Raw genomic sequence first — 144179 nt, 5'->3', positions numbered from 1 at the left:
CTACTGTGTGGAAGCCCTACGACAAATCACCTCATGTGTTTGAATCTTATATGGCTAACATTTGGGAACCACTGTTTCGCTTTAGCAAGGGAATATCATAAAGAAAGAAATATATTACTCAATACTCCTTCTACTACCATCATTCCCTAACCAAGTAGCTATGGCTGAAAATGAGTCCAAAAAAGAAAACAATTAAATCAATGGCCTTTCAATAACATTGAATCCAAAAATCAATGTGAAATTCATTTTATGTAATTGACATTATGTAAATAAACAAACTGCTAGACTGACATAAATTTCCAGGCATAACTGCTATTTTGTCTTTGCAAAGAAAGTCAAGCATATCTGGCTAGTAGATATATTTCTTAGAAAGTGTATATTACAATGATGAAGCACCAAAATATTCAGACATGTTAAATTTCCAATAAATTAAGTGCCAAATATTGAACATTTCAGACATCATGACAGACTGAAAATATAAATTTCAAGAAAAATTTCTTCTAAATCATTCCCAATTAGTAGAAGACTTAAAAATATGAAGAAATCTGTACAATCTCTTCAGTTTTATCTCAGATATATGTCATCGGGTAAATGGGGCTTAAGTCTTCTTAATAAATGATGATGATAAAAATCTAAAAATTTTTGAAATGACAATAATATATTATGTGCTCAATGTAGAGAAACTGTAGATGCCCTAAGAAGAATTCTTTCTCACAGAGTGGCTTGCAAGAACTTCCCAGTTCCCTACTGTAAATCCCTCAGTGAACTTTTTGCCATTGAAACAGTTGAGAAAGGAAAACATATACATGTTATCACATGTATTGAGCTATCAAAATCTGAAAAATAAAAGGCAACTCATACCCTAACTCTTCTGGCACATACCAAGAAATACAGACCTTGGGAAAAGTTGGCTAAACCTAAAGGAAAATGCCGTCTTCTTATGGTGATAGTCAGCATTTTAACATGAGAAAAATAATCTAAAATTCATGGACCCACTATGAGTAGATATAAAATACCACAGAAGTAACTAAAGTTTACCCATTAGTGAGGGTTTCCCAGAGGAACAGAACCAAAGGCTATACGTAGACATATAGAAAGAGATTTATTATGAGGAATTGCCTCACATGATTATGAAGGATGAGAAGTCCCAAGATCTGCCCTCTGCATGCTGGAGACCCAGGAAAGCCACCGGTGTGCTTCCAGTCCCAGATGAAAAGCCTGAGAACCAAGGGAAACAATGGCATAAGACCTAGTTTACGTTTGAATGCCCAAGAGCCAGAAGTGCCAGTGTCCTAGGGCAGTAGGACATAGACATACCACTTCAAGCAGAGAAAGAAAATTAACCCTAAACTCCACCTTTTTTGTTCTATTCAGGCCCTCAGCAGATGAGAAGACTCTCACCTGCATTGGTGAGGGTAATCTTCTTTACTCAGTCTACTGATTCAAATGCTAATCTCTTCTGGAAACACTCTTATAGATATAAATAGTATTTAGCCAGCTATCTGGGTATCCCTTAGCCCAACAGTTGACACACAAAATTAATCATCACAAGTCCATCCCTTGTCAACTTGGCACCTGCCTTCATCTCCTTAAACCATACTTAATCTCCAAATAAAGAGAATAACAAGGTCATAATTCTACCTAACATGATACAACTATCCTTGTACAACCAAGAAGGCACTAATCCATTCCCCAAAAAAGGAGATAAAATCCTTGACTGATGTTTGCTCTTCTCCTGATATCACATGAGCTAAATGTTATAATGTAAATTTAACAATACTTAATTACTGATACAAAGTCAATACATCTTCTGTTATATAAGGGATTAAAAGAGGGAAAAAGTGATATTTATTTAATATATGTATACATACACACAAACCTGTTCATAACAAAATAAGAAGAAATACTCATGACAATTATAATTTGTTTCTGTAACTAGTCATGTGGTCATAGCTGGTATTTATAACTACTTTCTTCTACTAGCCATTCTGTATTCCCTTTGCCTTCAACAGACACCTCAGCTAAACATGTTTTTACCTAGGGATTATGGCTCTTTCTTCCTGAAGGGTCTGGGCCACAGAAGTCCAGTCTAGTTGAGTTGTCATCGTTTTCTACTGACCTTAGTCACAGGGTATGATAATACTAAGAGATGACCTAAGGGATCTCTTGTATTCCAGACAAACTCCTCCTTACTTCCATTGTGTAGTAGCAGTCCAATTTCCCCTTTGTAATTAGGATCAATCACCCCAACTAACACCATAACTACCTTCTTTGCCTGTTGATTCAGAGGCATGAGGAGCCCAGAGTGGACAGGGGCAGTCTCAACTTTCAGTTCAATGGAATCACTGTGTCTCTTTGTGGAAGCATTCCTCCCTCTGGAAATAAAACCCCTAAGCCAGCAGAGCATAAAGTTATGGGAACAGGAAGCAAAAATTTTGCTAGTGGGTCACTAGGGGTAATTGTGAGCAGTGCCACTCGCATTTCCACGCATTGGTTCCTGGACCCATGAATCCTGGCTATCAGAGAAACAGCACCATATATTGGATGCTGCTTCAGAGCATATAACACCACGTTAATCAAGTGATCGTGGTTTATATGAGTAATATAACAAATCAAAATTGTGTACAACCTGGTAGAGTGAAGAGAAAGGAACCCAGCATCATTGCTGTGATGTTCCTGACAAACATGTATAACCTGAATCTTATAATGAGAAAACATTAGCCAAACCCAAATGAAGAGCATTCTACCAAATAATTGGCCTATAATCTTCAAAAGTGTCAAGGATGTGAAAGTCACGGAAAGACTGAGAAACTGTTCCAGATTGAAGATTAAAGAGACATGAAAAATAAATGCAGTGCATGATTTTGGATTAAATCCTATTACTATGAGACATTAAGATAATAGGCAAAAAGTTGAATAAGGTCCATGGATTAGTCAATAGTAATGTACCAATGTTAATTTCTTGATTTTGGTGATTATGTAGGAGAATTCACTTATTGTAGGAAATACATGCCAAGTGTTTGGGAGTCATGAGGAGGCATCATGTCAGCAACTTACCCTCAATGGTTCAGGGAAACATTAAGCTCATCACATTATTTTCTTTGAAAAAGAAAAACCATACAGAAGCCATTCTGAATGGGTTTCTGCTGCCCAAAGAGGAGGCAATTGGAGCATTAGTAAGAATAATGATTGAAACACAATATGTTCAAATCTATGATTTTGAAAAGAAACTAATGCATAGAAAGCAATACAGAGAGTCAAGGAAAATGAAAATACAAAGGACTATGGTCCAAATGAAATAATGAGATAAAACCCCAAAAGAGGCTTTAGTTAAATGGAGATAAGTAACCTACCTGATAAACATTGCAAAATAAAGGTTATAAAGATGCTGAGCAAGGTCAGGAGAACAATACATGAACAAAGAGACAATTTCAACAAAGAGATAGAAAATATAAGGAAATACCAAACAGAAATCACAAAGCTGAAGAATACAATAAGTGAATTGAAAAATACACTAGAGGAGTTCAACAGCAGAGTAAGCCAAGTGGAAGAAAATATCAGTGAACTCAAAGACAGGACAGTGGAATTCATCCAAACAGAGAAGCAAAGAGAGTGAATAAAGCTGAAAGGACTTATGGGACACTATCCAACTAACCAATACATGCATTATAGAGGTTAAGGAAAAAGAAGAGAGAAGGGGGAAGAAAGCTTGCCCAAAGAAATAATGGCTGGAACTTCCCAAGCCTGGGGAAATAAATAAACGTCCAGATCCAGGAAGCCCAGAGAATGCCAAATTAGATGAATCCAAAGAAACTCACACAAGACACATATAATTAAATTGTCAAAAGTTAAAGACAAGGAGACGAACTTAAAATAATCAAGAGAAAAACAACTTGTTACATATAAGGGAACCCTCATAAGACTTCCAGCAGATTTTTCAGCAGAAACTTTGCAGACAGAAGAGAGTGGCATAATATAATCAAAGTGCTGAAAGAAAAAAACTACCACAAGAATACTCTACCCAGAAAAATTGTCCCTGAACTGAAAGCAAGATAGAGTTTTCCAGACATGCAAAAGCTGAAGGAGTTCAACACCATGAAACTGGCCTTACAAGAAATGTTAAAGGGACTTCTTTAAGCCAAAATGAAACGGTGTTTTCATTTAATTAGTAACTGGAAAGTATATATAAGTATAAATCTTACTGGTAAGTGTAAATATATAGTAAAATTCAGGATAATCTAATGTAATTCAGGTGGGTTAATCATTTATAAATCTAGTGTGAAGGATAAAAGACAAAAGTAGTAAAAATAACTACAGCTACAATAATGTGTTAATGGATACACAAGATAAACAGATATAAATTGTGACATCAAAACATAAAACATGAGGGGGAAGAATAAAAATTATAGAGCTTTAGTATGCATTTGAACTTTAAGTTATTATCAGTTTAAAATAGACTGTTGTAACTCTAAAATGCGTTATGTAAGCCTCATGGTAACCACAAAGCAAAAACCTGTGGTAGATACACAAAGGTAATGAGAAAGGAATCTAAGCACACTAGTAAAGAAAATTATGAAATCCAAAGGAAAAGATCAAGAGAAGAAGAAAGGAACAGAGGAATTATAAATCAGTTAGAGAACAGTTTACAAAACGGTAGTAAGTCCATGACTATCAATAATTACTTTAAACTTAAACTGACTAAATTCTCCAATCAAAAGTGGCTGAATGGTTAAAAAAAATACCAAGACCTATCTATATGCTGCTTACAAGAAACTCACTTCAGGTTAAGGACACACACAAACTGAAACTGAAGGGATGGAAAAAGATATTCCATGCAAATGGAAACTGAAAGAAAACTGAGATAGTTATACTTTATCAGACAAACTAGACTTTAAGACAATGGCTGTAACTAAGAGAGAAAGAAGATTATTATATAATGATAAAGGGGTCATTCCAACAGGAATAATGACATTTGTAAATATTTATGCACCCAACATAGGAGTATCTAAATATATAAAGCGAACATTAGCAGATATAAAGGGAGAAATATATAGCATTACAATAATAGTAGGGGACTTCAATACCCCAATTTCAACAATGGATAGATCACCCAGACAGAAAATCAATAAGGAAACACTGCAATTAAATTACACATTAGACTAGATGGACTTAACAGATATTTATAGAACATTCCATCCAAAAGCAGCAGAATACATTGTTCTGAAGTGCACATGGAACATTCTTCAGGAAAGATCATATCTTAGGCCACAAAACAAGTCTTAATAAATTTAAGAAGATTGAAATCAGATCAAGCATCCTTTCTGACCACAATGGTATGAAACCAGAAATCAATTACAAGATGAAAACTGGAAAGTTCACAAATATGTGGAGATTAAACAACATGCTACTGAACAGCCAATGGGTCAAAGAAGAATTCAAAAGAGAAATCAAAAAAAATCTTGAGACAAATGAAAATGAAACTACAACATACCAAAACATATGGGATGCAGCAAAAGCAGTTCTAAGAGGGCAGTTCATAGCAATAAGCACTACATGAAGAAAAAAGAAAGAGCTCAAATAAGCACCCTCACTCTACATCTCAAGAAACTTGAAAAAGAACAAACTAAGTGCAAAGTTAGTGGAAGAAGGAAATAACAAAGATCACAGCAGAAATAAATAAAACAAAGACTGAAAAAACAATTGAACAATCAATAAACTAAGATCTGGTGTTTTGAGGGGATAATCAAAATAGACAAACCTTTGACTAGACTTAACAAGAAAAAAAGAGGACTCCAATGAATAAAATTATAAAGAAAAGAGTCAATGTTACAACTGATAGTACACAAAATCAAAAGATCATGAGAGGCTACATGAACAATTATATGCCAATAAAACGGACAACCAAGAAGAAATGGTAAATTCCTAGGAATAGACAGCCTACTAGGACTGAATTATGAAGAAATGGGAAATCTAAACAGATTAATTTCTAGTAAAAAGATTGAATCACCAATCAAAATCTCCCAAGAAAGAAAAGTCCAGGACTAGATAGCTTCACTGGTGAATTCTACAAACATTTAAAGAAGAATTAATACCAATCCTTCTCAAACTCTTTGAAAAACAAATTGAAGAGGAGGGAAAATTCCAAACTCATTTTATTAGGCCATAATTACCCTGATTTGGAGGAGATGACACCAAAAAAACTGTCAACAAAAACACAAACAAACAAATGAGACTACATCAAACTAAAAAGCTTTGGCACAGCAAAAAAAAAAAAAAAAAAAATCAACAAACTGAAAAAACCTATGGAATGGGAGAAAATACTTGCAAATCGTATATCTCATAGGAGGTAAATATCTAAAATATAGAAGGAACTCATACAATCCAAAAGTAAATGAAAAACAATCCAATTTAAAAATGGGTAGAGGACCTGAATACACATTTTTCCAAAAAAGACATACAAATGGCCAATATGTACATGAAAACATGCTCAACATCACTATCATTAGAGAAATGCAAATCAAAACCACGAGATATCGCCCCACATCTGTTAGAATGCCTATTATCAAAAATTCAACAAATAAGTGTTGGTGAGGATGTGAAGAAAAGGGAACCCTGTGCACTGTTGGTGGAAATGGAAATTGGTACAGTCACAGTGGAAAACAGTATGGGCTTTTCTCAAAAAATTAAACATAGAGTTGCCAGATGATCCAAAAATCCTGCTTCTCAGTATGTATCCAATGCAAATGAAAGCAAGATCTCAAAGGGATAGCTGCACTCCCACGTTCATTGCAACATTATTCCCAATAGCCAAGACATAGAAATGACCTAAGTGTCTAACCCTGGATGAATGGACAAAGAAAATGTGCTATACACACACACACACACACACACACAATGGAATATTGTGTAGCCATAACAAAGAAGGAAATCTTCTCACTTGTAACATGTGTGGACCTTGAGAACATTGTGCTTAGTGAAGTAAGTCAGACAGAGAAAGGCAAATACTGTATGACCTCACTTATATGTGGAATCTAAAAAAGCCAAACTCTAGAAACAGAGAGTAGAATAGTGGTTGCCTGGGGCTGTGGTGTGGGAGAAATAGGGAGATGTGGTCAAAGGGTACAAACTTCTAGCCAGAAGATTTCTAGCTATAAGATGAATAAGTTCTGGGGATCTAGTGTAGTGCAGTGTGACTACATTTAACAATATGGCATTATGTTCTTGAAAGTTGCTAAGAGAGCAAACCACAATGTTCTCACCACCAAAAAGAGAAAAGGTAAGTATACAAGGTGGTGGATGTGTAAACCTTATTGTGGTTATCATCTTGTAATATATACTTTTTATCAGATCATGAGGTTGTACACCATAAAATTATGTAATGCTATATATAAATTACATCTTTATAAACTGGGGAAAAATATATTTATCAAATTTTACTAAAAGGCATTGTTAGGCTCCAATAAATGAAGCCATAGCTCATGTCTACTGGTAGGAATATTTAATATGACATATAAATATTTCAATTTTCCCCATATTGATATGTGGATTAAATCCAACTTCAATCAAAATATTGATGTTCGTTTTGTAGAACTCAACAAACTGCTTGTAAAATGAATATGGAATAGCAAGGGGCTAAGAATAGCAAGGTACTTCTGTCCATCATTTGGTGAATGGATAAAGAAGATGTGGTGTACATATGTACAATGGAATACAATTCAGCCATAAAAAAGAACGAAATCTTGCCGTTTGTAACAACATGCACGGACATTGAAGGCATTATTCTAAGTAAATGAAGTCAGACAGAAGCAGACAAATACTTTATGATCTCGTTTAATTAAAAAAAAAAAAAGCTCATAGATACAGAGAATATATTGGTAGTTGCTAGAGGCAGGGAATGGAGTGGGGTGAAATGGGTGAAGGAGGTCAAAACGTACAAACTTCCAGTTATAAAGTCTTAAATCATGCAGATGTAATGTACAGCATCGTGACTATACTTAATAATTCTGTATTGCATATTTGAAAGGGTCTAAGAGAACAGATCTTAAACGTGCACATCACAAGAAAAAAAGATTTGCGTATATATGATGACAAAGGTTAACTAGACATCTTGTGGTGATCATCTCACAATATATACAAATATAAAAACATTGTTGTACATCCGAAACTAATATAATGTTATATGTCAATTATACCTCAAGAAAAAAAGAACAAGACACTTCTGAAGAGGAATATTATGGAGGAATCTCCTGCCCTACCACATCAATATTTATAATAAATATATAATAATTGACACAGGATGATATTGGTTCAGGAAAAGATAAATTGAGCAGTGGAGCAGAAGACAAGGTCCAGAAGCATATCAGCATCCTCATGTGCACAAACGCATACATAGAAATTTGATACATTCGAGAGATATTATGGCATGACTGGGAAAAGAAAAAATATTCCAATAATTTAAGCTGGAGTTGGTTATCCATAAGGAAGAATTAATTTGGATACCAACTCTCCACTATACACGTAAATTAACTATAGGTGTATTTAGGGTATAACTTTAAAACTTTTAGAAAAAATATAGTTAATATCTTTCTGACCTTGGAATACAGAAGGATTTCTTAAAGGAGAATAATGACATGATTCTTCCATGTTTAAAGTTATAACTTCTGATCAGCAAGAGATACATTTTTTAAAGTAAAATGCCAAGCAACAAACTGAGAGAAAATATTTGCAGGGCACATAACCAACAGAAAATGAAAAGCAAGTATAAAGACCCACCTATAAATTAATAAGAAAAAAAATGAAAAGATGCAATAGAATAACTGTCAGAATACACAAAGAGGTTTTTTGATAGAAAGAAAATTATACATAGCAGTAACTATATGAAGATACATTCAACCTCATTAGTTATTAGGGAAATGAAAATCAAGGACACAGCTACATAGCATTATAATCTTTCAGTTGGTAATAATTTAAAAGTCTGTAAAGTCAGTCATTTTCTCTCTGTTGGAGAAAAATGTAGATCACTGAAACAATTTATACATAACTAGGGTAAAATAAGTTGACAGAATCACTTTGGGGGAAAATGGCTTGTAATTTAAAAGTTTAATGTTTACTTGTTCCATAACCCAGCAATTCCTCTCCTAGCTATACACCCAAAAGACATTCTTGCATATGTGCCCCAAGGTACCTATACAAAATTGTTCATCATAACACCATTCAGATGAGCCAAAACTGTAATCAGCAAAAGTGTCTGTCAACAAGAGAATAGACAAAATAAGTGTAACATACTCACACATGGAATATTATACAGCAGTGGAAATAAATGGACCAGAGCTGCACAAAATATATTGGATAATCGAAGTGTTCATTGAAAACAGAAAAGCCCCAAAAGCACATAAAAAATATGATATCCTTTGTAGAAGTTCAAAACCAACTTTAAAATCATGTTAACTAGGCATTCAATATGTATGTGAGTATGTTAACGCATAAATTATATCCTAATGCAATGTGTGATGAACACAAAATTCAACGTCATGATTTCCCTTGGGCTCAGGCAAGAAGAAAGGAGAGTGTGCATGCATATAGGTAGCTATAAGCTATTAGTAAATTTCAAGTTCTTGAATTGAATGGTAGGCTGATAGATGTTCATGGTATTATTTTTAATTCATTGAAAATGGAACAATGATGATTTGGCTCATGGACCTAGAATTCTGATTACTCTATATTTTTTAAATCAAATATTTTCTTTCCTGTGGACACAACACCTGGATAATTGCCTGTATTTCTCCAACTTGATTGCTATCTTACCCATTAAATAAAACAACATTCAATTAAACTTGTTAATTTTTATAGATATGATTTTACATTATATTTTCAATCTTCAACAGTAAATTTAATATAATACATAAATTAATTCATCTCTGATTAATTTCAAGGAAGAAATTTAAAAAGAAGGAAAAGATGAAACCTAATGTCTTCAGGGAAATTTTCATAAAACTGTTTGGATAAACCTCTGACCATAGTCAAAGATTTGTTAATTACCTCTGTGGGGCACCCGTCCCCAAGGTCTTAACCACACCAACCTAGTAACTTTTAGAGTTGAACATAAATACTTCCCTGCTACATGGTAATGATTCTTGGCATACACATAGACCAACGCAGTGCTCTCTTTGCTTAATTAGACAGAAATCTACCTACAAATGTGTCTAACAAGAATACATACTCAAAGACTACAAATATCCTATCAGAAGTACATCTAACAAAACCTAACTCATTAACTCTTCCACCAGTCCCACAGCTGGTTTTTCTCTAACATCCCCATCAGATAGAGACTTCTATTAAATCTTGCAAATGTGATTTAAATGCAAATGTGATTGTGTTGTTAGTATAAGAAACTGGTGGCTAATACAATATTTCATGGACTCAGTGACTTGCCAAACAAGATTTTTTCTGAATTATCAATGAAATTTAGGATCATCATAAGGGGAACATGGGAACATCTGGACTACAGGAGAGCACGACAGCTGTGAATTCCTGTCTCATGAAAACATAGGTATGTTCTAGTATTTTCGTCTTCTGGTAAGTATTCTCTGCTATCTACAACAGAAGACACAGAGTAGAAAACAGATCCTAGATAGCATACACCTGAGATAGCGTAGGCCTCAGTCTAACATGAAAGCAAAAATGTGAAAGGTATGGGAGATATAAATAAATACCAATACACTAATGCCCCCTCAGGAATGAAGATTATACCAAATTTCAACAAAAGCAGTTAGTGGATTTTGAAGTTACTGAATGCTCATTCTACTAAATATCTTATGTTTAATATATCATTCAATCCTCCTCACAACCATCCTACAAAGCAGGTGCTACTAGAATAACTATTTTATAGATAAGGAAACTGAGGCTTAAAGAAGTTAATTAGCTTGCTCAAGCTCACACAGCGAGGAAGTGACTGAAGTCTGCTCTAATAAAATCATGGGTGATCTCACTCTAGGCCTGGGGTCGTACCTAGTTTTTTTTTGTTTTCTGTTGTTGTTGTTGTTGTGAGGAAGATTGGCCCTGAGCTAACATCTGTTGCTAATCTTCCTCGTTTTGCTTGAGGAAGATTGTCGCTGAGCTAACATCTGTGCCAATCTTCCTCTGTTTTATGTGGGATGCCACCACAGCATGGCTTGAGGAGCAGTTCTAGGTCAGTGCCCGGGATCTGAACCTGCATACCCTGACCACAAAAGCAGAGCACGCAAACTTAACCACTACTCCACTAGACCATCCGCTTAACTAGTTTTATATTGTCTTTTTCTGCTTTGACTTTGTATGGATACAACTATATAGCCTCTTACTTTTCAATAAATAAAAGATCCATTTAATATCTTTTCATTTTTTACAAAATTTTAGACAATTATGAAATTTTATGTTCTCGTTTTCTCTCCATATCATTGTATACATTCAAATTTAAATATATTTCATTCATTTGTCTTAAATTCACTAAAGAAAGTAAAATGTAAAGTGATGCTGTGTTACTAGAAACTGAAGTCCATATCATGAAAAATGAACAACTGAGTTTCCATTAAATGTAGCATGCCTTTTTTTAACATCTATCCTAGCTCATGCTGTGTCTCATTTTTAATATCACATTCACTTCTAAATTAAAATTAAAATAATATCTTGGGGCCAGCCCAGTGGCACAATGGTTAAGTTCATGCACTCCACCTCGGCAGCCTGGGATTCAAAGGTTTTGATCCTTGGCACAGACCTACATGCAACTCATCGAGCCACGCTGTGTGGCACCCCATATATAAAATAGAGGAAGATTGGCACAGATGTTAGCTCAGGGCTAATCCTCCACACAAAAAATAATAAAATATTAATACCTAAAATTTGAGACCCAAGCCTTAAACCAATATAGAAAATGTTAAAAAGCATAAAGTGAAAAGGTCCATATTTGGGTTCACAACATTAAATTACGTAAAGTGTAATTCTGGCTCAATAGCACTTATAATAAGGCTACCTAGGGCCTTATGTGATCCAAAGTTTAAATTGAGCCAGTAATGTTTTTCACGTGCTAAACCCAACAAACATATATTTTTGGAAAGGTATGTAGATCACAGATGTTCAGTGTTCCCTTCAGTACTGCAGCACACCTGGAGTCCTCTGTTCACCTGGAACTCACTGATCTCAGCCATTTGCTGAACCATGGTGTGTCCAATGATAGCAACCAGAAAAGCATGGTAACTAAAGGTCACACACTGTCAGGATCAGCAGACAATGATCAATGTCAGTCTGGGAAGAGAAAATCAAAGAGTATATTTGATAACAGATTTTAATATTAAAAGAGATGTAAAAGATATATAAAATTTTTTTAATGAGCCAAACTAAACAACATTGTCTAGAGCTGCACATTTGGGTAATTAAGCTTTAAAATACAAGGAGGTGACTGCTATGTCAGGATAGTGGATGAATACTTTGAGGGACAGGGAAGCTTTTGATTGGGATCAGGCACAAAGAGAAGCTCTTCGGGTGCTCAGCAATGCTCTTTTTGTTGTTGTTGTTGTTGAGACAGATTGGCCATGAGCTAACATCTGTTGCCAGTCTTCCATTTTTTTTTCCTTGAGGAATATTGTCCCTGAGCTAACAACTGTGCCAATCTTCCTCTATTTTGTATGCATGACAGCACCACAGCATGGATTGATGAGCAGCATGCAGTCCACGCCTGGGATCCAAGCCCGTCAACCCCAGGCTGCTGAAGCAGGGAACACAGACTTAAAGACTAAGGCACCAGGCCGGTCCAATGCTCTATTTCTAGACCTGGGTCTTAGTGACGAGAATATTCACCTTAACTCGTCAAGTTTTTTTTTTCTGTATCTATGTTTTATTTTATAATAAAACTTGTTTTTTTTAATGAAATTGTGTTGAAGTGACTTATGTTGTGTTCTTTCCAGAATAAAGAAAAAGAGCCAGTGCCTGGGTGTTACAAAGTGGCATCTTTAAGTTCAACATAAGAGGTAAGTAAGAGGCATTGAATAAAGGAAAGAGACTGCTTCATGTGCAGCTGACTTTCCTGTTACTGAAGTTATGAAGATGGAAGTTGTGTGAGTATTCTGTAGAAGGATCTCCTCTACAAGGCAGAAAACTGGATACATGGCTCTTGAGGTCCATTTCAACTCAAAAAATTCTGTGGCCTTTTAATTCTTAATACCATCCCAACCTTAACTGGTCAAAAAAAGCTGAGTGCATGTTGTAATCAATGCATTTTGGTAGCTCAAGTCCTCTGCTGCCCCTGGGGTTCATTAGTTCAATATGTACATTGTGTTTCTGGGTATTTTTGTGTACATAAGTATGTTTGTGCATTTTAAAAGTTAGGCAAAAAAATTTTTTTAATTATTTCAGTTTAGTCTACTATCATGGTAAAATCACCAGTGTGAAAAATAAAGGGAACAAGGGGTAAATAGAATAATAATGATTTCTGGGTAGGTAAATATAGTTTTTAATTCTTAGAATTAAATATGAACCAAGCACAGTTCCAAATTTTTTCTCTAATATTAACCCTCACAACCTCCTTTTAAAGAAAGAAGTGTTATTATCTTCACTTAAGATACTGAGAACCTGGCACGCAAACAGCTTAAATAATTGCCCAAGGATACATTCCAAGTGGTGAAGCTGGGATTTGATCCCACACACTGTGAGTCCAGAATCTGTGCACTTAGGCATGATGCTTAACTTAGCTGACATCTTATTATATAAAAACTGGATTCATTAATTAAATAAAATTTTCATTTTGTGTTGAGAAAATCTACATCTCTATCTCATACTACTTAGTTCCTTCTTCATGATTGTAACATTATAATGTTCTAACTAAAATGTTCTAACAATGATACACTGTAATTTATCTTTACCTTATTGTACTTTAAGTGCAACAAATAAGGTTATTATTCTCTGGCCCCAAAGACTCTCTAAATGTAAAGCACCCTATGTCTGAACTGCATGGTCAGAAACAACATGCATAAAAAGTTATAAACTAACGCAGTCATTCAACAGTCCATCTATTTAATGATATGATAAAGTATTCAGAAATAGTGAGACTGATGTAATTTCATCCCTTATCTGTATTCTTTTAGAGTTGAAATGAGGTGATGATTTACCTATAGAGTTCCAAAGCAACCAGAGGATCCACTTGTGTAATTGGTAAATTCTCTGGGGAAAAAGAACACACTGATTATTTAATGAACTGCTTTTTGTATGAATTATCTGTCTTGTGAATTTTGCTGACTGGGCAGGTGAGTAGGAGCTAACACAGATTGCTGCCATATGTATGTCATAACCAAGAGTTCTAGAATTAGTTCAACGTTTAACTCTATAACAATTCAATAAGGCTATTTAGATAGTGTAATAGCAGTAATGAAAGGTATTCAAAGAAACATATGATCTCTGTGCATGTAAATAAAGGTTAATAATAAGAAATATTATTTTTTCCTGGCACCAAAAACACATGCACAAAAAAGAGCAGTGTAGTAGAGAACACCAAAATTGATACAGGAAAACAGTGTCTGCAATGTTGAAATGAACAAAAAATATGAGAAGGAGAAGGTTGGTGTGTATACTGATTATGATTATGACTATAACGGTTGGATGTAGACATTTTGAAGTGAATTTGGAAAGTGATTCTGATACCAAATGGTGGACCTTATCCCAAGAAAATATGTTATTTAACTTTTTATCTCAAGCTCAACTCCTTGATTAAGAGAAAGATTTGTCATGATTAAGTGATGCTTATGTCATAGTTTCAAGGAGGAACAAACTTCAAAATACAACCCACGCTTAAAATTATACAATTAAGTTTATGTATTTATTACTTACACAAAATACATAGAAAGCATTTGCAAAGATTTGCAATTCAGTGTAGTTGAGTTTAACATATTTTTTGAATCATTCCGATTTTGATTAAATGTGACAAGGCTTTCAGCACTGAACACAGGGGAAACGTTAAAAGACATGATTCAAATGGAAGAAAGCACGTAAATAAGCGAGTTTTGGATGCCCATGACAAACTCCAGAGATTTTTAGCTCTACCTAAGGATGACAGCAGCTTTTGTTACCATGGTGTTGTCTCCTAGCCTTTCATAAAGAGAAATGGAAACAAGCAATGGAAGTTCTGAAACAGACTTCATTCTTCTGGGGTTTTCTGACAGGCCTCAATTAGAACGCATCATTTCTGTGCTTGTCTTCATCTTCTATACTGCCACTCTGGTAGGAAACACAACCATCATTCTTGTATCTTACCTGGATACCCAGCTCCATATTCCCATGTATTTCTTATTATCCAATTTGTCTTTTCTGGACATCTGTTATACAACTAGCATTATCCCCCAAATGCTGGTCAATCTATGGGGTCCAAAAAAGTCTATTACATATGGAGGATGTGTGCTCCAATTCTTCTTTGCCCTGGACTTGGGAGCTACAGAATGTCTTCTCTTGGCTGTGATGGCCTATGACCGCTATGCTGCTGTCTGTCAACCTCTTCACTACACAGTAATAATGCACCCTCAGCTTTGCCAGAAGATGGTCCTGACTGTCTGGTTAGGTGGTCTAGGCAGTGCCTTAATTCTTTGCCCCTTGACTTTGAAGTTGCCAAAATGTGGGCACCGGGAAGTGGATAATTTTTTCTGTGAGATGCCAGCATTGATCAAGATGGCTTGTGTCTATTCAAAAGTAACTGAGATTGCTGTCTTTGCTCTTGGAGTGATACTTCTTCTAGTACCTCTATCACTAATTCTCATCTCATATGGAGTTATCACTCATGCTGTCGTGAGGATCAAGTCAGCAGCAAGGTGGCATAAGGTCCTCAACACATGTGGTTCGCACCTCACAGTGGTAACTCTGTTTTATGGAACAGTCATTTATATGTACATGAAGCCACAGAATCACACATCCCAAGATGAAGGGAAGTTCCTTACTCTCTTTTACACAATCGTCACACCCAGCCTTAACCCTCTGATCTACACTTTAAGAAACAAAGATGTCAAGAGTGCAATAAAGAGAATATTCTGGGTAGAAAAATGGTCAGCAAAGTCATGACTTAGATGGAAAAAATCAGGGTGTAGAGAGCTAAAGAAATAATATTGACTTTTACCAACAGATAATGAATCAATTCATTTATTCAAAGAGCATTTCTGGGGTGTGTACTAAATAGCAAGAATTATACTAGGTATTCGCGTTATAAGTAAGTAGGAAGTACAGAGAAATGATAAGGAGACAGATAAACAAGACGTACAGATACAAAAAGAAAATGCAATTCATGTGCTAAAAAAGTCTCAAGACTAATCAGGGACTGCAGATAAATAAATATATGATTATGAAATGTTGTAAGTACAATAATAGAGATATGTGCAAAGTATTAAGGAAAGATTTCACTCAGGCATTTATTCTAAAGTAGGATTATAGTGGACACTGATTTTTTTCTTTCCATACTTACCACTTTTATGAGAAACAACACTCCCTTTCATTCATCTGATACTGCCAGAGGAGCCTTTGTGGTGGAGATTAATTTCCTACCAATTCTCATTCCACCTTCTGCCTCAAGTTATAGGACCACTGTGCTGCAAATTACATTTCCTAGTCTGGTCTCCACCAACACAATGCCAGGGAAGTAACATGTGCCACTTCTGGGTAATTCTGTCAAATATGAAGCCACTTGCTCTCACCCCGCCTCCCTCCTTCCTCTTCCCGTTGGCTGGAATGCGAATGTGGAGGGTACCTAGCTCTGACAAAAACCCTAAGAGGGAATGGAACAGTAAGATGTAAACAGAACACCCCCCCTCCCCAGCTGAGCAATTCCTCCAGACTATAGAAGGAGAAAAATCCTCTATATTATTTCATATTAATTAAGTCTGTATTTTGAGGTCTCTCTATTACAGTAGCTTGGCTTTTCTCCTTATGTGGTCTGATAAAGGATTAGGCTTTTTCCTTTAGGGTAGTGTGGTCCCCGGGCCAGCAGCATCAGCATCACCTGGCAACTTATTAGAAATGCAAATTCTTGGACCCCACCCCAGACCTACTAAATCAACAATCTGAGGATGGACCCAGCAATCTGTTGTTTTTAACAAGCACTATGTGTGATCAGGCTAAAGATTGAGAACCACTGTTGTAGAGAATAGGGAGACATTGAATGTCTCTAAACAGAAAATTAACATGGTTTTATAAATATTATTAATTTCCTTCCTGATAGATATGCAAAAGAAGATCAATACTGATATTTCAAAGCTTTTAGATAAGTAGTTTCCAAATGTCCCAAATGTCATACTCCAGATCAAGGCCAGTCAATGAGAGACTTGTTTGTCACCAATGTGGAAAAATGAGGAAAATGAGAAGTTTCACCTAAGGTTAAATGAAGTCAATATAGAAGTTTATTGTTTATCTAATACTATCTTCTTGCACATTGGTTTTATAATTTTCTTTCTGTTATTGAATTATGGTGGTGGTAGATGGTAATTTTTTGGAAAGGGGCTTGATACTTTTACTTGGCAAAACAAAAATTTAGCAATCTCATGTTTGCTTCCCGCTTTTTTACTTTATTTTACTGGTAAGTACATTCAAAATCTGGGGATCTGTATGCTGGAGAATAAACTACTCCATTTTTCTACAAGTCGACCATTTCGGAGATTGGAAATTTTCTCTGTAAGTGAGATTCCTGACATTGTACAATGCCCTTTCTATGTCATTTCAAAGGCAGAATAAGCCACCATTTACCTGAAGTATTTGAACGGTGGGATGTGGGCAGTAAGGGTACATTGTCTCTCTCCCTGATCCTTAAACCCTGTGGTTTCCATTCCTCAGTAAAAACATCATAACTTTATTTTAAGGTTTTGGTTACTATTTGCAGGTAACTTAAAAATTGTCAATTGTTTAAGCTTTGGTATAAATGAATATGAGAGAGGATGATGATATCAAAAGATAGAGAGAGCATAAAGACAATATAAACTTTAGGTACTGTAAAGACTGTGAAAAAAGAATAGTATAGAGTGGTGTAATTGTAGCCATTGGAAATGAGTATCAACTTTTCTTTGTGAGAAAGGTTAATCCCAAATCTTGATAAACATTTGCTTTATCATTTAAAAACCTCTTACTCAATCTTCTACATTCCGTTGAAATCTTACTTCATCTGAAAAGTCCTTACAGATCTCATCAATCCGTCCTTTGAATTCCCTCAAAATTCTGACCATATATCTATTATGGCATTATCTCATTTTATTTGTTTGTATGTATGTTTTTCCAGAAAAGGCATTAGTGAGCTGTTCAACAACATAGACCTTCTTCTTATGTGTGATTTTGCTGTGTCTAAATTGGTTTCTGACATGAATTGCATAATTAATAAATGTCTATACAATGATTAAATGAATGAATGGTTTTTTAATCAATCTACATGAAAATGTTATTAATTCTGTAGAATATGGCAAATGTTCGTTGGGTACTGAATACTGGGGCAACATTTACTGGCTTTTGTTAACACTTAAGACATATGAAACACCAGAGTTTTTCTTTCACATACATAATACTATATAATCTTCACAACATCCCTTGGAGGTACATAAAAGTATGCATTTAGAAACTAGAAAAAAAAGAGGAACAAAATAAAAAGTTGCTCATTATTTCATAACCCAGAAATAATGATTACTAATTTTTAAATTAATTTCCTTGTAATTTATTCCCATCCATGTTAAAGTTTGGGTCACGTTCAGTATTCTGATTTATCCAGTATTCTCCCAATATATGCATTCACATCAGAAATATCACCACCAAGGGGAAAAACTTGACTCCTGGGGGAGCGGCAAAAATCTTAGCTATCACAATGATTGATGGCCCTCCAAAGACTGTCAGAAGTGATTGAGAGAGATGGAGTTAGCCCTTTCTGAATCTTTTAACAAAAAAAAAAAAATCTAAGATCACCTCAAACCTCACTCTTAACTCTTAAAAAGTCACATAATCACATCAACAGCTACCTGAGCCCCTAGCTTTATAACTCATCTGTATCTTTGTTTCCAAAAAGCTTTCTAACAGGCCTATGACTATAACTTCTCTCCTACACAGTTCAAATTTCAGTCCCATATCCCTGAACATAAAAGCAAAAGTTCTCAATAAAATATTAGCAAAACAAATTCAACAATCCTTTCAAAGAATCATACACTATGATCAAGTGGGATTTATTCCAGTGATACAATGATATTTCAACATCCACAAATCAATCAATGTGATACACATTAACAAAATGAAGGAAAAATAAAAATCATATATCCATCTTAATAGATGCAGAAAAAGCATTTGACAAAATTCAACATCATTCATGATAAAAACTCTCAACATGGTAGGAATGGAGGGAATTTACCTCAACATAATAAAGCCCATATAAGGCAAGCCCACAGCTAACATCATGCTCAATGGTAAAAAATTGAAAGCTTTTCTTCTAAGATCAGGAACACGATGAGGATGCACACTCTTGCAACTTATTCAACATACTATCGGAAGTCCTAGCCAGAGAAATTAAGTTAAAAAAACAAAAGGCATCCAAATTAGAAAAGAAGTAAAAATGTCTCTATATGCAGATGACATGATATTATATATAGAAAACCCTAAACACTCCACCAAAAAACTATTAGAACCACAAAAAGAATTCAGTAAAGTTGCAGGATGCTGGGGCGGGCCTTGTGGCTGAGTAGCTAAGTTCGCGCACACTGCTGCAGGCGCCCAGTGTTTCGTTGGTTCGAATCCTGGGCGCGGACATGGCACTGCTCATCAAGCTACGCTGAGGCAGCGTCCCACGTGCCACAACTAGAAGGACCCGCAAGAAAGAATATACAACTATGTACCGGGGGGCGTTGGGGAGAAAAAGGAAACAAAATTAAAGATCTTCAAAGAAAAAAAAAGTTGCAGGATGCAAAAATCAATATACAAAAATCCATTGGTTTTGTACACTAATAACAAACTGTCAGAAAAAATTTAGAAAACAATCTCATTTACAACTGCATCAAAAAGAATAAAATACTAAGGAATAAATTTAACCAAGCAGGTAAAACACCTCTACACTGTGAACTATAAGACATTGATGAAAGAAATTGAAGACACAAATAAATGGAAAGATATTCCATGCTCATGGACAGAAAATATCAAAATTTCTAAAATGTCTATGCTACCCAAAGCAATCTAAAGATTCAATGCAATCCCTATCCAAATTCCAACAGCACTTTTCACACAAATAGAACAAACAATCCTAATATTTGTATGGAACCCCAAAAGACGTCATATAGCCAAAGCAACTTGATGAAAGAACAAAGCTGGAGGCATCAACTTCCTGATTTCAAACTATATTACAAAGCCATAGTAATCAAAATAATATGAGGTTGGAACAAAAACAGACACATAATTAATAGAACAAAATAGAAAGCCCAGAAATAAACCCACACATAATGAGCGGTCAATTTACAACAAAGGAACCAAAAATATACAATGGGGAAAGGGTATTCTCTTCAATAAATGGTGCTGAGAAAACTGGACAGCCACATACAAAAGAATGAAATCAAAATTCTTACCTTACACCTCTCACATTAATTAATTCAAAATGGATTAAAGACTTAAATGTAAGATCTGAGCCATAGAACTCCTCGAAGAAAACACAGGGGAAAAGTTCCTTGAGATGGATCTTGAAAATGAACTTTTGGCTACAAGACCAAAAGCATAGTGAACAAAAACACAAATAAGCAAGTGTGATTACACCAAACTCAAAAGCTTTGGTACTATAACAACAAAAAATCAACAAAATGAAATGAAAACATACAGAATGGGAGAAAATATTTGCAAACCACGTATCTGATAAGAGGTTAATATCTAAAATATATAAGGAATTCACACAACTCAATAGCAAAAGAACAAATACTCTGATTAAAGAATGGGTGTAGACCCTCCTGGTAGCATAGTGGTTAATTTCACTTGCTCCACTTCAGTGGCCAGGAGTTTGCTACTTCAGATCCTGGGCGTGGACCTAGACACTACTCATCAAGGCATGCTGACACGGTGTCCCACATAGAAGAACTAGAAGGATGTACAACTAGGATACACAACTATGAACTGGGGCTTCAGGGAGAAAAAAAAAGAAGATTGGCAACAGATGTTAGTTCAGGATCAATCTCCTCACCAAGAAAACTATGAGATTTCCTCCAAGTGATGCTTCTCTGTTAAAAAACAAAAAAAAAAATGGAGAGAGAACCTGAATAGACATTTTTCCAAATAAGACACACAAATGGCCAACATTTTACATGAAAAGATGCTCAACATCGCTAGTCATTAGAGAAATACAAATCAAAACCACAATGAGATATCACCTCACACCTGTTAGAATGACTATTATCAAAAAGACAAGAAATAACATGTGACATCAGCATCATGGTGAAATGGGTTGTTCCCTTTGTGTCTCTCCTCTAAATTACAACAAAATAGACATCCATTGACCAACAGGGAATTCCCTACACAGCACAACAGGAAACCTAAGAGATTCAGGGAGCTATATATCTGAAGGTGGGTGGACTGGGTCCCTGGGAAGCAATGGCACTAGGGGAGCATCCCTCTCCCCCTCCTCTGGTGGCAACAATACAGGGCGCAGATCTTCATGCAGTGGCCCAAGTGACTGTGAGTGGAGGTGAGGGCAACCTGGCCCCTGTGCATGCGAACACCCAAGGAGCAATGACAACATCTGGTGATAGCCCCATGTGCAAGTGAATGCCTTTGGGGCAGTGGCACTCACCAGCAGCGGCCCCCTACATGTGCAAATGCCTATGGAGCAATGGCAACATGATAACAGCCCTGCTACACAACGGTCAGTGGAGCTATAGTGGTGGTGGCAGGCTGACCAGCACAATTGCAAGCAAATGGGGCAGGAGCACCCAGCCCCCAGTGGCAGCACTCCTGACAACAACTCCACCATACAAGTGCAGGCATGCAAGTCCCCGGGCCCCTGGGCTGCAGCCAGTGACAGTGACACCTGTGAACACAGCACCACCTGGTGGCAATGCAACCAGCATCTACAGACAACTCCAGGACAGCACTGCAGCTGGTGAACAGGACAACGGCACTTGAGCTCTCAGAGAGCCAGTTGAGAAACACAAGACCCAGGTAACTGAAATCAAAGTAACTGAAGCTGTACCCAAATCAGGAAAGGTGATTACTGTCACATGAACCAGCAGAGAATCAATTCATCAAACAGCATTAAAAACTACATTAACAATCCAGAGCAGAAGGAAAATGAGAAGTCTCCAGAAACCAAACCTGAAGAAATTACACAGAAATTTGCCATCTAAATGACAGAGAATTCAAAATAGCTCTCATAAAGAAACTCAATGAGTTAGAAGAAAAGTCAGAAAGACAGTTCAATGAGCTCAAGAATAAAATTAATGAACAGAAAGAATACTTCACCAAAGAAATTGAAGTTCTAAAAAAACAAAAACAAAAAGAAACTCTGGATAAGAAAAACACAATTAATGAGATAAAAAAAATAATGCAGAAAGCATTAAAAATAGAGTAGATTTTATGGAGGAGAGAATTAGTGAGCTCAAAGATAGAAACAATGAAATGATTCCGGTGGAGCAGGATAGAGAATTAAGATTTTCAAATAATAAAGAAATTCTTTGAGAAATATTCAACTCAATTATGAAAAGTAACACGAGGATTATAGGTATCCAAGAGGGAGAAAGGAGCAGAGATCTTATTCAAAGAAATAACAGCTAAGAACTTCCCAAATCTGAGGAAAGAATTGGACATGCATGTACATGAGGCTAATAAAATGCTTAATTACATCAATCCAAAAAGACCTTCCACAGTCATATAATATTAAAACTGTCAAAACTCATTGACAAAGAAAAAATAGTAAGGGAAGCAGAAGAGAACAAAATAACCTACAAAGGAATACCCATCAGGATTTCAGTGGATTTTTCAGCAAAAACCTTACAGGCTAGGAGAGAGTGGAATGATAGATTCAAAACACTAAAAGAGAAAAACTATCAGCCAAGAATACTTTATCCAGAAAAGTTATCTTTCAGATATAAAGGAGAAATAAAACCTTTCCAAGACACACAAAAGCTGACGGAGTTCATTGCCATTAGACCTGCCTTCCAAGAAATGTTGAAAGGAACCTCCTACCTGAAATAAAAAGTCAAAAGTTTACAAAGCTTTGAGAAAAGTGATAGACAAAATCAGAAAACTTTAGCTCCCTATCAGAACAGGTTAGCAAACACTTAATTATTAAATAAAGTATAAAGTGAAAAAAAGCATCAAAGATACTATTAACACTTCAATTTAGTCACAAACTCACAACACGAAAAAGAAAAAAATTGTGACAACAAACATATAGAAGGGGAAGATGAAAGAGAGAGAGTCTGCATAGGCTAACAGAGATAAGAGGCAATCATAAAATGTACCTTCTCATCAGTGACAACTTTTATCCAAATCTTATGGTAACCACAAAACAAAAAATCAGAGCAGAGCTACAAATCATAAACAAAGAGAAAATCATCACAGAAAACCACCAAACTGAAATGGCAGGCAGAAATACAAAGGAAGAAAAACAATGGAAATATATAACAAGCAGAAAACAAAAGATAAAATGGCAGTATTAAGATCTCATATATCAATAATCACTCTAAATGTTAATGGATTGAATTCACCAATCAAAAGACACAGAGTGGCTGGATGGATTAAAAAAGAAGACCCAGCAATATGCTACTCCAGGAAAAAACTCTCACCTCTAAAAACAAACATAGTCTTAGAGTGAAAGGATGGAAGGTGATACTCAAAGCAGATGGCAAGCAAAAGACAGCAGGTGTAGCCATATTCATATCAGACAAAGCAGACTTCAAGAGAAAACAGACAATGAGAGACAAAGAGGGGAATTATATAGTGACAAAAGGGACATTCCACCAAGAATACATAACACAGGAATATACATGAACCTAACACAGGAGCACCAAAGTATATAAAGCAACTATTAACAGACCTAAAGGGAGAAAATGACAACAATAATAGTACGGTACCTCAACACCCCACTTACATCACTGGATAGATCATCCAGATAGAAAGTCAACAAAGAAACAGTGGTCTTAAATGAAAGTCTATACCAGATGGACTTCATAGATATACAGAGAAAATTCCATCCCAAAACAGCAGAATACACATTCTCCTCAAGTGCACATGGAACATTCTCAAAGATGGACCATATGTTGGGAAACAAGGCAAGCCTCAATAAATTTAAGAAGATTGAAATCATATCAAGCATCTTTTCTGACAATGCTATGAAACTAGAAATCAACTGCAAGAAAAAAGCTGGGAAAGTCACAAAGATGTGGAGACTAAACAACATGCTACTGAACAACCATTAGATCAATGAAGAAATCAAATGAGAAATCAAAAAACACCTGGAGACAAGCTAAAATGAAAACTAATTCTTACAGGATACAGCAAGAGAAGTACCAAGAGGGAAATTTACAGCAATACTGGCCTACCTCAACAAACAAGAAAAATCTCACATAAGTAATCACAAGCTACACCTCACAGAATTAGAAAAAGGATAAACAAAGCCCAAAGTCAGCAGCAGGAGAAAAATAATAAAAATTAGAGCAAAATAAGTGAAATAGAGACTAAAAAAAATAAAAAGGATCAATGAAACTAAGAGCTGCTTCTTTGAGAAGATAAAGAAAATTGATAAACCCTTAGCCAGACTTACTAAGAAAAAGGAAAGAAGGCTGAAATAAATAAAACTGAAAGAGGAGAAATTACAGCAGATACCACAAAAATACCAAAGATTATAAGAGAACACTAGGAAAAGCTACACGTCAAAAAAAAAAGGCAAAATCGAAGCATTTGCAGCAACATGGATGGCTCTTGAGGGTCATGCTAAGCAAAATAAGTCAGACAAAGGAAGACAAACACCATATATTTCAAAACTCATATATGGAAGATAAACAAACACAGGGATATGGAGAACAGATTAGAGGTTACCAGAGGGGAAGTGGGTGACAGGATTGTGAAGGGGTAAAGGGGCACATATGTATGGTGATGGAAAAAAACTAAACTATTGGTGGGGAACACAATACAGTCTATACAAGACCTGAAATATAACAACATACCCTGAAATTTATACAATGTTAAAACCCAATATCTCAATAAAATAAAGTATACAAAAAACAAATAAGTGTAGGTGAAGATGCGGAGAAAAATGAACCCTGTACACTGTTGGTAGAAATGTAAATTGGTGAGCCACTACACACAACAGTATGGAAGTTTCTCAAAAAATTAAAAATACAACTACCATATGATCCAGCAATCCCACTTCTGGGTATATATCCAATGGAAATGAAAACAGGGCTTCAAAGGGATAGCTGTATTCCTATGTTCGTTGCAATATTATTAACAATAGCCAAAACATGGAAACAACCTACGTGTCCATCCCTGGATGAATGGATAAAGAAAATGTGCTGTATATATATACAATGGAATACTATTCAGCCATAACAAAGAAAGAAATCCTGCCATTTGTAACAAAATAGATGGATGTTAAGAGCATTATGCTAAGTGAAGTAAGTCAGAGACAGACAAATACTTTATGATCTCATGTGTGCAATTTAAAAACAAAAACAAGGCTCATAGATACAGAGAACACATTGGTAGTTGCCAGAGGCAGGAGTTGACAGTGGGATGGGGGTGGGGGGACGGAGGCGAGCAGGGGTTAAATGGGTGAAGGAGGTCAAAAGGTACAAACTTCCAGTTATAAAATAATTAAGTCATGGAAATGTAATGTACAGCATGGCAACTATCGTTAGTAATTCTATGTTGCATATTTGAAAGTTGCTAAGAGAATAGATCTTAAAAGTCCCCATCACAAGGAAAAAATTTTTATAACTATGCATGGTGTCAAATGCTAACTAGACTTCTTGTGGTGATAAGCTCACAATATACACAAATATCAAATCATTATGTTGTACATCTGAAACTAATATAATATATCAATTATACCTCAATAAAAAAAAGAGTGGCAAGACACTTCTGAAGAATACTAAGGAATAATCTCCTGCCCTACCACATATCAAGATTTATAACAAATATATAATAATTGACACAGGATGGTATTGGTGAAGGGAAAGACAAATTGAGCAGTGGAGCAGAATACAAGGTCCAGAAATATATCAGCACGCTCACATGCACACACTCATACGTAGAAATTTGATATATTCAAGAGACATTATAGCATCACTGGGGAAAGAAAAAAATATTCCAATCAATTAATCTGGAAATGGTATCCACATGGAAAAATAAATTTGGATACCCATCCTCCACCGTACACATAAATTAATTCCAGGTATATTTAGTGTACAACCTTAAAAGTTTTAGGAAAAAATATAGGTTAAAATCTTTCTGACCATGGAATACAGAAGGATTTCTTAAAGAAGACTAATGAAAAGATTCTTCCATGTTTAAATTTAGAACTTCTGATCAGCAAAAGATGCATTTTTAAAAGTAAAATGCCAAGCAACAAACTGAGAGAAAATATTTGCAGGGCACACAAGCAAAACAGAATTAAAAGCAAGTATAAAGAGCCCCGCCCCCCACCATAAATCAATAAGAAAGGAAAAAGAAACAATGTAATAGAATAACAAGTTTTTGATAGAAAATTATACATAGTAGAAACTATATGAGGACATATTCAACCTCACTAGTTATTAGGGAAATGAAAATCAAATACAAAGCTATATAGCATTATAATCTTCCAGTTGTCGATAATTTAAAAGTCTGTAAGACCAAGTGTTGGAGAAAAACGTAGATCGATTGGACAATTTATATATAACTGGGGTGAGATAAGTTGATAGAACCACTTTGGGGGAAAATGGCTTGTAATTTAAAAGTTTAATATTTACTTACTCCATAACCCTGCAATTCCTCTCCTAGCTATACACCCAAAAGATACTCCTGCATATGTGCCCCAGGCACCCATACAAAATTGTTCTTCATAACACCATTCAGATGAGCCAAAACTGTAATCAGCAAAAGTGTCTGTCAACAAGAGAATAGACAAAATAAGTGTAACATACTCACACATGGAATATTATACAGCAGTGGAAATAAATGGACCACAGCTGCACAAAATATATGGGATAATCTTAGTAACAAAAAGTACAGTGAAAAAAGAAAAGTCCCAAAAGCACATATAAAATATGATACCTTTTGTGGAAGTTCAGAAACAACTAAACTTTAAAATACATGCTATTTAGGCATTCACATATGTGAGTGTGTTAATATATAAATTATATCCGAATGCAAATGTGTGATGAACACAAAATTCAAGATCATGATTTCCCTGGGGTTCAGACAGGAAGAAGGGAGAGTGTAAAGGCAACTAGGTAGCTCTAAGTTATTAGTAAATTTCCAGTTCTGAAATTGAGTGGTAGGCTGAGAGGTATTCTTGGTATTATTATTGTTTTTTTGGTTTTTTTTTTTTTTTGAGGAGGAGGATTAGCCCTGAGCTAACTACTGCCAATCCTCCTCTTTTTTGCTGAGGAAGACTGGCCCTGAGCTAACATCCATGCCCATCTTCCTCTACTTTATACGTGGGACACCTACCACAGCATGGCTTTTGCCAAGCGGTGCCATGTCCGCACCCCGGGATACGAACCGGCGAACTTCGGGCCGCTGAGAAGCAGAATTTGCGAACTTAACCGCTGCAGCACCGGGCCGGCCCAAGGTATTATTTTTAATTTATTGAAAATGGACACTGATGATAGGGTTCAAGAAGCTAGAATTATGATTATTCCATAATTTTTTTAAACCAACTAATTTCTTTCCTGGGGACACATCTAGATAATTGCCTATATTTCTCCAGCTTGATTGATATCTTACCCATTGAATAAAACAAATTTCAATTAAATGTGTTAATTTTTATGAATATGATTTTACATTATATTTTGAATCTTCAGTAGTAAATACATAAACTCATCTCTGAAATTAATTCAATGAGGGAAATTTAAAAGAAAAGGAAAAGATGCAACCTAATGTCTTCAGGGAAATTTTCATAAAATTGTTTGCATAACCCTCTGACCATAGTCAAAGATTTGTTAATCACCCCTGTGGGGCACCACTCCCCAAGGTCTAAACCACATCAACCTAGTAGCCTTTAGAGTCGAACATAAATACTTCCCTGCTACACAGTAACGATTCTTGGCGTACATAGACCAACATGAGTATGGTTGCTTAGACGAAAAAAATCTACCTACAAATGTGTCTAACAAGAGGACATACTCAAAGACTACAAATATCCTATCAGAATACATCTAACAAAACCTAATTCATTAACTCTTCCACCAGTCCCACATCCAGTTTTTCTCTAACATCCTCATCAGATAGAGACTTCTATTAAATCTTGCAAATGTGATTTAAATGCAAATGTGATTATAGTGTTAGTATAAGAAACTGATGGCTAATCCAATATGTCATGGACACAGCAACTTGCCAAACAAGATTTTTTCTGAATTATCAATGAAATTTAGGATCATCACAATGGGAACATGGGAACATTTGGACTACAGGAGAGCCCGACAGCTGTGAATTCCTGTCTCCTGAAAATATAAGTATGCTCTAATATTTTTGTCTTCTGGTAAGTATTCTCTGCTATCTACAACAGAAGAAGACAGAGAGTAGAAAACAGATCCTAGAAAGCATACATCTGAGATAGCATAGCCCTCAGTCTAACATGAAAGCAAAAATGTGAAAGGTATGGGAGATATAGACATGAATACACTAATGCCCTCTCAGGAATGAAGATTATACCAAATTTCAACAAGAGCAGTTAGTGGATTTTGAAGTTACTGAATGCTCGTGATACTAAATATCTTATACTTAATATATCATTTAATCCTCCTCACAACCATCCTGCGAGGAAGGTGCTACTAGAATAACTATCTTACAGATAAGTTAACCGAAGCTTAAAGAAGTTAATTAGCTTGCTCAAGTTCACACAGTGAGGAAGTGACCAAAGTCTGATCTAATAAAATCACGGGTGGTCTGACCTTAGAGCTTGGGGTCTTAACTAGTTTTATATTGTCTTTTTCTGCTTTAACTTTATATGGATACAGCAACATAGCCTCTTACTTTTCAATTAATAAAAGATTCATTTAATCTTTTCATTTTTTACAAAATTTAAAAGAATTATGAGATTTTGTTTCTAGTTTTCACTCCATATCATTGTATAAATTCAAATTTAAATATGGTTCGTTCATTTTTCTTAAATTTGCTAAAGCTAATAAAATGTAAAATTATGCTACATTACTAGAAACTGAAGTCCATACCCTGAAAAATGAACACTTGAGTTTCCATTAAAATGGACCATGCCTCTTTTTTAACATCTATTTCTTCAGCTCATGCTCTAAGTCTCGTTTTTATATCACATTCACTTTTGATTGAAATTAAAATAATATCTAAAATTTGAGATGCAAGCCTTAAACCACATAGAAAGTGTTAAGATGCATAAAATGAAAAGTTCTGTATTTGGGTTTACAACATAAAATTACACAAAGTATAATTCTGGCTTGACAGCACTTCGAATAAGGTTACCTAGGGCCTTATGTGATCCAAAGTTTACACTGAGCCAGTAATATTTTCCTCCTTCTAAACCTAGCCAACATATATTTTAGGAAGTGTGTGTAGATCATAGATGTTCACTATTCTGTCCAGTATTGCAGCACACCTGGAGGCCTGTGTTCACTTTGGAACCGAGCCATTTAATAAACCACAGTGTGTCCAATGGATAGCAACCAGAAAAGCATGGTAAAAGATCATACAGTGTTAGGAACAGCAGACAAGGATCCATGAACTTAGTTTAGGAAGATTAATCAAAGAGTATATTTGATAATAGGCTCTAATATTAAAAGAGACTTAAAAGACATATAAAAGGTTTTTAATGAGCCAAACCAAACACTATTGTCTAGAGATGCACATTTGGATGATTAAGCTGTTAAAATACAAGGAGGTGACTACTATAACATCAGGATAGTGGATACTTTGGGAGACATGGGAGGGTTACTATTGGGATGAGGCACAAAAGAGAAGCTCCTGGGGTCTCGGCAATGCTCTGTTTCTTGACCTGGGTGTTAGTTACAAGAATATCCACCTTAACTGATGAAGTTTTTACCTTTTTTCTGTATCCATGTTTTATTTTATAATATTTTTTTTAATGAAGTCATGTTGAATTGACTTATGCTGTGTTCTTTCCAGAAAAAAGAAAATGAGCCAGTGCCTGGATGTTACAAAGAGGCATCTTTGAGGTCAACATAAGAGGTAAGTAAGAGCATTGATTAAAAGAAAGAGGCTGCTTCGTGTGCAGCCGACTTCCCTATTACTGAAGTTAGGAAGATGGAAGTTTGTGACTATTCTGTGGAAGGAGCTCTTATGTAGGCAGAAGACTGGATACATGGTTCCTGAGGCCCATTCCAACTCGAAAATTCTATGGCCTTTTAATTTTCAACATTATCCCAACCTCAACTGGCCAAAATAGCTGAGTGCACTTTGCAATCAAGGCATTTTGTTAGCTCAAGTCCTCTCTTGTCTCAGGTTCATCAGTTCAATATGTACATTGTGTTTCTGGGTATTTTTGTATACGTAACATGCTTGTACATTTTAAAACTTAGGCAAAAGAAGATCTTTAATTATTTCAGTTTAGTTCTACCATCATGGTAAAATCACCAGTGTGGAAAAAAAAAGGGAATAAGGGGTAAATAGAATAATAATGATTTCTGGGTAAGTGAATGTAGTTTTTAATTCTCAGAATTAAATATGAACCAAGCACAGTTCCAAATGCTTTCACAAATATTAACCCTCACAACCTCTCCTTAAGGAAGGAAGTGTTATCTTCACTTAACTTACTTCTAACCTGGCACACAAACAGGGCAAATAATCAGCCAAGGATACATTGCTTCCAAGTAGTGAAGCTGGGATTTGATCCCGAGCACTCTGAGTCCAGAATCTGTTCACTTAAGTGCTATGGTTAACTTAGCTGACATCCTATTACTGGACTCAGTAATTAAATAAAATGTGATTAAAACCAGACACATTAATTAAATAAAATTTCCGTTTTGTGTTAAGAAAAACTACATCTCTATCTCACACTACTTGGTAAAAACAGTTCCTTCTTCATGATTATGACATTAAATGTTATAACTAAAATGCTTCTAACAATGATATACTGTAAGTAATTTATCTTTACCCTATTTGACTCTAACTGCAACAAATAAGGTTATTACTCCTTTACCCCAAAGACACTATAAATGTAGCAAATAAGGTTATTATTTCCTGGCCCCAATAATGTAAGTACCCTGGGTCTGAAGTTCGTGGTCAGAAGTAATATGCATATAAAATTTATACACTAATTCAGCCATTCAACATTCCATCTATTTAAGGATATGACAAAGCATTCAGAAATAGTGAGACTGACATAATCTTAACCCTTATCTGTATTCTTTTACAGTCGAAATGAGGTAATAGTTTTAACTATACAGTTCCAAAGCAACCAGAGGATCCACTCATGCAATTGGCAAATTCCCTGGGGGAAAACAACTCACTGACTGTTTAATGAACTGCTTTTTGTATGGCTCACCTGCCTTGCCAATTTTGCTGACTGGCCAGGTGAGTAGGAACTAACAGATTGTTGGTATATGTATGTGGTGACCAAATGGTTCTAGAATTAGTTCAATTTTTGACTCTGCAACAATTCAACAAGTCTATTTAGATAGTGTAATAGCAGTCATGAAAGGTATTCAAAGAAACATGGCCTCTGTACATGTAAATAAAGGTTAATAATAAGAAATATTATTTTTTTCCTGGCACAAAAAAACACATGCACAAAAATGGGCAGTGCAGTAGGGAACATCAAAATTGATACAGGAAAACAGTGAATGCAATGTTGAAGAGAAAAAAAATATGAGGAGAGTAGGTTGGTGGTGATAGAGATTATGATTATGATTATGATTATAATGGTTGGAGGCAGACGTTTGGAAGTGAATCTAGAAAATTATTCTACTACCAAATGGTGGAGCTTATCCAAAGAAAATATGTCATTTAACTTTTTACCTCAAGCTTAATTCCTTTGATAAGGGAAAGATTTGTCATGATCAAGCGATGCTTATGTCATAGTTTCAAGGAGGAATAAGCCCTCAAAACATAACCCACTCAAAATTACTTAACTAACTTTGTGGATTTATTATGTAATCAAAATACATAGAACCAGGGGGCCATAGGACATTAAGGCTTTTCAATGATTTACAATTCAGTGTAATTGGGTTTAACATGTTATTTTCAGAACCACTCTGGATATGATTAAATACGAAGAGACTTTGGGCACTGAACACAGGGGAAATGTTAAAAGAGATGTTCCAAGTGGGAGAAAGCATGTAAGTAAGTTTTAGATACCCTGACAGACTCCAGAGATTTTCAGTTCTACCTAAGGATGATGATATTTTTTGTTACCATGGTGTTGTCTGCTAGCCTTTCATAAAGAGAAATGGAAACAAGCAATGGAAGTTCTGAAACAGACTTCATTCTTCTGGGGTTTTCTGACAGGCCTCAATTAGAACGCATCATCTCTGTGCTTGTCTTCATCTTCTATACTGCCACTCTGGTAGGAAACACAACCATCATTCTTGTATCTTACCTGGATACCCAGCTCCATACTCCCATGTATTTCTTCTTATCCAATTTGTCTTTTCTGGACATCTGTTATACAACTAGCATTATCCCCCAAATGCTGGTCAATCTATGGGGTCCAAAAAAGTCTATTACATACGGAGGATGTGTGCTCCAATTCTTCTTTGCCCTGGACTTGGGAGCTACAGAATGTCTTCTCTTGGCTGTGATGGCCTATGACCGCTATGCTGCTGTCTGTCAACCTCTTCACTACACAGTAGTAATGCACCCTCAGCTTTGCCAGAAGATGGTCCTGACTGTCTGGTTAGGTGGTCTAGGCAGTGCCTTAATTCTTTGCCCCTTGACTTTGAAGTTGCCAAAATGTGGGCACCGGGAAGTGGATAATTTTTTCTGTGAGATGCCAGCATTGATCAAGATGGCTTGTGTCTATTCAAAAGTAACTGAGATTGCTGTCTTTGCTCTTGGAGTGGTATTTCTTTTGGTACCTCTATCACTAATTCTCATCTCATATGGAGTTATCACTCAAGCTGTCGTGAGGATCAAGTCAGCAGCAAGGTGGCATAAGGTCCTCAACACATGTGGTTCGCACCTCACAGTGGTAACTCTGTTTTATGGAACAGTCATTTATATGTACATGAAGCCACAGAATCACACATCCCAAGATGAAGGGAAGTTCCTTACTCTCTTTTACACAATCGTCACACCCAGCCTTAACCCTCTGATCTACACGTTAAGAAACAAAGATGTCAAGAGCGCAGTAAAGAGAATATTCTGGGTAGAAAAATGGTCAGCAAAGTCATGACTTAGATGGAAAAAATCAGGGTGTAGAGAGATAAAGAAATAATATTGACTTTTACCAACAGATGATGAATCAATTCATTTATTCAAAGGGCATTGCTGGGGTGTGTACTAAATAGCAAGAATTATACTAGGCACTGACTTTGTAAGTAAGTAGGAAGTACAGAGAAATGATAAGGAGATAGATAAACAAGAGATACAGATACAAAAATAAAATGCAATCCATGTGCTAAAAAAGTCTCAAGACTAATCAGGGACTGCAGATAAATAAATATATAATTATGAAATGTGGTAAGTACAATAATAGAGATATGTACAAAGCATTAAGGAAAGATCTCACACAGGCATTTATTCTAAAGTAGGATTATACTGGACACTGATTTTTTTCCTTCCCAGACTTACCACATTTATGAGAAACACCACTCCCTTTCATTCACCTGATAGTACCAGAGGAGCCTTTGTGGTGGAGACTAACTTCCTACCAATACTCATTCCACCTTCTGCCCCAAGTTCTAACCAGGCATAGGACCACTGTTCTGCAAATTACATTCCTAGTCTGGCCTCCACCAACACAATGCCAAGGAAGTGACATGTGCCACTTCTGGGTAATTCTGTCAAATATGAAGCCACTTGCTCTCACCCCCCTCCCTCCTTCCCCTTCCTGTTGGCTGGAATGCGAATGTGGAGTGTACATAGCTCTGACAAAAATCCTAAGAGGGAATGGAACAGTAAGATGTAAACAGAACATCCCCCCAGCTGAGCAATGCCTCCAGACTATAGAAGGAGAAAAACCCTCTATATTATTCCATATTAATTAAGTCTGTATTTTGAGGTCTCTCTATTACAACAGCTTAGATTTTGTCCTTATGTGGTCTGATAAAGGATTAGGCTTTTTCCTTTAGGGTAGTGTGGTCCCCGGGCCAGCAGCATCAGCATCACCTGGCAACTTACTAGAAATGCAAATTCTTGGACCCCACCCCAGACCTACTAAATCAACAATCTGAGGATGGACCCAGCAATCTGTTGTTTTTAACAAGCACTATGTGTGATCAGGCTAAAGATTGAGAACCACTGTTGTAGAGAATAGGGAGACATTGAATGTCTCTAAACAGAAAATTAACATGGTTTTATAAATATTATTAATTTCCTTCCAGATAGATATGCAAAAGAAGATCAATACTGATATTTCAAAGCTTTTAGATAAGTAGTTTCCAAATGTCCCAAATGTCATACTCCAGATCAAGGCCAGTCAATGAGAGACTTGTTTTTCACCAATGTGGAGAAATGAGGAAAATAAGAAGTTTCATCTAAGGGTAAATGAAGTCAATATAGAAGTTTACTTTTTATCTAATACTATCTTCTTGTACATTGGTTTTATAATTTTCTTTCTGTTATTGAATTATGGTGGTGGTAGATGGTAATTTCTTGGAAAGGGGCTTGATACTCTTACTTGACAAAACAAAAATTTAGCAATCTCATGTTTGCTCCATGCTTTTTTACTTTATTTTACTGGTAAGTACATTCAAAATCTGGGGATCTGTATGCTGGAGAATAAACTACTCTATTTTTCTACAAGTCGGCCATTTCGGAGATTAGAAATTTTCTCTGTAAGTGAGATTGCTGACATTGTACAATGCCCTGTCTCTGTCATTTCAAAGGCAGAATAAGCCACCATTTACCTGAAGTATTTGAATGGTGGGATGTGGGCAGTAAGGGTATATTGTCTCTCTCCCTGATCCTTAAACTCTGTGGTTCCCATCCCACAGTAAAAACATCATACCTTTATTTTAAGGTTTTGGTTACTATTTGCAGCTAACTTAAAAATTGTCAATTGTTTAAGCCTTGGTATAAATGAGTATGAGAGAGGATGATGATATCAAAAGATAGAGAGAGAGTAAAGACAACATAAACTTTATGGTACTGTAAAGACTGTGAAAAAAGAAGAATAGTATAGAATGGTGAAATTGTAGCCATTGGAAATGAGTATCAACTTTTCTTTGTGAGAAAGGTTAATCCCAAATCTTGATAAACATTTGCTTTATCATTTAAAAACCTCTTACTCAATCTACATTCAGTTGAAATCTTACTTCATCTGAAAAGTCCTTACAGATCTCATCAATCCATCCTTTGAATTCCCTCAAAATTCTGACCATATATCTATTATGGCATTATCTCATTTTATTTATTTGTTTGTATGTATGTTTTTCCAGAAAAGGCATTAGTGAGCTGTTCAACAACATAGAACTTCTTCTTATGTGTGATTTTGCTGTGTCTAAATTGGTTTCTGACACGAACTGCATTATTAATAAATGTCTATACAATGATTAAATGAATGGTTTTTTAATCAATCTACATGAAAATGTTATTAATTCTGTAGAATATGGCAAATATTCATTGGGTACTGAATACTGGGGCAACATTTTCAGGCTTTTCTTAATACTTAAGACACATGAAACACCAGAGTTTTTCTTTCACATGCGTAATATTATAGAATCTTCACAACATCACTCGGAGGTACATACAAGTATGCATTTAGAAACTAGAAAAGGCATCCAAATTAGAAAAGAAGTAAAAATGTCTCTATATGCAGATGCCATGATATTATATATAGAAAACCCTAAACACTCCAACAAAAAACTGTTAGAACCACTAAAAGAATTCAGTAAAGTTGCAGGATGCAAAAATCAATATACAAAAATCCATTGGTTTTAGATACTAATAACAAACTATCAGAAAAAAATTTAGAAAGCAATCTTATTTACAACTGCATCAAAAAGAATAAAATACTTAGGAATAAATTTAACCAAGCAGGTAGAACACCTGTACACTGAGAACTATAAGACATGAATGAAAGAAATTGAAGACACAAATAAATGGAAAGATATCCCACGCTCATTGATGGAAAACATCAAAATTGTTAAAATGTCTATGCTACTCAAAGCAATCTAAAGATTCAACACAATCCCTATCCAAACTCCAACAGGACTTTTCACACAAATAGAAAAAACAATGCTAATATTTGTATGGAGCTGCAAAAGACCTCATATAGCCAAAGCAACTTGATGAAAGAACAAAGCTGGAGGCGTCATACTTCCTGATTTCAAACTATATTACAAAGCCATAGTAATCAAAATAATATGAGGTTGGAACAAAAACAGACATAATTAGTGGAAGAAAACAGAAAGCCCAGAAATAAACCCACATTATGAGCAGTCAATTTACAATAGAGGAACCAAAAATATACAATGGGGAAAGGGTAGTCTCTTCAATAAGTGGTGCTGAGAAAACTGGGCAGCTACATACAAAAGAATGAAATTAAAACTCTTATCTTATACCTCTCACATTAATTAACTCAAAATGGATTAAAGACTTAAATGTAAGATCTGAGCCATGGAACTCCTCAAAGAAAACATAGGAGAAAAGTTCCTTGACATGGATCTTCAAAATGAATTTTTGGCCAAAAGACCAAAAGCATAGTGAACAAAAGTACAAGTAAGCAAGTGTGATTACATCAAACTAAAAAGCTTTGGCACTACGACAACAAAAAATCAACAAAATGAAATGACAACACATGGAATGGGAGGAAATATTTGCAAACCATATATCTGATAAGAGGTAAATATCTAAAATATATAAGGAATTCATACAACCCAATAGCAAAAGAATAAATACTCTGATTAGCGAATGGGTGTAGACCAGCCTGGTAGCATAGTGGTTAATTTCACTTGCTCTGCTTCGGTGGCCCAGGGTTTGCTGCTTCAGATCCTGGGCATGGACCTAGACACTGCTCATCAAGGCATGCTGATGCGGTGTCCCACATTGAAAAACTAGAAGGATGTACAACTAGGATATACAACTACGTACTGGGGCTTCAGGGAGGAAAAAAAGAGGAAGATTGGCAACAGATGTTAGCTCAGGGCCAATCTTCCTCACCAAGAAAACTATGGAAAGAATTGGACATGCAAGTATATGAGGCTAATAGAATGCTTAATGACATCAATCCAAAAAGACCTTCTCCAAGGGATATAATATTAAAACTGTCAAAACTCATTGACAAAGAAAAAATAGTAAGGGAAGTAGAAGAGAAGAAAATAATCTACAAAGGAATCCCCATCAGGATTTCAGTGGATTTTTCAGCAGAAACCTTACAGGCTAGGAGAGAGTGGAATGATAGATTCAAAATACTAAAAGACAAAAACTATCAGCCAAGAATACTTTATCCAGAAAAGTTATCTTTCAGATATAAGGGAGAAATAAAACCTTTCCAAGACACACAAAAGCTGACGGAGTTCATTGCCATTAGACCTGCCTTCCAAGAAATGTTGAAAGGAACTCTCCTACCTGAAACAAAAAGTCAAAGCTTTACAAACATTTGAGCAAAGTGATAGACAAAATCAGAAAATTGTAGCTCTCTATCAGAACAGGTTAGCAAAAACTTAATTATTAAATGAAGTATAAAGTGAAAAAAAGCATCAAAGATACTATTAACGCTTCAATTTAGTCACAAACTCACAACACAAAACAGAAAAAATTGTGACAGCGAACACATAGAAGGTGAAGAAGAAAGGGATGGAGTCTGCATAGGCTAATAGAGATAAGAGGCAATCAGAAAATGTACTATCTCATCTATGAGAACTTTTATCCAAATCTTATGGTAACCACAAAACAAAAAATCAGAGTAGAGCTACAAATCATAAACAAAGAGAAAATCATCACAGAAAACCACCAAACTGAAATGGCAGGCAGAAATACAAAGGAGAAGAAACAATGGAAATATAGAACATCCAGAAAACAAAAGATAAAATGGCAGTATTAAGCCCTCATATATCAATAATCACTCTAAATGTTAATGGATTGAATTCACCAATCAAAAGACACAGAGTGGCTGGATGGATTAAAAAAGAAGACCCAGCAATATGCTACTCCAGGAAAAAAATCTCACCTCTAAAAACAAACATAGGCTTAGAGTGAAGGGGTGGAAGACAATACTCCAAGCAAATGGCAAGAAAAAGAAAGCAGGTGTAGCCATATTCAAATCAGACAAAGCAGACTTCAAGATAAAACAGACAATGAGAGACAAAGAGGGGAATTACATAGTGATAAAAGGGACATTCTACCGGAAATACACAACACATGAATATACATGCACCTAACACAGGAGCACCAAAGTATATAAAGCAACTATTAACAGATCTAAAGGGAGAAAATGACAACAATAATAGTAGGGTATCTCAACACCCCACTTACATCAATGGATAGATCATCCAGATAGAAAGCCAACAAAGAAACAGTGGTCTTAAACGAAATGCTACACCAGATGAACTTAATAGATATACAGAGAAAATTCCATCCCAAAACAGCAGAATACACATTCTCCTCAAGTGCACATGGAACATTCTCAAAGATGGACCATATGTTGGGAAACAAGGCAAGCCTCAATAAATTTAAGAAGATTGAAATCATATCAAGCATCTTTTCTGACAATACTATAAAACTAGAAATCAACCGCAAGAAAAAAGCTGGGAAAGTCACGAAGATGTGGAGACTAAACAACATGCTACTAAACAACCATTAGATCAATGAAGAAATCAAACAAGAAATCCAAAAACACCTAGAGACAAGCTAAAATGAAAACACAACATACCAACTCTTATAGGATACAGCAAAAGCAGTACTGGGGGGAAATTTACAGCAATACTGGCCTACCTCATCAAACAAGAAAAATCTCAAAGTAATCACAAGCTACACCTCACAGAATTAGAAAAAGAAGGATAAACAAAGCCCAAAGTCAGCAGAAGGAGGGAAATAATAAAAATTAGAGCAGAATAAATGAAATAGAGACTAAAAGAAATAGAAAGGATCAATGAAACTAAAAGCTGGTTCTTTGAGAAGATAAAGAAAATTGATAAACCCTTAGCCAGACTCACTAAGAAAAAAAGAGAGAAGGCTCAAATAAATAAAACTGAAAGAGGAGAAATTACAGCAGTTACCACATAAATACCAAAGATTATAAGAGAATACTAGGAAAAGCTACATGTCAAAAAATAAAAGACAAAATTGAACTATTTGCAACAACATGGCTGGATCTTGAGGGTCATGCTAAGCAAAATAAGTAAGATCAAGGAAGACAAACACCATATGTTTCAAAATTCATATATGGAAGATAAACACAAGGATATGGAGAACAGATCAGAGGTTACCAGAGGGGAAGTGGGTGACATGAGGGTGAAGGGGTAAAGGGGCACATATGTATGGTGATGGAAAAAAACTAAACTATTGGTGGAGAACACAATACAGTCTGTACAAAAACTGAAATATAACAACATACCCTGAAATTTATACAATGTTAAAACCCAATATCTCAATAAAATAAAATATACAAAAAACGAAATAAGTGTTGGTGAAGATGTGGAGAAAAAGGAACCCTGTGTACTGTTGGTGGAAATGTAAATTGGTGAGCCACTACAGACAACAGTATGAAACTTTCTCAAAAAATTAAAAATACAACTATCATATGATCCAGAAATCCCACTTCTGGGTATATATCCAATGGAAATGAAAACAGGGCTTCAAAGGGATAGCTGTATTCCTATGTTCATTGCAATATTATTAACAATAGCCAAAACATGGAAACAACCTGCGTGTCCATCCCTGGATGAATGGATAAAGAAAATGTGCTGTATATATATACAATGGAATACTATTCAGCCATAACAAAGAAAGAAATCCTGCCATTTGTAACAAAATAGATGGATGTTAAGAGCATTATGCTAAGTGAAGTAAGTCAGAGACAGACAAATACTTTATGATCTCATGTGTGCAATTTAAAAACAAAAACAAGGCTCATAGTTACAGAGAACACATTGGTAGTTGCCAGAGGCAGGAGTTGACAGTGGGATGGGGGTGGGGGGGCGGAGGCGAGCAGGGGTTAAATGGGTGAAGGAGGTCAAAAGGTACAAACTTCCAGTTATAAAATAATTAAGTCATGGAAATGTAATGTACAGCATGGCAACTATCGTTAGTAATTCTATGTTGCATATTTGAAAGTTGCTAAGAGAATAGATCTTAAAAGTCGCCATCAATCAATGCAAGAAGACCAACTCCACGGCATATAGTAGTGAAGCCAGCAAAAGTCAACGACAAGGAGAAAATATTAAGGACAGCCAGGCAAAAGAAACTAACCTACAAAGGAACCCCCATCAGGCTATCAGCAGATTTCTCAGCAGAAACTTTACAGGCTAGAAGAGAGTGGAATGATATATTCAAAAATCTGAAGGACAAAAATCTACAGCCGAGAATTCTCTACCCAGCGAAAATATCCTTCAAATACAATGGAGAAATAAAAACTTTCCCAGATAAACAAAAATTAAGGGAGTTCATTGCCACAAAACCTCCTCTTCAGGAAATCCTCAGGAAAACCCTCATTCCTGAAAAATCCAAAAAAGGAAAGGGGCTACAAAACCAAGAGCAGAGGAGATAAGTAGAAGGACAACAACAGAGAGTAGCAGCTCTACATCAGAACAGATTAAACCATGGGACGAGAAACAAAGGAAACTGAAGAAAACTGGAAAACAAGACACAAAATGGTAGTGGTAGGCCCCCACGTCTCAATAATCACTCTAAATGTAAATGGATTGAACTCCCCAATCAAAAGACACAGAGTGGCAGGATGGATCAAAGAACAAGATCCAACAATATGCTGCCTCCAGGAAACACACCTCAGCCCCAAAGACAAACACAGACTCAGAGTGAAGGGATGGAGAACAATACTCCAAGCTAATAATGAACAAAAGAAAGCAGGTGTCGCTATACTAATATCAGACAAGGTAGATTTCAAAGCAAAACAGATAAAGAAAGATAAAGAGGGACAGTATATAATGATAAAAGGGACTCTCCACCAAGAAGACATAACACTTATAAATATATATGCACCCAACACAGGAGCACCAAAATTTGTAAAGCAACTCTTAATAGAACTAAAAGAAGACATCAAGAACAATACGATAATAGTAGGGGACCTCAACACACCATTAACACCAATGGACAGAACATCCAGACAGAAAATCAACAAGGAAATAATAGAATTAAATGAAAAATTAGACCAGATGGACTTAATAGATATATATAGAACACTTCATCCAAAAACAGCAGGTTACACATTCTTCTCAAGTGCACATGGAACATTCTCAAGGATTGACCATATTTTGGGAACCAAAGCAAACATCAATAAATACAAGAGAGTTGAAATAATATCAAGCATCTTTTCTGATCATAACGCTATTAAACTAGAAATCAACTACAAGAAAAAAGCAGAGAAAGGTGCAAAAATGTGGAGACTAAACAACACGCTTCTCAACAAACAATGGATCATTGAAGAAATTAAAGAAGAAATCAAATATTATCTGGAGACAAATGAAAATGAGAACATGACATACCAAATCATTTGGGATGCAGCAAAAGCAGTCCTAAGAGGGAAATTCATCGCAATACAGGCTCGCCTCACTAAACAAGAAAAAGCTCACATAAGCAACCTCAAACGACACCTAACAGAACTAGAAAAAGAAGAACAAACAAAGCCCAGAGTCAGTAGAAGGAGGGAAATAATAAAAATAAGAGCAGAAATAAACGATATTGAAACAAAAAAGACAATAGAAAGGATCAATGAAACAAAGAGTTGGTTCTTAGAAAGAATTAACAAAATCGACAAACCCCTAGCCAGACTCACCAAGAAAAGAAGAGAGAAATCGCAAATTAATAAAATCAGGAATGACAGAGGAGAAATCACAACAGATACCAATGAAATACAAGAGATCATAAGAGAATACTATGAAAAACTATATGCCAACAAATTGAACAACCTGGAAGAAATGGACAAATTCCTAGACTCCTACAATCTCCCCAAACTGAATCAGGAAGAAATGGAGAATCTGAATAGACCAATCACAAGTAAGGAAATAGAAACGGTAATCAAAAACCTCCCCAAAAACAAGAGTCCAGGACCAGACGGCTTCTCTGGAGAATTCTACCAAACATTCAAAGAAGACTTAATACCTATTCTCCTCAAACTGTTCCAGAAAATTGAGAAAGATGGAGAACTCCCTAACACATTCTATGAAGCCAACATCACTCTGATCCCCAAACCTGACAAGGACAACACAAAGAAGGAGAACTACAGGCCGATATCACTGATGAACATAGATGTAAAAATCCTCAACAAAATTTTGGCAAACCGATTACAGCAATACATCAAAAAGATTATACACCATGATCAAGTGGGATTTATACCAGGGACACAGGGATGGTTCAACATCCACAAGTCAATCAACGTGATACACTACATCAACAAAATGAAAAACAAAAACCACATGATCATCTCAATAGATGCAGAGAAAGCATTCGACAAGATCCAACACCCATTTATGATAAAAACCCTCAGTAAAATGGGTATAGAAGGAAAGTACCTCAACATAATAAAGGCCATATATGATAGACCCACAGCCAACATCATACTCAATGGACAAAAGCTGAAAGCCATCCCTCTGAGGACAGGAACAAGACAAGGGTGCCCACTTTCACCACTCCTATTCAACATAGTACTGGAGGTGCTGGCCAGAGCAATTCGGCAGGAAAAAGAAATAAAAGGAATCCAAATAGGTAATGAAGAAGTAAAACTCTCGTTGTTTGCAGACGACATGATCTTATACATAGAAAACCCCAAAGAATCCACAGAAAAGCTATTAGAAATAATCGACAACTACAGCAAAGTAGCAGGGTATAAAATTAACGTGCATAAATCAGTAGCATTTCTATACACTAACAATAAACTAACAGAAAAAGAACTCAAGAACTCTATCCCATTCACAATCGCAACGAAAAGAATAAAATACCTTGGGATAAACTTAACCAAGGAAGTGAAGGATCTATACAATGAAAACTACAAGACTTTCTTGAAAGAAATAGGCGATGACATAAAGAGATGGAAAATCATTCCTTGTACATGGATTGGAAGAATAAACATAGTTAAAATGTCCATACTACCTAAAGCAATATACAGATTCAATGCTATCCCAATCAGAATCCCAAGAACATTCTTCACAGAAATTGAACAAACAATCCTAAAATTCATATGGGGGAACAAAAGACCGCGAATTGCTAAAGCAATCCTGAGCAAGAAAAACAAAGCTGGCGGAATCACAATCCCCGATTTCAAAACATACTACAAAGCTACAGTGATCAAAACAGCATGGTACTGGTACAAAAACAGGTCCACAGATCAATGGAACAGAATTGAAAGCCCAGAGATAAAACCACACATCTATGGACAGCTAATCTTTGACAAAGGAGCAGAGGGCCTACAATGGAGAAAAGAAAGTCTCTTCAACAAATGGTGCTGGGAAAACTGGACAGCCACATGCAAAAGATTGAAAATTGACCAGTCTTTTTCACCACACACCAAAATAAACTCAAAATGGATCAAAGACCTAAAGATTAGGCCTGAGACAATAAGTCTTTTGGAAGAGAATATAGGCAGTACACTCTTTGACATCAGTTTCAAAAGAATCTTTTCGGACACTGTAACTCCTCAGTTGAGGGAAACAATAGAAAGAATAAACAAATGGGACTTCATCAGACTAAAGAGCTTCTTCAAGGCAAGGGAAAACAGAATTGAAACAAAAAAACAGCTCACTAATTGGGAAAAAATATTTACAAGCCACTTATCTGACAAAGGGTTAATCTCCATACTATACAAAGAACTCAGACTGCTTAACAACAAAAAAACAAACAACCCGATCAAAAAATGGGCAGAGGACATGAACAGACATTTCTCAAAAGAAGATATGAATATGGCCAATAGACACATGAAAAGATGTTCATCATCGCTAATCATCAGGGAAATGCAAATCAAAACTACACTAAGATATCACCTTACCCCCGTTAGATTGGCAAAAACATCCAAAACCAAGAACGACAAATGTTGGAGAGGTTGTGGAGAAAGAGGAACCCTCATACACTGTTGGTGGGAATGCAAACTGGTACAGCCACTATGGAAAACAGTATGGAGATTTCTCAAAAAGTTAAAAATAGAAATACCCTATGACCCAGCCATCCCATTACTGGGTATCTATCCTAAGAACCTGATAACAGATATCTCAAGAGTCCGTTGCACCCCTATGTTCATCGCAGCATTATTTACAATAGCCAAGACGTGGAACCAGCCTACATGCCCAGAAACTGATGATTGGATAAAGAAGATGTGGTATATATACACAATGGAATACTACTCAGCCATAAAAAAAGACGAAATTGGCCCATTCACAACAACGTGGATGGACCTCGAGGGCATTATGTTAAGCGAAATAAGTCAGTCAGAGAAAGACGATCTCTATATGACTCCACTCATAGGTGGAAATTAGTATATTGAGAAGGAGATCTGATCGGTGGTTACCAGGGAAAAGGGGGGGTGGGGGGAGGGTACGGAGGGGGAAGTGGTGTACCCACAACATGACTAACAAAAATGTACAACTGAAATCTCACAAGCTTGTAATCTATCATAACATTAATAAAAATAAATAAATAAATAAATAAATAAATAAATAAAAAAGTCGCCATCACAAGGAAAAAAATTTTTATAACTATGCATGCTGTCAAATGCTAACTAGACTTCTTGTGGTGATAAGCTCACAATATACACAAATATCAAATCATTATGTTGTACATCTGAAACTAATATAATATGTCAATTATACCTCAATAAAAAAAAGAGTGGCAAGACACTTCTGAAGAATATTAAGGAATAATCTCCTGCCCTACCACATATCAAGATTTATAACAAATATATAATAATTGACACAGGATGGTATTGGTGCAGGGAAAGACAAATTGAGCAGTGGAGCAGAATACAAGGTCCAGAAATATATCAGCACACTCACATGCACACACTCATACATAGAAATTTGATATATTCAAGAGACATTATGGCATCACTAGGGAAAGAAAAAATATTCCAATCAATTAATCTGGAAATGGTATCCACATGGAAAAATAAATTTGGATACCCATCCTCCACCGTACAAATAAATTAATTCCAGGTATATTTAGTGTACAACCTTAAAAGTTTTAGGAAAAAATATAGGTTAAAATCTTTCTGACCTTGGAATACAGAAGGATTTCTTAAAGAAGACTAATGAAAAGATTCTTCCATGTTTAAATTTAGAACTTCTGATCAGCAAAAGATGCATTTTTTTTTTTAAGATTTTATTTTTTCCCTTTTTTTTCTCCCCAAAGCCCCCCGGTAGATAGTTGTGTATTCTTCGTTGTGGGTTCTTCTAGTTGTGGCATGTGGGACGCTGCCTCAGCGTGGTTTGAGGAGCAGTGCCATGTCCGCGCCCAGGATTCGAACCAACGAAACACTGGGCCACCTGCAGCGGAGCACGTGAACTTAACCACTCGGCCACGGGGCCAGCCCCCAAAATATGCATTTTTAAAAGTAAAATGCCAAGCAACAAACTGAGAGAAAATATTTGCAGGGCACACAAGCAAAACAGAATTAAAAGCAAGTATAAAGACCCCCCACACACCATAAATCAATAAGAAAGGAAAAAGAAACAATGTAATAGAATAACAAGTTTTTGATAGAAAATTATACATAGTAGAAACTATATGAGGACATATTCAACCTCACTAGTTATTAGGGAAATGAAAATCAAATACAAAGCTATATAGCATTATAATCTTCCAGTTGTCAATAATTTAAAAGTCTGTAAGACCAAGTGTTAGAGAAAAACGTAGATCGATTGGACAATTTATATATAACTGGGGTGAGATAAGTTGATAGAACCACTTTGGGGGAAAATGGCTTGTAATTTAAAAGTTTAATATTTACTTACTCCATAACCCTGCAATTCCTCTCCTAGCTATACACTCAAAAGATACTCCTGCATATGTGCCCCAAGGTACCCATACAAAATTGTTCTTCATAACACCATTCAGATGAGCCAAAACTGTAATCAGCAAAAGTGTCTGTCAACAAGAGAATAGACAAAATAAGTGTAACATACTCACACATGGAATATTATACAGCAGTGGAAATAAATGGACCACAGCTGCACAAAATATATGGGATAATCTTAGTAACAAAAAGTACAGTGAAAAAAGAAAAGTCCCAAAAGCACATGTAAAATATGATACCTTTTGTGGAAGTTCAGAAACAACTAAACTTTAAAATACATGCTATTTAGGCATTCACATATGTGAGTGTGTTAATATATAAATTATATCCGAATGCAAATGTGTGATGAACACAAAATTCAAGATCATGATTTCCCTGGGGTTCACACAGGAAGAAGGGAGAGTGTAAAGGCAACTAGGTAGCTCTAAGTTATTAGTAAATTTCCAGTTCTGAAATTGAGTGGTAGGCTGAGAGGTATTCTTGGTATTATTATTGTTTTTTGTTTTTTGTTTTTTTTTGAGGAGGAAGAGGATTAGCCCTGAGCTAACTACTGCCAATCCTCCTTTTTTGCTGAGGAAGACTGGCCCTGAGCTAACATCCATGCCCATTTTCCTCTACTTTATACGTGGGACACCTACTACAGCAATGGCTTGCCAAGCCGTGCCGTGTCTGCACCCCGAGATCCGAACGGGCGAACGTCAGGCCGCTGAGAAGCAGAATTTGCGAACTTAACGGCTGCACCACCGGGCCGGCCCAAGGTATTATTTTTAATTTATTGAAAATGGACACTGATGATAGGGTTCAAGAAGCTAGAATTATGATTATTCCATAATTTTTTTAAACCAACTAATTTCTTTCCTGTGGACACAACACCTAGATAATTGCCTATATTTCTCCAACTTGATTGATATCTTACCCACTGAATAAAACAAATTTCAATTAAATGTGTTAATTTTTATAAATATGATTTTACATTATATTTTGAATCTTCAGTAGTAAATTTAATATAATACATAAAGTCATCTCTGAAATTAAGTCAATGAGGGAAATTTAAAAGAAAAGGAAAAGATGCAACCTAATGTCTTCAGGGAAATTTTCATAAAATTGTTTGCATAACCCTCTGACCATAGTCAAAGATTTGTTAATCACCCCTGTGGGGCACCACTCCCCAAGGTCTAAACCACATCAACCTAGTAGCCTTTAGAGTCGAACATAAATACTTCCCTGCTACACGGTAACGATTCTTGGCGTACATAGACCAACATGGGTATGGTTGCTTAGACGAAAACAATCTACCTACAAATGTGTCTAACAAGAGGACATACTCAAAGACTACAAATATCCTATCAGAATACATCTAACAAAACCTAATTCATTAACTCTTCCACCAGTCCCACATCCAGTTTTTCTCTAACATCCTCATCAGATAGAGACTTCTATTAAATCTTGCAAATGTGATTTAAATGCAAATGTGATTATAGTGTTAGTATAAGAAACTGATGGCTAATCCAATATGTCATGGACACAGCAACTTGCCAAACAAGATTTTTTCTGAATTATCAATGAAATTTAGGATCATCATAATGGGAACATGGGAACATTTGGACTACAGGAGAGCCCGACAGCTGTGAATTCCTGTCTCCTGAAAATATAAGTATGCTCTAATATTTTTGTCTTCTGGTAAGTATTCTCTGCTATCTACAACAGAAGAAGACAGAGAGTAGAAAACAGATCCTAGAAAGCATACATCTGAGATAGCATAGCCCTCAGTCTAACATGAAAGCAAAAATGTGAAAGGTATGGGAGATATAGATATGAATACACCAATGCCCTCTCAGAAATGAAGATTATACCAAATTTCAACAAGAGCAGTTAGTGGATTTTGAAGTTACTGAATGCTCATTATACTAAATATCTTATACTTAATATATCATTTAATCCTCCTCACAACCATCCTGCGAGGAAGGTGCTACTAGAACAACTATCTTACAGATAAGTTAACCGAAGCTTAAAGAAGTTAATTAGCTTGCTCAAGTTCACACAGTGAGGAAGTGACCAAAGTCTGATCTAATAAAATCACGGGTGGTCTGACCTTAGAGCCTGGGTCTTAACTAGTTTTATATTGTCTTTTTCTGCTTTAACTTTATATGGATACAGCAATATAGCCTCTTACTTTTCAATTAATAAAAGATTCATTTAATCTTTTCATTTTTTACAAAATTTTAAAGAATTATGAGTTTTTATGTTTCTAGTTTTCACTCCATGTCATTGTATAAATTCAAATTTAAATATGGTTCATTCATTTTTCTTAAATTTGCTAAAGCAAATAAAATGTAAAATTATGCTACATTACTAGAAACTGAAGTCCATACCATGAAAAATGAACAATTGAGTTTCCATTAAAATGGAGCATGCCTCTTTTTTAACATCTATTTCTTCAGTTCATGCTCTAAGTCTCATTTTTATATCACATTCACTTTTGATTGAAATTAAAATAATATCTAAAATTTGAGATGCAAGCCTTAAACCATATAGAAAGTGTTAAGATGCATAAAATGAAAAGTTCTATATTTAGGTTTACAACATAAAATTACACAAAGTGTAATTCTGGCTTGACAGCACTTCGAATAAGGCTACCCAGGACCTTATGTGATCCAAAGTTTACACTGAGCCAGTAATATTTTACTCCTTCTAAACCTAGCCAACATATATTTTAGGAAGTGTGTGTAGATCATAGATGTTCACTATTCTGTCCAGTATTGCAGCACACCTGGAGGCCTGTGTTCACTTTGGAACCGAGCCATTTAATAAACTACAGTGTCTCCAATGGATAGTAACCAGAAAAGCATGGTAAAAGATCATACAGTGTTAGGAACAGCAGACAAGGATCCATGAACTTAGTTTAGGAAGATTAATCAAAGAGTATATTTGATAATAGTCTCTAATATTAAAAGAGACTTAAAAGACATATAAAAGGTTTTTAATGAGCCAAACCAAACAATATTGTCTAGAGATGCACATTTGGATAATTAAGCTGTTAAAATACACGGAGGTGATTACTATAACATCAGGATAGTGGATACTTTGGGAGACATGGGAGGGTTACTATTGGGATGAGGCACAAAAGAGAAGCTCCTGGGGTCTCGGCAATGCTCTGTTTCTTGACCTGGGTGTTAGTTACAAGAATATCCACCTTAACTGATGAAGTTTTTACCTTTTTTCTGTATCCATGTTTTATTTTATAATATTTTTTTAATGAAGTCATGTTGAATTGACTTATGCTGTGTTCTTTCCAGAAAAAAGAAAAAGAGCCAGTGCCTGGATGTTACAAAGAGGTATCTTTGAGGTCAACATAAGAGGTAAGTAAGAGCATTGATTAAAAGAAAGAGGCTGCTTCGTGTGCAGCTGACTTCCCTATTACTGAAGTTACGAAGATGGAAGTTGTGTGAATATTCTGTGGAAGGATCTCTTACGTAGGCAGAAGACTGGATACATGGTTCCTGAGGTCCATTCCAACTCGAAAATTCTATGGCCTTTTAATTTTCAACATTATCCCAACCTCAACTGGCCAAAATAGCTGAGTGCACTTTGCAATCAAGGCATTTTGTTAGCTCAAGTCCTCTCTTGTCTCAGGTTCATCAGTTCCATATCTACATTGTGTTTCTGGGTATTTTTGTATACGTAACATGCTTGTACATTTTAAAACTTAGGCAAAAGAAGATCTTTAATTATTTCAGTTTAGTTCTACCATCATGGTAAAATCACCAGTGTGGAAAAAAAAAGGGAATAAGGGGTAAATAGAATAATAATGATTTCTGGGTAAGTGAATGTAGTTTTTAATTCTCAGAATTAAATATGAACCAAGCACAGTTCCAAATGCTTTCACAAATATTAACCCTCACAACCTCTCCTTAAGGAAGGAAGTGTTATCTTCACTTAACTTACTTCTAACCTGGCACACAAACAGGGTAAATAATCAGCCAAGGATATATTGCTTCCAAGTAGTGAAGCTGGGATTTGATCCCGAGCACTCTGAGTCCAGAATCTGTTCACTTAAGTGCTATGGTTAACTTAGCTGACATCCTATTACTGGACTCAGTAATTAAATAAAATGTGATTAAAACCGGACACATTAATCAAATAAAATTTCCATTTTGTGTTAAGAAAAACTACATCTCTATCTCACACTGCTTGGTAAAAACAGTTCCTTCTTCATGAGTATGACATTAAATGTTGTAACTAAAATACTTCTAACAATGATATACTGTAAGTAATTTATCTTTACCCTATTTTACTCTAACTGCAACAAATAAGGTTATTACTCCTTTACCCCAAAGACACTATAAATGTAGCAAATAAGGTTATTATTTCCTGGCCCCAATAATGTAAGTACCCTAGGTCTGAAGTTCATGGTCAGAAATAATATGCATATAAAATTTATAAACTACTTCAGTCATTCAACATTCCATCTATTTAAGGATATGACAAAGCATTCAGAAATAGTGAGACTGACATAATCTTAACCCTTATCTGTATTCTTTTACAGTCGAAATGAGGTAATAGTTTTAACTATACAGTTCCAAAGCAACCAGAGGATCCACTCATGCAATTGGCAAATTCCCTGGGGGAAAACAACTCACTGACTGTTTAATGAACTGCTTTTTGTATGACTCACCTGCCTTGCCAATTTTGCTGACTGGCCAGGTGAGTAGGAACTAACAGATTGTTGGTATATGTATGTGGTGACCAAATGGTTCTAGAATTAGTTCAATTTTTGACTCTGCAACAATTCAACAAGTCTATTTAGATAGTGTAATAGCAGTCATGAAAGGTATTCAAAGAAACATGGCCTCTGTACATGTAAATAAAGGTTAATAATAAGAAATATTATTTTTTTCCTGGCACAAAAAAACACATGCACAAAAATGGACAGTGCAGTAGGGAACATCAAAATTGATACGGGAAAACAGTGAATGCAATGTTGAAGAGAAAAAAAATAGGAGAGTAGGTTGGTGGTGATAGAGATTATGATTATGATTATGATTATAATGGTTGGAGGCAGACGTTTGGAAGTGAATCTAGAAAATTATTCTACTACCAAATGGTGGAGCTTATCCAAAGAAAATATGTCATTTAACTTTTTACCTCAAGCTTAATTCCTTTGATAAGGGAAAGATTTGTCATGATCAAGCGATGCTTATGTCATAGTTTCAAGGAGGAATAAGCCCTCAAAACATAACCCACTCAAAATTACTTAATTAACTTTGTGGATTTATTATGTAATCAAAATACATAGAACCAGGGGGCCATAGGACATTAAGGCTTTTCAATGATTTACAATTCAGTGTAATTGGGTTTAACATGTTATTTTCAGAACCACTCTGGATATGATTAAATACGAAGAGACTTTGGGCACTGAACACAGGGGAAATGTTAAAAGAGATGTTCCAAGTGGGAGAAAGCATGTAAGTAAGTTTTAGATACCCTGACAGACTCCAGAGATTTTCAGTTCTACCTAAGGATGATGATATTTTTTGTTACCATGGTGTTGTCTGCTAGCCTTTCATAAAGAGAAATGGAAACAAGCAATGGAAGTTCTGAAACAGACTTCATTCTTCTGGGGTTTTCTGACAGGCCTCAATTAGAACGCATCATCTCTGTGCTTGTCTTCATCTTCTATACTGCCACTCTGGTAGGAAACACAACCATCATTCTTGTATCTTACCTGGATACCCAGCTCCATACTCCCATGTATTTCTTCTTATCCAATTTGTCTTTTCTGGACATCTGTTATACAACTAGCATTATCCCCCAAATGCTGGTCAATCTATGGGGTCCAAAAAAGTCTATTACATATGGAGGATGTGTGCTCCAATTCTTCTTTGCCCTGGACTTGGGAACTACAGAATGTCTTCTCTTGGCTGTGATGGCCTATGACCGCTATGCTGCTGTCTGTCAACCTCTTCACTACACAGTAGTAATGCACCCTCAGCTTTGCCAGAAGATGGTGCTGACTGCCTGGTCAAGTGGTTTAGGCAGTACATTAATTCTTTTCTCCCTGACTTTGAAGTTGCCAAGATGTGGGCACCGGAAGGTGGATCATTTTTTCTGTGAGATGCCAGCATTGATCAAGATGGCTTGTGTCTATTCAAAAGTAATTGAGATTCTTGTCTTTGCTCTTGGAGTGGTATTTCTTTTGGTACCTCTATCACTAATTCTCATCTCATATGGAGTTATCACTCATGCTGTCGTGAGGATCAAGTCAGCAGCAAGGTGGCATAAGGTCCTCAACACATGTGGTTCGCACCTCACAGTGGTAACTCTGTTTTATGGAACAATCATTTATATGTACATGAAGCCACAGAATCACACATCCCAAGATGAAGGGAAGTTCCTTACTCTTTTTTACACAATCGTGACACCCAGCCTTAACCCTCTGATCTACACTTTAAGAAACAAAGATGTCAAGAGCGCAATAAAGAGAATATTCTGGGTAGAAAAATGGTCAGCAATGTCATGAGTTAGGTGGAAAAAATCAGAGTGCAGAGAGCTAAAAAAATAATATTGACCTTTTCCAACAGATGATGAATCAACTCATTTATTCAAAGAACATTTTTTGGCTGCTTACCACATACCAAGAATTGTAGTAGGCACTGACTTTGTAAGTAAGTAGGAAGTAGAGAGAAATGATAAGGAGATAGATAAACAAGAGATACAGATACAAAAGTAAAATGCAATCCATGTGCTTAAAAAGCCTCAAGACTAATCAGGGACTGCAGATAAATAAATACATAATTATGAAATGTGGTAAGTACAATAATAGAGCTCTGTACAAAGTATTAAGGAAAGATTTCACAGGGGCATTTATTCTAATCTAGGATTATACTGGACACTGGATTTTTTTCTTCCCAGACTTACAACATTTATGAGAAACAACACTGCCTTTTATTCACCTGATACTGCCAGAGGAGCCTTTGTGGTGGAGACTAACTTCTTACCAATACCCATTCCACCTTCTGCCTCAAGTTCTAACTGGGCATAGGACCACCATGCTGCAAATCACATTTCCTAGCCTGGCCTCCACCAACACAATGCCAGGGAAATAATGTGTGCAACTTCTGGATCATCTTCTCAAACATGAAGCCACTTGTTCTGACCTCCCTCCCCCCGTCCCTCCCCTTCCTTTAGGCTGGAATGTGAATATGGAGGGCTATTAGTGAAGGGAACAGTAAAATGGAAACAGAACCACCCCACAAGCAAAGCAACGCCTCCAGACCATTGCAGGAGGAAAAACATCTTCTGTATTATTTCATGTTAATTAAGCCTCTATATTTTTGGGTCTCTGTGTCATAGTAGCTTAGTTTTTATCCTTATGTGGTCTGATAAGGAGTTTGGGCTTTTTCCTGTATGGTATTTTGTTACCTGGACCAGCAGCATCAGTATCACCTGGCAACTCATTAGAAATGCAAATTCAGACCTACTGAATCAACAGTCTGAGGATGGACCCAGAAATCTATGTTTTTTAACAAGCACTAGAGGCGATCAGGCTAAAGTTTGAGAACCACTGTTACAAAGAATAGGGAGACACTGAGTGTTTCTAAACAGAAAATTAACTAGTTTTATAGATTTTAATTAATTTCCTTCCTGATAGATATGTAAAAGAAGGTTGATATGGACATCTCAAGGCTTTTAGATAAGTAGTTTCCAAATGCCTCAAATGTCAGACTCCAGGTTAGGTCCAGTCCATGAGAGACCTTTTGCTCCACCAATGTGGAGAAGTGAGAAAAATAAGTTTCACCTGAGATTAAGTGAAGTCAATATAAAAGGTTATTTTTTATTTAATATTATCTTCTTACACTTTGGTTTTATAATTTTCTTTCTGCTAATGAGTTATGGTGGTAGTAGATGGTAATTTTTTGGAAAGGGGCTTGATTCCTTTTTGGTTTTATTCCTTTTTAAATGTTTTTATAATAAGTTTTTATTCCTTTTTGCAGGTAACTTTAATATTGTCAATTGTGTAATCCTTGATAAAAAAATCTGAGAGAGGATGATGATATCAAAAGATAGGGAAAGCATAAAGACAATATCAATTTTATCATATTGTAAGGATTGTGGAAGAAAGAGAAAAGTATAGAATGGTGAAATTGCAGCCACTGGAAATGAGTATCAACTTTTCTTTCTGAGAAGTGCTGATCCTAAATCCTGACAGACACTTGATTTATCATGTGAATACCTCTTACTCAATCTTCTACACTCACTGAAATCTTACCTCATCTGAAAAGTCCTTACGAATCTCATCAACCATCCTTTGAATTCCCTCCACAATCTGACCATATCCCTATTATGGCATTATCTCATTTTATTTATTTGTTTCTATGTACGTTTGAGGAGAAGGCATTGGTGAGCTGTTCAACAACATAGAACCTCTTATTCATAAGTGATTTTGCTGTGTCTAAATTGGTTTCTGACATGAATTATATATTTGATGAATGTACAATGATTAAATAAATGAATAGCTTTTAAATAAGTCTATGTGAAATGTTTTTAATTCTGTAGAATATGTCAAGAGTTCATTTGGTAATGAATACTGGAGCAACATCTTCAGGCTTTTGTTAGCATTTAGGACAAAGGAAACACATGTGACAAAAGAGAAAGGAAGGATAGTATAGTTTTTCTTTCACATGCATAATATTATAGAATCTTCACAGCATCCCTTGGAGTACATATAAATACATACATATAAGTATGTATTTGGAAACTATAAAAACAGAAAGAATAAAATTACAAGTTGCTTATTATCTCATAACCCAGAAATAATGACTGCTAACTTTTTAATTAATTTCCTTTTAATTTATTCCCATCCATATTAAAGTTTGGGTCATGTTAAGGACCCTGCTTTATTTCCACCAATGTATGCATTCACATCAGATATATCTCCCCTAAGGGAGCAAAAACTGACTCTTGGGGAGAGGCAAAAATCTTAGATAGCACAATGATTGGTGGCCTTCCAAAGAGCCAGTGGACGTAAACAGGTATAAGATATAACTGTGGTATTAAAATTTCATTAGGAGGGAGATGGTGATAATTAAAAAATATATATTGGGGAAAGAATATCTTAGTATTATAGCATGTGCTTTTCCCTATTTGAAAAGATGACTAAAACAAAGATTCTCCTGGGCCAAAATGATAGACAATAGTATACATACCCATGCTCTAGTACCTGAGAGAGGCATTAAACGTCTTCTAGGTTAGTGACTGAAACGTGGATTCAATGATTGCCTCGGTTAATCAGGTTAAAATCCTGGAAATTCCCTGGCGTACTATAAAAAATTTTTTAACACAATGTATTAGGAAATCAGGAATTTGAGGAATCTGACATCCTATTTATTCCTGGTTGTATTAGTTATCTGCTGCTACATAAACATTTTTTAAAAGAAACAAACAAGACTTCTAGAAAGGATAAATATAGGTTGAAAATCTCTTATCCACAATTCTGAATCTAAAAAGCTTGGGAAACTAAAAATTTTCATAACGCATTTGGCAGCGCTACCTGACCTAGAACGATGTGAGGTTGTTTCTGGGCTTTACCTTCAGTTCTATTGAACAAAAGTAGATCTGTGTTAAAAGAAAAATATTCCTTTGTAAGTGAGAACAGTATTAGCTATTTGTCATTTGTCAGAAACAGCAAATACTTCTTAAAGAGGACACTCATTATTATCACTAATTTATAAAACCATAGATTTTCTTTGGAGTTGAGGATACAAGAGAAATTAGAACGTTTCTGTTTTAGGATATAATAGTAGCATCAGAGGAAATACTGTCAAAGAATAACAACTTTAACCTATTTTTATCAAAGATGTTTTTAAATTATTTTTTTGAGTTCACATTGGTTTATAACATTATGTAAATTTCAGGTATACATTATTATATTTCAGTTTCTGTAAAGACTGTGTCTTGGTCACCCCAAACAGTCTAGTTTCCATCCGTTATCATTCATATATGTGTCCCTTTACCCTTTTCACCCTCCCCCAACTCCCTTACCCTCTGGTAACTACTAATCTGCTCTCCTTATCCATGTGTTTGCTTGCGTATCTTCCACATGTGAGTGAAATCATACAGCGTCTGTCTTGCTCTGTCTGTCTTATTTCATTAACATCATACCCTCAAGGTCCATGCACGTTGTTGCAAATGGGACAATTTTGTCTTTTTTTATGGCTGAGCAGTATTCCATTGTATAAATATACCACATTTCTTTATCCATTCATGAGCTGATGAGCACCTGGATTGCTTTTATGTCTTAGCTATTGTGTATAGTGCTGCAATGAACATAGGGGTGCATAAATCTCTGTGAATTGTTGATTTCAAGTTCTTTGGATAAATACCCAGTAGTGGGATAGCTGGATTGCATGATATTTCTATTTCAGTTTTTTGAGAAATCTCCATACAGTTTTCCATAGTGGTTGAACCAGTTTGCATTCCCACCAGCAGTGTATGAGGGTTCCCTTTTCTCCACAACCTCTCCAACATTTGTTATTTTTTGTCTTGGTAATTATAGCCATTCTGACAGGTGTAAGGTGATATCTCATTGTAGTTTTGATTTGCATTTCCCTAATAATTAGTGATGTTGAACATTTTTTCATGTGCTTGTTGGCTATCTGTATATCTTCCTTAGAAAAATGTCTGTTCATATCCTCTGCCCATTTTATTATTGGGTTGTTTGCTTTTTTGTTGTTGAGTTGTATGAGGTCATTATATATTTTAGAAATTAACCCCTTGTCAGATATACGATTTGCAAATATTTTCTCCCAGTTGGTGGGTTTTCTTTTTGTTTTGTTGATGGTTTCCTTTGCCTTCCAGAAGGTTTTAGCCTGAGGTAGTCCCATTTGTTTATTTTTTTCTTTTTGTCTCCCTTGCCTGAATAGGCATGGTATTTGAAAAGATACTGCTAAGACTGATGTCAAAAAGTGTGCTGCCTATATTTGCTTCGAAGAGTTTTGTGGTTTCAGATCTTACGTTCACGTCTTTAATCCGTTTTCAGTTAATTTTTGTGTATGGTGTAAGATAATTGTCTACTTTCATTCCTTTGCATATGGCTGTCCAGTTTTCCCAAAACCATTTGTTGAAGAGTCTTTCCTCTCTCCATTGTACGTTCTTGGCTCTTTTGTAGAAAATTAGCTGTCCGTAGATGTATGGTTTTATTTCTTGGATTTCAATTCTGTTCCATTGATTTGTGTGTTGGTTTTTGTGCCATTACCATGCTGTTTTCATTACTACAGTTTTGTAGTATATTTTGAAGTCATGGATTGTGATGCCCCCAGCCTTGTTCCATTTCTCAGGATTGCTTTGGTTATTTGGGGTCTTTTGTTGTTCCATATAAATTTTAGGATTCTCTGTTCAATTCTGTGGAGAATGTCATTGGGATTCTGATTGGGATTGCATTGAATCTGTAGATTGCTATAGCTAATATGGGTATTTTAACTATATTTATTCTTCCAATCCGTGAGCATGGAATATCTTTCCATTTCCTTGTCTTCTTCAATTTCTTTCAATAATCTCTTTATAGTTTTCATTGTATAGGTCTTTCACCTCTCTGTTTAATTTATTCTGAGGTATTTTATTCTTTTTGTTATTGTAAATAGGATTGTATTCTTGACTTCTTTGCTAGCTCATTATTAGCATATGAAAATGCAACTGAGTTTTGTACATTGATTGTGTAGCCTACAACTTTGCTGTAGTTGTTAATTATTTCTAATATTCTTCTGGTGGATCCTTTAGGGTTTGTATATATAGAATCATGTCATTCACAAACAGCAGGAATTCCCTTCTTCCTTTCCAATTTGGATACCTTTTATTTCTTTTTCTCACCTAATTGCTCTGGCCAAAATCTCCAGTACTATGTTGAATAGGAGTGGCAAGATCTTGTTCCTGTTCTCAAAGGGATGGTTTTCAGTTTTTCACCATTAAGAATGATGTTGGCTGTGAGTTTGTCATATATGGCCTTTATTATATTGAGGTACTTTCCTTCTATACCCATTTTACTGAGAGTTTTTATCATAAATGGGTGTTTGATCTTGTCAAATGCTATCTCTGCATCTATTGAGATGATCATGTGATTTTTATTCCTCATTTTATTATGTGGTGTATCACATTGATTGGTTTGCGAGTGTTGAACCATCCCTGCCTCCCTGGAACAAATCCCACTTGATCGTGGTGTATGATTCTTTTTACATATCATTGTATTCAATTTTCTAATATTTTGTTGAGAATTTTTGCATCTATGTTCATCAGCAATGTTGGCCTGTGATTGTCCTTTTTTGTCTTGTTCTTGTCTTGTTTTGGCATCAGGGTAATGTTGGCCTCATAAAATGAGTTATGAAGAATCTCTTCCTCTTCAATTTTTTGGAAGAGTTTGAGAAGGATAGGTATTAAATATTTGAATGTTTGGTAGAACTCACCAGAGAAGCCATCTGGTCCTGGACTTTTGGCTTTTGAGAGGTTTCTGATTGCTCTTTCAATCTCTTTACTTGTGATTGGTCTATTCAGATTCTCTATTTCTTCTTGACTCAGTTTGGGGAGGTTGTATCTCTCTAAGAATTTATTTCTTCTAGGTTATCCAATTTGTTAGTGTATAGGTTTTCATACTATTCTTCTATAATCCTTCATATTTTTGTGGCATACATTGTAATTTGTCCTCTTCCATTCCTGATTTCATTTATTTTAGACTTCTCTCTTTTTTTTCTTAGTGAGTCTAGCTAAGGGATTGTCAATTTTGTTTATCTTCTCAAAGAACCAGCTCTTAGTTTCACTGACCTTTTCTATTATTTTTCTTAGTTTCTATTTCATTTATTTCTGCTCTCATTTTTATTATTTCCTTCCTTCTACTGACTTTGCACTTTGTTTGTTCTTTTTCTAGATCTTTTAGGTATAGTGTAAGCTCATTTAATTGACATTTTTCTTGTCTTTTGAGGGAGGCCTGTATTGCCATAAATTTCCCTCTTAGTACTGCTTTTACTGCATCCCATAGGTTTTGGTATGTTGTATTTTCATTTTCATTTGTCTCCAGGTATTTTTTTATTTCTCTTTTGATTTCTTCAATGATCCAATGGTTGTTCAGAGGCATATTGTTTAGTCTCCACATATTTGTGACTTTCCCAGCTTTCTTCTTGTAGTAGATTTCTAGATTCATATCATTGTGGTCAGAAAAGATGATTGATGTGATTTCAATCTTCTTAAATTTATTGAGGTGTGCCTTGTTTCCAACATATGATTTATCTTTGAGAATGTTCCATGTGCACTTGAGAAGAATGTGTATTCTGCTACTTTGGAATACAATGTTCTCTATATATCTATTAAGTCCACCTGGTCTAGTGTTTCATTTAAGGACACTGTTTCCTTGTTCACTTTCCAACTGGATGATCTATCCATTGATGTAAGTGGGGTGTTGAGGTCCCCTATTATTATTGTGTTGCTGTCAATTTCTCCCTTTAGGTCTGTTAATAGTTCCTTTATATAATTTTGTGTTCCTGTGTTAGGTGCATATACATTAATAACTGTTATGTCTTCTTGGTAGAATGTCCCTTTTATCGTTATATAATGTCCATCTTTGTCTCTTGTTTTTGTCTTTGTTTTTTTTTTGTCTTGAAGTCTGTTTTGTCTGATATAGGTATGGCAACACCTGCTTTCTTTTGCTTGCCATTTTCTTGGAGTATCATCTTTCATCCCTTCACTCTGAGCCTATGTTTGTCGTTAGAGCTGAGATGTGTTTCCTGGAGGCAACATATTGTTGGATCTTGATTTTTAATCCATCCAGCCACTCCATGTCTTCTGATTGGTGAATTCAATCCATTTACATTTAGAGATATTATTAATATATGAGGGGGTAATGCTGCCATTTTATCTTTTGTTTTCTGGTTGTTCTATATTTCCATTCTTTCTTTTTCCTTCTCTTTCCGTCTGCCATTTCAGTTTGGTGGTTTTCTCTGATGATTTTCTCAGTTTTCTCTTTATGATTTGTGACTCTACTCTGATTTTTCATTTTGTGGTTACTGTGAGGATCTCAAAGATGAGATAGTCCTTTTTCTGCTGACAGCATCCTATCCCCATTAGCTTATGCAGGTTCTGTCTTTTTCCTCTTCCCCTTTTATGTTTTCATTGTCACAGATTATTCTTTCTTGTGTTATAAGTTTGTGATGAAATTGAAACATTAATAGTTATTTTTGATGCTTTCTTTCTCTTTAGGCTTTATGTTATAAATAACTTTTACTAAGCTATTCTGATATAAAGTTGCAATTTTCTGATTCTGTCTATTTATCACTTTGCTCAAAGTCTGTAAACCTTTACCTTTTTGTTTCAAATAGGATGGCTTCTTTCAACATTTCTTGTAAGGAAGGTCTAGGGGCAGTGAACTCACTGAGCTTTTGTTTGTTGGGGAAAGCTTTTATTTCCCCTTCATATCTGGAAGATAACTTTGCTAGATAGATTATTCTTGGCTGATAGTTTTTATCTGTCAACATTTTGGATATATCATTCCACTCTCTCCTAGCCTGTAGAGTTGCTGCTGAGAAATTCACTGAAAGCCTAACACAGGGTCCTTCGTAAGTTATTTTCTTCTCTCTAGCTGCCCTTAATATTCTTTCTCTGTCATTGACTTTTGACAGTTTTAATATATGCCTTAGAGAAGGTCTTTTTTGCCTTGAGATAATTAGCATTTCTATTGGTTTTCATGTACTTGTATAGCCAGTTCCTTACCCAGGCTTTGGAAGTTCTCAGCTATTATTTCTTTGAATAAGTTCTCTGCTGCTTTCTCCCTTTCTTCTCCTTCTAGGATACGTATTATCCTTATGTTCCTTTTCCTAATTGAGTTAGATATTTCTTTTAGAATTTCTTCATTTTTTTAAATCTCAGTTCTCTCTCCTCTTCTGCCTGAATCATTTCTATATTTCTATCTTCGAGCTCACTAATTCTCTCTTCTATATGGTCTGCTCTATTTTTAATACTTTCTACTTTATTTTTAATCTCATTAATTGTGTTCTTCATCTCCAGATTTCTATTTGTTTTGTGGGTTTGTTTTTTTTTTTTTTTTTTTTTACAGTTCCAATCGTTTGGTGAAGTACTCCTTCTGTTCATTAATTTTTTTCCTGAGCTCATGGAACTGTCTTTCTGAGTTGTCTTGTAACTCATTGAGTTTCTTCATGATAGCTATCTTGGATTCTCTGTCAGTTAGATTGTAATCTTCTGTGACTTCAAGTTTGGTTTCTGGAGAGTTGTCATTTTCTTCCTGTTCTGCCATGTTACTGTAGTTCTTCATCACACTTGATGAATTGATCCTCTGCTTTTGTGGTAGTAACCAATTTTCTTATTTCCATAAGGCTTTGGTTACTTGGTTCTGAGCTGCTTCTGGTTGTATTTGAGAGCCTGTACTTTCCACCCTCCACTGCCTCTGCTAGAGGCATCCTCAGTGCCCTTCTTGTGCTGCTTGTGCCTCTGAGGTTGCTGGTACCTTGCTGCTTATGTCATTGCAGTCCCAGGTGTTACCACCTGGGTCACCAGGCTGCAAGCACTTCTGCTGCTTCTGGGGTTGCATGGGCCTAGTGTTCCCCCACTGGCTTTCTGCAGGCTCTCCATGGGTTCAGATTCTGCTGCCCCATGCACCACCTGCACTGCTCTCCCACGTTGTCTGTGGGTGCTGGCTGCACCACTGCCAGGGGCACTGTGTTCATGAGTGTCACTGTGGCTGCTGGGGACCTGGGGACCTGGAGACTCATATGCAGGCCCTGATGCTGGTAGAGCCACTATCAGGGGTGCCACCACTGGGGGCTGGGTCACTAGTTCTCCTGTGGTTCCTGAAGCTTCCGGTCACAAGTTCCACCTGCCACCACTGGGAGAGGGGTCCTTGAGCTAAGCAAGGAGTGATGGTTTTTGCTGCTTGTTCATGCAGCCTCTGGTAACTGGAATGAGACAATGTGTTTTAAAAACTCAGGTCAAGGAGTCCAACCCCAGCCAAGAATATCTCCACTTTGTACTCTTCCCACTGTTGGGCCAGGCCCCTGCTTGGGGAGGAAGAGAGGGCTGGGTCACCAGCTCCACTCTGTGTCCTGAATTCTCAGGGCATGTACATCACCTGTCACTGCTTTTTGGTAGGGGCAGGGGCCAAGCCACGAGCATCTTGTCTGCCCCTGCAGTCTCTGTTCACAGACAAACCTGCTGGTGTGAGGGTCCATGTTTTGGATCACTGCTGGCAGGGGTATGGGGACTGTTCCATTGCCTCCCAGACCTCCAGTCCACCCACCTTCAAATGTATAGATACATGGATCTCTTAGGCTTTCTGTTGTGCTGTACAGGGAGTCCTTTGTTGGTCAATGGATGTCTGGTTGGTTGTAACTTAGAGGGGTGAGACAAAGGGAATAACTCACTCCACCACAATGCTGCCATCATTCTTAACTAAGGTTTTAAGTGCACATTTACAGTGGCTGCATGAAAACTATGGTCACATTTTATGTTCTTGTGAGTCATCTGAAATATCCAAAGAAAAGTTTCCATCCTTGCTATCATTGTATCTTGCTAGTAAGCAATGTTCCACGAACTCCAAGTACAAATATGGCCCATTGCTTTTCTTTATTGTCTTTATTTTCCAATTTATTCATCAGCCCCCAAGTACAGTATTAACAAAACGTCCAGTGTCTCCATTTTGGGCCCCCCTTCTTCCTGAATGATCTCCAAATTTCAAATTCCCAAAGTAAGTTCATATCAATTTGCACACCCAACAAGGAAAGGACTCATATCTAAGTCCTCTACTGCCATTTCTTAGTAGTACAAAGTATAGCTATTGAAAAAAACGGTCTTTCACAGCATAAGCACTGACCATCCATATTGTAATGAAAACTAAGTATTCCAGATTTCTGAACAGGCCACAGTGGTCCTTCTAAGGAGGTAGACTCCCCTCCTCGCGTTTTCGTGACAATTACATACCAGTAAGCCCTGCGTTTAGTCTCTCTGAGTGGCAGTTATTCATTTTCACATCTTCTAGTCTGAAAAGCACCTATCTCCATCAGAGAACCTGCAGCACAATAACTGGCTGAATTTGCTTGGGCGTGAGGGTGTTGAGGCCCTAATCATTGTTCCCTCTTCTTTCTTGGGGATTCCATCTCTGTAGTGTTGAACAGTTTTCCTTCATCAATCAATCCTCCAACCCCCCCCCAAAAAAACTGTAATTAATTAGACTCCTTCCCCAGAAGATGGTATTCTCCACCCACACTCTCTCAATGTCCCCCAAAGAACCAAGACTCGAGGGCTACTGCCTTCAAGGGCTTCAGAGTTTGTTTTCCTGCTGAACAGCTACCAAAATAACTTTCCAGTACCTCTCTCTGGGACAGTGAGGAGGGGGAAGTGGGATGAGGGGGACCAAAGGTTAATCTCCCAAAGGGCACCCCACTAACCATAAATTGTGAATAAGCCATTGAGCAATGAAGTAGGGATGGGCGCCCTGAGAAACCACGTATAGTCTGCATTTCCCTGTGACACTGACAATCCCAGGCAGGAAACCAAGTTTTAGCCCCATGGGTCCTATATGCTGCCACTGCCCTCTCAGAATACCCTGGAATTTTTCCTTTTCTAGTGTCTCTAGCCTTATAATCACCTAGAGGTGCCTGTTATGATGAGAGTGCAACCCTGAACGTGGTCGTGACCTACTCTAGGACAACCCCAACCCTTCCCCATACTCCCAGAACGGCTTGCAGAAAAGTCTGACTGGATTCAGCAGAGGAGAAAAAAGAAGCATGCTGTCCAAGGGCAGCAGTCTACTGGAAACTGTTGAAGGGCTCTGATAGAGCAAGATCAGGGTGACCTAGCAGAACTTTTCTGGATTCTGAAAAGAACCCAGTCCTTTTGCCCTCCAGAGCTCTCTGAGCTCCTGGAAGGACAGAAGCAGAGCCCACTTTGGGACATAAGGAATTAGTGAGTCTGATCCAGAGAAGGTCTTGATACACAAAATTGTTCCCTGAGGGAACAGAGCCTTTCCGACTGCACTCTGGTGCCATAGGAGGTGCTGCCTGGTGTCAGAGACTGAAGTATGACAAAACTGTAGGCTCCCTTGAGCCACGCTGGTATTGGGAGAGTGTAAGACAAAGTGGAGAAGGGACTGCAGGAAAAAGGGAATGTCAGGGAGAAAGAATCCCATCTACATTAACCCAAAAATGTTACCACCTAGGCATGGGTTAGCTTTGGATACCAATGACTCAGGTCTGTGGCTGGGAAACTACACAGGAAGCTTTTTAGAGAAATCTCTAAAGTAATAATAAAGGGATCTGATCACTAATTATTAGGGAAATGCAAATCAAAACTACAATGAGATATTCCCTTACACCTGTCAGAATGGCTATAATTAACAAGACAAAAAATAACAAATGTTGGAGAGGATTTGGAGAAAAGGGAACCCTCATACACTGCTGGTGGGAATGCAAACTGGTTCAACCACTATGGAAAAAAGTATGGAGATTTCTCAAAAAATTTAAAAGAAATACCTTATGATCCAGCTATCCCACTACTGGGTATTTATCCAAAGAAGTTGAAATCAACAATTCAAAGAGACATATGCACCCCTATGTTCATTGCAGCACTATTCACAATAGCCAAGATGTGGGAGCAACCCAAGAGCTCATCAACTGATGAATGGATAAAGAAATGTGGTATATTTATACAATGGAATACTGCTCAGCCATAAAAAAAGACAAAGTCATCCCATTTGCAACAACATGGATGGACCTTGAGGGTATGATGTTAAGCAAAATAAGCCAGACAGAGAAAGACAAACACTGCATGATTTCACTCATATGTGGAAGATAAACAAGCACATGGATAAAGAGAATAGATTAGTAGTTACCAGAAGGGAAGTGGGTGGGGAGGTGAAAGGGGTAAAGGGGCACATATATACAGTGATGGATAAAAATTAGACTATTCGTGGTGAGCATGATGCAGTCTATACAGAAACTGATAAATAATAATGTACACCTGAAATTACACACTGTTATAAACGATTATGACCTCAATAAAATAAATGAAAAAAAACAAAAATAAAAAAATGGATCTGAGAAACAGCATTAGCATCTGTCATGTCAGTAAAACATAAATTTTACTATTATTTGGTTCATCAAAAGATTTTTCTGTCTACTTCCTGCTTATAGGATGGGTTTATGAGAATTTGGATAGTGGAATAAAAAATATTGTATTGAGTGGGAACATGTGTTAAATGCTGACCATTATTTGTGGGACCTTGAAAATTGTAATTATGCAAAAGTCCTATTTGCAATCAGTTGGATTACATCCTCCTGAGATATACTCTCCTGATTCTGGCCCTCAAGCAGATTTGTCCAGAGATTAATAAAGTGTATATGATCTTTCTACCCTTCCAATTTTTGTTTAATAGGCATAGGAAAATCAGTGAGATGAGGAAATGACTAATAGAACTAATCTTGTGTCATGAGAACATATGTTTAAAAATCCTCACCCAGGGCCAACCCAGTGGTGCAGCGGTTAAGTCCACACATTCCACTTCAGCGACCCAGGGTTCACCAGTTCGGATCCCAGGTGCAGACCTACACACTGCTTGCCAAGCCATGCTGTGGCAGGGGTCCCACATATAAAGTAGAGGAAGATGGGCAGGGATGTTAGCTCAGGGCCAGTCTTCCTCAGCAAAAGAGGAGGATTGGTGGCAGATGTTAGCTCAGGGCTAATCTTCCTCAAAAAAAAAAATCCTCACCCATGGGCTAGAAGGGAGAGGGTAACATTCAACCTCTTCTGCCCACACCAGGCATGCCTCAACCTAATCCTTCCTTAGCTCCTCTTCCAGCATACAGAAATTGCCATTCTGGTTGATCAATTTCTAGGACATCAACAGGTCTTGGTTACTGGTGGAAAGTGTAACTGTGCTTCAAAAGGCACAAATGAGGGGCTGCCCTGTGGTGGCATCCCACATAAAATAGAGAAAGCCTGGCACAGATGTTAGCTCAGGGGCAATCTTCCACACAAAAAAAAATTATCTTGAGACAGATGAAAATGGAAATACAACATATCAAAACCTATAGGATGCAGCAAAAGCAGTTCTAAGAGGAAAGTTCATGGCAATAAATGCCTACATCTATAAAAAAGAAAGATCTACATAAACAATCTAACTTTACACCTCAAGGAACTAGAAAAAGAAAAACAAACTAAGCCCAAAGTTTGTAGAAGGAATAAAACAACAAAGATCAGAGTGGACATAAATGAAATAGAGACTAAAAAGACAATAGAAAATATCAATGAAACTAAGAGCTGGTTTTTTGAAAATATAAACAAAATAAATAAAGCTATAGCTAGACAAACCAAGGGGAAAAAGGACTCCAATAAATAAAATAAATGCAAGAGGAGATGTTACAACTGATATCAAACAAATACAAAGGGTCATAAGAGACTAATATGAACAGCTATACACCAACAGCTTGGACAACCTAGGAGAAATGGATAAATTCCTGGAAACATACAACCTAACAAGACTGAATCATGAAGAAACAGGAAATCTGAGCAGACCAATTACTAGTAAGGAGATTGCACTCAGTAATTAAAAACCTCCCAACAGGGGCCAGCCCCATGGCCTAGTGGTTAAGTTCAGCACACTCCACTTCCATGACCTGGGTTCACTTCCTGGTTGCAGACCTACACCACTCAGTGATGGCCATGCTGTGGTGGAAATCCACATATAAAATAGAGGAAGACTGGCACAGATGCTAGCTCAAGGCAAATCTTCCTCAAGGAAAAAAAACCTCCCAACAAATAAAGTCCAGGACCCAATACCTCCACTGGTAAGTTCTACCAAAAGTTCAAAGAATAATCAATATTGATACTTCTCAAATTCCTCCAAAAAATAAAAGAGGAAAGAAAACTTCCAAACTCATTTTAAGAGGCCAGCATAACGCTGATACCAAAACCAGACAAGGACACTACAAGAAAACAAAATTACAGGCAATATCCCTGGGAGAAAAAAATGGCACAAATCCTCAGTAAAATATTAGCAAACCAAATTCAACAATACATTAAAAGGATCATACACCATGATCAATTGGAATTTATTCCAAGGATGCAAAGATATTTCAACATCCACAAATCAATCAGCGTGATACAAATACAGTCACACATCACTTAACAACGGGGACATATTCTGAGAAAGGTGTCATTAGGCAATTTCGTTATTGTGCAAACATCATCAGTGTACTTACACAAACTCAAATGGTACAGCCTACTACACACCTAGGCTATATGGTACTAATCATATGGGAGCACCTTTACATGTGCAGTCTGTCGCTGACCAAAATGTTATTATGCAGCACATGACTGTATTAACAACATGAAGGATAAAAATCTATGATCATCTCAAAGATGTAGAAAAAGCATTTAACAAAATTCAGCATCCATTCATGATAAAAACTCTCAACAAAGTGAGTATAGAGGGAACATACCTCAATATAATAAAGGCCATATATGACAAGCCCACAGCTAACATCATACTCAATGATAAAAGGCTAAAGCTTTTCCTCTAAGATCAGGAGCAAGACAAGGATGCCCACTCTCATCACTTTTATCCAACATGGTATTGGAAGTCCTAGCCTGAGGAATTAGGCAAGAAAAAGAAACAAAAGGCATTCAAATTGGAAAGCAATAAATAAAACTGTCTCTATATGCAGATAACATGATACTATACATAGAAAACCCTAAAAATGCCACTAAAAAAACTGTTAGAATCACTGAACAAATTCAGTAAAGTTGGGGGATACAAAATCAACATACAAAAATCTATTGTTTTTACACACTAATAACAAACTACCAAAAAGAGAAGTTAAGAAAATTAATCCCATTTACAATTGCATCAAAAAGAATAAAATACTTAGGAATAAATTTAACCAAAGAGGTCAAAGACCTGTGCACTGAAAAACATAAGACATTGATCAAAGAACTTGGAGACACAAGCAAATGGAGAGATATTGCAAGTTCATGGACTGGAAGAATGAATATTGTTAAAATGTCCATACTACTCAAAGAAATCTACAGATTCAACACAATCCCTATCAAAATTCCAATGGTGTTTTTCACAGAAATAGAAGAAAGAATCCTATCATCTGTATGGAACCACAAAAGAACCCGAATAATCAAAGCAATCTTGAAAAAAGAACAAAGTTGGAAGCATCACACTTCCTGATTTCAAACTATATTACAAAGCCATAGTAATAAAGACAGTATAGTATTGGAATAAAAGCAGACATGTAGATCAATGAAACAAAATAGAGAACCCAGAAATAAACTCATATATACATGGACAATTAATTTGCAACAAAGGGGTCAGAAACATACAGTAGGCAAAGGACAGTCTCTTCAATAAATGGTGCTGGGGAAACTGGACAGCCACATGCAAAAGAATGAAACTGGACCCCTATCCTACATCTCTCACAATAATTAACTTGAAATGAATTAAAGATTTAAACGTAAAACCTGAACCATAAAACCCCTAGAAGAAAAAATAGAGGAAAAGTTCCTTGACATTTGTCTCGGCAATTGTTGTTTTGGATACACACCAAAAACAGTCAACAAAAACACAAATAAACAAATGGGACTTCAGCACAGCAAAAAAAAATCAACACAATGAAAAGACAACCTATGGAAAGGGAGAAAATATTTGTAAATCATATATCTGAAAAAGAGGCTAATATCTAAAACATATAAGGAATTCATACAACTCAATAGCAAAAGGAAAATAATAATCTGATGAAAAAATGAGCTGAGGATCTGAACAGACATTTTTTCAAAGAAGACATACAAATGACCAACATGTACTTGAAAAGATGCTCAACATCACTAATGATCAGGGAATTGCAAATCAAAACCACAATGAGATATCACCTCACACCTCTTAGAATAGCTATTATCAAAAAGACAACAAATAACAAGAATTGGTGAGGATGCGGAAAAAAGGGAACCCTGCACACTGTTGGTGGGAATGTAAATTGGTGCAGTCACTATGGAAAACAGTAGGCAGTTTCTTCAAAAAATTAAAAATAGGGGCTGTCCAGGTGGCGTACTGGTTAAGTTCACAAGCTCCCGCTTTAGCACCCTAGGGTTCTTGGGTTCAGATCCTGGGTGTGGTCATACCTACTGCTCAGCAAGCCATGTTGTCGTGGTATCCCATACACAAAATACAAGAAGACTGGCACAGATATTAGCTCAGGGACAATCTTCCTCACCAAAAGAAAAAAAAAATTAAAAATAGAAGCACCTTATGATCCAGCAATCAATCCCATTTCTGGGTATATATCCAAAGGAAACAAAAACAGGATATCAAAGAGCTATCTTTACCCCCATTTTCATTGCAGCATTATTCACAATAGCCAAAATATGGAAAGAATCTAAGTCCCAATCAACAGATGAATGGATAAAGATGTGGTATATGTGATGTAATATATATATAATGAAATATTACCCATGAGAAAGAAAGAAACCCCCTACCATTTGTCATTTGTGACAACATGGATGGAGCTTGAGGGCATTATGCTAAGTGAAATAAAGCAGAGAATGAGAAATACTGCATGATATCACTTACATGTGGAATCTAAAGAAAAAGTCAAACTCAGAAACAAAGAGTAGAAAAATAGTTGACAATGGCTAAGGGTTGGGAAATAGGGAAAGATTGGTAAAAGAAGGTTAAAAACTTCAGTTATGAGTAAGGTCTGAGGATCAAATGTTAAACATGGTGACTATAGTTGATAACACTGTAGTTTATAATTAAAATTTTCTAAGAGAGTAGAACTTAAATGTTCTCACCAAAAAAAATATGTTAAGTGATAGATGTGTTAAATAACTAGATGAGAGGCGTAGCCTTTCACAATGTACACTTTAAATATCCTACAATTTTATATCTAAATTATACCTCGATAAAGCTGAAATTTTTTAAAAAGGAAAGATAAAGCAGGGTGAGGGGAGGGAGTGATGGAAAGTACTATTTTAGAAAGGATGGTCAGGACGGTCCCTCTGAGTAGGTGATATGTGAGCAGAAACCAGAATGAAACAAAGGCGTCAATCTTGTGAAAATTATGGGGAAGAGAATTTCCCAGGAAATTGCAAAGGATTTGTTTGATGTGTTTGCTGAATGGCAAGAAAGTCAGTGTGGAGAAAGTGGCATAATCGTAGGAGATTCTCCCTGTAGCAGCAGCAGGGGAAAGAGCTAATCGTGAGAAGCCTTATATTTCATATACTATGATTTTTATTCTAAAAGTGATCATTCAGAATGTAGGATGTTCTATAAGATAACTTGCCCGGACTCTTTAAAAAGTCAGTGTTATGAAAGACAAATGTGAGTGAATTGTTCTACATGTACAATATCCAACAAAAACACCATGTAAGCAACAAATGCAAGCCACATGTGTATTTTAAGTTTTCTAGTAGTCATTTAAAAAAGTAAAAATGAACAGCTGAAATTAATTTTAATCATATAGTTTATTTAACCCACATATTATTATTTCAACATGTAATCAGTATAAAAATTGAGATACTTTATATTTTTTTCTGTGTAAAATCAAAACCGGTGTGCATTTTAACGGACAGCACAACTCAACTGCACTAGCCACGTTCAGCTCAGAAGCCACATGCGACTCGTGGCTACCATATTAGACAGCATAGTTCTAGATTAAAATAGACTAAAGAAATATAACAATCGCAGTGTGTACCCTAATTGGATCCTGACTGATGGGAAAAAAACAGCTATAGAAAACTTTCAAGGATAATGGGGAAATTTGAATGTGGGCTGGATGTTGGGTGTATTATTGAATTTCTAGTAATTTTCTTGGGTATGATAATGGTATTGGGACTACGAAAAAGAATGCCATTATTCTAAGAGAGGCATGCTGAAGTATTTAGGGATAATATCATGATATTTTCAACTTATTTTCAAATGGTTTAGAAAGAAATGAAGCAAATATGACAAAATGTTTTATAAAAGGGGGTGGTTGATGGGAAGCCACTGGAGAATTTTAAGCGAAATCGCCTGATTTGAATTGTTAAATAATCCAGTTGGCTGCTCTGTGGAGTCTGTCTAGAGGTTACCCTGTAGGGAGGCAAGAATACAAGCAGTAGCTTGACCTAGATGGAGATGGTAAGAAACGTATTCAGGGTATATTTTAAACATAGCATTGATATGATTTGCTGACATTCTTGAGATAAAAGGAAGAGAACTTTCAGGCAAGAGACTGGTAGAAACACAGGTTTTTACTTTTCCGGTTCCATGATTCACCTTGAAATGCCCACATGAATACAGAAATAGCACGTGTGTGATTTATTACAACATACTGTTGATGCAGAGGTGAAAGCAGAGCATCATTTAGTCAAACAGGATTGCAGTGAAGGTCAGGAGAAGATATCGCCAGTTACATAATTAAGACTCCTTGCCCAGAAACTATTAGGGCAGAAATCCAATCAGAGGTTACCAGGGGCTGGGGGTAGGAGGAGTGACTGACTTCAAAAGGGACAAGAGGAAATTTGGGGGGATGATGCAAATATTCATTCTTGATCGTGATGATGTTCACACAACTATATACATTGGGCAAATCTCACAAAGCTGCACACCTAAATTTTATGATATGTCAATTACATCTAAATAACCCTGACTTTAAAATTTTTTATTATTATTACCATATTCAGAGAACATTTCCTCTTTTTTTAGCAAAAGTTTATCATTAAAAGAGAGAAAGGAAACACTATTTATGCTAAATTCTCCCAATTAATATATGACTAAATACCATCTTTTTGTATAAGGAGAACTATGAGTATATAAAACACACACACAAAAGACTTCTTGCCTAAAGAACAAACCATGATACACAGCCACAGCTTAGGATAAGGGGACCAAGAGCAGTCAGCAAAGGCAAGAGGCAAGAGGAAAGGAACGGCTGGAGGCACTAAAGGGTAACCCAGAAAAAGCATATCATGGAAAGCAGGGAATTCATTTCATTCAAGAAATATTTACTGTGCCACCCGCCCCACTCCCTCCATTTACCAGGCAAGATTCTAGTGGCTTAGAATAGATCAGCAAACAAGAGACCAACTTCCCTGTCCTATATTCTAGCAGAGGGATAAGATAATACACGTAATAAATAAACATTATAAGCAAATAAAATACACATTAGAAATTACTAAGATGTATGGAAAAAAGTAGGGTAAGAGCGATTGAGAATACCAGGAAGCAGGATACAATATTAAATAGGGTTAAGTTTACAAAAAAAAGTAAGGGCTCCTTAGTGTCAAATGCTGCAAGGAGGCAGATGTGGATGTGGCTGAGGAGAGGAAACTGGACTCACTAATTTTTCATTCTCACGCTGAGGGAGTTTCTCTTCAGTACGCTTTCTTCTTTCATGCCCATTGGATCTGAGCTCACTCTGAAAGCTTTCCCACACTTCTCACATGTATATGGTTTCTCTCCTGTGTGGACTCTTCTGGGTACATTAAGTTCTGAGCTCTGATGAAAGGTCTTCTCACATTCATTACATTCAAAGGGTTTCTTCCCAGTGTGGATCCGGTGGTGTCCAGTGAGGGCTGAGATATTCCTAAAGGATTTCCTGCAGTCCTCTCATTCACAGGGTTTCACTCCAGTGTGAATTCTCTCATGTTTAATAAGATCTGAGCTCCCATGGAAGGCTTTGTGACCCTAGTCGCACATAGACGGTTTCTCCCCACTATGGATTCTTTTGTGCTGGGTTAGGGCAGAGCTCTGGCTGAAGGCCTTCCCACACTCTTCACATCCATAAGGTTTCTCACCACTGTGGATTCTGTTATGTAGGGTGAGGGCTGAGATCACTCTGAAAGCTTTTCCACATTCTTCACATTCACAAGCTTTCTCTTTGTCATGCATTTTCTCGTGGGGAATAAGTTCTGACTGCCAACAGATGTTTTCACAACTTGTGCTACATTCACAGAAACTGTGTGCACTGCGAATTCTTTCATACATGGCATATTCCAAGTTTATGTGCAAACTTTCCCCTAATCCTCTTCTTTTTGTTCTGACCTCACAATGTCCTGATCTTCGTTGTTCACCTCCTTAGAATTGCTATTCTTATCTTTCAATGCTTCTATGGATTTTCCACACTGATTCTTCTGAGTATTTGTCAAGATGACTCAGTGTGACTCCTCATTTTCAAAACGTACTTTTCCATTGATTCCCCACTCCTAACCTGGGTCTTAACACTTGACACTAAGAAAAAGGAAAAATAACAATAAGGAAGAGGGAGAGCAAAAAAAGAAAATGTCACTTGTTTATTGCACTCACATGGGAGAAAAAAATGAATAGTAATTATATGGAAGAAGAAGAATGGGCTGTGAGGAAACATTTTCTAGGCGTAAAAATTGTTTAAATACTATAAGCAAGGAGCAAGACAAAATTATCAAGAAATAGTGGGATAGAGTTTCCCAAGAAAGACAAAGGGAAAGGAGAACAAGTTGAAATAGAAAATAAAAGGAAATAAAATATGTGGTAAACAATAAAACGGAAAATCTAAGCACACAAAGATAGGGGTGTATAACCTCAGAGTGCCCTCCAAACTGAATTAAATGGAGCTAAAAGAATAGGTTACGTCTGGAGTAATCCCAGCAAGAAGGCTCAGGAATGAGATGCAATTGAAGGAATCTGTTCAGCCCTGGGCTAATGCACGCACCTCACTTCGAATACGTTCTCTTCTGGCTGCTAGATTATTCTCAGTATTTTCTTTCAAAATATAACTCTAAACTCCTCTTCCATATATACAGAAACCACTAAGCTCCCTCCTATAGGAAACTTCCCTTGATTAACTTTGACCCAACTCTGATCAAACCAGGAGTTGTCTTTGGGCTCTCTTAGAAATTATTGTTCACTCTGTACTAATATGTGAATTGTTACATATGCTATTTTGTTAACTCTTAGCTAATCAGGTCATATATTTATTTTGTCTCCCTAACAAAAATGTAAGCTCTCTTCTGGCATAGATTCTACCTATTCTATGAATAATCTCTTAATCAAAACCCAAAAGAAAGTTTATCTTCAATATAAGTACAGTATATTATTTCAATGATGTTATCCATAGACTCTAAGCATAGCAATGACACCTGAAATAAGAGACTGGTATGCTCATGAGCTCTTTCAGCTTTCATATAACAAATATTTATTAAACATGAATCATATGTCACTATGTTCTGGGGATAACTACAGTCCCTCACTTTAAAAAGCTCACAGTCTAGTACCATGCTTCTCAAACTTTAGTGGGCATATCACATGGGAAGCTTGTGAAAATGCAAATTCGATCCTGCCCCTGGATATTAATTAGTAGGTCTCAGTGATACTCAGGAATCTATATTTGTAATAAGCACTCCCACTGATTCAGATTCAGGTGGTCCTCGGACATCACTCAGGGAAATACTGTCTAGTAAATCAATATGTTTTTTGAAAACAAAGCCAGGAGAACATCAAGGAAGACTGGGTTGAAGATCCCATTGCAATGGACTAACTGACCTGGGGGAAGACTAAGGGCTTTAAGAGTGTGGTATATGGGGATTATAAATTTTTATCTAAAGTGGTAAAAATAAAATGAATCTGAATGCAAGGGATCCTATGCTTTTTGAATGATGACAGGTTGAAACTCTGGTATTCAGTTTTTTTCCATTTTTCCTTCTGGAAGATTTTAAGATTCATAGCTGGAAATTATCTATATGATGTGTTGTTAAATTTCCAAGATAAAGAAAGAAGAGAAAAGAAAGTAGAAACTCTCAGATTCTTTATGACTCACCTGCCCGGGAGCTTGTACAGGCCTCTCTTAAGTCAGCTCCATGCAGATCGAGAACATAGGATTCCTGACCCTGCTCCAGCTGGGAAATTACAGCGGGTTTGGGAAATTGCAATGTTCCTTGTATGGAAGGTAACAGGATACAATTACCTGGAGAGTAAAATAAAGCTACTCCAAAGCCTGGTCCTAGACTTATAGTCAGTAACAGGTCAATAGAGATCAGAGGGATAAATAAGCAGAGAATAAATAAGAGACGGATTTAAAATATCCCCAGAGTATATAAAACATATAAATAATTCCTACAAATCAATAACAAAAAGGCAATCAATTAGAAGTGTGGCAAAAGAATAGGCATTTCACAAAACAGTATGTCTAAACAGCCAGTAAACATTTAACAAGGTGCTCAACTCCATTAGTTAATAGTGAAATGCAAATTAGAACCACAGGAGATATCATTTCACACCCACCATAATGGCTAAAATGAAAAGGACAGTGCCAAGTGTTGACAAGCCTGTGGAACAACTATAACTTTCAAACACTGCTGCTAGGAGCACAAGTTTGCACAACTACTTTGGTAAACTGCCATACTCTATGACCCAGCAATTCTTAGTTATAAATGCAACAGAAATGCATATATATGTTCACCAAAGACATAATAACCAAAACTGGAAACAACTCAAATGTCCATCTACAGTAGAATGACAAATCATAGTATGATCACCCAATGGAATAATCTACACTAACAAGAATGAACGAACGGTGACCACTGGCAACAAAAGAACAAATCTCACAAATATAATGATGAGTGAGAGAACCAAACATAACAGAAGATATACTGTTTGATTCCATTTATATAAAATTCAAAAACAGGCAACATTAATCTATCAGGTTAAAAGTCAGGGGGCCGGCTCCATGGCTGAGTGGTTAAGTTCCCACGCTCCACTGCGGCGGCCCAGGGTTCGGATCCTGGGTGCAGACGTGGCACTGCTCGTCAGGCACGTTGAGGCGGCGTCCCACATCCCACACCTGGAAGGACCTGCAACTAAGATATACAACTATGTACTGGGGGGTTGGGGAGATAAAGCAGAAAAAAAAGAAAAGTCAAGAAAATTATTATCTCAAGTAGAGGCAGAGAGGCAGAGAAAAGTATTGCCTGAAGGGGGCACAAAGGTGCAGGCTACTGAGGTGCAGGTAATGTTCTGTTTCTTAATCTGGGATGGTCATGTGGGTGCTTTTGCTTTATGAAAATTCATCAAGCTGTACACTTACAACAAATATATAAAAGGAAAGGAGAGAATCGTATCAGAGAATCAGCTTTCTGATCCCCAAAAAGCAAAGGCACATTTACCTAGGCTGCCCTCTTTCTGCTAAAGAAAAAGAAATTCTTCCTGATGGATTGTGTGCAATAAGATTTTATAGGAGAGTTTCTCTCTGATCTAGTGGAGCTGGCAGGAATTAAAGGATGAATTCCATGAGAATTCAAGGATAGCAAAGGAAGCAGTTTCTCCCTGTGTACATACAGAGTAGTTCCACAAAACCAGAAATGGTCAGCAGAGAGAAAATTCTATCTCTGGACCCAAAGAAAGTCCCAAGAAACTCTTCCCTCAGGAGGCCATAAAGATAGAGCATGATCCTTATCTAAGTAACATTGGACACTGATACATGAAAAAGTAAAGCAGAACCAAAGTGAGTGCATAGAGTCTTTACCCAGAGAAAGTCAATTCTCATAATTCTCCAGCATCACATTCCTATAGGTGTCCCTCTAAGCAAGGATCAAACACATCCATTCCTTCTGAGTGAAGTACAGTGCTATGTCTTCAAACATCACCAGCTCCTGAAACAACAAATACCTACTGTCCTGGGAATAATCCTACGACTGCAATAAAATAAACAAGGAGATCTTGCTAGAGTGAAATGCTATCACTCTTATTATGATTGTGGAAGAAGTGCAGGGAAACAACAGAGAAAGCAGTAAAGGTGTGAGGGTATAATCTAAAGACAGAGTTACACCAGCAAATAAATTCTATTTAATGGGGAATAAACATCTAAAATTTGGAGCTGGGTAGTCGAAGACTACCTTGATTGAGGGTATAAATTACAGTTGGCCTTATTCACAGAGAATAATCACTCTCAAGGAGAGAAAGGAAATCAGAGCTCACCTGGGGACAGTTTATCAAAGATAACTCTTCCCGTGCCCTGTCTCCTTGGCAACTCTCATGATGAAAGGCAGATGCAGGGGAAGCAGATGTAGCAGACAGGTGAGAAAGTAATCAACAGAGTCAAGGGGGGCAATTCCTCAGTAAAAGACTCCCTCCTGCCAATAGTTTTCCTGTGAATCTAGGAACCCTATCCAGATGTATCCTAAAAACAGAAACTAGAACCCTCACTGCCATGGTCAACACACTCTCAACTCAACTGGTTTCTCTGGTAGCTCTCACCTATTTCTCATACAGTGTTCAATCTGTTTCAACAAGCTAAAATGATCTCTGACATATAGGCTTCAGGTTTTCCCTGTAGGATTCTGTTCACACTGCTGCTGCCATCTGGTATATGTCTTTGCTCTTCTACCTATATCCTAACCCTCCAATCCCTACCCTGTCCCCACCCATGATTGACAGCACAACTCCTCTGAGAAGACTTGGGAACAAAATGATGCTCTCTTGGGGCAGCCCTCAAGCAAAAGTTCATTGGTCAGCTAACTATTACTTTTCTTTTACTTACTTACTGTGGTCCATCACAGAAATTCTGGGATTCTTTTCCTCAGATCAAACTCCTAAAATTAACTGCATCCTAGCATTCAGTAATCCTCCCACCTTTGATTTTCTAATCCTATCCCCTCTATATCTATTGTGGCACAGCCTTTTTAACAGATACAAAGGTGCAAACTATATAAAAGAAGTATGTAACAGAGTCGTTTGATACTCAAAAAGCCTGACAGAAATCTAAAATATTAATAGGAACTTCCTTTTTCCATTCCCTTTGATACAGCCAGCTCATTCTGAAGCCTGAGGGTCACTCACTGGACTCTGTGCTGCTTCACTGTTACCTTCATAATCCATTTTCCTTTCACATCTCTTGGTACTTAGAAAAGAAACCCATTCAATCGCTAAAGTTAACCCACACTTACATTTCCAAATTCATATCCTCACAGATTCTGAACTCTAATTTATCGATTATCCAGAAATCCCCTGGATAATCTTTCCTCATGTCTGAAGAGCAGTATCTCAGAGCTGAGGCACGGACCTCAGTATTGAGCTGGTTTCCTCCACTTCTTCTAACACCTTTGCAGCACTCCTCCTTCTACCACAAGTGCAAGTCTGCCTTTATTTGATCTGTTTGAAATACAGTCATGTGTCACTTAAAGACAGGGATGCATCCTGAGAAATTCATTGTTAGGCAGTTTCATCCCTTGAACATCATAGAGTGTACTTACACAAACCTAGATGCTATATCCTACTACAAATCTAGGCTATGTGGTACTAATCTGACGGGACCACTGTCATATACGCAGTCTGTCATTGACTAAAACATAATTATGCAGCACATGACTGTACGTCACTTTTAACTATTCTCTTCCTTTCTCTGACTTCCTTCTTGCTGTTTCCTACTTAGTTTTCCTCCTTGGTCTCCTTCAAGGGTAGCTCTTCTTCTACTCACCTCTTGCACTCTAAGTGTATTTAAGGTCTCCATCCTAGTCCCTCTGCCAGTCTCACTGTACACCTTCTCCCTAGTGACCACATTTACATTCATGCCTTCAACTTGAGCAGATGACTCTCAAATCTGCATTTCTAGCCCAGATCTCTCTACTCAAGTCAAAACACGTCTTCACTCAATAGATACCTTTGCTTCCATGTCCACAGGCACCCCAAACTCATTATATCTAAGTCCAAACTGATCATTTCCTTCTTCTATAATGCCAAACTTAGTGAACAGCACTTCTATCTACTCAGTCATCAAAGCCATAAACCCCTCTCTCTTATGTACCTTATACATATACTCAGTCATAAAGACCAAATATTCCATCCCTGTTATACCTCTGACCCCACTCCCAGAGCACCTGGTACATGCTTCTACCACAGTACTTATCACATTGGATTATTATCACGGACTTCCTTGTTTGTTTCCCCAAACAAACTGAAGTGCCTTGAGAGCAGGAGCCAAATGTTCTTCAATTTTGTATCTCCACTACCCAGCATAATTATCTGGCACTTAAAGTATGCTCAATACATTCTGCATGAATGAATGCATGAATTAAATTAATTGTTAGCATCTGCTCCAGGAGTACAAGGGGCTTACAAAGAAAGCTGACCTTATTAAACTGAGAGCTGGCCTCTCCTCCTAGATATATCAGGTATAGGATTAGGGGCCGACCTGCAGCTCTCCAGATGAAGACCTGCAGTGCCTCCTCAATTGCACCAGCAGTCTGGAGATTTTGAGTTCCATCAGACAGACTTTCTGGCCCAAGGGCAATACATTTACTCTTATCAAATATTTTAATATTTTATCTTTAAAAAACATTTGGCTTGGATAATTTATTTACTATTCTATAAAACAGAGAACAGAATATCACAAATAAAATCTCCCTTTGTCTAATTCTCTTTCAGAATTTTCCCAATTAGAAATCCTGCACTTTCTCTGGGCTGGGGCCAAATGGCATCTTATCAGGTAACAAAACTTACCTCTTGTTTATGAGAGGTTGTATGTGACATCCAGATCCTCCCTCAATTGATAACTTGGTTCCTTAGGGTGAGGCTTACCCTTATTCAATCCCACCCTTTCCAGACACAAACTAGAATCATCCTGTTTATCTCCCTCTTCATCATCTGGACTGAAATAGGATCCTATATTTTTCATCATTGTAAGGAACTGAACTGCTACATTACACCACAGCCATTCTCTCTAAATAAGGGCTATCTAGTAAATTATTAAAGGTGAAGTCAGTAACAAGAATAGGAAAAAGATGCATGTCTTTTTACCATGAAGCTGTTTTATATGATATTTCCCAATAACTAAATAGTCTGTTGTGAAAATATAGCGAAATGCAGAAGGAAATGCAAACCCCCTGACTACGTAACCCTCATCGTAGCTTTACCATTATTTGGACCTAGGCCCCCACACCTTGGAAAAGACTTCCTGACAATCTCACCTAAACTATCACATCTACCACCCCATCTTCTCCCAACCTCATCACTCTTCCCCTGCTTTATTTCTACATATACATACATATTTATTTTCTCTCTTTTCCACTACACTATGTGAGCTCCCTGAGGGCAGCAACTTTATCAATCACCATGTCCAGAGAAAGCTTGGGGAATGAAGGAGGGCAGGGACAGAGCTGTGAAGCCTGGAACAGCAGAGAACAGGGAGTTCAATCCCCATACCAATTTTAAAGAATGGGCTGTGGGTCACCCTAAGGAAAACACGGATGATCTGAAAACATGTTCTATAAAGGGCCAGATGATAAATACTTATGGTTTTGCAGGCCACACAGTCTCAATCTACTCAACTCTGCTGTTGTAGCATGAAAGCCGTACATAAACAAATGAGCGTGGCTGTGTTCCAATAAAATTTATGGACAGGGAAATTAGAAATTTTATAATTTTCACACGTCACAAAATATTATTCTTTTGATTGTTTTTCAACCATTTAAAAATGTAAAAACCATTTTTAGTTCAAGGGCCATACAAAAACAGGTGGTAGGTCCCATTAAGCCTGCAGGCTGACCTCTGCCATAGGGAATAAGATGGCCAGTCTCCAGAGCCACGGCAGGGTGGGGTTGCTTCAGGAATAGCTCAGGAATAGCTTTCAGTCACTCAGAGGGCAGCCCAATGTTCATTTAGTTCTTTTTTTTTTTAATATTCATATGTATAACATCTAAAAATCAGTTCTTGGTACCATCCTTTGGAAGACATGCTCTAGCTCATTTTCTATTAGACTGCCAGAACTCTCTTCATAAGCAGAAGGATGAATGCTAGCTCCCCACCTCTCTTTTGTAGGACCCAAGAAAAAGGGATGACATTTTCAGGCTGGTTGACTATGGGCCAATGTTGGATAACTGGTGAATCCAAGGCTGATACCAAAATCTTCTCACATGCCAAGCTCTGCCTTTCTTGGGCACCAGATGGAACCCAGATGTAGGAATGTCATCAAAAGGGAAGAAAAAAAGGACTATTCATATGTTAAAATTAAAATCCCAGGAAAGATATAAAGGAGCAATCTCACTGGACTGCAGAGAAAGGGAAAATCCAATTCTCATTCCATTTTAGAAAAAGACAGAGGATTCATATAGAGTTTCCTACAAAAGCATGCAACTCTAAAAACTATATCAATATAGTCAGCAACAAAGAGGTCAAGGAAAAATCTCAGTTGAGGAGCTTTGCCACTGCCTGCTTTAGCCCTTAAGAAAACCAGGTTCTTCATTGTCTCTCCCCTGGCCAGTAGAGACTCCACCTCCTCTTACCTACTCTTCTCCACCCAGATCTCACTCTTCATCTCCCATCACTCCTATGACCACCTCTCTGCTAGGTGAATCATGGACCCACCTCCAGTCCTGTCTCTCTCCAGGTAGGACATCCAGGGCCTGCTCCTCAGGGCAGGCCTCCTCAAGGGAGCCAAACCCATGTGGACACCTATCAAAAATAACTGCCTTCTCTGACGTGACTGACATTTTGAGCCACAGGGCAGGAGCTGCTCTGCCTTTTTTGTCCATTGACAGTATGGCTTTAGAGACCAGTAAAGTTCAGAGGCTCCAATCTACATTTCAAGTATTGGCCTGCAAGAAAAGGGCAGGAGAAAAGAAAGAGAAAAGAAGTCATGAATGAGAGCAGTACCACATCAACAATTAAAAATCACAAAAGGAGCCAGCCCTGGTGGCCTAGTGGTTAAAGTTCCATACTCTCACGGCTTTGGCCACATGGGTTCACTTCCCTGACACGGAACCACACCACCCATTTGTCAGTTGCCATGCTATGGTAGTGGCTCACATAGAAGGATTTACAACAACTAGGATATATAACCATGTACTGGGGCTTTGGGGAGGGAAAATAAAAACACTTTTAAAAATCACAAAAGAACCTAGCAGCTGGAAGGGAAAAGAAATTGGCAGACAGGAAGAAAATTAAAGCTCTGATCAGAATTTTAGGGTTACCAAGGACAACCTAATACGGTGGTTAAGAGCTCAGATGCCGGCACCAGACCCCTTGGGTTTCCTATCTCAACTTACCAGCTATGCCACCACGGGCAAGTTTACTATCCTCTCTAGGGTTCAAGTTGCCTATCTAAAAATTGCGATAGGGATAGCACCCACCTCATTGGGTTTTTTGAGAGTTAAATGACTTAATACATATATATATAAAGCACTTAGAACAAGACCTGACCCAGAATAAGCGCTATATTCAACTGTGTGCCAAGTAAAATTTTAAAATTTTAATGTTAAATAATGAGGAGCTTAGGATCTTCTCCTAAAGAAGGAGCAGGGGGAGTAGAGAAAAACAGGCTAGAAGAGGTAAAGAAAAAGATGCTCGGCCAGGCGGGACCTCCTGCATCCCAATTCACCCCACCTCCCGCCCCGCCCCAGAAGGCCGGCGAGGGGCGGCCGCCAGAACTCTGCCCGCGACCGCACATACCTGCCCCGCGGCCTCAGCTCCGCCGCCGCCCTTGCGAGTCCTGCCTTCCCGGCGGCGGCACAGAAGGAGTGCAAAGGGCACCCCCAAGGTGAGGTCGAAGAAACCCCACCCGCGCCTCAGAGCCCTCAAGTTCCGCGGTCTCCATGGTAACGCGCGGCTCACCCTTCTAGGACCCCGGGAGGACTCTTCTCTTTGGTCCAGCGCTGCAAACCCTGAGAAGCTGGAGGGTCTGAGCCATTGCTTTTCAGTTTGAGACTGTTGCCACGTTTGAGAACAGATTCGCTTGCACAGGAAATTTATTTTCTTCAGTGTATGAAGAGAGAAAACAAAGAAAGAAAATGGGAGCAAGAGTTAATCAGAATTACTTGAATGTAAACTCCATGGGGCAGATATCTTTAACTCTTTTGTTCACTCATGTATCCCAAGCTCTTAAAACAGTTGCTGAAGAAATGCTTATTAAATAAATGATTTGAAACGGGTCTGAAAAAAATCGCCGCAAAGCATCTTTGACTAACAGCATATGCCTCTTATCAGTAGCTTTATTTAAAAGAGAACTACGTGTCGCATATATTTAAATGTGTTAGAATTTTTAGGATTATGAAGACCCACAAGCATGCATTATAAATAAAGTATGCTGTATTTTCCAAAATATTGCATTTCCAATATATGGTATTTTTCTATAATATATTTAATTATATTTCAGCATAATGATTAGCAGCAGAAACTTGAACAGAAAATATTAAATATATGTTAGTAATAAAGTTAAGCACAAAAGATATATTAAAAGTTTGAGGATGTAGCAAATACGTTTTAGATTGTTCTTCCCAACACTAGAATATGAACTTTCTAGCATAAAATTAGGGGACATTACCTTTTTAGAAGAGGAAACTCCAAGAAAATTATTTCAAAAGGACAGCCAAAATAAACAAAGCAAAATCCATGAAATCAAAGACAAAAAACAAACACCTGCTAAATTTCTGAGTTGAACTAGAAAAATAATCAGAATACTTAACAAGATTATTGGAAGGAAAATGATAAAAGACCTGTGACAGTTAAAATGAATGAGCTGGAGCTACATTTTTCATTAAGGACAAATCTCAAAACCATAAAGTTAAATACAAAGTACTAAGTAACCCCTCTGAAGTATTCTTGCCAAAAATATTGAACGTAAATCAAATCAAGCCTTTAAACTTAGAGAATATGTACACAGTGAAACCATTTGTATAAAATTAGTAAAATGTAAATTATACTATATAATGTTTGCGGCTACCCACATATATACTAAAAATGTATAAACATGCATGGGAATAACAACATCAATATCAAGATCATAGTTAATCTGAGAAGGAAGGGGAGAGGGCTTGGGGAGGGGAAGACAAGGGAATTTAATCATTTCTGTAATATTTAGGTCAAGTTAGATGTTGAGTATTTCTTAAATTATTCTTTTGTATGCCTGAAATACTTGCTATTTTTTCCCAAAACCCCAGGAAATGAATTTGGTAATTTCAACAGATGGCAGAGGGGCCATAGAATTACTTAACAATGATCAGGCTTCTATTTCTCCATCAAAGATCCTGACCTTCAATTGAGAGTGGGAGGAAAAACAGTAATATGTGGAAATTAAATTTCATGACATACAAGGAGATAGTAAAAGAATAACTACTTCCTGTAAATGCAAGTCTTCATATCTAGATAAAATCACCTGAAGGATCCTGAAGGCAGGCACATTGGCCACAGGACCCCTGAAGGCCACTTTGAAGGAGTGCGACTGATGCCCAAGACTGGCAGATGTCCAAATTTTTAAAAAGTAAAGAAGGTGAATTGTGGAATTAACAGGCTGAAAATCTTGACATGGATCCCTGAAAAATTCCAGCATTAATGATTTTAGGACATCTTTTATGAGCAATTAGGGTTAATCAAGAACAAAGAGTGTAAGTCAATTGTATCTCAGTTGGACTAGATTATTAAAGCGGCAGACTAAGGGTCTGCTGTGGAAGTAAAGTATCTTCATATCAGCAAAGTCTATCATAAATGAACCCCGTGAATATACGCGAATCGGAAGTTAGCACTGTTAAGTAGATTGGCATGAGGAAGGAAGAATGTACCCACTCAGCCTGGATGGTAGGTGACTATGTATAGCATCTCTCCTGCAGCCCCTTGCTCAGTGTCTTTGCACAGTATTCACTGAACTCAATTACAGAATTAGGGACTTAGTATCCTTACGGATCAGTCTAATCAAAACACAACTTCCTTTAGAGGAGAAGGATAAAATTGTATTAAATGGAGGACTGAAGAAATTTTTTTGTATAAAGATCATTATTTAGCAATCATTATGAGCCAGGCACTTTCATATAAAATACATTATATTTTCCTCCTCACTATAAGCTTCTGAGTGAAGGATTTATTGTCACTATTTTACAGATGCAGCAATTGAGATGCAAAGGAGTTAAGTGACTTGCCCAAAATATCAAGCTAGTAAGTGGCAGAGGCAGGAATGAGGTCTTCTGCATATAAGATTGGTGCACTTTCCATGATACCACTTTATAACAAATGTGCCAAGTACTTTCTAATCTCCTTTGCCTTTGAATAAATAGAAGCCCTGATTGGGCTGGAGAGACTGCCTTTATGTTCAGAATAGTGCACATATGAGATCCAAGACTCTGAAGTCATTAGTTTCTCTTCTAATTTTATCCTCCTTTGTAATTTTAGGCAAACTTTTAATCTCTTGGGCCTCAGTTTTCCCAGGTGCGAAATGAAGGAATTGTACCTGATGACTACTACGGTATCTTCCAGAGTTGCAATCTATTATTCTAATCATGAAATTTGATGTCAGGCAATGTGTTAAATGATTTCAATATATTATCTCATTTAATCCTCATAAAACTCTGAAAATTAGGTATCTATACTGGATCCATTTTGCAGACAGGGAAACTAGGGCATGAAAAATATACCTTGTGTAGGGTCTCATGCACACAGGTACCAGGCAGTTTAGCCTGAATTCAATCCCATAATTAAGTAAATTTGATTTCATTTTGATAAGCTTTAAAAGAAGTTAACTATGACCATTCACAAAGATATGCTATCATTCTTCCCACTGAAAGGAACCGAGACTCCTTGGAGAAATGGCTGATTCCAGGTCTGGAACAGGAAATATACAAAATGAGACTGAAACATCTTGTCCTGCCAGAAAGCAAAAAAGCTATCAAAGACTGTTAGAGTTAGATGAAAAGGACAAAGGAGACAAAATAAAGGGACTCCCACTGGCCAAAGATGGAATCATTTGAACATTAAAAAAATATAATGACTGCAATTGATTAAGACTCCTTGAATGTTTTTTTAAAATCCATGAGTTCACAGTGATACTCAAAAGCAGAAAACAAATATATATATATATTAGTTATCAATTACTGCATATCAAATTACCTCAAAATTTAGAATCAAATATCAAATATTTATTATCTCAATGAGTTTCTACAGGTCAAGAATCCAACAGCAGTTTAGCTATTGGTTCTGATTCTATCACAAGATTGCAGCCAAGACGTCGACCTGTGCTGCAGTCAAGTGAAGGCTTGACTGGAGGCTGGAGGATCCACTTCTAAACTCATTCATATGGCTCTTGGCAGGAGGCTTCAGTTCTTTGCCACATGGGTCTCTCCTTACAACATGCAGCTAGCTTCCCCCAGAGTGAATGATCTGAGAAAGAGAGAGAGAGAAAGAGGGACCAAGATGGAAGCCACAGTTTCTTTTATAACCTAATATTAGAAATAACATCACTTCTGCTGTATTTAATTGGTCACACAAACCGACCCTGGTATAATGTGGGAGGCAGGTACACAAGAGTAAGAATACTGGAAGACAGTGCCATTGATGGACATTTTGAAGGATGTCTAACACATCATTGGTCATGGCACCTGGGCCACAACTACTTACTCTGAATATTGGCAATTACATTGAAAAGTTAACTTTTATTCTGTCTTTCCTGTATGAACTACATTCAGAATAACCAAACAGCCCTGAATTGATAGGTTGATGACAGGAACTCCTTCTTTGCAAAGGAATTCTAGCTCATAAATGTGAAAAAATTATTGAATTAGAAAATCACAATTTCACCACCCCTAATGAAATGGTTGATTCAGGCAAAGATCATAATGGATGAAACCACCAGATGAAAGGTTGATGGAGAACTTGACATGGAGGGATCCAAGTACCAAGTGCTGAACTCATTCATCTATTCCGGCATCACAAAGAGTGGAACAATTGGACATTATATGCTTCCTGATATAAAGCAAAAAAAGAAGTACATAGCAACGGTTAAGAATTCTTACCCATAAAGGTAAACCAAACTCTAATCAAACCTTTAGAGCTAACATCTAGTTAACAGGAAATACAAGGCTAGAGAAAAAAGTGAGGATGCCAAAGACAAAGCCAGTATGTAGAGCGTTCAGGACAAATGACCCAATTTGTTAAACGAGGGAAAAAGTGAAAGATGTTAGGAGAAACAGAAATAATCAAATAAAGCATGTAGACTTTAGATCTTGATTCAAAAAAGAAGCGTATTCTATATATTTACGAAAGTTTAATATGGACTCGGTGTTAGATGGTAACCGGTAATTATTTTGTTAGAAGGGATGATGACATTGTGGTTCACTTAGAAAATGCCATATTTTTTAAGAGATGCATTCTGAAGAGCATAAAATTGAAATAATATGTTTGGGTTTTGCATTAAAATAGTTCAGCAAGAAAACCGGGAGACAGATGAAACAAGTGTGGCAGAATCTTATTTATTGTTAAATCTGAGCGATGAGTATATGGGGGTTCATTATACTCTCCTCTCAACTTTTGTGTAGGCTTAAATTTTTCATAATGAATTTTTTAATTTTTGGAAAAAAGTATCCAATTATTTATTTTGTATTCTTAGCTTTAATATTTAAAAGTAACTTTTTCATATATTTATGTCACAAAATTTCTGTCCATTCCAATCAATACATCCCTCCACGACAATAACGGGTCAATATGGTAACGTTTCCGCAACCGTTTACCCTTCACAAACTTGCGCAAACTCCTAGAAGCCTCAAGCCGGAGGAGGCCAGGCGGAGAGTTTCCAGGAAACTTCTCGACCAGAGAGTTGAGGGGTTTCCTAGAAAGTCACCGGAAATGATTACTGGAAGACTAGGAAGTGGAACTAGTCTAGATTTCTCTATTTTGTCATTTCTTGGGGAGAATATCGGCTGGAAGGTCTGTGGCTCGAGCCAGCGTGGGACGGGACCTCAGCTGGGGTCCCAAGCTCCTAGCGAGGCCGGAAAACTGCCTGAGAGGCGGGAGGGGAGGAGCCCGGCGCCGCCACTTACCTCACTTGAATACACCGCCTGCTTGGGGCTCCCTGGATTGCTGGCGGGGAAGGGCGGACCTTTGGAGCCGGGTCCGCTGGGAGTGGGGTCTGCTCGGGTTCCTCCCCCAGACCGGGCTTTCCCTCTGGTGTTCCTAACTCCCTTCTGCTCTTACTGCTCCAGTGGCTTACCCATTCTTTATCGTTTATTTTTCTCACCAGCATCCATTCATGCATTCATTCAACCGATTCCTAATTAGGCGCCTACCAGCGCAGGCACTATTTTAGACATTGGCAATATAGCAGTGAACAAAATAGGAAAATTCCTGCGCTCAAGAGCCTAGGAGCCTACATTTTAGTGACGATGAGACCGACAATAAACAAGAGATATAGTATATAGGTAACTCATGCACCATTTTGGAAAGTGATAAAGTGCTACAGAAAAAAAAATAGAGGGAATGTAAAGCAAGGTAAGGCATACCTGGATTGGAAGGAGGGGGTAGGTTGCAATTTTAAATAGGGAATCTAGAGTAGGTGTCCTTGGGAAGATGATATGCAAGCAAACACTTGAAGGAGGCAAGATTATTCACCGTGCGGATAGCTTGAGGTGGAGGGAACACTGTTGCAAAGGACCTAAGATGGAAATGTGCCTAAGATGGAAAAGAAAAAAGGTCTGTGTGACTGAAAAGGATTGAATGAGGCAGAGAATAGTAGGAGAGGTAATAGGCACATCCTAGAGACTTGTATGCCACTGTAAGGACTTCACCTTTTATTTTGAGATGGTTAGAAATAATGGGCACATTCTGAAAGGCCTTGTATGTGGTTGTAGAGTAAGATGGAGCCATTGGGAGGTTTTAAGCAGACAGACGAAATGATCCAACTTAAGTTTGAAATGGACTGCTCTGATCGTTGTATAGAGAAGAGACAGACAGAAGGCAAGGATAGAAGCAGGGAGACCAGGTAGAAGGCTACTGCAATAATGGCGGGCAAGGCACGTGATGGTGGCTGGGACCAGGGTGGTAGCAGTGGAGGTTATATTCTGGATATATTAACATTTTCAATTTGTCTTCCTGTGCTCCATCATCTCCCACAGATACCTCAGATCTTCAGTGATTTCTTTTTGCTGTGGTCGTGTTACTTTCTTTTCTCCTCCTTTCATCGAATATGCAGGAAAACAAGGTGTGAGACCACAGCTAGCTTAATGCTGCTGATGAACCCCAAATCCAGGGCAGTATTTGACACATCAAGACAAGTAGCAGCTGCCCTGTGAGTCAGGAGAGGCCCTTTGGCGGACACCACCGAGATTAATATCCCCCAAGGAAAGCTGGCATCTACCAGAATCACTTCAAAACTCGTTGTCTGAGCAAAGCCAGAACTGACTTTGGGAGCAGGATCCAGCCAGCAGAGAAGAAACTGAGACAGCGTTGGAAGACTGGAAAAGAAAGCTGGGTAAAAAAATGCAACAGGTAAGAAGAGGAGGGTCTGCGATATATCACACGGAGGAAGAGGGACAAGTGAACCCAGGAGAGGAGGAAAGCAGTGGGAGTGGTGGTGGGCCCTGATTGACCTTTTGGAGCTCTTCTCCTTCTGGATGTTATTTTTCCTGGATGGCCTGGTGATCGTTAAATCATGAGTCAAAATTAAATTTTATGTTATATGTTTTTCACCACAGTTTTAAAAAGTTTTTAATATAATGAACCCTTTCTAGTTCTAGAGTAATCGGATGCCATTTCTAATTTTCATTAGGTCAACTGGAGACCGAGTCCCTGATTTTCTCTCCCCTCTTGGTATTTCTGGGAGTCAATTTCTATGGAAAAAATTTTTTAGTTGGTTGAAGCTTCCCATATATTTTTCTCCCCTCCATAACCTCCCCGAATTTATTTTGTGCCCTGCAATAGGTTGTTATGTCAGATGAGAGTCCAGGACCACCAAGCCAGCTGCTTTGGACCCCTGAAACCCAGCTCCTCCAGGAAAGAGGTGAGGCACACAGGATATTGTGGCAGGAGTCAAGGGAGCTGAGAATGGAGCAGGGGCATAGAATGGATGGGAGATGCTTCCTGGGGCCTGGAAATCTGCTTATTATTGAGCATTTATAGAATGTTCCTGTTATTTCTGTACTACACTTGGATTAGTATTGAGGGGAGCTAAATTATTCCATTTCTGCCCTCATCTTAAATTAAATTTAAAAATTATCAAACATCCATAAGAGAAGATTCTACAAAGCAATTTATCAAAGAAATTGAGTGCATTCAATCGCTTATTATATGCACAACTTGATATATATGATAAATAGCGTAGCTATTTGTACATAAATATTTACACCTATAAAACTTGTGATATAATTCAGTAACTCTTACCCAACCACAGTTTTACCAATTTGTAAAATTTGAGTATATGTAATTTTATTTCTGTAGACTTTTTTGGAACCCTGAGATTTTTAATTATACTATAGGAAATATGCTGAGAAATAGAAGATAAAGCAGTGGCAAAAGAAAGAGTAACGATTTTGTCATGAAACTTTGTGAAAAGGAAAAGAATTTTATTAATTTATTTTATGATTTAGTGATTCTGGGCATTAGAAATGCTCTTTGGTGGCATATGTGAAGAGGAAAGTGAGTAAGGTTTGTATTGAAATGGCTGCTGGAGGGGGGACCCAGGAGATAGTATTTAGCAGTTCTGGAGTCATAAAATCAGACCCTGAAAAGCATAGACTTTTTGACAAAGGATTAGGCACCTGGGAACCCCAAAAGTAGGCTTTTTAATTTATATTACCGCCAAAGGAAAAAAAAGTAAAATATATTTCTAAGTTTATTATTGGGACTTCCAGAGGAGAAATCCTGAAATTTCTACTGTATAAGGATTCATAAATGAAAATTAATATTATAGAACATATGTATTACAAATTCAGGAGAGATAAAAAATAATGGGTATTGCTTAACTTGGGTGCTTATTTTATTTCATTTTTTTTAAATATAAAAATATATACTTTATTATGGTTCACAACTGACTGAGTCTCCCAGTGCTCTTTTTCTCAAAACATCTTGAATTGTTTTCCCATAGGTGATTTTCAGGACCATAAAGTTTACAGTTACCTAACATAATATAAATGAACTAATCTTGTCCCAGATTATATCTGTACACCACTTTAACAAATAGTTTTGTTATGGACTGAATGTTTGTGTCCACTCAAAATTCATATGTTGAAGTGCTAACCCCCAATGTGATGATATTTAGATGGGGGGCCTTTGGGAAGTAATTAGGTTTAGATAAAGTCATAGGGCTGGGGCTCCCATGATGAGACTAGTGTCTTTATAAGAAGAGGAAGAGGGGCCGCCCATGGCCGAGTGGTTAAGTTTGAGAGCTCTGCTTTGGCGGCCTAGGGTTTCCCTGGGTCGAATCCTGGGCACGACATGGCACTGCTTATCGGGCCATGCTGAGGCGGCGTCCTGCATGCCAAAGCTGGAAGGAAGGACCCACAACTAAAAATATGCAACTATCTACCGGGGGGGGGGGGGGTTGAGAGAAAAAGGATAAATAAAATCTTTTTAATAAAAGAAGAGGAAGAGACCAGAGCTCTCCCTCTCTCCTCCATGTGAGGACAAAGCAAGAAGGCAAGCCAGGAAGCGAGCTCTTAACAGAACCTAACCATGCTGGCACCCTGATCTCACACTTCCAGCCTCGAGAACTGTGAGAAATAAATTTCTGGCATTTAAGCCACCCAGTCTGTGGTATTTTGTTATGTCAGCCTGAGTTGACTAAGATAGTTTTGTATTGTTTGAGCATGTAGGCTGTCTCCCAAGTTCATTTTTAACTTGAGGGCAGAAGCTGACCTTTCAAATTCCGAAGCTAAAAAATAAAGCTTAAGAATCATTATGTTGGTTACCAGGTGCTGAGAAGAGGGAGAAATGGAGAGTTGTTTACTGGGTATAGAGTTTCAGTTTTGCAAGATGAAAAAGTTCTGGAGATCTATTACACCACATTGTGAATATTTTTAACACTATTGAACTGTACACTTAAAAATGGTTAAGATGGTGGATTTTATATGTTTTTTGCCACAATTTAAAAAATTTTTAATGAAATGAACACTTAAAACAAAAAAGAACGACTATAAGTTGGCAAAACTTTCCCAGTTTGTGAAGAGGATATGGTAAAAGTCCAGCTGGGATATATCTGGACGCGAGTTTGAGTTAAATAGGAGTATATTTTGTCAAAACTTCTCCAATGGTACACTTAAGACTTCTGCATTTTACTGTATGTAAATTTTACTTCAAAAACAAGAATGTAAACAAATATTGAACTCTAATTAATGATATGTGTGATAAAGTGTTTAGGGGTGAAGTATACTGATGTCATCAACTTAGTTTGAAATGCATCAGAAAATGAAATGGATGAGCCAGCACTGATGGCCTAGTGGTGAAAGTTCCATGCTCTCACCGCTTTGGCAGCCCAGGTTCAGTTTCCAGTCACAGAACCAGACCACCCATCTATCAGGAGTCATGCTGTGGCAGTGGCTCACATAGAAGAACTAGAAGAGCTTAACAACTACAATATACAACTATGTACTGCAGCTTTGGGGAGGGGGGAAATAGCCCTTTCAAGAAATAAATAAATAAATAAATAAATAAAATGGATTATTAATAATAAGACAGATACAGGGATAATTAGATAGATATGTGATAAAGCAAATATTACAAAATGTTAATTGTAGAATATGAGTGGTGAATATATGGATGTTTACTATGCAGTGCTTTCAGCTTTTCTTCATATTTAAAATGTTCATTGAAAAAAGCCCAATTGGGAGGTTTAAGCTTGTTGACGTTATAAGGAAAAGAATTGTTATGTAGCATTACAGAGCAGAACATGTACCTGCTGTCAGCTCTGTGTTATTCAGGGGGGTGGGAACTTTTTAAGACAAAGAATTATACAGTAACTTGAGTTTGTTTTATTTTTTTTGAGGAAGATTAGCCCTGAGCTAATTACTGCCAGTCCTCCTCTTTTTGCTGAGGAAGCCTGGCCCTGAGCTAACATCCATGCCCATCTTCCTCTACTTTATATGTAGGATGCCTACCACAGCATGGCGTGCCAAGCGGTGCCATGTTCACACCCGGGATCCAAACCAGCGAACCCCAGGCCCCCGAGAAGCAGAACATGCACACTTAACTACTGTGCCACCAGGCCAGCCCTGTAACTTGAGTTTTTACAGTGAGATAGTGGGAAAACTGAGTGGTATCCACAGTGATTGAAACACAGCCCTGGTCTTAGTCAAAAGCTAAGAGTAGCCTAGACCAGAGAAGAGTCTCCTCTGGAAATGTCTATGGGAAGAAGCCAGTTTGCTCCTAAACTGAGTTTTGGTAAAATTGGAATGACAGTTTTGGGGGCCTAAGGCCAAGGGGTGATCCAAGCATCTTACCATAGGTGACTGACCCCATTCAAGCTTGGACTTGGGGGAGTGGTAATGAATGATCAAGAAAGATAAGTCACCATAAACACTGAAGCTACAGAAGGGTTGAGCTGGCCTGCAAGGAATGAAATAGGACCCCATTAATTAGTAATGTGAAGCTGTACTTCTCACTCAATCCATATGGATTATACCTAGACACTTGGACTCTCTGAGAAAGTTTCTCTTGCATTTTAAAAAGCTGTGTGTGCTGTTATACGTTGGTATAGGGAGGATAGCTTACTGCTAGGAAATTAATAGGAGAAAGAATCACAGGGGGAAAGTGATTCTTCTCTAATAAGAACAAGGAAAAAATTTTTTCTGATAAACTAATTGGACGTAGATGAGCCATTAAGTTACCTAAAGAAATAAGCTTTGGGCTTATCCCTGGATATTTCCGTTGCACACCTCCCCTCCTTTCCTTTCCCCCCATACCCACCCCAAGTCTTTTTGGAGGAAATGACTTCAAAATTCAAGTACAGGAAGAAAGGTTATCATCCAAGCTGGTGGTCAGTGATGTGAGCCTTTTGGGGAGGGAATAAGGTAATTCTCACATAAAGAGGGACCAGAGAAAAACATATAGTAGGTGAGAGAGGAAGAATACAGTTACACTTGGTTTGGCTGCTGTGCCAGGCCTGATGCCTAAAACTGGAAACTGAGACTAGAGAAATGATGGAAAAGGAGGATACTGTAAGGCAGTAGACTTAACCTCTAAGTTAGAGCTCAAGAAGCTTCTACATTTGAGGAAGAGAGGATGAAAGTGAAAGTTTTCATTAATAATATGCTGAATTGACTCTCTGTTTATTTCTCCTCTCTCAGCTCTACCAACTACTCAATATCCTTCCTTTGGTAAACATGAAAGCCAAGGAAACCTGCCAGGAGCAAATATCACACTGGTGAGCCAGGCCCAAGTGAACTGAGGCCCCCTCCATCCTTCCTGGAAATATTTCACTGCCTCCTAAATTATGGCCTTATTTTCACTGCATTCCCTGGCTGTGAAACTCCCAAATCCAGATGCTGCCTCTCATAAGGATCATTTTGTTGGATGACAAACTTTTTGATTTGTTTCCTCTTTCATTATTTTTCACTTTTGATAGCCTGTGCTCCCTTTCATCTCATCCCCAGATATATACCAAATAGTAACAGCCTTTCACTTCTGTAAACCTTCTCCCTACAAATTCCTTTCTTCTGCCTCTGTTTCCTGAGAGAACTATGGGGTCTTCTCCGGGACAGCAGGACATATTTTTTCAGGAGTCAGTGAAATTTGAGGATGTAGCTGTGAACTTCAGTAGCAGAGAGTGGCAGTGTCTGACCCATGCTCAGAGGCACCTCTATAAAGATGTGATGCTGGAAAATTATGGGAACATGGTATCACTTGGTAAGGACTTTCCCTGAATTTGGCTTAGTACTTTCTCCCTCCATTTTTTTTAATTGCTTTATTTATTGATGTATATGGGGTCTCCTATTGAAAGTCAGAGCCCTCATTCTTTATCATCAGGATCGTCCCTCAAAATTAGAATTTTGAGTTGCCTCTGTTACATGGCAAGATAATTTTCTGGCTAACCTAGTTGCTGTTTTCTGATTCTTTGGGATGAGACTTTGCCTGGGAAAAAGGAGACACTTAGCTTCTGTTCTCCCTGGATTCTTGCCTCCTCATGCCTCTTATTTTCCATTAGGTGTTGTGTATTTAGTTCCTTGTCACGATCTCTGTCCTAGCAGCCCAAAATAGATGGCCTCCCTGTGCATGCCCCCATGCTCCAAAATAAAGCAGAGAAATACAACCAAATGATTATTTCCCAGAGTCTTTTTCTTTGCCCTTTTGATTATGACTTTTCTGAGAAAGTCCCTAAACATATTCATTTGCATTTTACCAGACCCCTGAATAAACCCTTCTCTCTACCTAAATGAACACTGCATTCCTGTTTCCATATGCAAACAGAGGGGTCAGGGCAAGTGTTAGGACAGTTCCATGTTGCTCTGCACACTGTCTTATTCCTTCTGTACAACCAGGATTTCCATTTCCTAAACCTCCTTTGATCTCCCATCTGGAGCGAGAGGCAGAGCCCTGCGTTCAGGATCTGCAGGACAGCGAGTTCCTGAGCTGCTCCTACCCAGGTGAGTGATGGAGAAGCTTTCAGTCTCCTCCTCTCTTCCATGTGACAAAATGGTTGTAGAATGTTCTTAGTGGTGGGGCATCTATCGTCAGGGGCTCGGAAGGAAACCCATTCAGGAAACCTTAAGGAAGAGGAAAAAAACAGCAAGCTGGGCAGTTATTCAGTCATTATCTAATTGGTTCTTTGCCCCTATCTAATAGGCTTTTTGCAGTTTGGTTCTCAAAAACAGTTCAGACAATTCATCTCCTGTCTGTATATCAGTTACTCCAGTGCTCAGAGAAGATTACTTTTTTGCCTCCAGGTCTTTTTTTCCAGCATTTTGAGTCCTGGACCCTTCACCCTTGCCTTTTCCATTCTTTCTCATTGTGAAGTTAGTTTCTTTTGTGGCTTCAGCTCTGAGCTCTGATTGACGTGCCTGCCACACTGATAACACTAACCCTTACCTCTTTCCTGGGCAGCAGTCTCATGTTTCTAACTCCTGGTTTTTATTTGGATATCCCATTGTCATCTGGAAAGCAACATATATAAGTCAAACCCCTCTCTCCTCACAGGCTGTCTCTTCATTAACTCTCCCTACTTCTGTATCTGGTTCTACCTTTTTCTCACTTTGCCTTTCTGTTCTGCCTGACCCTCTTGTCTAGTCAGTTGTGAAATATTATCAGTTCTTCATTCAAACCATTTTCTGTATTTGTCTTCCAAAAAAATCGTTCTTTGTTTATAGGCCAACTCCAGCTACCCTATCATAATATCTACCTTTCCTTTCTTCCTCCCTTCCTTCCATCCAACAGACATTTATTGACAAATTATTGTACAACAGGCACTATACAAGGTACTAGAGATATAGAATCAAGTAAAATATAGACCCTCACCTCCAGAAGCTTATTTTCTGGTGGGGAAGTCAGGGAAGTAAATAAGCGATTATGTATGTATGGTGAAAGTTACAGAGATACGTAGATAGAGATATGTACCTGGTATATACAAACATAGAAGAGAAGCATCTAAATCTGACCTGGGGACGAAAAGACTGCAGAAGGAATGAGAACTGAACTAAGTTATGTGGAATAAGTGAGATCATTTAGTTGAAGGAGGGGAGAGGCATCCTAGGCAGAGGGAATAGCACGTAAGTATTAAGGAGTAAAAGAATACGAGCTGTGAATAGTTCAGTACGACCAGAGTAAAGGACTTGGGGTAGCCCGTGGGGAAAGCACAGGAGCAGCAGACGGGGCAAAGATCATGATTGAAGGAGTTTTTGATAAACTACAGACCTTGAACTTTATTCTTCTAATAACAGCTAAGATTGATCAAGTACTTACTTCAGTGTTGCAAGTGCTTTACGTACATTGACTCACTTAATTATCATGGGTAGTCTAGATCCCGTTTAATAGATAAAGCAACTCTGAGGCACAGAGAGAAGGTACATCATCCTCCAAGTTTGCATAGCTGTTAGAGTCAGAGCTGAGATTTGAACCCAGGCAGTCTTACTCCAGAGCTGGGTCTTTTGACTGTAGGCTTTACTTCCTGTCTGTCTGGTTAACTATGGAGTGCCATTGAAGTATTTTAAGCTAATCAGTGACATGATTAGATTTGATCTTTAGAAAGAATAATGTGGAAGCAGTGTAGAGGATGGATTAGAGGGCAGCCAGACTAAAGGACATTTGGGGGATATTGAAGTTAGCTAGTGAGGATGCACTGGCAGTACCAATGAAGAGGAAGGCATAGAGCTAAGAGATAATAAGAGATCGACTTGGACTCTTTAGTTGCCAACAGTGGGAATGAACTCAAGCGAGCATAAGCAAAAGAACAGGAATTTATTTATTATTCAGGGTGTGTCATGGAAGCTAAGGGCAGTAGATACATCAGGCTTAAGAAGGGTCTGGAATGCCATCAGGCCCGTCTCTCCAGCTGTCTTCTCTGCTACTCTGTCCTACTCTTTCTTGACAGATTCCCCTTCTCTGCTTCTCAGTCCAAATGGAAGAACATTCCCTCCCTTATACAATATGCCATCCCACCACCACTGGTTCCAAAATTTAGTTTCTAATGCTCTAGCTATTGTCAAAGCCTGGCCTTACCTGCTCTCACATCACAATTCCAAAGTCCAAGAAGAGAGAATCCGGCCTCGTTTGGGTCAGGTGTTGCCCAGATCTAATCTGCCCTATCCAGATGGGCAGAGTTACTCTGCAGAAATATGGCTCTCCAGGGCGCACTTGGAGCAAAGCAGACAGATCCTAAAGGGGGACTGCACTGGCACTTCAGCACCCCCTCTACAGCTCACTTCACAGGTGGAATTTGTAAAATGTTAACTGCATAAATATGAAGAGTTGAAGATGATTTCCAGTTTTCTGTCTTAGGTGACAAGGTGTATGAAGTTGCCATTCACTAAACTAGGAAATTCTAGAGGATGAGTAGATTTGTAAAGATTTTTGTAAAGTTCACTGCGTTTGAAATATCGTAGTACTTTTCATTATTTCAACCTATCTCGACCTTTGCCATAACGTTAGCAATTTTTCTGGCATAGGAAAGTCATTTACTCTCGAACAGCTTAACATTGCCTCACCTCTCCCATCTCACGTATTTCCTTTTCTCTGAACACTGACATTTTTATTTTCTTGTTTAAGTATCAACTGACAAGTCATGGCCTGAGAATGAGAAGGCAAGTTCGGAACAAGAAATTTTTGACAATGAAGAAGTCTGCTTGGTGAAATTTAAAAGTCTCCTAAAAGTTGTTTCCCAGGATCCTCAGGTTGGAGAATTTTGTTTACAAGATATCAAATTAGAGAGTCAATGGGAAGTGCCTATGAAGGAGAAACTGAGAGAAGAGAAAGAAAGCTGTGAGAAAGTGACCTTCAAGAAAGGAAAGAATCAGAAGATACTTAGAAAAAGCTTCAATCCAAACTCCAAATATATTCCATATAATAAAGTTCTTATAGAACAGAAACTCCATGAATGTGCCAAATGTGGCAAAAAATTCAGTTGGCTTTCTGACCTAATTCTCCATGAGCGAGTTCACTCTGGTGAGAAACCTTATGTGTGTAATGAATGTGGGAAAGCATTTAAGACCAAAAATCAGCTTTCTATGCACCAGATAATCCACACAGGGGAGAAACCCTTTAACTGTACCCAGTGTGGGAAGGTCTTCAGTAGTAGATCAGCTCTTTGCCGACATAAAAAAACCCACAATGGAGAGAAGCCTCACGGATGCAGTGACTGTGGGAAGGCCTTCAAGACCAGGAACCGTCTCAGTATGCATCAGATAATCCACACTGGGGAGAAGCCTTATGAATGTAATGACTGTGGGAAGGCTTTCCAGTTCAAGCATTCCCTTACCATCCACGGCAGAATCCACACTGGGGAGAAACCGTATGAATGTGAGGAGTGTGGGAAGGCCTTCAGTGGGCGTTCAGACCTCACCAAACACACAAGAATCCACACTGGAGAGCGACCTTATGAGTGCAATGAGTGTGGGAGGGCCTTCAGCCGGAGCTCAGACCTAAGCAAACACAAAAGAATCCACACCCAGAAGAAACACTATGGGTGCCCTCAGTGTGGAACAGCCTTCAGCAGCAAGGCAGAGCTCACCAAGCATAGAAGAATCCACACTGAAGAGAAGCCTTACAGGTGTAAGGAGTGTGGGAAAGCCTTTCGTCATAACTGTAAACGCAGGGCTCATGAAAGAGAACACACTGGAGAGAAGCCCTATCAGTGTGTCGATTGTGGGAAAACTTTCCAGGATCGGCATTGCCTTACCATCCATCAAAGAATCCACACTGGAGAGAAACCTTATAAATGTCCAGAGTGTGGTAGAGCTTTCAGTGGGAAGTCAAACTTGACTAATCATCAAAGAATCCACACTGGAGAGAAACCTTACAGATGTGAGGTGTGTGGGAAGGCCTTTCATCAGAGTTCAGTCCTGAGACAGCACAAAAGAATCCACACTGGTGAGAAGCCATATACCTGCGGTGAGTGTGGCACGTCTTTCCGTCAGTGCTCAGCACTAATTGGACATAAGCGAGTTCATACTGGGGAGAAACCTTACGAATGTGAGGAGTGTGGAAAAGCTTTCAGAGTGAGCTCAAATCTTACTGGACATAAGAAAAGAAAACACAGAGCATGGAGAACCCACAAACTTGATGAGAGTGGGAAATCCTTCTCTCCACTAACTGTTTCTCAGACCTTTTCAGTAGTCAATATTTTGACCACCAACGCCTGAGTAATGATTCTGGTGTTTACACTTTCCCATTTCTCCTCCTTCCTCTTAGACTGTCCTTGCCTCCTGATTCCCTGACCCCTAATTGTGAGATCAAACAGCCTTTGTCCTTGACCTTCCTATTCAGTGTTTCTTCAGTGAGTAACTCACTTCCAAGGCTTTGTCTATCAATCATAATATTAAATACTTACCAGTGCTTGCCACGTGCCAGGCACTATTCTAAGGGCTTTACACTTTTAACATTAAATCTATACAGCCTCCTTATTGGATGAGAAAATTGCATAAAAAGATTAAGAAACCTGCTCAAGATCACTTAACTAGTAAATTCTGCAAAAATGCCCCCTGAACGCTCAGACTTATTTGGGCAATTTCCGTGTGCCTGCACCACATCTTTTGGATGTGAAACTATACCTCAGTTCAGCACAGAACATTTTTTTAATTGATAAACATTCATCATTTTTAGCATAGTTTTTTTTAATGTAAAGCCTGAATGGTACTTCTTCATGTGGAATCAGGATTGCTGAGGTTCAGGGGGAAAGAGAGGCAGGGCAAGGACATTTTTAAAAATTACAGATAAGTAGAAGTCAGCTCTATGCTGTGTTGATTTCTTAAATATTTGCTATGTGTGTTTGCATGACATATAAAATGCTCTTTCAAATGTATTAGTAAATTTATATCCTTCTTTTGAAGTCTTTCAGTGTCTCTTAACATCCATCCTTTCTCTCTCAAATGTTATAGGTCCTTCGAACAGAATTACCATAAATACCCACATACAGTAAGGCTGTTAAAAGAGAAATTGAAAATCCTGGAAGAGGTTGCAAATGTGTCATCTTAATTAACATAATGACTATAACTGAGAATTAAATTTAGTTCTGAGATCCCTGGCTGGTAAAGAAAGATATGAGCTGGGTTCATCAGCATTTCTCAAAGGTGTTTTACAGGTTAATGTTTCTTTAAGATAATAAGTTTGGGAAATGCTGGCTAGGTGAGTTTTTTAATTCCCTTAAAGACTTCTCAGGGCTTGTAAGATGCTAATGTCCTTTCTGAATCTTAAAGGAGCTATAAAAGCATTACTTTCCAAAAGTAATTGACCACAGAATCCTGTTTAGTTGAGCATCTTTGTGGACTCTTGTTTCATAGAAAACATTTTGGGAAGTGGTTACACATCATCTAAAAATGAAGGGCAAGGAGTCTAAGAGATGCAATTTTCTAGGAACAAATTCCAAAGGGAATTACATGGTTTAGTATTCAAAAGATGGATTAAGACATTGTTCCTTGGGTTCAATTTCTACAGGAAATTAGAGCATATTCTTTATATGGCTACTTCTTACATAGTTTGTTGATGAAAGCATTTAGGACATAACTCAGTGAAATTGTTTCTCTGGAGGATGAAACTGGATATGTGCCTTTCAGATGATACGTGGCTTAAGGAAAGAGTTTAGGATGCGTCTGGAGAATTGGTAGTGGTTTTCCAATCCTTTTAGTGTTTCAGGACCCCTTATTTGATGATCAACACATTTCACCGACACCCTCTCTTATACATGCACACGACAGTAGTTGTACTTTAACGCTTGATGACAAAATGTTGCCATGCTCTTCTAGAGAATCTGAGGTTTTGTTAATCACAAATGTATATACTTTTGGAAAATGTATATACATGTTCAGGATGTTTATTTCGCTCACAGGCTATGATGCGCTTTTGGATTTTGGACTCCTAAGTCCTCAGCCCAACTTGAGAACCCTACAGTGCATCCCTTCATATCACTTCTTCAGTCAGTTTTAACAGAATCTGGCAAGGTGCGATACCAGTTTAAATTCTGGACCATCCTGGAGTGTTGATGTTTTGTATTGTTGATTGGAGAGGCCTATTCTTCAGACCCCAGTGAACTGGAGGGGTAACAAGCCTGACATCCTGTTGTGAAAGTTGAGATGCCTTTGTATTGAGCCCAAATAGAATACTTTTACACTCCAGTGGTGTAAATTGATACAACCACTTTGGAAAACAGATATTATCCTGTAAAGTTGGACTTTATCCTACAACCAAATAATTCCATTCCTAGGTGTATATCCTGAGAAACTCTTCCACATAAGCACCGAGATTTACATACACAGATTTTCAGAGCATAATTGTTCATAATAGTAAAAACCAAAAAACAACCCAAATGTTCATCAACACTAAATAGAAAAACAAATTTTGCCATATTTAGATAATGGAATAGTATACAGCAGTGAACATGAATGAACTATAGCTATAACCAATAAGATGGATAATTAGTAGAAATTTCATGTTGAGTGGAAAAAGTGAGTCTCAGAAGACAACATACAGTTTGGTACCATTTTTATAAAGTTCACAAACAAGCAAGACAAAATAATACATTGATTAGTGATTTATTTATAGGTGTAAATTATTTAAGTAAAGGAATGATAGACACAGACTTTAGGATAGTGGTCCCCTCTGACAGCGAGTCAGAGTGATGGGACAGGAGAGAAGCACATAAGTTGATGCAAATGTCTTAGTAATATTCTAGCCCAGAACTGTCCAACAGAAATACAATGCCAGCCACATATATAATTTCAAATTTCCTCATTAAAAAAGTAAAATTAGTGAAATTAATTTTAATTTATGTATGGCCCAGTATATTCAAAATATCATTTCAACATATAATCAAAAATATATTAATGAAGTATTTTATTTTTTCGTGCTAAGTCTTTAAAATCCAGTGTGTATTTCGTTTACAGCACATCTCAGTTTGTACACTAAATTTCTATTAGAAATACTGTCCTTGAATTTCATAAAACATATAGTTGAAAAAAATCAATTCATAAAGCCAAGTTGTCCCAAACATATTAAAAGTTTTCCAGTAACAGAATGGAGAATCCTCTTTTATTTATTTATTTTCTGCTTTATCTCCCCAAATCCCCCTGGTACATAGTTGTATATCTTAGTTGCAGGTCCTTCTAGTTGTGGAAGAATCCTCTTTTAAATTTAAATTTGCACTAATTAGAATTAACAATTCAGTTCTCAGTCACATTAGCCACATTTGAAGTGCTGAATAGCCACACGTGGCAAGTGGCTCTGTATTGGATGGTGTAATTCTAGATCTTGAGTGATGTGTTGAAAATTGTTCATTTTAATGTTATACTTCAAAACTTGCTGCATATCTTTTTGAATGTATAAAATATAATAAAAGGAAACAACAAAATCTAGAGAAGCAATCCAGGGATCCCAATTAGTGGAAGTTCCAAAAGAATAAGAACGTAAAAACAGACAGTAGGAAATTATCAAAATAATCATATAAGAAAATTTGCCAGAAAGTAAAATTAGTTCCTAGAGGTAAAGTCCTGCCAAGCACACAGTTCACTGAATGACATAACATCTACACCGAAACACATCAATGAGAAATTGCAAAATACTGTGCATAAAAGAAATTACAAATACTGTGGATAAAAGAAAGATCCCCAAAGTTTTCAGACAAAACAAAATCAAATACAAAGGACAAATAGAGTAGAATCGAAATAATCAAAAATAGCACTTGGAGATGATAGACAATGCAGTAATGCCTTCAAAATCCTAACGAAAAATTATTTTTAACTTAGATTTCTATATCTAATCAAATGATTAACCATGTATGAGGTAAAGACATTTTAAAGACATGGAAGATCTCACATGCATATTTTATCATATGCTCCACCCAAACAAATGAGTAAAATCAAGAAGAAAAAAAGAGAAATGGGATCCAAGAAATAGACTTTACAGCAGAGGAAGGAAGCCAAGGTAAGCCCCTGATTCTAGCTATGCAGCAGTCAGTCCGGACTGGAGAACTCTGGAAGTTCTCCAGGGAGGAATATTAACTAGTGCATTGGACGAGTTAGAAAGAAGTATTTAGGAGTTTCACAGTTATGTTGGAGAATTCGGAATAATGTGTTATAGTGACAGAAAACTAATCACATGAAAAGATAAGGCAACTAATAAATTTAATGTGATCAAAGTTTACAAAAAAAATATCATCATAGTACGGTACATGTCTCAGTACAAAAAAATACTTTGTACTGAGAGGATGGCAGATGAGAATCAGTTGTGGGATAATGAGTCAATTCTCAAATTCCAAAATAGAAAGAAAAGACAGTGTCTAAAAGGATAGATAAGGAAATAGCAGTAGCAGTATGTTATTTTAGCTGAAACTTACTTTATGCACTCATAGTGTCCTCTATTTGTCCTTTTACGCATTGTAATCCTGAAGTTTGAATTGCAACTCACACATAAGTGGTAACAATTTAAACATCAAAGTGTAAAAGGGAAAATAGTGGTTTCTGTAATCTTTTCTCTGCCTGTTGACAACATGTAACCATCAAGAACTGTGAAGAGTCTGATAGTTTACTGCATTTGTAAGGTAATAACACCAGCCTGCCACAGTTTCAAGGTTGCTGCTGGAAGACCGGGGGCAGAGATGTAAGGGAGGCAAAATTTTACCTCTGTTCTCTTAGAGTTTTCAGCTGGGCCTGACATAAGACAGATGAACAGGAGAAAAGCATACAAATTTATTTAATACATGTTTTACACAACATGGGAACCCTCATAAGGACATGAAGACCCAAAGAAGTGGCAAAACTGAAATGCTTTTACACTAAGCTGAAAAAAGAGAGGCAACAGTGGGAAAGTAACTAAAATAGATGGGGAGGTTAAAGGAAGATAAGAATTATTTTAACATGGTTTGTTTGCACAGAATTTTCTCAAGTTCAACTCTCTGTGCTTAATGATAAGAATATTACTTTCCTCTTGGTATAGAGAGGACATCCTCCAGAGTGCCTTCTTTGCACCTGTTTTAGTGCTTTTAGCTCAAAATAATCCTTATGCCAAAGTGGCATATTCTGCCACCCTTCCGAGACAAAGGACATTTCATTTCTCGCAGCAATAGCAGGAGCCAGATTATCAGCCTTTGTGCAGCTTCCTCAAGTACCAATTCCCACAAGGGTGACTCAGATGGGCCTAGATGGATGCCTGCACACAGAGTGGGTAGCATTGCAGGAGAGGAACCCTGAGTGGAGGGAACTCAGCAGGAATGCCTGTCCTTTGATCCAGATGGAGAGGCTATCTCTATCTTCCAAGGCTGTTTTTATATAAAAATCTTTGAGGGGACTGCCCAGTGGCATAGCATTTAAATTCACGTGCTCCACTTGTGCAGCCCAGGTTCACCGGTTTGGATCCCTGGCGCAGACCTACGCATCGCTTATCAACCCATGCTGTGGCAGGCATCTCACATATAAAGTAGAGGAAGATGGGCACAGATGTTAGCTCCGGCCAATCTTCCTCAGCAAAAAGAGGAGGATTGGTGGGGAATGTTAGCTCAGGGCTAATCTTCCTCAAAAAAGAAAAAAAAACCTTTGAAAGATAATCCAGAACAAAGCACAGTTAGGGATTCTGTGGGATAATAAGGACTATATATTTGATCTTTGTGCCCAGTTCCTGACACAGCTCCTAAATCCCTTGAGATTTCCTGGGTACTAGGAGCTGCTTTTGTTCTAATGAGGCCATTCTTGGTGGGTCCCTAGATAGTTTCAGAAAGGGGCTGGTCATCAAAAAGACAAAGCCATGATTAGAAGCCTAGAACTTTCAACCACACCCCACCCTTAATCTCCCCAGGAGGGGAGAGGGGCTGGAGATTGGGTTAATAATCTGTCATGCCTACATGATGAAACCTTCATAAAAACCTCTAAATGACAGAATTAGGAGAGTTTCAGAGCTGATGAACGTATGGAGGTGTTGGAAGAGTGGCACACCAGGAGAGGGCATGGAAGTTCCATGTAGCTCCCCTCATGCCATTCCTTGCCCTGTGCATCTCTTCCATTTGGCTGTGTGCCAAATGGAGTTATATCTGTTTATAATACACCAGTAAATGAAAGTCAAGTGTGTTCCTGAGTTCTGTGAGCCATTCTAGCAAATTATCCAACCTGAAGATGGGGTTGTGGGGTCCCTTGGTTTATAGCTGGTCAGTCAGAAGTACAGGAGGCCTGGGACTGGCAAATGGCATCTGAAGTGGGGGACAGTCTTGTGGGACTGAGCCCTTAACCTTTGGAATCTGCACTAATTCTGGGTAGTTAGTGTCAGAATTGAATTGAATTGTTGAACACCCAGTTGGTGTCTGCATAGAATCAGAGACTTGGTTGTCGGTGAGTAAAAACAGTTAAGAGACTCACAATACACGCAGAAACCGAGATAATCGGGGAAAATTGTCTCCCAACAGTAACCACTGGGAATAATTTGATGTGTATCCTTCCACCCATCGTGCAAGACATGTTATTCTCTAACTTCTTTATTCTCTTAAATCTGGAACTTCATTCAAAGTCTACACATAGAAAACTATCTTTTTTCGTAGAGATTGTACCATATTTGGGCGATTACTTGTCTAATGCTTATGAACCCCGCTAGACTCTACGTCATGAGGGCAGGGACCCTCTGTGCTCTTCCCCGAATATCCTCTCCATACCCTCACTAACTCTAACTCTGGAGCTGGTAGGAGGGAGAGGGGGAGATCAGGGAAGGCTTCTAGGAGGAAACTACTTCCAAGCTAAGGCCTAGAGGATGAGAGACACGATGTGTGCATAACAATCTGCTCAGAGCAGAGAGGGCACCCACTCCAAGCCACAGACACGTGGGATGCAGCTGAGCTCAAAAGCCGAAAAGCGCGCAGCGAGTGGAGGGCACGTGGCGCTGGTGGGATGTGTCTGGCAGTTGTGGGACAGGGCGCTGGCGCTTTCTGCAGAATCTCTTCTCAGATCTCCATAATTAGGGTTCCAAACATGAAATAAGCGCGCTGCAGAGAAGCTAGAGGAAGAACAGTGACTATTCTGAACATAAATTATTCCTTCAGAGACATTGGCAGGATCTATCTTAAGTTACAAGTGGCTCCAAGGAATCTGACATCCATGAGCTTGTATGTAATAAGGATTGTACGCATAAAAGCACTTTTCGTCTGTTACTCATTGCTGTATCTGCAGTCCCTACAATCGTGCCTAGAATATATTGGCCTCTCAATAGTGGATGAATAGATTATTTGAGCGTTTATTTTAGGTTGACCATTGTTATAGGTCAGTTATCTCTGGCCCCCAGAAAAACAGAAGTCAAAGGAGGAGGAGAAAAATGGGCTTGAGTTTGGAAGATGTGAGAACTCTCCACGCTGCAAATGAAGAAAAGGCGTCTACTAGGCCACGTGGTTGTAAAAACGAAAAAGTCTTGGCAGCGGTGGGATTCGAACCCACGCCCCCGAAGAGACTGGAGCCTTAATCCAGCGCCTTAGACCGCTCGGCCACGCTACCACTTCCGGCATACTATGTCTCCCACAATTTCTCTAAAAGCCAATGTCGTCCCCTTGCGGCCCCACGCCGCTCTGCTCTCCAGGACATTTCTTTCTCTGGCGTTCCTCCCAGTACCACCTGACAACCTCACCCAGCCTGACCCCTGACACCTTGCTTCCCCACAGCTGGGAGTAGTGCGGGAGGAAACCAGCGAATCCGAGACCCCCGACACTTTGATCACCAACACAAGAAGAAGAGGCCGCGTGGACCGAGCGGGTTTCAGGTTCCCCGTGGACGGTGACGCCCAGCCAGAGCCCCGACGGCGCCGAGTGACTCGGGGGTGATTCTGGCGAGGGGACAATACGAAAGAAGGGCAACCTGACGAAAGGAGCAGAGAGCACATTCCTTGCTGTTTGCGGAGGTAAAAATTCATAAGGATCGCAGTCTCCGCAGAAATGCCCCCAGAGCCAAAGGCGTTGGGCCGTTCATTTTGAAACGCCAAGATTCGAATCATTTAAAAGTATAGTGGCTGTCATAATATAATGCAATAGACTGATAAAGTCGCTGCCTGCGTTTCTCTTCTTAATGCAGGCGGTGGCGCCTGGACCTCTCTGACCCAAAAGTTTTGACTCAGACAGAGCCATAAAATGAAATCACATTGTGCAGATTATGTCAGAAATAAAGTCGCAATAAAGAAAGCTAATGCTAGAGTTTGTTTTGCCATTCATCTCCAAGAAATTCAATGCTGGTAAGCGCTTTAATTCAATATTCCAATGAAAATAAGCTTTCTAACAATTTCCTATACTGGAATTGTTCATATGGAATTCATTGTGCACTGCCTGGGTGTTAGTTTCCTGTGGCTGCTGTAACAAATTACCACAAACTGCGTGGCTTAAAACAACGGAAACGTATACTCTTACAATTCTGGACGCCAGACGTCCAACGAGTATCACCTGCCAAAATCAAGGCATCCTCGGGGCCCAGCTCCCTCTGAAGACTCTAGGGGAAAATTGGGTTCCTTGATTCTTTCAGCTTCCACTATTCGCATACCTTGGCTTGTGGCCACATCTCTCCAGTTTTCAAGGTCAACATCTACAAATCTCTGCTTTACCTTCACACGGCCTTCTCTACCTTCTAAAAGAAAATAAAAATAAAAAATTAATGCAGTAGTATCTCAACATCCTTAGTTGCAATACTTTAGCAATTACCAGATGTTATTTCCTGGGGAGATTACTTTAGGAAAATGACTAAGAAAAAAGATTCTCAAGCGAGCAGAACCAACACAGTCGCCCCCTACTCTTTCTCCTGGCTAAAGCCTCACTTTCCCCTGTTCCTCCATATATCCCAAGCTAGGAGCCTATTTTCTCACCTGCTGCGTCAGTCTGAGCTCTCTGCCTGTGTCTCTTTCTCAGTCCCTCGCAACAGCAGTAATCTTCTCTCCACTATCAGGACTATGTATTCCCACCCGTCCTGGATCTCTGAGGGCAACATGGCCACAGTTTGATGGAGACTCACTACTCTGTGACAGCTTTAACCCTCAGAGACATAGAGCAAGGCTACCCTCCTGCTAGGTGCTAATTCGTTCAATGCTTCATCACCTTCAATTTGATTCCATCAAAGGCATCAATCCAGGGACCAATTTTCTCTCTCTACTGTTCGCATTCCTCCAGCGTAAACCAAGAGTCGAGGAAACAGGAAGAAAAAGTGAAGAAATAATCTGAGAGACAATGACTATATCAACGAGTGGGCATCAGTAGTCCATTCAACAAGCATTGACTGAGTGCCTGCTGCCTACCTGGGCCCTAAGCTGGGCACTGGGTATTCAGCAGAAGAAACACAGACAGTTGCGGTCCTCACCCTCAGAACTAGCAGAGAAGGCAAACGTTCATCAAGAAATTACAGCTCAGTGTTGTGATTGAAGAAGGGCTGGGGTCACACTCAGGTGAGCGAGCTAGCTAACTTAGCGCAGATCTGGAAAGGCCTGCTTGGAGGAATTCACGAATGCACTGAGGAATGACGTCGGGGTGGGGCTTGGAATGAGACAAGACAGGCGAGAAGTGTAAAAAGAGAAAAACAGTTCGGGTGTAGGAAGCCTGGGGATTGAACCCGCAACCCCTCTCCCCCGACAAGCCCTCTCCCGGAAGGAAGACTGGGATCCCTGAAGGAGTCAAGGATGAGAAGGGGAGGAAAGGAGAAAGAGGGGAAGGCGGATGAGAAGAGGCTTCTCCCACAGCCCCCACGGACATTCGGGGTGATGATGGGGGGTCCCTGGGAGCTGCCGCTACCTGGCCGTTTTCGGATCTAAGACTCTAAGATTCAGAGAAATAACAAGTCCAGACGTGCGCCTCAAGAATCCCTGTGAGGAGTAAGGGTCTACGCCGCACAGAGTTAGAATAAGGAATTTGAAAAGTAAGTGTTTCTCCTGGTCCTTGGAGAGACACTTCCTAGTACCCTCCATCCGACCACGCGTTCAGTGTGTACTCTCTAGGAAACGAGGAGGACTGCCTTTCTCGCTGGTTCTATTTCAGTCAAGAGGTTCAGCTTCAGTTCCGCTGTTGCGTAGGCTGAGCATGAGCGAGGTTTGGAACCAGCCCCACAGATTCCTGGAAATTGAACAGAGAACTCTGATCACCCTCTCTTTAGAGACACATTGATTTTAAAGCATTTAAAATCATTTCCCCTGGACCGACTGACTTAAAAAAATTTTCTGGGAAGCCACTATGTACCTGTATTAGCTGGATTTGTCTGCAACTGCTGTCGGATTATATGTAGAGGAATTCTAGCTTCACTGTGTATGGCCAGAAAGCTTGACATTGAAAACTTATGCCATCCCATCAGCAGCAAAGATTTTCCACGTTTCTAATTCAGAATTCAAAGAATTCAGAATTCAGAGTCCTGAATGATCCAGGAGATTTCACAATTCTGTGCTTTGCTTCTCCTGATCCCTAGTCCTGGAATGTCGATCTCCATTTTGTTCCCTCACAGAAATCCTGCTCATTCTGCACAGCCCACTTCGAATAGATCAGTTCTCCACCCCGTCTTGGAATCACACACACACACCACATCACTGTGCTTCTCCACACTTCATTTTAGCAGATTACTCTTTCGGCCCATAGAAAACTTGTTCACAATTTCTGTCTCCTCCACTCAATGTAAGTACCACAACGGTAATAATAATAATGATGATAAAAACACATAGATTAGGATAATAGTATGCCTGAGCGCTTTTTGTGCATTTTTTCATTTACTCCTCATAACGTGTATGCAGTAAATATTTTTATTCCCTTTTCACAGATGAGAAAACTGGGTTTAGGGATGTTAAGAGGTGAGATTGTGTCTTATTCGTTTTTCATCTTCCATAGAGATTAGTGTAGTGCAAACCTATACTGGCCCTTAATATTCACAGATTGATATATTGACTCCAACTGTTGTCCTTTTTCTTACAGCCCTTCACATTCTCCCTTCTTCTTGTCCTGATGTGGATTTGGTTTTGTTATATATGTGCCATTTGTCTCTGAGTTGGCAAGTAATCAGATAGCAGTCTGGTGAGTGGACAGAACCTACTGTACTAAAATACAGATTAGGCAATTTTTTTCTCCATGGAATATGAGTAATAGCTCATAACAGATGAAGGAAAAAAGTCGCTTAGCTAGCAGAGTCCCTTGTCTCTAATCCAATTAGCTTTATATGGAAAGTTAAAAAAAAAAAAAAGGCATTAAACACATTCGGAGCCCCACCCAGACTGCTCCCCAAAAACAGAGATATAAAAAGAAATGAAGCAAAGCGTTCTTGCTACATATAGAGGAGACAAAATATGACATCATGAAGAGAGGATGATGTTCAGGAAGTGATTGCCATCAGGCCTCCGGGATTGATTTCCTGTGAAGCATTAGGCAAAAAGACACAGAATAGCTTCAGTATATATAGGAATTTGACAAACCATACTACTTTTACGCTTATGTGAAAACAAAATTTCTTAGACAAATTGATCTTACATATGTGTCAAAGTTTATTAACCCAAGAAGGGTATTGGCAAAATGACAAAGGAGTGTCCCAGCTCAAAGACGTTTTGGAATTTGTGAATTTATATATGGCGGTTGGGGAAGAGCAAGAAATGTGCAATTAATTAGAAAAAGAGTACTGCTTCATTTAACATGGTCATAAAAACATCATGTCCCCATCTCTTGTAAAGATTAGGGGCACCACGATCTTTGTTTGGAAGTTTGCTGAGAGGTCGTATGTGCATCTAACTTTTATAAGAAATGAGAAGGAAATAATGAGCAATACATCTGTGGCTGCTATTTAGACAAACAAAGTAACAAAGATTTGTGCTCCAATACTGTCAGACAGGAGCCAATTAGCACAGAGGCACCAAATCTTGTCAAAAATCAGGAAAATAACAGTCTGCTTTTTCTCAAGTAGCTATCAGTAAATTTCTCAGGTCTGCATTCAGAGATGCTGGATGCATCGTTTGTCTGTTTCTCAGTTTTGTGACAGCCTTTTACTGTTGATACTATAGCCTTCCCCTATTCCCTTTCTCAGGAAACCCCAGACAAATTGTGCATTCACGGGGGAAGACAGGTGGGGGCGCTGAGAGATCAGGCAGCCCCGAAACCGCTTTGGCATAGGACTACGTTACTGTGTCGGTATTTCTAGGGGGATCCCCCAGCGCCCCCCTGTAGCAATGAGACGAAAAATCTGAGGGAGAGGGAGCGCATTTCAAAATTCCAGCCGCTCTCCGGGATTCATGAACTCACGCACAGACAACTAAGACAAATCTCAGGGAGATGACTTCCCCATTTCCTCTCTCTCATCTTCGTAAATGTCTTTTCAACGTGTTATGCTAATCTCAACCAATTCCTAAAGTTAATCAACTGCCTCCAAAATTTCCCGCTCACTGAATCATCCAATTTAATGAGTTAAAATTTTAGAGCACTTAGAAAACTAGTGCCCAGCTCTCGGTCAACGGGAGGTTAAGAGCTCATGGACATTTTAAAAATCATTGAAAATTACATCGATTGTTATTTTGCACTTCGGATACCAAAACTGTTGCAGAACTAGGCAGGAAACACCTCATATGAAAATTAATTGTTACCTTGTATACAATTTAATGTTTAGTCTTTACAAGTTTCCTCTTCGCCGTGAGTGAAAATACGTAGGCCGGAAAAAGAAAATAGTAACCGTGTTCCCTGACCGGGAATCGAACCCGGGCCGCGGCGGTGAGAGCGCCGAATCCTAACCACTAGACCACCAGGGAAGGTGATAGACGGTTTAGGAATTAGACTTAAGGCGAAGACTCCATACGTACAGCCGTGGTTCCCCGTTCCCAATCCACCAATGAATTCGTTCAAAAATCATATTCATTTATTCGTGGACCTCCTGTTCCACACCAACCAACAAAATCTGGACAAGAGGAAAGTGTAGCAACGCCAAAGAAAGAGTGATCAGGGGGCACGTAGCTGGGCGGGGCCTTTTTCTGCTCCGGATCTGTGCATTCAGCCGCGAATAAACTGTTAACTAAGTCGTCACGGCGGTTCAAATGACATTAATTAGTAATTGTCTTCTTGTCTTTATTCTCGTAAACTCGTGAACCATTCGAAGACGAAAACCGTTTCTTAATTTATCTTTTGTTTCCTCAAAGTGCATGCTACGGTGTGTGTTTAAAATATACATGTATTTAGCGAAGAATAAAACCTAAATGATAAAGCCTTTACAGCTTTTTTTAAAGCAGCGTGGGCGGAGCCGAAATAGCTCAGTTGGGAGAGCGTTAGACTGAAGATCTAAAGGTCCCTGGTTCGATCCCGGGTTTCGGCAGAAGGGCGCCTTGTTTTAAACCTTGACTATTAAAATATTGAATTTACTCAGTAAAAATATGAAAATACTCGTTGAACTGAAAAAAAGGGGAAGGTTTTTTCTCAAATTTCAAAGGCACAAGAAGATTGTGGAGTGAAACGGTTCTTCCAGTAGGAGAAGCCTAGGTATGGTCTTCAACATCTCACTAGATAAAAGAGACAGGGTCAAACGTGATGAAGGAAAACCACTTTCCCTTCTTTGTAGTATTTAGTATCTTCTTTCTGGCTTCGGGCTCTGTTCCACTTATGCCATTTTCCTTTTTCTCCAAACCTACTCCTTCTTCATTCCCATGAAGTTATTCCAACATCCGTAAGCCAAAATCAAGGGACCCCAAAGGATTCCTCTTTCTCCTGTTCATTTCTACTTCATGATCCCCTGCTTCCCCCAAATCTTATTCTCTCTCAGGAAAGGAGACTGGTCCTCTAGATAGATATGGAAAAGAGAAGTTTAATATGAGGAATACCAATTACCTTTTGTTCTTGGTTTCATGTCCCTTCAATGAACATTTATTAAGTGGACTCACATGCAACTCTGAAGAGAGAGAGGCAAGGCAGGGGAAACTGAGGAAACAAGGAAAGATTCCTGGAACAGAGAGCCATCTGAGTGCAACTGAAGAGGTGGCTCCTGGCAGGAAGTGGTGGTGTCAAAGCTGAGCCCTGCAGGAGAGAAGAGAGCCAGGATACTCCCTTGGCCTCCTTTTTCCCTGCCTCCTGATTTTGCTGTGTCAACATATCTCAACCTCTTCCTTCCTACTCAGAGCAGAAGTTTTCCCTCATTTCCAAGGCTGATTAATACTCCATCTGAGCTTTTGACACCTCTTCCCCTTCCATTCTGCCCTTGTGTCTTTGATCCTTCTCTCTTACCTGCCTCTCTTCAAACTACAGAATGCCTGAATCTCCCTCTTTAGACAACAAAACAAGAACACATGCCCTCCTGTCTTGCCCTCATGCTTTTTCCTTAGACTTATTCCTTCCACTCACCATCAAACTTGTTGCAAGAGCAGTATTTGTCTCCACTTCCTTGCCTCATCAGTTGCTCATCAGCTGATTTCTGCCTTCTAATCGCAGGATACCATTACCATCAACTTCCCAACTTTCAAATGCCTTGACGCTTTTTTAGCCCTAAACTTAATTTGTGCAGGTTGCAAACTATTGACAACCCTTCCTTCATGAGGCAATCTTCTTTTGGACCTTGGGACTCAACTCTCCCCCATTCTTCTCTATACTCTCTGGCTGCTCTGTTTTAGTCTCCCTCCCCCCCCCCCCCACCCCACTTCTAAGGACGCTTTAAAAATGGCTACTTCTCAGTGTCATGATCTCCATCTTTTTTTAACTAAATTTTCAATTTTTAAATAATTGTAGATTCACATGCAGTTATAAGAAATAATACAGAGAGATCCCATGTACCCTTTACCTAGTTGCCCCCAATGGTAACAGCTTGCAAAACAATAGCACAATTTCATTACCAAGATATTGATATTGATAAAATCAAGATACCGATCCTTTCCATCAACACTAGGATCCCTCATGTTGCGCTTTCATAGCCACACTCAATTTCCTCCCGCGCCCCAACATCTGGCAACCACTAATCTGCTTTCCACTTCTATAACTCTGTAATTTCAAGAGTAATACATAGATGACACCACACAGTATGTAACCTATTGTGATTGGCTTTTGCACTCACTATAATTCTCTGGAGATTCATCCAGGTTGTTGGGTAAACCAATAGGTCGTTCTTTTTTATTTCTGAGTAGTATTCTGCCATATGAATTTACCATAGTTTATTTGAACATTCCCCCAGGACATTTGGGTTGTTTCTAGTTTTCAACTATTACAAATAAAGCTGCTATAAATATTTGCATACAGGTGGTTATGTAAACATCAGTCTTCATTTCTCTGGAATAAATGCCCACGAGTACAACTGCTAGATGGTATTGACTTGCGTATTTAGTTTTTAAAGAAACTGCCAAACTGTTTTGCAGAGTGGCTGCACCATTTTACATTCCCACCAGCAATGTACGCAGCTTCATCAGCATTTGGTGTTGTCCCTAGTTTTATTTTAGCCATTCTGATAGGTGTATAGTGATGTCTCATTGTGTTTGTAATTTGCATTTCCTTAGTGGCTAATGATGTTTCTTTTGCTTATTTGCCAACTATCTACCTTCTTTGGTGAAAACTCTCTTTAGGTCTTTTGTCCCATCCAATAAGAACATTCATGTACAAGTTTTTGTGTGAGAAGTCCCTGAAAAGACCTTTTGCAAATCTGTCCTGGATTATATAGTTGTCGTGCAATGCAGTTCTTAGGTAGCAGTATTTACAACATGCAATACAGTCTTACTGTTTTAGGAAAGGCCCAGCACAGAGTGGAGAAATCCCCAGGATAGCCTCTAAGAGGAGTTTCTGACTGCATCACCCTCCCCTGTGCACAAAACTTAAAGATCAAGCATAGGTTAGTGTTAAAACACAAAACAAAACAACAGGCCCAAAATGGAGTCGCTTATGCTAAGTCCCAAGTCACCAAACCAAGACTTGATTACAGTTGCAGCTCTGTCAGAAATGGAATCTTAAATCAGTCAATCAGGAATCACCTGACCAGCACTAGTTAGGTAATCCGCCTAAGAGACCCCTGCCATTCCCTAAAGGAAAGTAACCTTGCAATAACCAACGTTTTTTCGCTTTGTTTGTTTGTTTTTGCCTAGTATAACTTCCTTGTTCCTGCTCCCTTCTGCCTATAGAAGTCTTTCATTCTCTATAGCTCCTCGGAGCTTCTTTCTATGGGCTAGATTGGATGCTGTCTAATTGGGATCAATTTTTGCTCAAATAAACTCTTAAAATGTTTAATGTGCCTCAGTTTACCTTTTAACAGTACTATGTACTGTTAGGTACACCGCCCCACCGGTCAAGTCAGGTGGTCTGCTATGTGCAAAAATAATGCTGGAGAATAACGACTTTAAAAATGAAAAGCCTTTAAAAAGAAGTTAAAGAAAAGAGACCGGGTCTCGTCGGATGTCCGGGCGGAACTGCAGGCATTGCTCGCAGGCGCGGTCCCACCGCCGCCCAGCACGGGGAGTTTGACCTGCTCCGTGTCCGGCCTGGGCCGGGTCCCCCCCTCCTTAGACAACCTGGTACCCCCGGGCTCCCCCGGGAGCCCCATGTTGGTGCCAGGCCCGGTGCGGACGCCCGCTCTACACAGCGCCGTAGCTCCGAACCCCCGGGCACCCACGATCCGCCGACCTCAGCCTCCCCAGGAGCTGGGATTACAGGCGCGCGCCACCGCGCCCGGCGCTGGGTGGGGCGGCGCGGCGGGCCTGGAGGCTGCGGCCGGTGGCCATGCAGCGCTGGGCGGCGCGACCTGCGCGGCGATTCCTGTATCCCCAGCCCGCTGCCTCTTCTAGATTGCCAGAAGCGGCTGATAGAACGGAGATGAAGAGATACAGAAAGCACTGGCAGAGATGAGAATAAGCTTCCCTTGTCACGTTGTCCTCGGAATCTCTGCCAAAAGGTCAGTTAAACAAATGACCATAAATTTAATAAGGGGAAAATGTGAAGGACTGTGTTGAGCACCGAGCGTGCTCCGCAAACTTCGATGTGTATCTGAAATCACATGCGGATCTTGCTAAATGCTGTAGGTCTGAGTAGGGGTCTGAGATTCTGCATTTCTAAGAAAATCCCAGGTTAGGCCAATGCTGCTGATCAGCGGCCCGTCCTGCAAATGACAAGGTTGTGGAGGCTTTGGAACCTGACGGCTCTACACTTTTTCCTTTATTTTAACAGTCACAGCATTATGATATTAGAACATTAGAGTAAAGAGAAAAATAAAGGATACCCACAGTGCCAGCTCCACAACTGAGTATGGACAGTTCCCTTCTTCTTTTTTATGTCTTGTCCTTACACAGACACAAGTTTTGGCATGGTTGAAACCATGACGTTTGTACAACGTCATTTTGGGTACATTTCCATTTTGTGGTAATAAATAAATATATGCAGAGAATTGTTCTATCACTACTTCCGTCAGCCAACATTTCCTGAGACCCTTCTTTGTGTCATCTATACTAGGTCCATCCGGGGAAGCTGAGAGTACAAGGTGCACTCTTCTAAGGAGCTTAAGGCCCGATAAAGAATACAGACGAGTAAATCAGTGAGAATTAAGATGCACTCATATACTCTTCCATGGATGTAAGGGCAGAGAGAATCACCAATACCGGTACCTAACCTAAGACAGGGATGGTTAACTGGAGGTAATAGCTAAAATGAGTCTTAAAGATGAACTATAATTAGGCAGGTAAGGAAGGTGTGATAAATGTGACTTGTAATAATAAATATATATCTGGTCTTCAGTCACATTCCTGGGACAGACCTCATACAACACTTGGAATTTCCTTAGTGTAGAGAACCAGAAAGGTGACTTTTGTTATGTTAATGAGGCAACTTTTGGAAAGCCCCCTAGGTCACCTAAGGATGGGACCTGGTTGCCAGAGGAACCAACCACATGATTAAAGGGTTGGAACTTTTGGTCCCACCCCAACCTCCCAGGGAAGGGAGAGGGGTTGGAGATGGAGTTCAATCACCAATGGCCTACGATTTAATCAATCATGCCTATATAATGAAGCCTCCATAAAAACCCAAAAAGGATAGGACTTGGAGAGCTTCCAGGTCTGTGAACATGTGGGGCTTTGAGAAGAGTGATGTACTCTGAAAGGACGTGGAGGCTTTGTGCTGTTTCCTCATACCTTGTCCTTTGCATCTTTTCCATCTGGCTATTCCTGAGTTATATCTTTGTATAATAAACTGGTAATCTAGTAAGTAAACTCTTTCTCTGAGTTCTGTGAGCCACTCTAGCAAATTAATCTAACCCAAAGAGGAGGGTCTTTCATTCAGAAGCACAGGTATCAACTTGGATTTTCAATTAACGTCTGAAGTGGAGGGCAGTCTTGTGGGACTGAGCCCTTCTCCTGTGGAATCTGATGCTATCTCTGGGTAGGTGAGTGTCAGAATTGAGTTGACTTGTAGGACACCCAACTGGTGTCAGAGAACTGCTTGGTGGTATGGGGGGTGGGAGGGAGGGGACGCATACATTGGAATTGAGTGTCAGAATTATAGAAGGCCATAGAAAGATTCTTTCCATGAAGCATCAGCAGGTGTGAAGCTGAAAAGGTGTGAGTGTCTGAGAAAATCACTAGTTCCTAGTTTTCAATTACACCTGATCAGAGAGAATCAAAAGTACATGGGCCAAGAGGAATAAGATGAAGATGAGGCTGCAAGGTAAAAGAGTTACCTTGTATGGTAGTTAGTCTCCAAAACTGACCACAAGGTAGCATGTCCCTCAGTAATCACACCCTTGCATAGCCCATTCCCACAGTGAATCTTGGCTGACCTAATAGAATTTCATCGAAGTGACACTGTGCCAGTTCCAAGCCTGAGTCATAAGAACCTCTGTAGCTTCTGACTTGGTTTCTTGGAATGCTCAGCCTTGGGAAGATTTCTCTCAGAACCCAGTCACTATAATGTGAGAAGTCCAAGCCATGGAAAGGCCATGGCTAGACACTCTGGACAACAGCCTCAAATGAGCTCCTAGCGTATCACAAACATCAACTGCTACTGCCAATCACATGAGTGAGCCATCTTGGACATTCCAGCCCAATCGAATCCTCAGAGAACTGGAGTTCTCGCTGACATCACATGGAGCAGAATTGCCCGGATGAGCCCAGTCAACCCAACAGAATCGAGAGGGATAATAAAATGGTTTTATTTATCTACTCTTCTGCTTTCCCTGCCACTTTTCAGAATTCTTGTGACTTGGATCATCTTTCCATCTCAAGGGCCTTAACCTTAACCACATCTGCAAAGTCCCTTTTACCACATAAGATAGCATTCACAGGTCCCAGAGATTAGTGAATATCTCTAGGGGACCCAAACCATGAGCCACTATGTTTTGGAATTCTTTGTTACATATTAGTAGATAATGAGAACACGTTGTGAGCTGTACCTTGACAATGCTAAGGACTTTGGACTTTACCTCAAAGGCTATGGGGAGACAGAGAAGTATCCTTCTGAACATAGAGGTCAGTGTAACTGGTATTTTTGCAAGCTTGTCCTGCCAGTACTGTGGAAGTGGGGCCGCAGCTAGCACACAGAGTGCCTTTGTGCAAATTATGTAATAATGACCACTTTGGTGAATGACTGACTAAAAAGCAACCCTTAGGGCTGATGAAGTACAGAAAATGGAAAGTGCTACCTCTCTCCAAGGACTCATGGCTTGGTTTTCAGAGCTCAGGTCATGCTTCAGCCCCATTCACCTTCTCCAAACACGTATTTTGCAGGGCACCTGTGTGTGACAGCTCTGCGTAGAGAAACAATGGGAAACAAGCAATGCTAGAAGTAAAGAAACTGGATTGTAGGCTGTTGCAGAAATAAAGGAAAGACACAGAGGGAGGAGCAGGAGGGGAAAGGTCTCAAGTAAAACAGTGGTAGAATCTGGCAGAGGAATGAAGGAGCCAGATTCAAGAAGTACTGAGGAGGTAGAATTCACAGGATTTGGTCAGTGGTAGAACGTTTGAAGTAAAACAGAGGAAGGGACTGAAAAGGATGCAAATGTGATGACGCCATTCTCCTGCCATCGGAGGAGGAGCAGGGCTTCTCCAAGATAATATTTTCCATACAGAGAAGCGAGATTTGAAAACCAGGGAGAAGACAATGACAATGACAGCCCTTGAGTCTGGTGCCTTAATGCAATTGTCCCTGCAGATGAAGAAATACCATTGCATGCTAGAATGTTTTGAAGTCAGCAAGACTGGATTTGGAGGTGAATGAAAGGAAAGCTACAGAGATGATGAAAATGCTTTGATGGGAATCATCTCCAAGAAAATTGACTCTGAATTTAGGGATCTCAGAAACTGAGGAGGCTGGAGATAGGAGAATGAGGAGAAAATGGAGGAGAAAAAAAGAAGGATAAGAATATAGTAACAGGAAAATATTTCAGGATAAAATCTAAGACAGTTTTCTAGTCAAAGAGAGAAAGAAAGATGAATATTTTTCTTAATTTGAGAACTGTGGTTTCTTCCTAGAATTAGAATATTGAAATTATAATTTCAAATATTTTTGTACCGGGATCCATAATGAGAAAGATAATTTACATCACAACCCTTACTTACTTGCAATGCACTCTGACATTTTACATTCTATTCTCTTTCATTAAAATCAAAATTCTAGTCATGACTCACTGAATTGATTTCATGACCCACAAAGGCATCACAACCTGAAATTTGAAAAACACACTACCCTTGACCTTAAAATTAAGCTAAACTGCAAGCACCAACCCAAGATGTAAATTTCAATTATATCTTATGCTAACCACCACTTCTTGTGTTTTTAGATCTTTTTTTCTTGCCCACTGGCAAATTATTTAATGCATCACCCTCCTCCTCAGGTCTTTACTTCCTTCTTTATACAGCATGTATTTTATGATTAATTACCAGTATTACTAGCCTGTATAACCTTCATCTCCTTTGCCCTGATCCCAACCCTTGGTCAAACCAAACACTGATACATACCTAAGGCTAGATTGACTTCAGGGGAGCCACGTTGCAACTTAGAATAACCTCTGACTAACTCACCAAAGCTGTGTATGTTTTGCCTTCCATGTAGCCTAGGAAATAAATAGCTACCCTCTGGGAAACAATCCTGGCTGACACATGTACCTCCCAATAGCAATAGATGATAACTTTGTTCTTTTGAGTTTCTTAGGAACATGGCAGCCTTCTCAGAGAAGAACACGTATGTTGGCATCCATCATCAATGACAACTGAAAGACCTGGTGTGGCGACCCCATCACCGATACCAGATGGTCAATGTTCCTGAGCCCCTCCTTCATAGCCCACTAGTCCCTGTATAACTACCTCGAGATTATGTGCTTGCTTACGATGGGTTTTTTGAGACATCAGCCTGCCATCTTCTGGTTATGCTGGCTAATCAAAATAAAAGCTTCCTTTCTTGATCTCTAAGTCATGATTAATTGGCTCATTTCTTGGCGAGCAGAGTGAGCCCATTGCTTGGTATCAACACCACCACTTTCTCCAAACATGAACATGAATGACTAAATGAATAGAGAATACTCTTAACTGTGTTCTTCTCTTTAACCCACTCCAAACAAAACTTTTATCCCCTCCACTCCACTGAAGCTCCCTTGTCAAGTCCCCAGGAACCTCCCTCTTGCAAAATCCAATGGTCACTTCTCAGTCTACAATTTGCTCAGCCTCTCAGCAGCATTTGGCCCAGTTGATATTCCCTCTTTATGGAAACTCATTCTTCACTGGCCTTCTGGAATACCATACCCCCTTGGTTTTCTTCTTTATTTCCTCCTCTTCCCAATCTCTAAATCTGGGAGTGTTCTAGGGCCCTAATCTGAGTCCTCATATGTTCTCTATATACTCCCCTTCCCTAAATGAGCTCACCTGATCACCTGACTTTAAATACCATCTATACCCTGATGATTCCCAAATGTAAACCATCAGACTTAATGCAAATCTCTGCATTAAGCGTATCCAACCAATGACCGACATGTCCACTGAACGTTTAAAAGGTGTCTCAAACTTAACAAGCTCAAGATCTCTTGATTTTCTCCCCACCCTCTAAACCTGCTCCTTCTCCAGTTCTCATCTTGAGAAAAGCACAGCAGTAATTTGAACTTGAGAAATAAAACTTGGATTCCAAATAAGTTATGCTTTTAGTAAAGAAATTGAGAAAGTCTTGTTTAATTTGACTATTTAGCTGTCCTTTCCCGGTAACCTTTCTTTTTTTCTTTCGCCATTCATTCTGAAGCAGTCTTATTTCTCAAAAAATTGAATCATTTATTTGGTGTATGAAGTTTGTCACACTCTACATAACATAACATCAGACAATGTTGGAGAAAGAGCATATAAATTTCTGTTTTACTGTAGTCCTTTTCTCCATTCCTATCCTCAAAGTATTTCCAAATTAGAGAAGGACATTCTTCTTATGCCACACTTTGAAAAGAAAATAAAATTTTACTTAGGTCAATATTTTAACATTGTTTTCTATGGCCAGCAACAATGACAGCCATCTTGTAGGTAGCCACATGCCTGAGGAGGCTACCTCCTTCCATTTCTGTAAAGTCAAAAATCTCACTAAACGCTTCTGCACACTTTGAAGACACTAAAAAGTGATGATAAAATTCAATAAACCATGAAAACTTCAATATCATGAGTACATAAACCACAATCTTTTTTAGCAATGTTGTGTATAGGGTGTGCAGGACATTTAGCAGACAAGATCTTTTCATTTTCTTTGGTAAGAAGTTTGTAGGCTAAATGGAATTTGCCAAAATTTACATTTGCACTATCTGCCAAATACCTAGATAGTGAGCTAGGTTTACTTTGTATTTGAACAAGATATCAACAATTGGTTGATATTTCTGGTGGTTTCCTAAATCTTCATACAAATCAAGAAAACAACTTTCCAAAGCTGTGTTTCAAATTAAAGTACGTAAGAGCTAGGGGAAACATTTTTTTGTTGCCACAATTTGACACATGAATTTGATACATTGTAGAGAGCAAGGCTATCTGAGACAACAAGCTCCATACAGCAAGGGGCCAATACATGGTATTGAAATTTCCCCTTTTGCGTGCCCTCGGGTTGCAACCTCTGAATCAGGAAACAGAGTAACCAAAAAAATAACGCGTGTTCTTTTCTAGTATTACGCCCAATGCTTTCTCGACTGAAGGTCGGGGTCACTTTGAAAGACGACAACCTTTACTTAAGAAGTTCTTGCCTGTCTCACCCCGGACTTGAGAGATTCAGTCTCCCTATGCACTTTCACATCTTCTTTTCCACCAAGCCCAATTCCAAATCTTTTTCTAAGCATTGTGGAGTAGTCCCTGTTTGGGTTGTTTACCTCCTAATCCATTAGTATGTGTCCTTCCACCTGTCATTAAAATAACAGTCATTTAAACTTTTTCAGTAATGTCTAGGTTATGCTGGCGTTTACACAGTAGTAACGGTTCTCATTTTCATTGTCTAAACTCTTAGAGAATATGGTCATAATATTCACAATGTTAAAAGTTAAACTAGCACCGTTTCGATACAAAGCACAATCGTTAATCCGCAGTCAGAGCCGAACTGTTAACGCTCACGACCACAAAGCACTTCGCATGTTTAGGACACATCACTCAAGTGTGATGCAACACCGGATGGCCCGTTAGTGGGAGCCGATATCCTTTTCTACATAAATCATGGTTGTCATCATGAGAGGCCAGGGGAAAAACAGCGACTGCAACTACAGAAGTCGAAAATATATGCTGCATCCGTTTGACAAAATCAGTATTGCTTTCAGGCCCCCAGGGGCTGGGGACGTAGGGGTAAAGCTGTCTGTCACATGGTTTTTTGTACTTTTCCCAACCTTCCGCGCCCATCGTTTACTCGCCGAAAACCGGGACTTTTTGCACCCCAGGAAGGGGTTTCCCGGGAGGTGGGACTTTCAGGGCTAAAACCAGGACATTCCCTGGGCGAAGCGAGACAGTAGGGAAACCAGGCTTTTCGCCTCTTCCTGTTCCTGTAACTACGGCTCTCACATACTAGCAGATTCCCAAGAGTTTGCACCAAGGATACTTTATTCTTTAAATCATCTGGTCCCCTATGTCCAAGAACCCCCTTTGGACTTCCTCCGGACGGAGGAGCGGTCAGGAAAGATTGCAGTCTGTTGAAAAACCAGTGGCACTTGGGCAGGTGTTTTCTTAAAACGAAGAGAGACGGTTTTATGAGAAATTTCTCTGTGAGGGAGCAAATGAGACAGAGCGGTGGCTGGAGACCGAGGAGCCGAATCAAGGGAAGTTTTTGTTGTTTAAGATAGTAGACACTTGAATGTGTTTAAATACTGATGAGAAAGATCCAGTATGGAAGGAGAGAGGCATAGTAAGAGAGGAAGCGGACCAGTTTCTTCTTGCATCGAGACAAAACGGATGCAAGACGGCGCGGGTAAGTGGGCACGATTCTGGGCATTAGGAATTTTTTCCTTCCGATGTGAGAGATAGGGATCATCAGTTCAGACTGAGGGGAGTGAACACAGCAGAATCAACAGCGGCTTTCTTCATCCGATTCTGGCTTTAGAAGCTGTTGCATTTTTAAGACGTTGCAGGAGAGCATTTCATTTTCAAAATTTTAAGTGAAATTAATCTGGAATGTAAACAAAGTTTAAGCAAAGTAAAATCCAGTGCTAAAAATATGTGATGAGAAATCCCCACCACCTGCCTCCTTAGCGCAGTAGGCAGCGCGTCAGTCTCATAATCTGAAGGTCCTGAGTTCGAACCTCAGAGGGGGCAGTCACGTTTTTCTGCCCACGCCAAAAATTCAACCCCGTTGTTCAGCTTTAATCTACCTCCTGGCCATTGGGCAGGATGCATGTTGTCCAAAAGATTTAAGTCTACACTTTCTTCCTCCTGATTGGTAGATATATAGATGTAGATATTCTTTGGTTCTTCTTTACACGTATTGACTTGTTCTCTTCATCTCTTTCCAATAGATGAACTCTTTTCTCCAAGTTCCTCTGATTTCTGTTCCTTCTTGGGACAGTATCCTACCGGTGCAACTTAATTTATTGAAAAAAATGAATGGACAGATAGAGGAAAACGTGGTATTCAATTTTCCCAGTAAGTCTTGCTGTTCCCTTTTCATGTATATATATATAATCTCCTTGTCTTGGCCTCCCTGTATAATCTGATCCTAATTGTTTTTCTGTCTGTACTGCACTGAATAGTGTTCCACAAAAAAACGCATGTCTGCTGGGAACCTCAGAATATGAGCTTATTTGCAGATGTAATTAGTTAAATTAAGATGGGGTCATACTGGATTAGGGTGGACCCTAAATCCAGTGACTAGTGTTCTTCTAAGAAGGCCATGTGAAGACATAGAGAAGCACACAGAGGAAAGAAGGCCACGTGAAAATGGAGGCAGAGACTGAAGTTACACTGTCACAAGTCAGGGAATACCAAAGATTGCTGGCAACCACCAGAAGCTGGGCAGAGACAATGAAGCACTCTTCCCCAGAGCCTTCAGAGGGAGCAGAGCCCTGTAAATACCTTGGTTTTGGACTTTTGGCCTCCAAAACTGTGAGAAAATTAATTTCTCTTGTTTTAAGCCACCCAGATTGTGGTAATTTGTTATGGCTGCTCCAGGAAACTAATACACCCATTCTCTCTCTCATTCACCAACCTCCCATCACATCGCCTCAACTGGTTTTATTTTCTTCATAGCACTTATTACTATATGAAGTTGCCTTACCCTTTTATCTGTTTAACACCGGTATTACCTATCCCCACCCACCCCTTAGATTGTAAATTCCATGAGAGTCATCACTGGTCTGTGTTTCCAGCACCTAGAACAGTCTCTGACAAACAACAAACACTTGTCGAATCAATCAATTAATTAATTAGCATGTTAAATGTTATTCTTTTCCTTCCATATTTCCAATCACTATCTTACTCTGGGCAATAGACATCTCAAATTTGGATTTTTGCAATAATCCTCTCAGGAAACACAACTACTGAAATTCATCCTGCAGACCATACCTCTCTGACACAGTTTGTGCTGGCAAAAGAGAGGGCAATACTTGGGGTGCTCCTGCAAAATGTCTGGACCACAGAGAGTCTGTATTTCAGGACAGCCCTCCCTACTGTTCATTCTAGTTCAGACTTAAGAAGGCATATAATAGAAAACATCTTAACAGTTTCTTCCGGATCATCAGCCTCTGATCCCAGGAGCCTGCATCTGCCACAGTTCAAGAGATGTGGTTAAGGATTTGGGAGAGACCAAAGAGCTGGATTGCCTGGCTTTTCAGCCAATTCCTTAGAAAATACTTGATCGTCGTTGGAGCCATCACTATTCAGAATCTATTCTCTCCTTTGTAGAATCAGAAACTATTTTTAAATTCACCCAGAGTTTTTCATGCTTGCAGGACTGACTCACAATAACCAAATGTCAGAGACATTTCAAGCCAGAGTCTGAACATATTGTAGCCATATTGGTGGTTGATCAACATATTCTCTCCTTTGTAAAATAAACTCTATAGTGGAAAGCAAATAACATTAGAAGTTTCCTCTGTGCACCTGTAATTGGACTAATGGAAGTAATAAAGTATTAATGTCTATATGATATCAAGCAATGATGGTGTGGTACATTCACCATCAAAAAGCTGTGCTAAGCTAAGCCAAGCAAAGCTGACTTAAACTTGTGTTGGCTTATGTGGTTGCCTCAGGGCAGAGGTGGAAACATGGATTTCTGATCATAGCATGCTATTTTCCTAAGCAAGATTACAAGACCATTGGTTAGATCAGAGTTCTTAGTTCTATTTGTTATCTTTGTTACCGTTATTGAACTTGGATGTCCAGAAAAGCCTCCTCGGCACTCATTTACAAATCAGCTCCTGAGTAGGTCACTTCTATTTCACTCAGGGAATTCTACAAATGGCCAACCACATCCTTTACAAAGGAAGGTAGTAGCTTCAATCTGACTTTGTTTTTTCAGTTAAATGGGATTAACAGGCAAAGAATATGGTTCGGGCACAAAACCATGTACTCTAAGGTACCCCTGAAATGTTAGTTATTTTCACAAAACTTGGGGCCATCTTAATGTAGAGGTCCTCTGCATTCACCTATCTTTCTGTAGTTTGCATGAGTCATTTACCCATTTGTGGGCTGAAATACTTGACCCTAAAGGTTTTTCAGTCCTTTATACAACCTATGTAATCTGTCCCTGTTCTGTATAAAGTGAGCTGTGTTTTGCAAATGTGGACTTCAGAGTAAGATTCTAAAAACTGGAATTGTCGCCCGAACAGGGACTTGAACCCTGGACCCTCAGATTAAAAGTCTGATGCTCTACCGACTGAGCTATCCGGGCCCTCTGAAGGGGGCTATTTCCTTGTATGGTCTAGCATTAAGATAAGTACATGAACAAAGTTCAGATGTCTTTCCTTTTTAATTCTGTCTGTGTTCCTTTTCCCCATTCGTATTTCTATCCTTGCCCCTTTAAATACGGCTCATGACTATTTCTTCCCCCTGCTCATGGAAAAAAAGTAACTCCCATCCTTGTCTAATGTAACCTAAACAATTAATTCTAAAACTTGCATATAACTAGAGTCATAATTACTTGGGCAGTCTTGTCCTTCATCTTCAAAATGTATGCTCTAGTCTCTCCCCAGACTTTAAGAATGGCTAGCACAAGAGAGAGTAACCCTAGGAATAAGAATAGTTGAAGCAGTGCACAGTGTGAGGGTTTCTGTGTGGAGTGCGGGAGATCCAAGCAGAGAGTGGAGCTCAGTAGAACCTTCTGGACTAAAGGGGTAAATCGGAATAGACAAAGCCATTGATTTTAATGAGGTCACTCAAAAATCTTTCAGGGAAGAAAACAGAGGATGGAGGAGGGAGCCCTGAGAAATCCTGATAGGTAAACAGAGAGAGGAAGAGGCATTCTCTGAGGAGATGGAGATGACCCAGTCAGAGGGGTAGGAGGACAGTGTGGAGAGAGTAATGCCTCAGCAGTTCGGGAAGAGAGTGATTCAGGAAGGGTGCGGCCAATAATGTCAAATGATATTGAGAGCTATCTTCTATATTTGGTTAAGAGTTCATTGTCTGTCATTTCCCACTAAAATATAGTAAACTCCATGAGAGCAGGAGCATTTTCTGTTGTGCATAGTGCTGTACCTCTAGCCCCTATGTATCAGTCAAAGTCTAGTTAAGAAATAACACTAGGTATTTCAACTGGAAACACTGTGGTAACCCAGAGATAATAACTATGGAAAATAGCTACCATCTTCTAGGGCTGGGGCAACAAAAGGGAAGAGGTTGTGACCTCTGAGGAAGGGCATAAAGAGAATAAAGGAATCAACAGCCGTCGTTGAAGCAATCCTGACTTGAATGGCAAAAATCAGAAAACCAGTTCCTCGCCTTCTGCCTTCTAGCTCCCTATGGTTCCTCTTATTGACAGAACCTAAGAGAAAGCAAAGGTTTAGGAAATGTAATGCACAGATGCCCAGCTCCAACATCACACAAGAGCATTCAAGGGTGGACATGAGGCTGAGAGAGAAAGGGTTAACAGGGAGGGATACAGCTTTGAACGGTGCTCAGCACATAGTAGGTGCTCAGTAAATATCTGTTGCCTACTTCCCACTCAACAAGCTGAGATGTTAAGAGCAGGGTATCAAATATCAATCTTGTTCATTTTTATTGGATAGGTGCTTATCTTGACTCTCTAAATATCACTTCTTCCTGTTTCTCTTTGTACTCCGTCCTGTATCTTGTAATTTGGATGACCTAGAGATCCAGTCAAGAGCCCTGGAAGCAGGAAATGCAATGAGACTGAGGGGGGAAAATTTTTTTTCTTTTTCATGTAGAATGTCATTGTTGATCTGGTGGTAAGCAGTTCCAGAAGAATGACAAAAGATAACCAATCAATAATTAATTTAAAAATGTATTGCACACCATCCTACACCTTCCACATCCCTGGTACAACCTTCCATCCCCTGCTCCCTCTCAGTCAGAAAGTTTCTTGACCCTGATGTTTTTGTAACAAAGACAATTGCCATGCATATCTGAAAGGCATTTGAAAAATCTCTTAGCTCCATCTACTACAATTGGTACAAAAAACACGAAGAATTTTGGAGTATTTAATTCTTAGAGAAAATCACTATTTTGTGTCTGAACTAATATTACATGGTTCCGTTAAACAGCAAATTAGCCGTTCAGTTTCATCCAAGCAATTTCCTCAGATTTTTTTAAAAGACATAGTGTACCCTTTCGACGGAAAAAAAAGTAGATGAAGAACAAAGATTTGTGAACTTGCAGCACGTCACTGTCTTGCCTCTTTTTGTTATTATGGGAGGGAAAAAGAAAAGATCTGCTGCCCCCTCTGAGGTTCGAACTCAGGACCTTCAGATTATGAGACTGACGCGCTGCCTACTGCGCTAAGGAGGCAACTGTCCCTCCCACCTCCATAAAATATGTAGCAACTTCACTGTAAGAAAGAATCATTTTTAAATTGTCTGAATTACAGTGTTTCAAAACAAGGCGAAACTGTGATTTCATTCGTGTCTAAAGCATGCGAGGTTCGGATAACAAAGCCACGCAGAACGAGCTAAGTGCCCACGACCAGCCCATCCCCGTGTCCCCTGCGGACTTTTCTGCGAAGACTTTAGGGGCTGTGAGGGCAAGTGAGTCGGGACTTGCGGAAGTTTTGCTCCGACACAACCGAGGCCCGCGGAGACGTGCCTCCTTCTGAAAGGCAAACAAGACTTAAGTAACAAGGACGGCCTCCCCCATGAGGTCCCGTCGAGGAGCTCGGTCCCCTTAGATGGATGAAGGAGGGTGGGGGAGGGGCCCTCAAGATTCTTTCCTTGTTTCTCCTTAGCAGCTCCCGGGCTCAAACCCAACGCGGGGACTTTCTCACACCTGAGGTCCAGGGGCTTACTCTCTGGAGTCCAGGAGAATGTGGAGCCCACAGCGTCCTGTGTTGGTGACAAACGGGACAGGAGCCTCCTTCCGCGCCACCTGCGGCGTCCCTGTTCAGGGTCAACCTGGAAGCCGTGAGAAAGCGGTGTCGGAGGTCAGGCGGGTCACGGGGTTCTGGGGCTGTGCTGGGAGTGGGGAGGGGAACGCTAGGGGGAGGGCGTGGAGCAGTGGGAAACGGGAAGAAAGGACTAGAAACTGGCGATGTTCAGCGGAGGGAAGTACATGAGAAAGAATACATCGCAGACGGTAGCGTGGCCGAGCGGTCTAAGGCGCTGGATTAAGGCTCCAGTCTCTTCGGGGGCGTGGGTTCGAATCCCACCGCTGCCAGGGTGAATTTTTTTTCTATTTTTCTTTTTTTAAACTTGCCTGCTTAGTCAAGTCGACCTTTTTCATGCCCAGTGTAGATACTTCTCACAAACTTCAAGTTGAGGCAGGCTCCTCTCCTCCTACCACTTCTGTTTTCCCAGAGGCCAGAGATAACACCCATATGTACTGTCCACAAAAGTGTCCACCACATGATAGGCCTTCAATTAACAAAAAGTTGAGCATCTACTGTGTGTGTGATATTTACTCCCTTCTTGTATTTTCACCATCCAGAAGTATCCAACATATAACAGACCTTTATTTAATTCATTCGTTTATTTTAAAAAATTATTCTGCACCTACTATGTGCCAGGGTACTTACTTAGACCCCGTAGATACAGCAATACTTAACTTATTACGTTATTCAATAAATGATGGACGAATGAATGGCTATGAGTCTTCCTGAATCTGCTTGCAACTGGAGACAGGTCCCGCCAGGCTGGTTTTTTTCTCGGCATCCCCGCAGCCTTCTCATTTCACATCTTGGACCCTCATTATGCTGATCTGAGCTGTGGCAACTCCTCTCAAGGCTCCTCACCTTGCCACTCAACTGTCCCTCAACTCGCGTCAACTAGAGGTGCTCTCGCACCTCTGGGCACGTCTCTGTCTTCCCCTGGGCACCCTCTGTCTCTGCTCCAAGCAGTTAGCTCTGCCGTCAAGTCTTCTTATCCTCCAGGCCTCAGTTTCTAAGTTGCTTTCTCCTGGAAGCCTCTCTTGATCTCTCCCTCCAGAATTACAATTAGACACTAGGATATGGAGGGGAACAAGGCAGAGGGTTTCTGCGCTAGTGCCTAGTAGGAAAGATAAGCATTAGAGCATAATGGCCCCAAGATGACATTATTTCCACTGTAGAGAATGAGATTGAAGTATGAATGACATCTTAGATATATTGTTACGAAAATAAAGAATGTTACCCAATAGTACAACGTATAGAAGGACACACTTCAAATCGTTCCCAGTGACGACAGTGTCAGAGGATAGGAAAGGGGGAAGATTATAAATTTTACTTTAGACACTTCTGTTTGAGTTGTTACAATGAGTGGATATTTACTTCATAAGTTGAATGAATGAATTCACAAATTCATAAATGAATTTTTAAAAATCCCAATCTGATAAATACAGCAGAGGAGAAATGCAGTGTGCTAGGGAGTATGCAGCAGGCCTCAGCTCAGCCATCCCTTCCCCTGGCAGGCTGTCCTCATTGCTAGCTGTCCTTAATTGAGTATTCCTGCTGGTTAGCATTGGGTATGGTCTGTTATCATTCAATCCATGACTTATTTTAGCATTTACCATAACTTTTGGAAATTTCTGTGTAATTGTCTGCTTTTCCCCATGCATCATAAGCTTTGTGAGATGCAGAACCATATTTCTCTTGCTTCCCCACGTCACAAAAACTAAATCAATATTTGTCATAAGTTTCAATGAATAAATAAATATGTGAAAGAATATCTTTCTAATTTGTGAAGTGAGCATGGTATACAGAGCTGATAAGCCAGGAAGACTCTAACTGAGAGCTTCAGTTTTAGATAGGGTCACTTTCTGAAGCCCCATTTCTACAGGACACTCCAGCTGAACTTGGTTCTGGACTGCTGATTAGGCCACATTGACTTGCTTTTTCTGGGTTTAGGTCTGATACCAGGTGACTGCAAACCATCCTTGCTTAGATTCCCAGGGGACTGATTGCTTCTGGATCGTGGGGCCCAGACATTTCTCCCCCTAGTCATTCCCCTCAGCAGTCTTCATTTGTTTGCATTCACCTTGCAGTATGCGTGAACCAACCATGGGCGATTCCAAGGAAATAGTGCAGCCTTCTGAACTCGAGACTCAAGAATAAATACACCAACCCATGGCCATCTGGACTATTTTCCAGGTCTTTACCCACTATCCAGTCCTGGGAGATAAATGTTCTGAGGTTGAAAAAACAGTCATCTGTGCTCCTTCTCCCTTGCCTATCCTCAGAGAACAGTTTAAAGCCTATAGATGAATAGTGGGCTTTTGAGGTTCTGGTAGCATTTTAAAACCAATGGATATTTTTCTTTTTCTTTAAGAAATAGGTTTGTGGCTCATGGAATAAAAAGCATGCCACGTCTGCTGGGGAAGAAAGACTTGCTCCATTATACACCCCGATCTGAGATAGCTTAGACCATCTTTTAAGGCCAGGAGACTCATAAAGATAGAATGGAGAGTTTATGCTTGTGGAGGGAGTGGGTAGACACTTAGGAGTTCTTTATAGTCACGGGGCCAAAAGTCTTTGAATTTCACAGCTTCCCTCTCCGCCTCCCAAATGATATATTTACTTCAACTACTGAGCAGCTATTTTGTGACAGGTACCTTCTTGGTTGAAGATACAACAAAAGAATGAATGCCAAAAAATCACTCAGGGATTCCTTAGCAATTCAGCCTTGGGAGACTTCCGGAGGCACATTAAGAATAAATGGCCAATAATTCATATTTAGATCAGCTAAAGTAGAAATTTATATCTGAGTATTTCTTCCAGTCATGCTACGTATATGATCTCTTTGTTATATGTTGTTCTTAAAGTTACTAGGTAAATACTCATGTTATCTTAATAAAGTTAAGATTTAGAAAAATAAATGACTATGCTCAGCACTATGACATCCTCTCTTGGTCGTCCACACCCAAGGACACCTATTTGTGGAGCCATATGAACACTGGAATGTCCACCTGGGAACTGGGACCTGGAAAGGCCAAAAAAACAAAAGAAAACAAAACAAAAGATGCAACAGTCATCCCCTTTAGACTTGTCAGATTTAGCCTATGGATAGGAGGAAAAAGAAATGCTCAGAAAAGTCTCAGGCTGAACTCTCCCACTGGCTATTCGTTCACTCGTTAGCTCATTCATTCATTCGCTCTTACTTTCATCTATGCGTCCATACAACAAGCATTAATTAAGCTTCTACTGTGGACCAGACCTTGGGGTGTCAAAGAGAAATGACACCTGGTCCTGCACTTAAGGCATTTTGGAGTGGGAAGCCAGATTTTAACATTTCAAGCCCATGGTTACAGCTGAGCAGGAGGCACCAGGAAATTCCAAGATTGCTCTAGAGGTGTCTGCAGGTAATCTGGAATGACTAAGTAAAACTGTAGAAAGGAGATGCTATATTTTTCTTTTCTCCCTTTTGAACAGTGAGATTAAAATCGAATTTGCATTTTGCTTGGGTCGGAAACGAAAGCAAAATCAAAACCGCCAGAGGTAATAATATTCTTGGATCAGGACCCTACCCTGCCTCTGACATCGAAGGAAAGAAACTTGAGAAGATGCCACTGTGGAAACAATCAGTGAAAGCCCCTCCCACCCTTGAGTTTGACTTTTTCATCGCCCTGCGGCTGAAAAGTGCAGATTTTCCATCCAAAAAAATTGTCCCCGTAAATTTTTTAAAAAGTAGCTGAAAAGAGTTGTCGCTTAAATTGGCGTTTCATTTTCAATTGTATTCTATACATCTCCCTCATTAAAAACACACACACACAAGGAAAGAGATATCAGATGGACAGTGTGTCCAAGCACCACCAAGAGGGGTTCCATGGTGTAATGGTTAGCACTCTGGACTCTGAATCCAGCGATCCGAGTTCAAATCTCGGTGGAACCTTTCCTATTCTCTTTCTTTTAACTTTACTTCCTATCACGCGGCAGAGTGAACCATGCTGCTTTCAATTCCAGCACTTCTATTTTTGGTGGGCTTGGGCAGTGAGGAAGGACAAGAGACTACTGTCCCCATAGCCCGTAATCCCAGGACCAGCCTGAAATCACCAAATCTGTGTCCATACATGTCTTTCTGTTCCCACAAGACTAATTTTTTTCCCAGGACGTCCCAGAGCTGATCAGCGTTCAGTAAATGCGCCTTTAATGAACAAACCAGAGTGCAGAGCAAAAGGTGATCTGTGTTAAGAAGCAACCAAAACGGGAAAGGAAGTGGACAGACCTCATTGAGAACCCATAGTTAAGACTGAAAAGGAAAACGTAGAGAGAAGTATGAAAAGAAAAAATGGCTGAGAAAGTGGTTAAGATTAAGTGGAAGGAGAAAGTGGTTGAGAATAAATGGAAGGAAAACGTCGTGTCAGAAGTGGGATTCGAACCCACGCCTCCATTCGGAGACCAGAACCCTCTATCCGAGGAAGCAGAGCTTGAGTCTGGCGCCTTAGACCACTCGGCCATCCTGACACCTGGCACAACCTCCTTTCCAAATGAATAAAATCTTCAATTGTGATGAAAGTGCACCCACTATAAACCACTGATTTATTTTTTTCTGGTTGAGAGTTTATCCAAGAATTAGAAATGTAAATCTTGATTGAACTCACGAGGCTTCCCTTTCGACTCGGGCTACAACTCGGTGTTTCTCTCCTCTCCTTTCCCCGCACGTGAGGATGCTAACAACCGGAAACCGGACTCCAGACTGGAGTAGAGAGAACCTCCTTTAACTCCCCTTACCCATGACAAGAAAGAACACGTAATGCAGGCTCTGTTCCTGAGAAGCTGACTAGCAAACCGACCAAATTGGTGGGAACTCCGTGGGGAAGTAGTGAGCGAGCCAGTGTAGACCTGGGCAGAAAACAAGCGAGTTAATAGAGACCAGAGATGGGCAAGGTGAGTGGAGTTTCGGGGCCTTGAGCGTGAAGACTGGCTGTTGATGTGAGTTGCAGGAGCTGACATGGTCAGGAGTTGAAAGAGGGAGAAGCGCGGGAGTGAAAAACAAGTGTGGCCCAAAGGGGATGTCGGCACTGAGCTCAAATCCCCAAATCCCTTCCCCGCCAGGCTCCCAGAACTTGACAAACAGGTTCATGCCCACTCCGTCTACTCTGGGCAGAAGGTTTAAGGTATGTCAGTGGAAATCGATCCCAGAGATAAAGAATTACAGACATTGACAGTTGAAGGCCCCCCAACCAAATGGCCAGATCTCCAAGCGACCCCCAAAGACTCTCCAGTCTACAAGCTTGGTCCACCCCCACAGAAACAGCTTCCAAAATCACGTTTTTAGTTCCTTGTTTTAAAAATGAACGACAGCCAAGAATCACCAGATATTTCTGAAAATGTTTCTACAATAAAGACGGACTGATACAGACAAAAGGCAGGAAAAGGAACTAAAACCAAACAAATACAAAGCAAGGCACTGGATTTTTTTTTAATTATAATTAAATCTTTAGTGAGGTAAGAGAAGATATTGCATTCCTAAAACAAGGAGAGAAGGGGGAGATCTTAAAATTAATAGTATAATGGCAGACTTTTTTAAAAAACAATTTCAAAATAAAGTAGAAATTTAGAAAGTATGGGGTGGAAATAGAAAATAGGAGAGAATCCGTAAGGTAATAAAAGAGTGTATAGCAGATGGTATGCCATCAAACTACTGGGGCTTCCAGGAAGAGAAAAGGAGCAAATGAAGGAAAGGAAATAAACACATAACACAAGATTATTTTCCAAACTGAAGACCTTAAATCTCCAGATAAAAAAAAATGGCCGACCAAATGCCCTGCATAATGTGTGACAAAAGCCCCACAACGAAGGACATCATCATGAAATATCAGAACCTTAGGATAAAGTGGAGGTCCTAAAAGTTTCCAGAGTGAAAACAAAAAGGTTATGTATAAAAGATTAGGAATCAGAATGGTGTCTTTCTTCTCAACAGCAACAGCAAAAGCTGGAAGGCAGTGAAGCAATGCCTCCTTCATCAATTGCATAAAGGAAAATAATGTCCACACTCGCTTTCTGAACTCAGCCAAACTCTCAATCAAGCGTGAGTGGACATTTTTCAGTCTTGCAAGATCTCAAAATTTTTTTACCTCCCATGCTCCCTCCAAGCTTCTGAGGAATTGTTCGACCAAACGAGGAATTACAACAAGGAAAAGGAAGATGTGAGATCCAGTAATAGGGGACCTAACACAAGAGAGTTGAAGACAAGTTCCGGGGGCCTGATGCCTAGAAAGCAATCGGTCGGTCCAGAGAGGAGTGAAGAAAGGAGGATTGCAAGAGAATGGAACTGACATATTGCTTCATGAGTTTGACAGCAAAATAGTGTCAGAAAGATGCTGTTGAATTAGGATTAAATATTTAGAAAGTAAGCAAAGACACGGGAGACAATTATTAATTCCAGGAAAAACAAAAGTAGTCAAAGAAGGAAAAGTAATTATGGAATATCATGTAGCTCAGCTGCAAAAAATATTATGAAGTCATAATGATGAAAACTCTGAATATTGATTTAACTAAAAATGAAATATATATAAATATAAATTATTATATTCAAGAATTTAATAAATATTTGTTGAATTACTCATGAATGAGTAAATATATGCACAGGAAGAAATTCATGAAGAACATATGCTTAAATATAAAGTATTCTTATGGATATATTCTTATAATAAAGTACCTTATTGATTAATGTATTTTGTGAATATATTCTTTTTTATGTCCCTCAATCTCTCCTCTCTCTCTGGGCTAAGGACAAAGTAAATCTTCCCTAAAATGCCATTATTAAGACAAAGTGAAAACAGATCAATTATAACCTCACTGAAATCTTTTTTTTTTTTTTAAAGATCGGCACCTGAGCTAAGATCTGTTGCCAACCTTTTTTTCCTTCTTCTCCCCAAAGGCTCCCCAGTATATAGTTGTATATACTAGTTTCTCTATGTGGGAGGCCACTTCAGCATGGCTTGACTAGTGGTGCTGGGTCTGCACCCAGGATCCAAATCACTGAACGCTGGGCCGCCAAAGCAGAGCACATGGACTTAACCACCCGGCCATGGCCTGGCCCCCTCACTGAAATCTTTAAAAGCTGCTAAGACCACCTCAACGTATATGAATTGATCTAAATTTTACAATTAGTTAAAAGAAACAAGTAAACTTGGTGAATTGGTTTTCCATTAGTGCATCTATTTTCTACCTTCAGGACAGAGTGGTAAGATGAGGTGAATAGACGTAAATGCATTTACGAATTTATCATGCAACTTTTCAATAAATGGTGCTGGACCAATCGGGACAGAAATAGGCCTAGACCCCTATCTCACAGCAGACGCAAATATGAATTGAAAATGGAGCATGCACCGAAATAAGAAAAGGAAACGAAAGCTTCTAGAAGAGGGAAAATATCTTAATAAGTTCAAGGTAGACAAAGATTACAAAAACAGGAAGTAGTAACCAAAAAGAAAAATGTTGATAAAGTGGAATTCATCAAAACTAAAAACTTCTGTTTATCAAAAAACACCCTTAAATAAGTTAAAAGGGAAGCATAAACTGGGAGATAATATTTGCAATATATACAGTGGACAAAGCTCTCATCTCAGAGATATAAAGCACCCCTACAAGTCAACAAAAAAAAGACAAATACTTTATTTTTTTAAATAACAAAAGATGGGGCCAGCCCTGTGGCCCAGTGGTAAAGTTCTCGCGCTCCGCGTCGGCGGCCCAGGGTCTCCCGGGTTCGGATCCTGGGCGCGGACATGGCACCGCTCATTAGGTCACGCTAAGGTGGCGTCCCACATAGCACAACTAGAAGGACCCACAACTGAAAATACAACTATGTACCGGGGGGTTTTGGGAAAAAAAGGAAAAATAAAATCTTTTTATTTTTTTTTAAGATTTTATTTTTTTCCTTTTTTTCTCCCCAAAGCCTCCCGGTACATAGTCGTATATTCTTCATTGTGAGTCCCTCTAGTTGTGGCATGTGGGACGCTGCCTCAGCGTGGTTTGATGAGCAGTGCCATGTCCCCGACCAGGACTTGAACCAACGAAACACTGGGCCACCTGCAGCGGAGCGCACGAACTTAACCACTCGGCCACGGGGCCAGGCCCAAAAAATAAAATCTTAAAGGAAAAAAAAAAAAAGAATGAGTCTTACAGACATAACGAGTATAAAAAACCCGGACACAAAAAAGTGCTTACTTTATGATTCTATTTATATGAAGCTCAAGAACAAGAGAAATTAATCAGAAATTTGGAATAATGATTTTTTATGGGTAACCTCTGGGGGTGGATGCTGACGGAGAAGAAGCATGAGAGAGCTTCCTGGGATGTTGAAAATGTTCTTCATTTCTATCTGGATACTGGCTACACTCATAACAATTCATTAAGCTATACACTGAAAACTTGTGCTCTTTGTGCATATTTTACCTCAGTAAGTTTAAAATTACAATATAAGACTATTTCTTATTCTGTGTCAATTAGATCTTACACAGTGTAAGCTCTGAAGATGTTACATGGAGGGAGAAATTGTTGTGACTTGGGAGGATAGAGAAAGTTTTATGAGAGGCTGATTCTGGAGGGAGTGGATCACCTACAAGGAAAGCAGAAGCATCTGCTTGTTCAGGTTTAGCCCAGAAAGGACAAAGAAGTGGTTCCAGAGCTCACAAAGGTGTTGTAATCTTCTTTAGGCCAGACAGACTCTGGGTCCCTTGATAACTTCTCTCTTCCAGTTCAGGATGCCACTTCTACCTGTACTGCTATTCTTTTTCATAGCATCCTATCTCTTGCTTCAAAGTACTTGTCTTAATTAGTAATCATATATTGATTCGTTTAATAATCTAATACCACTTCTTATCCTAATTATTCCATACTGGGTAACAAACTACCCCAAAACTTACAGTTTGTTGGGGGTTATTCTTCTGGTCCATGTGGCATTGACTAGTGACTCAGAATGTATCCATCTGGCAGATGGGCTGCTATTTATTCACATACCTGACGCATTTGTGAAGGGATGGCTGGAAGGATGAGCTCAGCTAAGTTCCTCTCTCTCTCTATAGAGTCCCGTGGTGGAGTACTCAGAAGCTGTTATGGACTGAATTGTGTTCCCTCAAAATTCATACGTTAAAGCTCTAACCCCCAATGTGACTATTTTTGCAGATAGGGCGTTTATGAAGGTAATTAAGCTTAAATGAGGTCACAAGGGTGGGGTCTTAATCCAATAGGACTGGTGTCCTTATTAGAAGAGGAAGAGATACCAGGGTGAGCACCCACAGAGTAAAGGGCATGAGAAGACAGAGAGATAAGGTGGCTGTCTGCAAGCTAAGGAGAGAGGCCTCAGGAGAAACCAACCCTGCTGACACCTTGATCTTGGACTTCCAGTTTCCAGAAAACAAACTGAGAAAATAAATTTCTGTTATTTAAGCCATTCAGTCTGTGATATTTTTGTTATGGAAACTCAAGCAGACTAATAGACACCTTCTGTGGTGGACAAAAATTCTAAGAGACCAAGGCAGAGGATGTCAGTCCTCTTACAGGCCAGGCCCAGGATTGGTGTAGAATCACTCTACCACACTGTATTGGTCAGAGCATTCATAGGTCAGCCCAGATTCAAGGGAGTAGAGTAGACCGTACTTCTCAATGATGCAATGTCATGAGCATACGGGGAGAGAAGAGACTGATGACAACCGTCTTGGAGATTGCTACCATCTTTGCCCCACCCAGCCCCAGTGGCCTGTAACCTCCCTAAGGGCAGGAATCTTGTCTAGGGGACTTACGTACGTATTCTCTGCTCATATCAAAGTGCCTGTATTCAACAAAATCCCCCAAACTCTTGCTGTTTGAAAGGATAGGTCAGATTAGCTTTTTCCCCAAGTCTCTAAAGATTTGATCCTTAGGAAATAGAATACAGTTAAATATTGGGAAGCGAATTGGCAATTCAAGAAGAAAATATTTAGGGGGCCAGCCCTGTGGCTGAGTGGTTAAGTTCGCGCACTCTGCTTCGGTGGCCCAGAGTTTCGCTGGTTCAGATCCTGGGCACGGATATGTCACTGCTCAACAGGCCATGCTGAGGCGGCATCCCACGTGCCACAACTAGAGGGATGCACAACTAAAAAAATACACAACTATGTACTGGGGGGCTTTGGGAAGAAAAAGGAAAAATAAAATCATTTAAAAAAATTAATAGTTGCTTTATGTACTTTGGTGCTCCTGTGTTAGGTGCATATATATTTATTAGTGTTATGCACTCTTCATGGAATGTCTCTTTTATCATTATATACTGCCCCTCTTTGTCTCTCATTGTCCTTTTTATCCTGAAGTATACTTTGTCTGATATAGGTATGGCAATGCCTGCTTTCTTTCATTCACCATTAGCTTAGAGTATCATCTTCCATCTCTTCACTCTAAGCCTGTGTTTTTCTTTAGAGCTGAGATGTGTTCCTGGAGGCAGCATATTGTTGGGTCCTGTTTTTAATCCATCCAGCCACTCTGTGTCTTTTGATTGGGAAATTCAATCTATTTACATTCAGAGTGATTATTGATATATGAGGGGTTAATGCTGCCACTTTATCACTTGTTTTCCAGTATTTCCCTTGTTTTTCATCCCATGTATTTCAGACTGCCAATTCTTCTCCCAGCCAGCAAAGCCTTGTGTTTTGCACTTGTTGGACTAATCACTGTGGACAGAGGAATGCTATGTGCTGCTTGGCTTACATTTGGTTTTACTATCCATCCTGAACCAGTTAACGTGGCAAGGGGACTGAGATAATGCTCATGGGTCTTTGCTAGTCAACACCCATCCCTGAAGTCAAAACTCTACAAACCTCATGGGTACCGTAGAGTGGATGATGGGCTCAGAATACACAACTCCTGCCCTTTCTTAAGGGTTTACAACTCCTACCCACCCCCCACCACCAGTGGCAGCAGGTGGAACCCGTGACCAGATACTATCACTTTGCAATGGCACAAATCCACCCCATCAAATAGTATGAAGAAAAATATTAATACTCCAGACCTGAAGGAAAAGACAAACACCAGGAATCAATCCAGGAATCAAACACAGAATTCTACAATCTAAATGACAGAGAATTCAAAATAGCTATCATAAAAAAACCTCAATGACTTACAAGAGAACTCAGGCAGCTCAATTAAATCAGGAACAAAATTAATGAACAAAGGGAGTTCTTCACAAAAGAGATTGAAACTACAAAGAAAAGCCAATCAGAAATATTGCAGATGAAAAACACAATGAATGAGATAAAGAAAAATCGTGAGTCCTTAAATAACAGAGCTGATATTATGGAGGATAGAATTAGCAATTTAGAAGATAGGAGTATAGAAATGCTTCATATGGAGGAAGAGAGAGAACTAAGACTAAAAAGAAATGAAGAAATTCTCCAAGAAATATCCAACTTAGGAAAGGCAACATAGGATTATAGGTATCCCAGAGAGACACGAAAGGGAAAAAGGAGCAGAGAGCTTGCTCAAAGAAATAACAGCTGAGAACTTCCCAAACCTGGGGAAGGAACTGGAAATACAAGTAAAATAAGCCAATAGAACTCCTATGACATCAATGTAAAAAGACCTTCTCCAAGGCAGATATTAGTAAAACTGGCAAAAGTCAATGACAAGGAAAAATATTAAGGGCAACGAGGCAGAAGAAAATAACCTATAAAGGCACCCCTATTAGGCTTTTAGCAGATTTCTTAGCAGAAACCTTACACACTAGGAGAGAGTGGAATGATATATTCAAAATTCTGAAAGACAAAAACGTTCAGCCAAAATATTATATCCAGCAAAAATATACTTCAGATATGGTGGAAAAATAAAAACTTCCCCCAATAAACAAAACCTGAGGGAGGTCATTGCCACAAGACCCACCCTACAAAATATAGTCAAGAAGGCGCTCACACCCGAAAGAAAAAGAAAGAGGGGGTTGTATGTCCTAGGTGTGCCGGGAGCCGCCCACCAGTCAGCTAAGCCTCTACCCAAGGACAACGGTCCCGGAGAGAGAAGAGGGAACACACGGCGGACTCTCAGAAGATGGCAGTCGGCTGCTCCTGATCCTACTCATGCTACTAATCTCAGCAGTATTGCTCTTGCTGTTCTTTTTCTGTACATGGGGATATCTTGGGGAAAATCTCTCCACGCAGGGGAAAGAAGCTGATGTAACCTGGCCTTCTAGGGAGGGTTCAGGGGAACAGCAGCCTGAAGGGAAAAAACGTTCTGACCCCCTCCTGGAAAGACGGTAAGGGAATTTGGACAGCCCTCAAGGAGGAAGCCTTCTAATAATCAGCCTCAAAAGAGAACATTCCCTCCTGAGGTCCTTCTAGGAGGTAGATATTATCCTAGGCCTGTTAGGACAGGAGGTAAATGGCGGTACCCACCCAGGAGCAGAGGCATACAGAAACTACCCCTTCCTAAGACAACCCATAACCCTGATAAAGTTGCAAAGAAATATCATAATATATTGACACAGAGGAACTGGGATTGTGATGAGGATTGGGAACCCTATAAAATAGTTAATGGTAAAAGAGAAACCCCAAGCACTGTGCCTGTGTGGCTTTCGATCAGACGGAGCTGGGGGCCTGTGTGTATTTGGTCCCCTTAGACTTTGCAATACTTCTGCTTTTGTTATTACAGGAATAAAGATAGAGGCTTAGGGCCATTCGACCCATGAGGAACTAAATCTAGATGTTACGCCCCGTTTTGCAATCAGTCTTAAACATCTAGACGCCTAGTAGACATATAGAAAAGGTCAATATCTACATTTAATAAAGGTTGCTTACTTCTCACAGACATACTGTGCTAATATTATAACAAGATATGTTTATGTACTTATTTTGTTTGCCAAAATTATGTACTGAGACAATTCCATGAAATCATAAATGCGTGACCTGGACCCTATGTAAGTGCTTGAATGCTTCGAATAAATCAGACTTGGAAACCTCACTTCCTGTCTCACCTTGTCTTCTTTCTTCACCGACTCCGTTCATCCCTCAGGAAACCTGGACTCGGCTGGAGCTGGACTCCAGCATAGGTGTAAGTCCTTCTAGTTCTTCTATGTGAGCTGCCACCACAGCATGGCAACTGATGGATCAGTGGTGTGGTTCTGCCACAGGGAAATGAACCCAGTCCACCAAAGTGGTGAGTGCCAAACTTTAACCACGAGGCCACCAGGGCTGGTTCTATGGATTCATTTTTTTTTCATTTAAATCTTTCATTGATCTGGAATATATTTTGGTGTAAGAAGTAAGATGGGATTTTTTTTTCTTCAAACGGCTAGCCAGTTGTTCCAGGACCACTTATTGAATGTGCAAAACCAACCTGCAGTTTCTCCTTCATCTTATCCTAAATTCTTATTCACATTTGGATCTACTTCTCAGTTCCTATTCTGGCCCATTGATGATCTATCAGCGTATTCTTACCTTAATTATTGTAGCCTTGTGTTTTTCCTAACTTTTCTTTTTTTTTTTTTTTTTCGCTTGAGGAAGATTTGCCCTGAGCTAACATCTGTGCCAATCTTCCTCTATTTTGTATGTGGGTCTCTGCCACAGCATGGCCACCAACATGTGGTATAGGTCCGCACCTGGGAACTGAACCCTGGCTGCCAATGTCAAGCACACTGAACTTAATCACTAGGCCACATGCCTGGCTCCACCTAATTATTCTTTAGTTTTATTTTCCCAGACTAACTTTAGTACCACTTAGTAAAGGCAGATAAAAGAAGAGGAGATAGAGGAAGCAGAAATAGCTTAGGCCTCATCAGGTCCTACTCAGTTTGGCTCCTGCAAGGAAAAACAATCCAAGGAGGGAGGGGTCAACAGTGTCAAATGCCTGAGAAAGATTAAGATGAAGACTGAAAAGTGTCCTCTGAATTTAGCCAATACTATTAGAAATCATTTATACCCTTAAGGCAGATGGGCTGAGTGAGGATGTGGGTAGGAATTTATTTTTAAATAAAACATTTTATTAATAAAAATTGTATTTTATCAGTTAGGTTTCTGTTGCACATGCAGACAATCCAAATAAGTGGCTTAAAGAAGACAATGACTTCAGTCTCTCTCACATACATGAAGTTTGGATGCACTCTGCAGTGAATAAGAACCCAGGATTCTTTACTTTTCAGTACACCATCTTAGTGCTGGCTTCCATCTTTAAGATTCCCTCATGCTCTAGGACAGCTGCTTGAGCTCCTATCATCATGTTCACATTCCAGCCTGGAAAAAGCGGAAAGGGGGAAGGTTAAAAAGGTGCACTTCCCAGCTGAGGAGGCTTCCTTTAAGAAGCTTTCTCAGAATTCCCCCTCAAAAGCTACCATGTAGATATCACTGGACACCCACAATCTCAGGACCATGTTGAAGTGTGAAAGAAGTGCTGGTTGAGTTGAGTGTTCATGGTCACATCCATTACCAGCCAGACAAGGTTTCATATTGTAGCATTGTCTTCATGAATTTACCAGAGTTTTGGCAGCAAAGGGGCCTGGGAAG

At 38.8% G+C, this 144179-nt stretch overlaps 4 protein-coding genes, 3 long non-coding RNA genes and 9 other non-coding genes across 20 annotated transcripts; 9 read left to right on the top strand and 7 right to left on the bottom strand.

Annotated features, from left to right (window-relative positions):
• The first annotated feature begins 15126 nt into the window (after positions 1-15126).
• On the top strand, positions 15127-16071 carry OR2AD1D (olfactory receptor family 2 subfamily AD member 1D). Its single transcript, NM_001391710.1, is given in 1 exon segment — positions 15127-16071. A coding segment is annotated over 1 exon segment (945 nt).
• Positions 16072-32572: 16501 nt separating this feature from the next.
• On the top strand, positions 32573-33517 carry OR2AD1 (olfactory receptor family 2 subfamily AD member 1). Its single transcript, NM_001391109.1, is given in 1 exon segment — positions 32573-33517. A coding segment is annotated over 1 exon segment (945 nt).
• A 13650-nt stretch (positions 33518-47167) lies between these two features.
• LOC111769180 (uncharacterized) lies at positions 47168-54990 on the top strand. 2 transcript variants are annotated; one of them, XR_011429913.1, is made up of 6 exons: positions 47168-47220; positions 48036-48142; positions 49759-49821; positions 51009-51166; positions 51837-51927; positions 53375-54990. It is a non-coding gene; the product is annotated as an uncharacterized lncRNA (long non-coding RNA). The 2 variants fall into 2 exon arrangements; XR_011429912.1 differs by having other exon boundaries at positions 47171-47220; positions 54457-54989.
• Positions 52038-52982, top strand: OR2AD1C (olfactory receptor family 2 subfamily AD member 1C). The gene has a single exon (NM_001391110.1). It carries the CDS (start codon positions 52038-52040, stop codon positions 52980-52982), a length of 945 nt encoding a protein of 314 aa, NP_001378039.1.
• A 15963-nt stretch (positions 54991-70953) lies between the features above and the next one.
• Positions 70954-83173, bottom strand: LOC102149158 (uncharacterized). Of its 3 annotated transcripts, XR_011429910.1 has the most exons (4): positions 82905-83039; positions 81822-82051; positions 75283-76341; positions 70954-73718 (listed from the first exon to the last, which is right to left on the bottom strand). It is a non-coding gene; the product is annotated as an uncharacterized protein (transcript). The 3 variants fall into 3 exon arrangements; XR_002801962.2 differs by lacking the exon at positions 81822-82051 and having other exon boundaries at positions 75283-76321; positions 82905-83173; XR_011429911.1 differs by lacking the exon at positions 82905-83039 and having other exon boundaries at positions 75283-76321; positions 81822-81931.
• A 3298-nt stretch (positions 83174-86471) lies between these two features.
• On the bottom strand, positions 86472-109701 carry LOC138919603 (uncharacterized). The gene is made up of 4 exons (XR_011429916.1): positions 109564-109701; positions 108877-108942; positions 108329-108412; positions 86472-86597 (listed from the first exon to the last, which is right to left on the bottom strand). It is a non-coding gene; the product is annotated as an uncharacterized lncRNA (long non-coding RNA).
• On the top strand, positions 87969-100677 carry ZNF311 (zinc finger protein 311). 2 transcript variants are annotated; one of them, XM_014734264.3, is made up of 7 exons: positions 87969-88700; positions 89324-89696; positions 90129-90207; positions 94487-94563; positions 94919-95045; positions 95678-95782; positions 98397-100677. In XM_014734264.3, the coding sequence occupies exons 2-7, from the start codon at positions 89688-89690 to the stop codon at positions 99986-99988; spliced, it is 1989 nt and encodes a 662-aa protein (XP_014589750.2). In that variant the 5' UTR covers positions 87969-88700; positions 89324-89687; the 3' UTR covers positions 99989-100677. The 2 variants fall into 2 exon arrangements, with proteins under 2 accessions (XP_014589750.2, XP_070101107.1); XM_070245006.1 differs by having other exon boundaries at positions 88046-88139.
• Positions 107218-107299, bottom strand: TRNAL-AAG (transfer RNA leucine (anticodon AAG)). Its single transcript has one exon. It is a non-coding gene; the product is annotated as a tRNA-Leu (tRNA).
• Positions 109702-113019: 3318 nt separating the features above from the next.
• Positions 113020-113092, top strand: TRNAF-GAA (transfer RNA phenylalanine (anticodon GAA)). The gene has a single exon. It is a non-coding gene; the product is annotated as a tRNA-Phe (tRNA).
• A 10645-nt stretch (positions 113093-123737) lies between these two features.
• On the bottom strand, positions 123738-129757 carry LOC138919460 (uncharacterized). Its single transcript, XR_011429660.1, has 2 exons — positions 129582-129757; positions 123738-124317 (listed from the first exon to the last, which is right to left on the bottom strand). It is a non-coding gene; the product is annotated as an uncharacterized lncRNA (long non-coding RNA).
• TRNAM-CAU (transfer RNA methionine (anticodon CAU)) lies at positions 124391-124463 on the top strand. Its single transcript has one exon. It is a non-coding gene; the product is annotated as a tRNA-Met (tRNA).
• On the bottom strand, positions 126963-127035 carry TRNAK-UUU (transfer RNA lysine (anticodon UUU)). The gene has a single exon. It is a non-coding gene; the product is annotated as a tRNA-Lys (tRNA).
• On the bottom strand, positions 129035-129107 carry TRNAM-CAU (transfer RNA methionine (anticodon CAU)). The gene has a single exon. It is a non-coding gene; the product is annotated as a tRNA-Met (tRNA).
• A 129-nt stretch (positions 129758-129886) lies between the features above and the next one.
• On the top strand, positions 129887-129968 carry TRNAL-AAG (transfer RNA leucine (anticodon AAG)). The gene has a single exon. It is a non-coding gene; the product is annotated as a tRNA-Leu (tRNA).
• Positions 129969-133540: 3572 nt separating this feature from the next.
• TRNAQ-CUG (transfer RNA glutamine (anticodon CUG)) lies at positions 133541-133612 on the top strand. The gene has a single exon. It is a non-coding gene; the product is annotated as a tRNA-Gln (tRNA).
• Positions 133613-134078: 466 nt separating this feature from the next.
• On the bottom strand, positions 134079-134184 carry TRNAL-CAA (transfer RNA leucine (anticodon CAA)). The gene is made up of 2 exons: positions 134147-134184; positions 134079-134124 (listed from the first exon to the last, which is right to left on the bottom strand). It is a non-coding gene; the product is annotated as a tRNA-Leu (tRNA).
• Positions 134185-144179: the final 9995 nt, after the last annotated feature.

The sequence above is a fragment of the Equus caballus genome, chromosome 20 (assembly GCF_041296265.1).
Source record: "Equus caballus isolate H_3958 breed thoroughbred chromosome 20, TB-T2T, whole genome shotgun sequence".
Lineage (NCBI taxonomy): Eukaryota > Metazoa > Chordata > Mammalia > Perissodactyla > Equidae > Equus > Equus caballus.
Note: the sequence above shows the minus strand (reverse complement) of the source record. Positions and strands in the feature narration are given on the sequence as shown.

Bases quoted from the DNA above. Each gene is read 5' to 3' on its own strand.
- OR2AD1C (NM_001391110.1), top strand. From the start codon at position 52,038: ATGGAAACAAGCAATGGAAGTTCTGAAACAGACTTCATTCTTCTGGGG.
- ZNF311 (XM_014734264.3), top strand. The intron at 90,208-94,486 runs GTGAGGCACACA...CTCCTCTCTCAG, and splicing joins CCAGCTCCTCCAGGAAAGAG to CTCTACCAACTACTCAATAT. The intron at 95,783-98,396 runs GTGAGTGATGGA...TTCTTGTTTAAG, and splicing joins CCTGAGCTGCTCCTACCCAG to TATCAACTGACAAGTCATGG.